The sequence below is a fragment of the Motacilla alba genome, chromosome 1 (genome assembly GCF_015832195.1).
Source record: "Motacilla alba alba isolate MOTALB_02 chromosome 1, Motacilla_alba_V1.0_pri, whole genome shotgun sequence".
NCBI classification, from domain to species: domain Eukaryota; kingdom Metazoa; phylum Chordata; class Aves; order Passeriformes; family Motacillidae; genus Motacilla; species Motacilla alba.
In genome coordinates this window covers 2,453,084-2,597,262 of record NC_052016.1, presented here as the reverse complement: position 1 = coordinate 2,597,262, position 144,179 = coordinate 2,453,084, and the positions used below count along the sequence as shown (strand labels likewise).

General features: G+C 41.8%; 1 protein-coding gene across 1 annotated transcript; it reads right to left on the bottom strand.

The window, feature by feature from the left end:
* Positions 1-39,051: 39,051 nt before the first annotated feature.
* On the bottom strand, positions 39,052-135,222 carry LOC119697777 (serine/arginine repetitive matrix protein 1-like). The gene is made up of 6 exons (XM_038129002.1): positions 134,922-135,222; positions 133,404-133,474; positions 123,427-124,126; positions 62,021-62,338; positions 57,780-57,926; positions 39,052-47,541 (listed from the first exon to the last, which is right to left on the bottom strand). The coding sequence occupies exons 1-6, from the start codon at positions 135,220-135,222 to the stop codon at positions 47,516-47,518; spliced, it is 1,563 nt and encodes a 520-aa protein (XP_037984930.1). The 3' UTR covers positions 39,052-47,515.
* Positions 135,223-144,179: the final 8,957 nt, after the last annotated feature.

The following is a 144,179-nucleotide window of genomic DNA, read 5'->3' as shown; positions in this document are numbered from 1 at the left end:
TTACAGTCAGAGGGGCAACTACTAAGATGCTGCAGACCCTGCACTTTCCTCCTATATTTTATTTCTTTTTTGAAGTTTTTGAGTGAGGAATATTTCCACCTCCCTGATCCCCAGTTCAGGTTATTCTGAATGAGGTACTGAAAATTGCAATTTATGTGCTACGACCTGCAAGGCTGGTAACTTTTCAATAAAGTTGATGACACTTTTTGTAAAATTTTATGTCCTTGCTTGCAGTACAAGATGTGAAGTAGACTTTTGTTGCCTTCATTTTAGTCTTGCCTTGCCACAAAGAAGATTGTGCTTTTTAATATTTTGTCATTTATAGCATGGCCCTGCAGTGGCTAAATATTGCCTCAATTTTTATTTCCTGACCTGTCCCTGAGGCATTTGAATATTCAGGAATTTTCACACCCTCATTTTCTTCTACAGATGGCAGCTGACATTAAAATATTAACAACTGAATGAAATAACCAAAACCTTTACCATTTGACTCTCCAACTCCACCCTTCCCAGAAGCATAGCTAATTTATATGATAATTAAAAGGAAATTGCAAAATTTCCAGTTTCCCTGAAAGAGTCTCTAAGGTGAAAATATCAGCTATTACAATTTTTTGCAAGGATGGGAACAATAACTGTCTATTTCAACGCATTTTGGTAAGGTTGCAATAGAGATTTCTGTGGTTTCAGTAACTGAAAATACTTGAATGTGTTAAAATATTCAATGTATAGCATAGTAAAGAAATTCTGAATATACAGATTAAACTGTGTATTTTCAACTGTGAGAAAAGTCTGTGATAAACACTGATAAATAAAAATATAAGTGCAGTATGAAATAAATAGCTGATAATGAAGGACACAATGTTCTTGGACTGATTTTTCTCCTCTAATGCTGTTTTTTTTTTTTTGGGAGTGGACTTTTTAAAATTATTATCAAAGTTATAAACCAATTGTCACACACTGAGTCACGCTTCTTCCCTTCCAGGCAAATTTCTGAGCTTCCTGGACACATCTGCTGTTGGCAAACACTGGGGAAGGTAAAGCAAACACGACTGAAAGGTGCTCTCTGCTGCTCCTGCTGCAAAGAGTGTTTGCTCTTCCCCCAGTGACCAGCTGCCACCCCAGGCCATGCAGATGGCATCCCAGCTGCTGTGTGACCACAGGAAAAAGGTCAGTCACACCCAGCCCAACAGGTAAGAGCACCACAGAAAATGCACCTGCTCCTCCTCATCTAAAATAAGGGTCCTTGGACAGGCTCAGTATGAACTGCACTATGAACTCTTCCTCTAAAAGCCCCTGTGGCAAGCCCATGTGAATTTGCCAGGCCACCAAGTTCTCTGCGTTACCCTGAATTTTCATCCTACCCTGATTTTTTTATCTTTTAAAAAAATTACTTAAGTATTTAAACTGCATGTTAAAAGTGCATCTTCCTACGTGGCTTGTCTGCACCCACCACGTGTTTAGCATTAATTATTATTATTTATTATTACTTATTATTAGAAATAGGGTCTTCAAGGCCGCGTTGGATGGAGCTCTGAGCAATCTCATCCAGTGGAAGGTTCCCTGCCCATGGCAGAGGATTTGGGTGTGGGTGACTTTTACAGTCCCTTCCAGCCACTTTCTATGGTTTTATGATTCTTGGCAGTGGCAGCTGGGTGGCAAAACTATTGTATGTGGTTCTTAAAGGTGCAACAGGGTGATCAATGTGGGATCAAAATCAGTCTGAGGGAACAGAGGAGATCAGAGAAGGGCCAGAACACTCTGACTTTCCTTCTGTCTTTGCAGGCATGCTCCAAAGCCCATTTCAGTCTTCTGAATGCATGGACAACAGAGGCAGCACTGACACAAGCCCTCCTCAATGCAGTTTTGCCTCCACAAAATTCCATCTTAATTTTAATTTCTCCCATTAAACTAAGCAAAATTTAGGTGCCATTAGTTGAGAACTGGTGCTTCAAAATACCATTTTGTCTTAACATGAAATTTGCTCTTTACTATGATAATTTTCTGTTTCACCTTGCAACAATAAGGCCTGAAGGTGTTTGTAGATAGAAATCACAGTTTATTGGAATAAATAAGGAATATGAGAATGCAGTTTTAAAAAATAAGAGATGCCCAGAGACTTAGAGAATAATAAACAAAAAAATTGCAAGGCAGAGATTTTGTAAATAGTTTGCTAAAAGACAGCATTTCCTTCTCCATTTATGTACTAGTTAAAACAATTGATAAAGGTAAATATTTATCTACTGTATATATTTTGTACTACTTTGCATCACTTGGAAATAAAATGAGTGCTCCATGTTCCCTAAATCTGATTTGAACAAAGAAAAATTAATAGAGGCTTCATCTACAACAAATGAATCATCTCTTCAAAGGAAATTTTAGAGTTTAGAAAGGTGACAGGAGCCATTCTATAAAAATTACATTCTCAAAATCAAAACTATTTAATCTTGCCTTCACACAGGCCCTTAAAAAGTAAATACCACCCAAATTTGAACCTCATAACAAGGTGTTTTGACCTTCCAGGTTGTTCCTTTGTGCATGAGTTACACCAACACCTGCTCATCCTCTTTTCCAATATGACCCCCAAGCACACGGATTAGAAAAGGTCAATATGAAATCTGCATGAAGTCTGCACTATTTCTGAAAGAGTTTTGTGCAAGCAGACCCTGTCTCCAGTGCACACAGGTGTAAAGTGCTCGATAAACAGAGGCACAGCTGCCACCAGCCTGGAGTGCACAAACAGAGGCAGGTTTTTGAGTATTTAACAGTCACCTAAGCAACCAGTGCAACACACCTCTGAAGCTGACAGTGCTCAAAGCTGCCCTTGGAATTAAACACCATGTGAGGCTCTTTCAGAGCACTTTCCCCTCAGACTTGCAGCTGCCAGAGAAAGGCAGGTGGGATGTGGTGAGGTGGGTACAACATCCTGAAGTGTCACCTTCTGCCATCAGCTGGGGCCCTTCAGTTTTGCCTTGCTGCAGGTTCATGGCACTGAGCTGGGGGGGAATTTGGCCACTGAGAATCGTGGTCTATAATTTCCTGGTTGCCATGTCACCATCAGCCAGTATTTCATCTGTATCTCCAAAACTCAGGTTTAGAGGTGAGAGTTTCAGAGTTGTTTCCAACAGGAGAAATTTGGGGCAGAGTGATTTATTGTCCCACTATGTGCGGGAAGAGGAGGAGTATTGATCTCTGCTCTTCCAGTGAGGATGGCAATGGGGAGGAGGAAGGAGGAGGAAGGTGGCAACGTCTTCTGCCAAGACAGAATAACAACTGCACAAAGTACACAAATCAGGCAAGGTGATTCTCAGGTGATTTTTTTTCAGGTGATTCTCACCCCCACCTGGGCTCAAATGACAGAACCAAGAATGTTTTACTGTCCACACAATGGTACCTCTGGCATGCAGAAGTTCTGCTGCTTTCTCAGCAAGGCTGCAGTGACCTATATATGGCCTCTTAATTTGAACACAATCAAATAAATTTGATGGTGGATGAAAGAGTAAAAAAAAAAGTCTACTTTTAAGAATCTGGGGTGCTGTGCCCAGCTCTGGCTCCTCAGCACAGCAGGGCCAGGAGCTCCTGGAGCTGAGCAAGGGCCTGGAGCAGCTCTGTGCCCAGGAAAGGCTGAGGGAGCTGGGGCTGCTCAGCCTGGAGAGGAGCCCCAGCTGAGAGGGGCCTCAGCCCTGCCTGGCCCTGCCTGGCCCTGGCTGTCCCTGCCTGTCCGTGTGTCTGTCCCTGCCTGTCCCTGTGTCTGTCCCTGGCTGTCCCTGGCTGTCCCTGGCTGTCCCTGTGTCTGTCCCTGCCTGTCCCTGTGTCTGTCCCTGTGTGCAGGAGGTCAGAGCAGGCCCAGGCTCTGCTCCAGGCCCAGCAATGGCCCCAGAGCCACGGGCAGGGCCTGAGCCCAGCAATTCCCCTGCCCAGGAGGCACAACTCCTGCCCTGGGCAGTGCCCAGCCCTGAGCAGAGACCACAGAGGCTCTGGGGGCTCCTCCCTGGGGACATTCCAGAGCCACCTGGACACAGCCCTGTGCCCTGTGCTCTGGGATGGCCCTGCTGGAGCAGGGAGGTGGCACCAGTGACCCTCTGTGGTCCCTTCCAGCCTGACCCATCCTGTGATGGTGTGAAAGGAAGTAAAATTAAACCTGTTCTCTTTCCTCTCCCCAGCTTGCTTTTCAAACCATGACCAGGTAGGAATTACTGATTTTGTCATGCCGCTTCTGATCAGGATGCAAAAAAAAAAAAAATAATCCCAACAGGCAGATTTCCAGAGGAATTAGCTCTGCATATACAATCCATTCAGTTCTGCAACAAAAGATTGATTTAAAACAGTAGGCGTGGAAGGCTGTCCAAAGATTCTCGTTACACAACTGCTTTCAAACCTCTGACAGAAAAATGCACCATAATGGCCAGGCATTATTTGTTTAACTCTTTTGCTCTGGGTCCCTGCTGGGCCTACATTCATTTTTTGCCTTGGTTCCTGTGCCCCACCTAGCATCCACAGCAGCCATTTATCTGCAGCAATCCAGCTCAGAGTTTTTCTGGATTTTATGACAGCATTGCTTCAGATTAACTGCTCCCTATTCTTCTATGAGACAGTTAATCACTGTACAGCTTATTCTGTTACTGGGTAATCAAAAAATTAACAGCAATCATCCTATAATGGCAATTCTGTGGCATTACATTAGTCAACTTCCTCTGTCCTGAGCTGCTCTTACACAAATTACTCCTTTTTTAATAATTTAATCTATTTTTTTTATATTCTGAAGTATCTCTCACATTTTGATCCTGACCTATAATGGTTAGTTCAGGTAAATTATTTTCATAGCTATTCATATTACAGAAAAAAAATCTTCTCATATTTGAAGTGGTTCCTTCTACCTAAACGGTTTAATTCCCATTAAAACTTTGTGTTGGGCACCCAGGTGCTTCTTTTGGTAATTGATTTTTTGGTAATTAAGCATATATGAGTTTCTCAAAATTGTCTCAAGCACTCATCAAGCAGTAATCTGGAGGTTACCCTTGTAAAGCTTCTCCTGCCCACAGTTAATTCAGCAGTGACAAATTTCCCATATCAAACAAGAGACTTGACATCAGTATTTCTAAACAGTTGCAGCTAATTACATGACAGGCCCTAATTAGAGCAACAGCATGACCTTCTGTGTGTAGATGCTCACAGAACTACATCTGAATTCAAACAGAATTTCAAGAAGGCTGGTGACACAAAAACTTTCTTCCCATCATACAGGCACACTCCACATCCCTTGGGATGTCTCAAACAAATTTATGCTGCAGTAAAGTCATATATTATGCTAATAAGAGGGTTACAGATACTTTTTTTCCTAGACACCAATTAAATTGAGGAATTGGTGGCTCCAGACTCTTTCACAGCCCACATGAACAAAAAAGTCGTGGCTGACTTTCTCACCATCAGGCAAGCAAACAAAATCCAGTACTCCAAGAGGTGATTGGAGGATGCTAAATTATAGAAGCATGGAACACCCGGGGTTGGAAGGGATCTTAAAGATCATCCAATGTCACCCCTGCCATGGGCAGGGATACCTTTCACTGTGCCAGGCTGCTCCGAGCCCCAGTGTCCAGCCTGGCCTTGGGCACTGCCTGGGATCCAGGGGCAGCCACAGCTGCTCTGGGCACCCTGTGCCAGGGCCTGCCCACCTTCCCAGGGAAGGATTTCTTCGTAATACCCAACCTAAATGTCCCCTCTTTTGATTTGAAGCCATTCCCTGTGTCCTGTCACTCCAGCTCCTGATGCAGAACCATCTCTGAGTTCCTTGTAGCCCCTTCAGACACTGGAAGTTGCTCTGAGGTGTCCACACAACCTTCTCTTCTCCAGGCTGGGCCACCAAGCAGATGCACAGGGTTCAGGAAATAGGGAATTACAAGTCCTCTACCAAACCCTAGAAAACAACCTAATACCCTAAAGTAAGCACATATATCTGACCACCTTGTTCTTGATGCTCTTCCCATTTTAAAAGGAAGGAAGGAGGATGGCAGGCAACTCAAATGCATCTATGATGTTAAGATGGACCCCAAAAGAACAGGGAGAGTTTCAGCTGAGTGCAGTATACACTAAAATACTCATCAAGGGTGCAACTAAAAAGTTAAAATCTTTTTTGGTCAGCCCCTTAAAAATGCAAATCAATGACAACCCCACATAAGTTTTTGAAGGTAGCAATGGTTATTGGTTATCCTCCTCTATTGTTTCATCTCATTTAGAAGGTGTAGTGTGCTATTTGTTTAAAAAAAATTCATTGCATCAGGGTATATATATATTTTCTCTTTTTTAAAATATATTTTTTGTGAATTAAGTAATTTAAGCATCCAGTCAACATGAATTTTAATTGCTTTTATCTCAGTTAAATATTTTCATGTCCCTATTAGCAGAAATAAAAAACAGTTGCTTGACATGTCATAGTTATGTGACTGAGTTTTCAAGACAGATGTGTCTTGGAAACTTAAAGAAAAGAAGGGACTTCAAGCAAAACCTTTCTGTGCTGCTCATTTTCATCATGAGTAACCTTAAACCACGCTGAAATGAAGCAAATATGCTTTAATTCTTGTCAAAAGTGATTGCTTTACTACTCAGAGTCTCTTATTAAAGATGCAGAGTGGATGAAAGAATTTGCAAATGTTATTAAAGGTGAAGTTGAATTAAAGAATGAAGACTCCAGTGTCGGGAGGCACTTAATCATTTACTAAGGGTCTGCAGTGGTTTTCCTGCTTCCCTAAGTCTGATTCTATGTCCTGAACAGCAGCATTCTGTTTTTTTCTATTTAAATTGTATGAGAATTCCATGCAGAGAGAGAACACAGACTCTGCTGTATACCTGACAGCCATTTTCAAATTGCATTTAATGACATGACAAATGGTGTGTAATATCTGTGAGAATGATTTTAAAGGGTTTGCTCAGTAATCCCATTATCTTGATTAGGCTGCTATGATAAGCATCTTTTAAAAATCTTATTTGCCCCTGGATTTTCCTTTGTAGTTTCATTGCACTTCGAATTGAATTGCGTGCATCATCTTTCTGCCACAGCCTCCTATTTTATTCCAGCAATTTTGGATGTTATTGCCCCCTTGGCATCCCCAGATGTGCACTTGCAGATTTCACTGCCTTGTTGGATGTGCTTTCCCCTAGGTCATTGCTGCACTAGGACAGATTCACTGCAGGAAAGAAATGGACACATTTGAGCTCTTCAAGCCTTAGAAAAAATGTGTTCTGCCTATGGTTGTGCAAAAATAAAACAAAATTAAGAGGTATACTGGTGATATTAGTCTCTAGGGATAGAGATTCTTAAATTCCCTGGGAAAGGAGTAGCTCCTGTTTGTGCTGTAACCAGGTAATGCACAGCCACGTATCATTGTGCACCACACCCCTGAGGAATCAGGGAATCACACAGGACCTGGAGACCTTACAAGCTTTCCTCTGCAGGATCCTGACAGGAGCAGGTATGAGCAGACTGCAGAATTCATAGTGACAGAAAAAAGAACAGAGTTTCAGCACAGACATTATTCCAGCAGCGTGGTCAGCAGTGCCTCCATAAGATGACCTGGAAAAGGATACGATTCCTTCTGAGACACCAGGGATGGGATCACCTTCTTAAAAGTGGACAGGCACACATCTGTGAGCACAGCTGCTCCAGAAGGGAGGACCCACAGGAAATATTGGCACTAATGAATTGCTGGGTGTCCAGGGCGGGGAGCAGGAAGAGAACAAAAAAATATCAACATCAGCTGGTGGAAGTGCGCCGTGAGACTTCTCATAATATCCTAGAATATCCTGATTTGCAAGGGGCCCATAAGGATAATCACAGGCCACCTCCTGGCCCTGCACAGGACACCTCAAGAATCCCACCCTGTGCCTAAAAACATTGTCCAGACATTTTTGAAAGCCAGTAGCTCCCTCTAAAAAACCATCATGAATGAGGACCCTGAGCAGGCATTCAGAGGTCTGTTCAGGACACATATACAGGACTGTGAGGTATGATTGGTACAGAAGAAACTACAGGGAAAATGCTGGGGGAGGCAGAGAAGAGAAATCACCACAGGGAACACTCCTAGAAACTCTCAGGCTGCCTTGCCTGTGGTTATTTAGGAAGCCACACACGAGGTAAATCTGCATCACACGCAGAAAGCAAAGCTTTGGCATCTTCTTAACTGCCTAGAAGGCCAGTTGTGTGATCTTATCTCAGATTTGGAGACATTAAAAGGTGGAGGAAATACACGGAGATGCCAACATCTCCATGGGAATAATCAAGCCCAGCAGAGATTCAGTCAGGGAAAAGGTTTTCAGCTGTTCTGCTGAGAGCAGGGAGCACCAACGCTTTGCAAACTTGGGATCCAGGTAGCTGCTCTTCAGTGCCAAGCTCTTCTGGGAAGTCTGATTCTGTGTTTTCAGGGGAGGGCCACAACATCCTTCACAATATTAGTGTCTAATTAAAAAATGAGTTTACCAAAAGTGGAAACATTCAATAAAAAAAGCAAAATTAGAAATCACCTATGCATGTACTGCTGCCAGAGTACAGCAGTACTGTACTCTGGCAGGAGTGCTTTACAGTCTGCCCTGAAAACCTCTCTTGTTCTGATGCATACCTATCACCACACAGCCTCAGAGAGCTCAGAAAGATGATATTTCTAAGTTACACACAACTTCCCATGAGTGGTTTGCATTAAAACCAAGTCAGCAGCTGAGATGGGGATGACCTTTCGAGTATAACCACTGCTCCCCTCACAAGTAATTTCTCTAGAGCTACATTTCCCTGCTTTATCTTAGCAGATGATACTATTGCTGCTGCCAATGCTACTCTAAAATTCCTTTTATCTATTTTTGAGCTGTTATGTGCCTAATAATTATAATGTAAATGTGCTTTCATAGCTACTGGGCAATTCTTGTTTTTTCTCTCTTCATAATAAATTACTCATATTAAATTACAAACAGCAGCCTGAGGCTGTAGAGTTGATACCCAGAGGCTATTAAAAACTTTCAACCTCATGTCTGACAACTGGGGAGTTAAACAAACATCCTCACATATGCTACAGCTACAATAAAAGAGATAATTATCTTTGTATTATAAAGGATGTTAACTACCCCACAAATTTATTTTTCTTAAAATTTTATGAGGACACAAAGCTACATTTTACAGCTTTTACTTTTTGTTTTCATTACTGTATGGTTTGTAACACCATCTCACAAGCCTAAAAAGAAAATTATAGCTTTGGATTTTTTTTTTTTACATTGGCAAAGGAATATTCATTGCCTCTAAATTCCTCACTCTTCCTCTGTTTCCAATAGTGCTAAAGGACTGCAATAGTTATTTTCAAGGCTTTCTTCTTAGTGGATGATATCATGGACTTTTACTATCATTTTTATTTTTTCTACTTCATCTGTTTCAGTTAACCAGTGTGAGGAACCTGAGGTTGCATACAAATTTAAATCAGATTTATTTTTTTCCTCATTCCCAAGCGATCAAGAGTCTCTTCAGGCTGGAACAAAAATAAACACATTTCAAATGTCTGAAACATTGGGCAAGCTAATGGGCGTAAAAATGCTTGTTATTAAAATAAATGCAACTTTCTGGGGCAAACAAAACTGTAGCCTATAAATAGATTAACCCTGACAAATTAAGCAGGTGCAGGAAAGCTGTAGAGCCTGTGATGTAGCTGCTGAAAGCAAGAAAGGACTCATCTGATGGGGATAAGACAATTGTTTCATGCTTCCAAGTACTCTTAAAGAGCTGTTTGATTTGAAACCTACTGAGATGATTAAAAAGCACCTACCAGCCCTTTTTATCCTTATTTTCATGGGAATAGGCAAATATAATGTCACAACATAATGTTCAATAGAAATGCAGATTAAAGTGCTGGTGTTTCTGTGCAAAACATTTTGTCTATATTTATCCACGGTGCCCCATCTTGTCAATTCACCAAAGTGTTTGAACACCTTTTTATTAAAAAATAACATCTGTGAGGTACATCTATTTTGATTTGGTATTGGATATTTACACTGCTCTGCTGGACATTTAGACTGTAAATATTGGATGTTTACATTGCAAGCACAAAAATAGACCCTGAAAATATTAGAAAATGCAGACTTTTTTGTTCTTCTCTGGAAGAACAGCTGTTCTCTGAGCCAAAACTACACAGGGATCTGAAAATCTGAGAGAAAAAATATCTCTCCTCTGTGACTTAATTTTCATCTCAATTGCTGGTTGGAAGGGGAAGTGGATGGAGGGGAAGGCAAAACAACATGGGAGAGAATGATGGTTTAGGTAGACAATAAAAATAAATACTTTTATACAAATAGTCCTTATTTTAAGAGAGTAAATTAGCTAAATATGGTGGAGATTACATATCTACATAGTGTTCACATTCTTCCTGACATTCTGCAGAGATGTGAGCAGTCTCTTCTAGGTAAAACATCACAAACAAAGAACAAAAGGTCGTAAATACCAAGTGGAAAAGAAATTATATTTGGGAAAAAAAATATCTGCAGTAAAAATGAGTTGCTGTGAGCTCATTTGGCAGGAAAACTTTATCCCTGTTATTCTGTAGGAAGCAAATGAACCCACCCCCTTGTATTTTAAATATACAAGCTATTCTTATGAAATAAAGGATTCTTAAAATGAAAATAAAGCCATTTCAATCTGTTAGACCGAGAGAAAATAAAAATACATGTGGTCAGTAGGAAAAGGGGGTATTTTTTCCCTTAATATTTCCCTAATAGATTATTCCAAACATGTTAAGCTTCTTTCAAGAAATCTAGGTGACTCTAGAAAGATTATGCAAATAATTATTCCATTTCTGTTCTTTTTTTGGTGAAGTATCTCCACCATTTTTAATGTAGCAAAGTCCCAGCAGCCCATATCTCTACCACACAGCTGGCAAGCATATCTAAAGGATTATGCATAATATGCATGTGAGCCCATGAAGCAAATGCATTTATTCAGGACTGAAAAGAAGCAGGAAAGCTTTACTTCCCAAGCCACGGAGAAAAATGGCTTAAATAAATTTCTATTTCTCGTCCATCCTTTTCCCCAAATCCCAACCTCTTGCTACCTGCACCTCCATTTTCATGGCAAGGTTAAAAGCACCACCAAACCCATCCTGCTCCCTGCCAAGCCAGTGCAGATTTGAAAAGGTTTGTTTTTGGGGTTTTTTGTGGATTCTGGATGGGTTTTTATCTTAAAACTAGATGGATGTATGGAATCTTTTCTTCCCTCCTCCTCCTTAGGTAAGCATTTGTCACTGACATTTGTGAGAGTTGCAGGCTCCCATCAAGACAAGGCTGCTGTGGATACTGGCAGGTGTGAATGCAAGGGAATAATTCATTCTCCTCAGACTTATTCCTGGGCAAGAAAATGTGCAAATGCTCTTCTAAAACCAGGACTACACATAAGGAAAAAAAAAAAAAAAGAAACCAAACCCAAAGGAGAGCTGCTTTTTTCTTTTTTGATGATAATTTATCCCAAACAATATTTTGCAGCACTCATCACTATTTAATAAAAACCTATTCTCACATCCAGGAAAATCCCTTAAATATGGTGCCCAGACTTCTAATTTTATGGCATTTAATTTTGTTTAAGTGTTTCTCTCCACTGCCAGAAGTCCTCAAGGAATGTGACTGTGGGTGGGCACATCCCCCCTTGAATCCCACTTTGCTAACAGCTGGGTTTAAAAATTTGAGCATTCAAAGTTGTCCAAAGAATCCTGTGATAAGGAATAGCAGCTGGTTGGATTTTTTGTTATAATTTATACTCTTTGGGTTCCCCACAGAGTTTAACTCACATCTTGTGCACCAGCAGTGACACCAGCTAGAGAAAAATGAGTTTTTGTTTTGGGGCAAATTGAAGCAGAAGGTTTTGAACTGAGTAGTTCATGTGCTGATAACAATCAAGATAACACAAAGCCTACACACCTCCTCAGCTTCCAGGGGGGTTTTGCCATCTGCAGTGAAATCCAAGCTTCCACAACTGGAACAATGGGTGTCCCAGAGGACAAGGGACATCCTAACTGCTCTGACTTAATGTTGAGCTGCTAAGGCAGGAGATTTCCCCACCTAAAAGCTCACACAGAGAAGTGAATTTCACTCTTGCACTTCTACATCAGATTTTTCTGGTGTCTTATTGCATGATTTTCACCTGTGGCTTCACCCTTCTTCCCAATACCCTAAAAAGATAGCAAGCGATTAAAAGGCTGCCTACAAGAGCCTAAAACACCCAATTTGTGCCCATTTGTGAGCCCCTAAATGTCACCCAGTAGAAGTGTGGATCCCCTGCTGTGAATATCACTCTCCTGCCAGTAAATCTGCCTTGCTGTCCTTCTCAGATCCCTCTGAGGTGTAATCCCACAAAGTACTTAGCTGACAGCTCTGTTGTTCAGCTTTTTGAACCTCCCTCAGAGTTCTTGCTCTTTTCATCTATTTTAAGAAAAATTCATGACAATAACAGCATCACCAGGCTTTTGAAAATGACCAAAGTGAGTCTGTTCTCAGTTGTTCACCTCTCACATTGAACTGCCCACAAAGGAAATCAACCCACCTGGGATCATCTGGTGGATGAGAGGCTGGATATGCCTTGTCCATGGGTGCTGGGACACAGAAACCCCCTTGTGCTGGGCTGATCCCACGGCCTGGGCAGCAGGAAAGGGAGAGGATTCTGTCCCTGTGCCCTGCTCAGGTGAGACCTCACCTGCAGAGCTGCCCCAGCCCTGGGGTGTCCCAGCCCTGGGAGGAGCTGGAGCTGCTGCAGAGAGCCCAGAGGAGGCTCCAGGATGAGCAGAGGGCTGGAGCAGCTCTGCTGGCAGCAAAGGCTGGCACAGCTGGCATTGTTCAGCTGCACAGGAGAAGCTTTGGGCTGAGCTCAGGGTGGCCTTGCAGGGCCTGCAGGAGCCCCAGGAAACCTGGAGAGAGACAATTTCCAGGGCATGCAGGGACAGCACACAGGGAATGGCTTCAGACTGAGTAGGGTTTGATTAGATATTAAGAAATTGTTCCTTGGGAGGGTGGGGATGGACTGGGATGGAATTGCCAGAGCAGCTGTGGCTGCCCCCTGGATCCCTGGCAGTGCCCAAGGCCAGGTTGGACACTGGGGCTTGGAGCAGCCTGGGACACTGGAAGCTGTCCCTGCCATGGCAGGGGGTTTGTAATCAGATAATCCTTCAAGTCCCTTCCAACACAAACCATCCTATGATCCTCTGATGACCCCAAAGGATGTGAAGGGATGGGTTCTGACACCCAACAGAGATTTTGCATGGGATGTGCAACCACCTCTCTGTCACCTCAGGCACAGTCTGGCTCTCAGAGAGCCTGAGGAGGACAGGGAAAGGTGGCTCAGCCCTCTCTGTGCTAAAGGCAGGCTGTAGCACAGACAGACCCTCATCTGCCCCACTTGGAGATAATCAGATAAAAAAGGAGCACAAAGTGAAGCAAGTCTGACTAACTCGTGGCTGTCATAACCTTTCCTTCCTCACAGGAATTACTTCCCTTGACCTACCCTCCACTTCAGACTCTTCGTTAACCTTCTTTAAATTAGAAATTATCATGTGGGCTTGGAAAAAATAAGGGGGGTGGAAAAAAGAGATGGTAATCCCAGTGAGACATGAATCTCCAGCTGATAGAAGTAGACACTGATTCTGTCAGCCAAGGGTCTGACCTGAGATGCCAAAACTGAAAAGATGCTCTTACCAGAGGGGTTAATTCAGACAACTCTTTTAAAATGCAAATTTTCTGCTTTTTGCTTTTCTTGATTTCAAGCACAGCAGAGCAGGGGCTGTAATTAGAGAATGGGTAGTCGGCACTGTTCACCAGTTGTGCGTAAGCTTTAAACTAATAACTCAGCAATTAGAAGAAAAATGAGCAGTAATTACACACATTTTACTCACTGCTAGACAGATGGAACATTTTCTGCTCGTTATTGGCAAACTGTCACTGCGTTTATTTCATTTTTAGTGTTTACTGTTTGTTGTAGTTTGATTAGGAATAATTACAGGCTAGGAAAAATACGAAAGAAATGAACAGCCTTTTCATTTTTACGTCCTTAAAGTGATACAGCCACTTCTTCGCCCATTTTCTCCAAGATGAACATGCTCTCTGTTTAAAACTTCATTAAAATCGGGCTGCACCTTCTGGAGCTTGGTGAGAGAAAGGATTAGGGCAGCGCAGGAAAGACCATCCTCTCCAGGATGGCTGATAAAACACTGCTGGGGTCACAGGCAGCTTCCCTGGTGGGCACTGCTCCATATTGCCAAGCTATTGCATAAATTGGTTTATATTTATTGCAGCTACAAGGCTTTGGTCAAAAGAGGCATCTGAGGCAGATCCCAGCCTGCAGGGCAGGGAAATATCAGTGCCCTTACCCCAGGTAAGCAGGAAAACACAAGAGGCTGGAGGCAGGACTTTAATTTTCCCACCTTGCTGGAGTTTGCTTCCATATTCCCCTCTCACTTGCTTCTGGATTTCCGAGCCTTTATGTTGCACAAACTGCACCTTACTCCCGATCTTTGGGGATGATTTGAGGGAAGGGAAGGTCTGTCTCATGTGCAGAGCAAAGTACCCAAAGTTTCCAAAGAAACCAGGCACTTGGAGAGATTTCTAAATACTGAAGCTTTGAACCAGGGATAAAGACTTCCTGGTGTAATTCTATTCATGACAAGGTTTTTCTAAGCCCCTCCCTGAAAGACTTAGAGAAAAACACACAAAGTGTGCAGGTCAGAGCTCATTCCTTCCTCAGTTCCAGCATCACTGGGGTCCTTGCACAGCCCCTGCCTGCCCTGCACCACATTCCTGCATATCCCTGACATTTTTTATGGATAGGATAAGGAAAAAAGCAAGTGAATGTTCCTATCAATACATCCTTCTGACATTACAGACTAAACAGATTTTGTGACAAGGTGTGGGGGGTGGCTCAAGCCTGCTTTGCCTCAGGAATCCATTCAGTGTTTGTGTAAGGTCTGAAGGCCAAGGGCCAAACAATCACTTTGTGAAGATTTCCTCTGCTTTGCTTCAAATATTTCCAGCACAATTTTATTCATCGACCTTCCAACTGTCTCTGCCTTCTTTAACAACTAGGGTTTTTTTAAAATAAAGGGTCAAAGCAACGAACCTGAGGAAAAAAAGGGATGATTAATTTCCCTGCATCCCATATAATGAGATTTGAATGTTGGGGACGGGGTGCATCACTGATAAATTGATTTAAATTCACTGACGCACATAACCTAATACCACTTGAAGGAATAACAATGCTAATGAAGTCCTAGGAAAATCCAAACCAGTCCTGTTATGAAATCTGGCTGCAAACTTCACACGAGGCAGCAGTGGATAATCTCCCATTTATGTAATGCCTTGGAAAAGTTTCCCGGCTTTATGGTAGCACCTTTAGGGCAACGAAATTTTGGCATGACTCACAAATCCTGCATTAGTCAGGTTGGAATGGACAACCTTATCATTGGGAAAGTTTTCCCACTGCCAGCCCTTTTGTCTGGCACAAAGCTGCCAGGCACCGTATCCACCTCTCCTTTCGCAATTCATAGCCAATGGTTTTCTCAGCAACACTAAATAAATGTTCTCTCTGATGCCACAATGGAACATAAATGAGCTCTACAGCACAAGGCATCACATGAAGCAGCTTTTTCAAGGACTGAAACATGCAGTAGCTCTGAAATAGGTTTTCTTGCCGAAAAACCAAATTGTCATTGAATGCATATTATTTTTAGGACTTTTCTAAGTGCCCTTTACTTATAGTTTCAAGTTTTTCTCCAGAATAATGAGCAGTGGATACTTCTTCTACGCTGCCAGCTGAAGGAGCAAACAGAGGCTCTACAGACCCCAGAGGTGGAGAGGATGGGGGGGAAAAAACACCATCACTACAGGAGCAGGACAGAGGCTTTGATTGTTGCAGCAGTAGAAAGCAATGAAATGGTAATGGCAAAGAAATGGAAAACAGGAAAAATGGCTGAAAGAGCAAAGACTGTGCAGTAACAGAGGACTTCAAATGATGCAGCAAAATATTCACTACAAGGCATTGGTGCTTTTGAGGCAATATCTACTTGTGAGGCTGCTGTTGAAATTTCTAAAAGAAAAAAGGTGTGACATCAATCATAGAATCATAGAAAGAAAAGAAAAATTGAATGGCCTGGATTGGAAGGGGGCTTAAAGATTACCTGATTCCAAAACCCTTGCCATGGACAGAGACAGCTTCCACTGTCCCAGTTGCTCAAAGTTTCACTCAGCCTGGTCTTGGACACTGCCAGGGATCTGGGGGCAGCCCCAGCTTCTCTGGGCAACTCATGCCAGGACTTCACTACCTCCTAGGGAGGAATTTTTTTATAATATCCCATCCATCCCTGCCCTCTGGCAATTTGAAGCCATTCCCTGTGTGCTGTCCCTGCATGCCCTGGAAATTGTCTCTCTCCAGCTTTCCTGGGGCTCCTGCAGGCCCTGCAAGGCCACCCTGAGCTCAGCCCAAAGCTTCTCCTGTGCAGCTGAACAATGCCAGCTGTGCCAGCCTTTGCTGCCAGCAGAGCTGCTCCAGCCCTCTGCTCATCCTGGAGCCTCCTCTGGGCTCTCTGCAGCAGCTCCAGCTCCTCCCTGGGCTGGGGCAGCTCTGCAGCTGGGGAATCACCTGAGCAGGGCACAGGGACAGAATTCCCCCTTTCCTGTGGCCCCCACTGGGGGATGAGCCCAGGACACAATTGGCTTTCTGGGCTGCAAGCACACATGGCCGGCTCATGTCCAGCCTTTGTCTAGGCTATATTTATCCAGCCTTATGTTGGAAGGCAATTTCAAGTAGGTGGGGAACTGGAAACCAGCTGGTTTTTATTATTTCTGAAGTTGGAACAAACGTGATCCAACAGAGCAGAGACACTACAACAAGGCAAGCTTCTGTCCAGCAAAAAGCAGCTGGAAATTGTCCTTGCAATATTATTGACTCCCTGAACACTTGGGAGAACAGTCCTGGCAACCAAGGGGTACAGCACTCTCTTTTTATGTCTTTAATTCATAATAATTCACTCTCTTTTTGTATCTTAAATTCCTAATAACTCACAATTCATAATAAATTATAATTTCCCTTTAACTGTGCCCTGAAAGGAATAAAATAAAACCACTGGCAGTTTCACATGTCGCATTTTCAATAAAATTTGGAAAACAGCACTTTCCTCATGGTGACAGAAGAAAGAGAATTTCTGTCTCGTTGTAAAGCTGAGCTGTTAATGATATTTAATTACCCACGCTTAATTACACCTGGCACTCTCCATCTTTGGCTCCTAAGTATTTTCCTAGTTAGATGATTAATGTGCATATAAGTGTGGAAAATTTCGAAGCTGGGGCTTAACCTTGGCACTAAGCATGGCAAACTCAAGCATCTGCACACTCATAGCTGGGCTCCATGTCTTTGTTGCACTTTATCAGTGATAACACAGATAACATTCCACAGAGGGGAAAAAAAGAAGTCCTGTGACATTTGCTTGAATCTTTTCTTTCCCCCCCCCCCCCAAATTAAGATTTTGCACCAGGACACCAAGCAAAAGCACAGATTTTGGACACTCTTAATTTGATCTACACAGGAGGAGTTAAAGAAAAATAACAATTTTTATCAATGTGCTGTAAAAATTGAGTGTTGTACGTAGCATTCACTAAACCTGAAATATTTATGACAAACTTCTTCTTACCTGGCAGAACCCAAAGGCACCTCTCATCTAATTTTTTTTTGTAGATCACAAGTCTCTAATATCTATTCTGCTCCAATGTGTAGCAGTTTTGTAAATTATTCTCTGAGCATCAAAACTCTGCTTCATCAGGGTCTCCACAGGAGCCTGCATTATTACATGTTATATAACATTTGAATAGCATTCCTGAATGGCTTTCAGAGCAACTTTTAGAATATTCTACTTATGTCCTGGAGGATAAATGTGAATATTAGAAGTCCATAAGGAGTGACCTGTTCTCACCAGAGGCGTGTTTTTTTATTTATTCTAAAGATGGTACAAGTAGGATGGAGTTATACATATATATGTGTACATATATATATATATATATATTTATATATTTTTATATATATATATATATATGGCAACTCTAAGTCTTAGTAAAAGATTTTGCAACAATAGCACTGAGTCGTGTAACAAAGTTAAAATTTTATTCTGGAGTAGAGGTTTTGTTTTGAGTTGCACGAGATTTGGGCTGCTCAGTTCTTGCAGCTGGGTTGCATAAGAATAAATTAAATTTATGTTCTGGTATTGCAGAATAAACCAAGTGACACAGAATAGTTTTATGGAGATCATTTTATGTTTGTTTTGAAAGAAAAAAGGTGCCTAAAATGAATTTGTATTAATTCCACTCAATCTACAAGTCTACTCAAAGAATCCCACTGGATAGAAATAAATAAATAAATAGACAAACAAATACACAAGCAGATTGATACATAAACTCTTGAGAAATAAGCAGACTCTCTCTCTTTCCCTTGCAAGAATTTAAAAAATGTCCAATGTATTTCAGCTTTAAAAAAGTGAAAAACCCCTCATTTTCAGTTATTATAGAAGTTCCTGTCACAGTTTGCAGCTGCACCATCACAAACAGAGTGAAAAGTTAAAGAACTTTTGAGGACCCAAAATTGTTCCCTGGCAAACAGAATCAAAGAATCATTAATATTGGCAAAGCCCTTCCAGCCCATTGAGTCCAAGCTGTGACTGATTCCCAACTTTTCCCCAGCCCAGAGCTCTGAGTGCCACATCCAGGCTTTCCTTGGGCACCTCCAGGGATGGGGACTCCAAACCTCCCCGGGCAGCTCTTCCAATGCTTAACAACCCTTTCCACTCAGAAATCCTTCCTAACACAAACTTTCAAAACGTGATTGCTCATCTTAAACCCAAACCTGTGGAAAAGTGCTTTAAATAGCATGAAAACCTGAATGAAGAGTCGTTTGTTAGGCAGAAAAGCAGGACCAGCAAAAACAAGAGGTCATGGATGAATTAGCATTTACAAAGCAGGTTTACTTCAGCAGAAGCACGACAAAATTAAATTTCCCTTTGCTCTTCCAAGCAAAAGCCACATGGGCTCGGAGCAGGTATTTATGAACTGGTTCTTGCTGACTGTGCTAGAACACCAACTTCTTTGCTGAGCAAACTAAACAAATTGTTGCTCCAATATTAAAGCATATATTCCCTTTCCCACTTCTGACTCAGCTTTCAGTGAAATAATTTCTCCACGTATTAAAGAGGCAGACAACCAATGCAATTTCACAGCCAACTTCTTTCAAACATCGATCCAAGGCAACTCCATTAATGGGTTGTTTTATTAATGTGCTTTGTCAACTTTATTAACCACTATTCATGAGGACTCTGTCCTAAGGGTTTTCCTCTCAAAATTAAAAGGAAGTGAGCAAGAAGAAAAGCATCCCACAGTTACTTGTGCATTTTATAAACAAAGGTGATTATTAAAAATCTCTTGGTAGATAGAGAAGCTCAACTTTTCCTCAGCATTTCTCTGGGTGCTAAGATACATCTGGTTGGTGAGCTTTGCCTAGTTTCACCCTCTTTACATGACTGGGGGATGAAAAATCAGACATGAGTCAGCAATGTGCTCTTCCAGCCCAGAAAGCCATTTTCATCCTGGGCTACATGAAAAGCAGTGTGGCTTGCAGGTCAAGAGAGATGACTTTCCCCTTCCACTTCAGTCTGTACCCAGGTCTGGGGTCCCAGAACAAGAATAGCATGAACCTGTTGGGTCAGGTCCAGAGGGGGACCACAAAAATGGTCAGAATGTTGGAGCACCTTTCCTGTGAAGAAAGGCAGAGATAGTTGGAGTGGCTCAGCCTGGAGAAGAGAAGGTTTTGGGGAAACAGTATTGCTTCTAAGTCTGCAAGGTGCAGGAGGATTATAGAAAACATGGAGACTTGCTGCCAGGACCTGTAGAGACCAAGGAGAAACAATTTAAAACTGAAAGAGGGTAGATCTAGAGTGGACATAAATAAGATTTTTTTTTTTTTTTACCTGTAAGAGTAGTGAGACACTGAAAGAGATTATCCAGAGAAGCTGTGGCTGTCCCATACCTGGAAGTGTTCAAAATCCAGGTTGGATGGGGTTTGGAGAAAATGATGCCTCAAGTTTTAGCTTTTATATTTTTCAGATTTTAGTGTGTGGGTCTGAGCTCCATATTAAGAGATGGTGAGCTCTCTGCACAGAGCAGGGAGACAAAACAATTCCTGCTCCAGCTGGGCACCAAGGACAAATGATCCAAAGCTCAGCCCAGGAGCACAAACAGCGTGGGCTGAAGAGAGAAAAACAAGCAGGGTGGGAGTGCCTGGGCTAAAGCTGGAACGGGACAATGAACTGCAAGGTGCAAACGGAGCAGAACTGATCCAAGGGAGAGACCCCGTGCCCGCTGGTGCATTTTGGGACCATTTTGGGTCATCTTGGGTGCAGCCCTGGCTGGGCTCTTGTGCTGCCTAAGGTGGATCCATGGAGGCCTTTGAATAAATCCCTGCTTTATTCTTTAGCTCTGCCCAGTCTCTGCTCTAGGTCAGCCCTCACAAGGCATCAAAACTTGGTCTAGTGAAAAATGCTCCTGCCCCTGGCAGAGAGGTTGCATTTTATCAGCCTCCTGCAACACAAACCAACACTTAATAATCATCAATATAAAAGAGTAGCAAGCCTTTTTCAAGAAATTCATAAACTCCTTGGACATTTGGATAAGACTTTGGAATGCCTTGCTGGCTGAGGGAAATGTCATTCTGTTATATTTGTTTCTCCCACACTATGCAGAGGGATTAAAGAAGGCTCCTTACTTCAGAACCAGAACACAACTGAAAGAGCTACAACACGCCCTTCAGTTTTGTTTTACAGACAAAAGAGGCACATTACTGATAATCTCAATTTTTAAAAATTCTGTTGATCATCCCAAATGACTTCCTTAACCCTGAATATTTCAACACTCATCTTAGAAGCTGGTTTGTGAAGGGCTTTAGCAGCTTTAGACTCAGACTGTGCTGCACGGGTCTGGAGCAGTTCTTGCACTAACACATCTAAACACTTCTGCTGTGTTTTTAAGAAGTAGGTAATATCACGAACACTGCTGGAAACTGAAATGGAAAGACAGCTGAGCTGAATCCTATTTGTCACTCCAGATGGATAAATCATAGAATCATGGAGTGGTTTGGGCTGTAAGGGACCTTAGAGCTCATCCAGTGCCACCCCTGCCAAGGCAGGGACACCTTCCACTGTCCCAGGCTGCTCCAAGCCCCAATGTCCAACCTGGCCTTGGACACTTCCAGTGATCCAGGGGCAGCCAGCTGCTCTGGATAAATATATCTTTTATCTTTTGGGTTTTTCCCCTCAAGGAAGCCAACTCCTTTCAGCTGAAGTGTGTATAAGTGTGAAGGACAACTATTAGCACAGAGTTCAATTAGCCTGGGGTTCAAGTGCAAGTGACCTCATTGTGAATTAATAGCAGTGTTAAACTAATAAAAATAGAATGAAATTATGGCCCCACTGAAGTCAGAGGACATTTACAACTCGCTTCCATCTCCAGACTTAGGAAGAAAATTTACATACTTGCCCTACTGAGCTGATGTAACTTCCTTTCCCTCATGCCTTCACAATTTGTCTCCCTTACACCACACACAGAAATCCTGGGTTTTGCCTGTTCCCATCATCCTTGACCTTGAGCACTGACCACTGCAGAACATCCCTGGAGCTCAAGAGACATCATGAGAGGACATTTCTACTTCCTCACAGCCACTTGCTGCCTGACCAGTCCTACTCACCCCAGGCTGGTTACTCAGCACAGCTCCATCAGTGGGCTCCCATTTTTATTAACAAGAGGAACAAAATTAAAATCTTTGCCAGCTCTTTCTACAGCTCCTGTAGAAAATTCACATTTAGAAATGTGCAGTGTGAAGTGAAGCCAAGAAGAAAAACAAACCCCCCAAAATAAGAGTTTTACAGGGATCGTGTCTCTGCTGAGGAAGAGGGGAAGTTTAGCAAAGGAAAGTTGCCTTTTAACTCCAGTTTTTTCAATATGAGAAAAGTCTCTGGTAGAGCTGACAAATGGAAAACAAATTTTCACCAAAACAAAGTATAACCATTTAATAGGCTTTTCTTCATAAAGTATTAATCTACTTGCTTCCCTTGACCTTTTTTTAATATTTTTTCCCCATTTTGTCTTCCGCCTAGAGCCTTGGTAATGGTGAGGAACAAAGAGGTGCTAAACAGTGATGAAGACAGCAGTGGATGTGTCTGTTTTATAGGCTGCAAAAATTCTCTGTGGGTACATTTTGAAAAAGGCACAGGTTGTATTAATAGATGTCACACAAAAAGAATCAGGAGCAGGAAAAATTACTAAAGAAAAGATATAATTTTACCAGTAAGGTGGCTGGATGAAGGTGAATGTTAAACAGAACAGATGCTGCCTTGCCAAGTGAGTCTTGTAACAGCTGCTCTAAACCAGACACCACCAGAACAGTGAATATAAAGTTATTGATGTTACTAATTGTACAGTGTCTCATTTTGCACCATTGTTCTGTCAGGTTCCTGCAGAAATTTCTGACAAATACACTACTTACACTTTTCAGCCAGCTAGTAGCATTTTAACATGCCATTCTCTGGGGGAGGAAAAAAAAAATAAAGTGAAAATCTGAGCTGTTTTGAAAAACTTGCTTCATTATGAACTGGTCCACTGTCACATACAAGAGCATTTAATGCTGTGAGAAAAGTAAAATAAATTATTAGACACAGGAGAAAATGTAGAACAGAGGCATTTTTCATCCCACTTATTAGTAGCTAGAACTTTCCTGACAGGAGCAGGCAGTGACCCCAAGGAGAAATCAGCCACAGGGTGGTGGCCAACACTTCCAGAAACATCCTACCTTGCACCTGAGAGATGCTGGCACTCAGCAAGGTTTTCAAAACAGCTGGAGGTCACAAATGCACTTTCGTCTCCTTTTATTTAACTCCTTTCTTAAAGGTCAGAGAGAGGACCAGTGGAAAAGTCAGGAGCTGAACTCAGTTTTGAGCTGATCTGAACCTGGGGATGACTCTTGGTACATTCTCCCTGCCATCAGCATTACACTGCAAAGAAATAGAGCTGAGCATTCAAGGGCATTGTTTTGGTGGGATTATGAGCAGAAGTGTTCTTAGATAAAGAAAAATAACTCCTCACTTCTGCCCTGGAGTCCAAAAAGCAACCTGAGGAATGAACTTTCCAGCCTGATTAAATAAGCCAAGGCCCTTTGTCACAGAAGCAGCGTCTATTCCAGGAAGAGCCAAGAAAGGTTTTTGCTGATTCATTTGCTGCCTATCAAGACTGAATTATGAGCCCTGCCTCAGAAAAGAAAACTAAATTATCATCAGAAGCTTTTTTCATGGAGATTTTTGTGAAGATATCTATATGGATATATAGATACATATTTAGCTCATTTGCTCTTCAAGGTTAAAACAGGATAATTGTGGCTGAACAAATACTTCCCCTGGCAAGCACAAACAGAATTTCAGTCACAATTTCTGTGCAAAAGAGTTGGAAGGCAAGGTCAGAGTTGTGCTCAAACTGAGATTTAAGAACTCTGATTTCATAGAGTCTTTATACAGGGATCTTTTAGAAATGTTCTTAACCACAGCTTTTGTTGGTGGCTTCACAGCTTTATCGCCAAAACTCCTCAGCTGTCACAGATGAGCTAATTTGGAGGGCAAGGGGTGAAAGAGCAAAGATGATTCTACATGGGTTAAGTTGCTCACAAGTGACTTTATAAGGTTGCAATTTAAAAAAAAAATTAAAATACTGTAAATTTGAAAGCACAGACCAGATTAAAAGCAGATCAAGCCAGTGAGGTATCACACCTTTTTCAGGCCTTAACAGAAAAACCAAAGCAAGGGGTTATTCTTGATTCAGCAAAGCCACACAGAAGCTAATTATCTGATAGTCCTAAATTACTCACAATATTCTCTTTCCATCATTTGGAAATGATGGCTTCTTCATGCTTACCTGGTAAATATGACATGTCTGGGTAAATACAAATATGTGGCTAAAGAAACACTGAGACAGCCAAGCTAAACAAAGTCCATTTGAAAGGGCAAAGTGTATTCCATATTTTACACAGGGCTGTGGATAAGCAGAAAGGTTGACATCAGATAAAGATGCAAAGCTGGGAAAGGATTGTGAGCTTCAAAGGCAATGAGTGCTTGGGAAATTGAACACAGAGACTAGATTATGTATTTGAGGATTCAGCTGAGCAGCCTGCAGAATTGGAAAATTGTCTTTCTTTTGATTATTGGTGTATGTGGCTGATTTAATAAAAAGAATCTGGATGATGCATAGAATAGGAGCCTCCTTGTATTCGCTATACAGTACAGAATAAATCAGCTTTCAAATATATTTCATATGGAAAGAGTTGAGCAAGACAGACAAGGTTAAGTGAAGGGAAAAAAAAAGGGCTGACTATCAGGTAAATAACACACACTGACTGAACTGATGGCAGAAAATAGGAGTGTTGTGGATTTATGAGTGAATTTATGTAAGTATTTGTCAGCAAGAGTGAATCTGGTTGACTTCCCAGAAATACCAAAGTACAAATAGGAGATCTGTTAAACTGCTCACAAAAAAACCTGCTCACATTAAAATCCCATCAGGCACAATTATTTGTGATCCCATTATCCCAGACACAGAAAAGGTGAAATAGAAAGGACCTAGTACTACATATGTAAATACAGTGACACCTAAGCCCTGTTCCCTACAGGAACTTCCAACATTTTACCTGAGTCTGCTCTGTCTGCACCATCTTGATGTTTCTTCCCAAGCATTTCAAACCCAATTCTTCACCTCATTCCCTTTATCCCCTTCCCATTGCACACTCCAAAGCAGTCACAGGATCCATCCTCTGACCTGGCTGTTTCACCTCCCTGTTCTTCCTTAACATCCTCTTCCCTCCTTTTCCATCTTAAAATCTCCTCTGTGCCAGTCCCCCAACCGTGGCAGATGAGAGCCACAGGCCACTACCCCAAGTTTCAGTGGCCCATGAGCTGTTGCCACCACCCTCAGCACCATCAGACCTTACCAAGTTTATATCTTACCAAGAACGTCATGAGACATCAGATGCAGTTATGATTCCAGAGGTGCTCTCTGAAGAACAGGAGATTTGTCATCTAAACCTGTAAAATCAATGCTACTGAAACCCCATCAGCTCACATGAACTTCCATCTTAGACTTTATCCTTGCATTTAAACTCAACGTGGGAATATCTGCAGGCAGTTCAAGGACAGCAGTTAAAATTCAGGTCTACAAGCAAACGCAAAGCTCATGTCATAGTGACCTCATGTTTTTAATTAGTAATGCAACGACAAAAAAGGTTTGGCACAGTGAATATAAACTGAATGAGGATCCATTTTGTTTAGAGACTGTGCAGCCCTTTCAGGATTTTGAGAGTTAATTATGCATTCCTAGCACTGAGCAGTACACAATGTTCTTTAGTGCACTGCAGAGATTTGTTGGGGTTGTAACCAGATCACTGGAGCTGTTCAGCTCCAAACTCCGTGGCAATGTGTTGGGGATGTGTCACACTGGAGGTGTGCTTGGGAAGGAACTGAAAGGAAAACTCGTTTTTTTCTGCCTGATCAGAGGTGCTGCAACATGTCTGTAAAAGCTTTCTAGTCCCATCTAAACAGATTTCAAATCCATTGGAAAATTCCACAATAATAAGATCTGCTTTTGGTTTGTGATCTTTCCCCCCCCCCCCCAGCCCCAGCCTAAATTTTATTTTTAGAAGAGCTAAGCTGTCTCCATGCTATATCAAGCCTGCTTATCCAACTCTCCTGTTTTGATGGATGGATTTAGGTCTATGTGACTAAACTTTGCCCCTTTCTGTCCAAGAAAGAAGGAAAATAACATAATTTACGTACATGAGGTGATGCAAAGTGTTACTTTCACGTACCAAGTCTTGCAATAAATCTCACTTTTGCATGCTGAATTTAATAAATATCTGGAAATGTGTAAAGTTCTGGACCTGAATTACGTCACTGGACTAAATGGTCAGCTGGAAAAACAAAATCCCTCAAAATAATTCTATCAAAATTACAGAGCTGCAATTTGCAACAATCATGTTCCATTTCCTTGTTCTTTCAGCATTCTTTAAATCATCACCCAAAAAAAAATACCCCAAAAAACCCAACCAAACAGCAGCAGCAAACAAAACAAAACAAAAATCACAAAAATAAACCAGTAACCATCTGTGACACATGGAAAATATCTCCATTAAGCTATAGGTTCAAAAGTTCAGCAGCTATGAAGTCAATCTATTTATTAATCTTGCTACTATTCCAAACTACATCCACAAATACTGACTGTCCAAGCCAGTTAGATCAACCTCAGGTCAGTGCATGGTGTTCTCATGCTGTTGATCTACAAAACTCCAATGTTTTTAGGTTATTTTTAATCACTTTCACTTTCATTTTTTCATAGGCTTTTTTCTCCTTTATGCCCACCAGTCCCTTCAGCTCCACAATCCACTGATATCTCTGCATTTCTGTTTTCCAAAAAGTTTCTGGGCACTCCCAATGTGCATTGAGCAAAAAGTGATTGTCACTTGTTCCATCGGTCCCTGGGCCATCAAACAATTCATGATTTCTTTGATATCTCCTCAAGCTGACAAGATTGAACTAAATTGCATTATTATGTACTTCAGTGCAAAAAGGTGGCCTAAGCAATTCCTGCAGTTTCCTCCACACACTTTTCAGAGAGCAGGGCAGTTTAGTTTTGCAATATTGCCACCAACAATTGCCTTTTCTTTCTTTTCTTTTCTTTTCTTTTCTTTTCTTTTCTTTTCTTTTCTTTTCTTTTCTTTTCTTTCCTTTCCTTTCCTTTCTTTCTTTCTTTTCTTTCCTTTCCTTTCCTTTCCTTTCCTTTCCTTTCCTTTCCTTTCCTTTCCTTTCCTTTCCTTTCCTTTCCTTTTTTCCTTTCCTTTCCTTTCCTTTCCTTTCCTTTCCTTTCCTTTCCTTTCCTTTCCTTTCCTTTCCTTTCCTTTCCTTTCCTTTCCCTCTTTTCTTTTTTCTTTTCTTTTCTTTTCTTTCCTTTCCTTTTCTTTCCTTTTCTTTCCTTTCCTTTCCTTTCCTTTCCTTTCCTTTCCTTTCCTTTCCTTTCCTTTCCTTTCCTTTTCTTTCCTTTCCTTTTCTTTTCCTTTTCCTTTTTCCTTTTTCCTTTTTCCTTTTTCCTTTTTCCTTTTTTTTTTTTTTTTTTGGCAGCATGATTGCTTTAGGAGAGTAAATTGGGATATTATATATGGTCTTTCTGCCTGCCTGTCCTCAGGGTAAAGAAAAGTCAGGAATGCAGCATGGAATTACAATCAAGCCTGACACATGTATGGAGCATGACCTTCCCTGGTCTCTCAGATGTTGTGACTTCCCAAGCCAAAGAGAAATAACAAAGTGAAAAAGCAAATATGAGCAATGTGGAACATGTTTGGTCATAACTCAATAACAGAACATTTTTTTACAAATACATCTGAAAAGAAAAAAAATTATTACTTTCTAAAGACAGGGCAAATTAGCTGCAGGAGGGGACAACACATGAATGCTGTAACACTCTGCAGAGTTAATCCTGAATTCCAGCTTGCATGCAGGAATCTCTGTCTGAAAAGGATATTTCAAAAGCAGGCAGAGCTTCTGAAATGCAGTTTAGAATTTACCATCAGAGAAGCAGAATGAGGGAAGAGTCTCAGCCCCACCCTTCCAGAACACTGGTGCACATCACAAAAACCCCTATTTTTATTATGAAATGACACATTGGATGATCTCATCTCTACAAAGCTTTTTTATTTTTGCTGCTGGCATGGATAATATATCAAAAGTATCCAGCCCATGAGAAGCTGGCTGCTCTAGGGCAGAGTTATTATTTTGAAATTAGGTTTTTTGCACAATTTAAGTGAATTTTTTTCATGCCAGGCCAATGAATAGACAAATGGTTACACAGAACTAAATACTTCAGCCCATGGAGAAAGGTGGAAAGGGGATTGGGAAGGGAGGGGATATCCCACAGTGAACAAAACATTCCCAGAAGCAAATATGTTCATCTGTGGGAGGGGGACACAGCTATCATTAATTCCATTTTCAATGTAGTTTTCCTATTTTAAGCTGACACATTTAAAATTCTTGAACAGCATTTCCTTATTTTAGTGACAGAAGAAGCCTCTCATGTCAGTACCCTGGACAGCGCACACACAACTCCGAGATTCTTGTAAACTTGCTTTTAAAGAGAGATGCAGCTCTAGAGAAGAGAAATAATCATATGTGTCATTGATGCCTCAGGTTTGAGCTTTTATATGTTTCAGATTCTGTGCTGCTTTAGTGTGTGGGTCTGGGTTCATATTATGGGATGCTGAGCTCTCTGCACAGAGCAGGGACACAAAACAATTCCTGCTCCAGCTGGGCACCAAGGACAAATGATCCAAATCTCAGCCCAGGAGCACAAACAGCGTGGGCTGGAGAGAGAAAAACAAGCAGGATGGGAGTGCCTGGGCTAAAGCTGGAACTGGACAATGAACTGCAAGGTGCAAATGGAGCAGAGCTGAGCCAAGGGAGAGACCCCGTGCCCGCTGGTGCATTTTGGGACCATTTTGGTTCATCTTGGGTGCAGCCCTGGCTGGGCTCTTGTGCTGCCCAAGGTGGATCCATGGAGGCCTTTGAATAAATCCCTGCTTTATTCTTCAGCTCTGTCCAGCCTCTGCTCTAGGCCAGCCTGCACAAGGCTTCATCATCACCGCTCATAACCTTCTCCAGTGATCGAAGCTGGTAATTTCTGGCTGTGCTGCAGCACATCTTTCTGCAAATCACTGCACCTTGAGGTAAACACTATTTGTTAAAGGATTGTTTTTGTTGTGAAAACCTTGCATTTATTCCTCCTGTCATGCTAACGAGCTCCAGTTGTATCACCACAGTCCTTCCAGCCACGTCAGCTGGGAATAAATAATTTCTGCCTAGATGTTCAGTAAGAAGCTGGAGAGTAAACTCCAAGAGTCTTCACTTTGGGATAGTTTTTCCATGACCCAGACCATTTTCTAGACTTGCTCCCACAATTCAGAATTCAGCTGCATGTCTTACCAAAGCTAAAAGCAAAATTTTGTCATCTCCTCAACTCCAGTTAATTTTCACTTATTCCCATTGCAGTTCAATAGTCACAGCACACCAGTGCAGGGCAGGATGCACCCCCACGATCCCAGAGCACATTCCAAGGGAGACCCCATTCCATCCATGATTCCTAGCAGGCTTGTTGGTGAGAACACTCTGTGGGAAAGAACAGGATGTGGCTGGAGAAGGGGCCATTCAGAGCTAGGGCAGCACTTTTCTGTGACAAACATCCTTGTTTTGGCTCCTGGAGATCAGCACAACACAGCACAGTGCAAGAGCAGGTTGAGAAGTGGGCATGGACTTTGGGAGGGAGGTCAAGACCACCAAAGACCCCTAAGGGGCTCTGACCGATTTCTAGAAAGGTCTGGAAGAACAGACTGTGCATGAGAACTAATTTGCATGGAAAGCAAGAACTTTATCTCCAAGGCAGGGGAAACTTATCTGTCAAATGCCCCAAAACCTGGAAGCACGTGCATCCCAAGACCCTGGACACTGGATTAACACTGGTGAGCCTTTTCTTTCTCTCCATCACCTCTATAATTCATATTTTCCTCTCGCTTTTCCCTTTACCCAAACCTGGACGCTGGATTAACACTGATGGCCTCTTTTTCTCCCTTTCTTTCTCTGTGCCCTTCTCTATACTTCATATTTTTCTCTCTCTTTTCCCTTTACTTAAACCCATGTGCTTTATACCAAGAGATCAGGGACCAACACACCAATTTCCATGCCAAGTGTGTAATTCAGTCATGAAACTCTGTTTCTTTTGCAGACCCTCTGACTTTTGTTGTTCCTTGCAACCAAGAGCATTTACAAGCCCTGGGTGCTCCCTTCTCCTTCAAGGTGGGACATCCAAATGGCAAATCCTTGGTCCCTTCTGCTCACTGGGCTACCCTAGGACATGCAGCAGGAAATGGACACCTGAGTTCTGGCCTCTCTGCTTGACCCTTAAGGTTGTTCCCAAAGGGGAGAGGATATTGTGATACAAACCTAGTTTGGAATTAATATTTCTGTTTAGCAGCTAACAATATCTCCTTTTCTTAGGGTCTTTCTTGTGCCCAGCTTGTCCCGTGTGATCAAGTGCCACCCTCTCAGGGCAAGATTTCTTCACTGCCTGACATCCAGCCCCTGGAGCAATTTGACAAGGATCGTTTCATGTTTTCTTCTGGATGGCAGAAAAAAAATATCGACTAAGCCAAGAACAGACCCACAGAACACATCATTTTTGAGGGATCCCGTGTGACCTGGGGGTTGTTTTTGCAATCTGTTTAATAAAGTTCCATGTAGTTTTTGTATGCTGATAAATGTTTTTAATTACTTTTGTGGCAGTAAGTCAATTACTTAATGTTACAGTCCATTATCACAGTACTCCTTCTCTAATATATTTTCTGAGTCTTCAAAAATAATGGAAAAAAATCAAGATCAAATTATCAGACAAGACCTATTTTCCATAAAAGTGAAAATTATGTTGGCATCTTTTGAGGTTTTAGGGGTTTTTTTTGAGAGGATGGGTTTCTTTTCTTGTGAGGGTCTTTTTTATTCCCAGATCAGCCTTTCTGTGGTTCAGAATGGGATTGCCATTTGGTTAATACATTTTGAAGTAGCATGAAATTAATGTTCTGTACTATATTTTGAGGGAATGAGTAAATCTGATTAGCACGAGACCTCCCTATCGTACTCTGCGATTGCACTTTGCTGAAAGCTAGAATTATATCCTGAATACAAACGAGATGAAACTTATGAAAGTGATCAGCAAGTTATGCAGAACTATATATAATTATCTATTAACTAATTATAGCAAGGTTTGAGTCAGAAATATCATTGAAGGGGAAAAAATAAAAAAGATTGCCTATTTTTAATCTAGTTATCTTTAGATAGTTTGCTGAAGGTAAAATTTTGAAGTCACTAGGTCTGTCTGGAAAAGCAGAGTGTCCCAGAACCTGAATGAAGGAATTCTATTCAGTAAAACAACTAAAACCAGACTTTGGTCACAGAGGTAATTTGTTTTATAAAATGTTAAATATCAAATCTTAATACATGGTCCAGGTTTCAGCCACCTATAGACTGAGGTTAATTTTCCGAAGAACCAAAGCTTTAACTTTCAACTCAGAGCTTCTCATAATCACTAATACATAATAAGAGGAGTAAATTGCAAACCAAAAAATTATAGAGGCAAAGTGACAGAGCAAAATATAAAATTTTCATTATGATTTATCACCAACAAGGGTCCAGCAAGACTTCTGTTGGGACTCAGATGTCTTCCTCCCACCTTAAGCACTTGGTTCAGTCTGCTTAGATTTATTTCTACTCATTCTTTTGCTGCAATCAGTAAACTAAAAACCACTCCACCATCTAGAAAAAAACTGAAATACTTTCAAAGGCATACTTTTGAACTTCTGTTGTTACCAGGATATGGCACGTAAAAGCAAGCTGAGATTGGTGTCCTTTGTACTGCACACTGTGAATTCATGAAATGAAAGGTGGTACAGAAAATCTTGTATTCCTTAAAAAAATATATATTTAAAAAAATTATATTTAAAAAAAGAAAAGAAAAGAAAAATCAAAAACCAAAGAGGGCAAAAATAGAAAAAGAGAACAAGGTGGGAACAAGTCCAAAGGCAGGGACCTGTAGGACCTTTCCCCAAAACAAACACACAGAAAACCAAGGATAGTCTTAAAAATACGATCAAGTCTCCAAACTTTTTATTCATGGCTTTGCTCAGTAAACTACACTGTCAACTAAAAGAGGTTTTATTAAATGTCAATATTATGATAAATTTTCAAATAAAATTATTTTAAGCTTTTCATTGACCTTATTTCCCCCTCTCTCTCCCCCAGCAAAATTTTGTCTCAGCTCTCCAGAGAAGAATTATTAAAGTCCCTCTAGTTAGGCTTAAAAATAAACCCAAAATTTGGCAAGTACATCTTCTGTATTTCCTAAGAACAGTGTAATACTTCTGTTTAGCAGAAGTGACATGATGAGGGGTTACAGAGAGATGAAATGAAATCATACTGCTAAACCTAACTTCCTTGGACACCTTGGGAATACTACATGAATCTTCATATTCATGAGGCTTAATTATAGCAAAATAACCAATCTGTAAAATACAGCTACATTCAAGTACTGATTTCAAGACTAAAACATGAACAAAGAGAAGATGTTTCCCAGGAGATGCCTCTACAAGATGTGCAGAGGCACAAATGTAAGCAAAAATCAAAAAAGACAGATCAACAGATCTTACAACATGGAAGAACTAGAGCAGCAGCCAAGGAAAGAATTAACATTCCTTTGGGAATGTAGGGAGTTTAAAATATTGGATAAAAGGTCTACAGCAGCTGCACTTCTTGTTACACATGCCTATCACAAAAAAAATATACCAAATAAATCACAGAACAGAGAGGTTGCAAAACATTAGGGGACAAAGAGCACAAATTTCTTTGCCAGGAAGAGTAGCAAATAGGGACAGGCTTTTTCTAAGCCAAAAATTTTGAAACAGTGGTTGATCAGGGTATATTATGTAATTCCTGGTGTTTCATCAGTTTTTGCCATTGCTTGAGATGCTGCCATTTCCCTTTTTTCAGGTGGGGCAGAAAAATATTGTCACTATACAAGTGATTTCAAGGAAAACCTCTTGGCAAGGGGCTATAGTCCAAAAGGTTTAATCTCAATTTCTCCACAGTAACCAGTATAAATGTTACATCCCATCCTAACTCCACAATCCATCCATCTCTAGGCAGACAATGATTTTAAGTAGTAACTATCTATATAATCTCTTTGAGGCACTCCTGGTCCTAGAAAAAGACAGGTACTGGGAGATTTAAACCTGCATTTCATTAGCCCGTGGTTAATAAGCTGAATTTCTTGTTCCCCTAAGGGAGTATTTCCACCTTGCTTGTTTTGAAAGATGCTCTTCTTTCCCTTCTCAAGAAAATCCTCCAGGCAGATTAACATAAAAAGTGATTGTCTGAGCAAAAACTGAGAAGCATTTAGAGCTACTTTTCCTATGAATTTGGCTCAAACCCCCTCATTTAGAATGTAACTAACAAATTATTCCCTACATTATTACAGATAAGGCAATTTCAGACATGAATTGCACACCAGACCACACCTTTAAATGGAGAAAAAATCCCAACTAATGCCTGCATGTCAGAGAGATGGCTTGCAAGAGCCAGCCATAAATCCTATTATTTCAGAAGGGACTGGCAGTACCTCCAGCAAGATTTTCTTCATGTTTTCTACTTTTTTTTTGCCTTTTGCCAGCTGAAGGGGTTTTATCTTCACACATATAAATGCTTTACATCTTTTTAAAAGTCCTCCAAAACACCTACCAACAACTCCACACACTCCTAGATGCTATTTAATTCAGTGTCAAGTTTTAACACTTTATTAACATCCTGAGAATTGCCAAAGCTGTGCTTCCAGCAGCTTAAACCTGAACGGGGGAAAAAATGGGAACATGTATTTTAAACCACATCATTTTATGAAAATCAATCTTCTTCCACAAGATGTAAATCACAAAACCTATTACTTCATTACCTACACAGAGTATTAATGCTTTTGGATGCTTTCAATATTTGTTTTCTATTAGATTCTAGTTCTGTAACTTTAGACACTGGTGAAAAATAAAAATAAAATAAAAAAAAAGAAAACTCCAGCTTCTCCAAGCACCACCTATTATTGAAATGCTAATTTCCATTTAAATATAGAAGAAATAATAACATTTGCATTTAAACTGCACTGATTAAGCTTTGAAAGGCCAGAAATTAAGTTACTTATCTTTTGGGGGGATTTTATAAATCCCTGTCTCAGTAGCAAGTAGTGAACAGACACAAAACAGACCAGCTCTGGTCCTAGCTTATTTTAATTTTTACATCTGCAAAATAGGAGACCGTAATATTTACAATTATAAAACTGGTCCCACAGGACAAGGTGCCCACTGCAATACAAGTGGAAAAGTATGAATAATCCCATGAGTTCTGTAAAAAATGGTAAAAAAAAAAAATAAGACAGACAGACTAAGGAGCCAGAGAAACCTGATTAGATGTAGGGTTCAAAAGAGCATTAGGTTTCCAAATGGGTCTGAGGCAAAAGAAGCACAGCTCTGAAGAGCATAATATCCAGGAAGACATTCAGTGTTAGATACCAAAAATCAATCAGTTGTGTTCAAATCTAATCCTTGGTAGTTTATTGCTTTAGCTGAATATATGCTGATAGTGCAAACAAAGGTTTTCCTTCGGTGTGATAAATGTGCTGGGAGACTCACAGGAACAGTTCTTGATTTTCTATAGCCCAGCCAGGGGGAAATTGGACAAAGAGATTTTGATTCATATTGTTAAAAAAAAAAGGAAGAAATACGTGTTTATTTGGCTTTGTAACCAAACTGAACAGAAATTTAATTATTCATGCAGCAGCTATAAAAGTCCAGTCAGAGAATTGTTTTACCTATTACTAAACAACCAAATCAGTCATTGCCAGAACCAGTTCTATTAAATTCAATTAAATGCTAAGTAAAAACTTATATTTGCCCTTTACCACCAAGACACAGACAGAAAACAAATTTTGTCTGTAAAAAAATGAGTTATCTTTAAACAACAAGATTTTCAAAACTGCATCTGTCTTGAGCCAGACATGTTTTGGTGCTGAAGGTTTTAACTTCAGAGGAAAGTTTTCACTTAGATTCAGAAATGCTTTTACAGCTAAAATTCAATACTAATAATTTTATAATAAAATCCCTCTTAAAACAAATGACATCCATCTCTGACCAAACATTCCACAGAAATGAACACAGCAGCTTTTCAATCATGGAATGGTTTGGGTGGGAAGGGACCTTGAAGATCATCCAGTTCCTCCCCCTGCCATGGCAGGAACACCTTCCACTGTCCCGGGTTGCTCCAAGCCCCAGTGTCCAACCTGGCCTAAGTTTCCTCAAAGTTTGCTTTCAAACAAGGTACACAAAGCAGGCTGCAACTCCATAAAATAAATCAAGAGCATTCATGGAGATTTGGAGCATTCAAATGTATTTAGATGTGAAAACAACAAGCCCATTCTAAAGGAATTCTTCTTTTGAAGAGAAAAAAGAAATCCAAGCAAGAAACAATTTTCTTGGTGTCAAAGAGCACTTTAAAAGGGATGTAAATGGCAACATCTGAAAGAAATGTCACAATGTAGCACTTTCCTGATTATTCTGTGAAGGAAAAGCAAAATTAAGAAAAATGAAAGAAAGAAAAGACTGTTCAGTACTCTTTTTCTGTTTTAAAAGAATTAGAAATCTGTATGAACTGATTGCATGGAAAATATCAGAAAGCTAAAAAATAACGTATTTTAGAAATGCACAATACTGTTTAAGAACTATGTACCATTTTTTTAAATTCCCAATGATTCTTATTTCCATTAGGATTAGCAACACAACATGAGTATTTCTAATTCACAGTAAACAAAATTTTTTTGGTTGTGAAATCAACTAAATAGTAGCAACTTAAAATCTTAAGCAAGCTGGACTGACATTCTGACCCATTTTCAAATCTAGGAGAGCACTGTCAGTATCTTTGAGTGTAAATACAGGGATTTTACCTTTTAGGATTTTTTTTTTTAATATTACTCAGCAGGAACTTCTTGCTTTTAGAATCCTCTGTAACTTAAAGCCAGAATTATTTTTTTAAATAGTATCCAAACATTCTTAATGCTAAAATTATTTTAATATTTTTGGTAATTAATATGTTCATCCTGTGGGTAGTATTAGGTGATCAGCTTTTTGGGGAGCACCCAGAAAGAGTGAAGACAGTAAATATAATTTAAAGTGATTTTAAGGGGGGGAAAATAACAAACAAACAAAAAGCCAAAGCCTAACAAACCAAAACAAAGGAAACCAACAACTTCAGCTGCAGCATTTTAATAAAACAGTCTGTTATCTCTCTGCTCCTCCCTCCCCCTCCCAAAACAGACATGTCAAACTTGGATATCTCTTGCTCTAGGCAATAGACTGATGGATGGTATAACCAGATGTCCTCTGCTTATCATTAGACAAGGCACACATTTCTCTGACCTCCACGCTGAAATATGCTCCAAATTTTGCTTGCTTTGTTTAAAAGCAAAACCCAAAGATAACCACGGTACACAAAGCCACCATCCACCTCTGTATGTGTTCTGTCTGCACAAAACCAGCCAACGGCCTCCCTTTTGAAATCCAGATGAGAGATTTTCCATTTTTAGACAATTTCTAGGAAGGCGCAACCTTCTGCTTGTGAGCAGAGCATGCCAGTGACAGTAAACCACAGCCAGAAGGCAATAATCCATTTACAAAGGGCGACACAAAGATTCTACATCCCCCATTCACATTCTGGTGCAGTCACCTGCTGCTGGAGCATCTCTCCAAGCAGATTTTTTGCAGCAAGGAGGAGCAGGAGCAATTAATAGGAACACTCTGCCATGCATCTTCCTCTCCTCTGCCTTGTCCTTAGCTCTGTCTGTTCCCACCCACACAGAGGTCCCAGAGGTCACAGTCCCAGGGTACTCCATCTTCAGTGGGGTAATTATTCTGCTCAGCAGAGAGGGATTTGACAGCTCCCTCCCCAAAGGCAGGCAGTTGTTGAGCTGAGAGATGCAGCAGCATCCTGTGTTTGCTCCTCGGGGGTAGGACAAAGATATTCAGGAGAAATCCCAAAGGAACAGCGGGGACCTTGGTGGTGCCAGGAGGAATTTCTTGTAAGGTCCTGCTCCAGACCAACCCAGCAGCACCTGAGGTGGTTGCTGCTGCCTCCCACAGCACAAAGCAGCAGCTGGCACTGCAGATCCAAAGTTCCAGGTGTGGTGGTGGGATGCAGACTGTGGCTGAATCCCCCCAAGGCTCCCCTGTGCTGTGGGAAACACAGAACATGGCCAAGGACATTCAGGCCCCTCTGACAGGCTCTGCCTTAGGCAATTGCCTCATTTGCTGCAGCCTGGAGACTGGCTTGTCTCATCAGAATACCGAGGTGAATAATAAAACACATCCCCACACTTGCCACAGGAAGAAAACACCACTGGAATTATTTTTCATAAAACTATGGAGAAGCTTTGCGAGACGAGGACACCCTCTTCATTTTCACCCTGATTAATAACCATGGTTTTGACACAAATGTTAAGCACCCAAGGAGGTTTTGTGATTCCTCTTTTTTTTTTTAGATGAAATTGAGCAAAACAAAAATAAGTATCTTGACTTATACACAAGGAGAAATGTCTGGCATTTCCAGTAAGAAGGGAGCTACACAGGGATTATCATTGAGGTTTTAAAGTAGATACTAACAAAGTCTGGTCATGCACAAACAACTAAAATTCAGCACACTGTAAGGAAAGGGAGGAATCCACATGTGTGGAAGAGGAAGTGATAGTAGCAGATCCAAATCTGGATGATTCTGTTTTTTCCAGCATAAAATAATTACAGAGGTCAGGTGTTTTCTTCTAAAACAGAAATTATCCATCTTTGAGGCAAAATAAAAGGGCTATGCCTTTGCATAAAATAGGAACTCTGCAATAACTGCCTTGGTGCACAATGAGAAAATCAGATGGCATATTGGGTAACAGCTACATTTTCTCAAACTTTCATAATTTCAATTTTTTTAAACTATCGTTCTATAGAACAAGTACTTTTCTATAAAGATATAGTAATTGAATACATAATAGAGCAGTCAGTGGTGACAGTCCATTGAAAAGGGAATTCCATTAGAGAACAACTTGCTTTTAAAATCATCCATAGATAACAGAATATTGAGCTGCTTTACATCAGCAGCTTTAAATACACTTTTTCAGTGACCTCTGGCACATAATAGGGTACTTGCTTTCCTCTATTTTTCAGTCTTAATCAGTTCTGTCAACAGGTATTATATTCTACTGCTTTCATATTCCTGTCTAGTCACAATATTTTCAGCAATTAGGTGTGAAATCAAGACAAGTGAATCTGTTAGATTAAGAACACTATAGATAAAAAATGTCATGTTCCTTAATTGACATCAGCAGAGTTTCTCTACAAGCTTTGCCAAGTGATGACAACACAAAACCTACAGATGAACCAACTGCATCCTGGGCTGATGCCCCAGTGTGGGTGATGCCTTAAGTTTTCATATTTTCCAGATCCTGTACTGCATTAGTATAGAAGTCTGAATTTCATATAAAGTGTTAGCAAGTTCTCCTCACAGTTTAGTCAGACAAAACAATCCTTTTCCAGCCCCAGAACCAAGGACACTGGTGCAGCTTCAGGCCCAAAAAGTGCAAACAGCAGGGAATTGAGGGGAGCAAACTGGGAGGATGGGACTGCATAACCTGAAGCTGTAATTGGACAATTAACCCCAACATGGAAATGAACCAAAACTGACAAAAGTGTGAAAACTCGTGGCCCATCATCCATCTTGGGTAGAGCCTCAGCCAGGCTCTTGTATGCCCAAGGTGTATCCTTTGAAGGCCTTTTTAATAAATCCCTACTTTATTCCTTTAACTCTGTCCAGCCTCTGCTCCAGGCAGCCTCTCTAGGAATCGTGGGGAACAGGAAAGGGGATGAGAGCCCACCTGCAGAGCTGCCCCAGCCCTGGGAGGAGCTGGAGCTGCTGCAGAGAGCCCAGAGGAGGCTCCAGGATGAGCAGAGGGCTGGAGCAGCTCTGCTGGCAGCAAAGGCTGGCACAGCTGGCATTGTTCAGCTGCACAGGAGAAGCTTTGGGCTGAGCTCAGGGTGGCCTTGCAGGGCCTGCAGGAGCCCCAGGAAACCTGGAGAGAGACAATTTCCAGGGCATGCAGGAACAGCACACAGGGAATGGCTCCCACTGCCAGAGAGCAGGGCTGGGTGGGATCTTGGGAATTAAGAATTGTTCCCTGGCAGGATCGGCAGGGGCTGGGATGGAATTGCCAGAGCAGCTGTGGCTGCCCCTGGATCCCTGGCAGTGCCCAAGGCCAGGCTGGACACTGGGGCTTGGAGCAGCCTGGCACAGTGGAAGGTGTCCCTGCCATGGCAGGGGTGGCACTGGGTGATCTTTAAGGTCCCTTCCAAACCCAAGTCATTCTATAATTACATGAACAAACACAGTCCCAGTTGTGACTTCCCATGAGCTGGAACTGGCAGTGCTGCCTGGGGAGTAAAATACCTGCCACTAAATTGAGGCCCACTGCAGAATCTGTCTTTCTCTCTTTTCTGTTCTAGATCTTTATTCCTTGAAAGGAAACAATATTCTTCCCTCAGAGAAGAGAGCCCTTGTTTTGAGGAACATCAGACAATCAGCTTGGAACAAGGTATGCAAAGACTAGAATAAAACTCAACCAGGAAAATTTGTTCACCATCATTTTCTGATCTGTTTTCCACTTGAGAGAAACGAGACAGGCTTCAGAATTTCACTTCACAGAAATGAGCTTCATCTCTTGTCACGGGAATTCCTGAGGAAGAGACTTGCACTTGTCTACAGGGACAGACACATTTTTACCTCCGTTACCAAGTATCCCCCAAAGGCTCCTGATCCTACACGTAAGGGACATGCTGCTTTTCCTCAGACAGGCAGGTAAACATAAAAAGTGCCCCAAACTGAGCAGCTCTGTCACCCACTTCAAATTTGAGGGCCAATGCCAAACAGCTGTAGCAATAAAAAATTTCATTTACTGATCTATGCACTGCTAGATCTTCAACCTGTAGCCAGGGTAGCTTTATATAGGATGTTTAACAGGTGGAAGGCTGATTGAAAAATCTGATTTATTGTCTTTATTTATAGGCTAAGCTCTTCCAAATGCATATACATCTATAGCTTAATAATTCAACTAAACTGCATGTCGCTATTTATGTCACCCACAATGCCAAGAAATATTTAACACCATTGATAAAAACAAAGAAAAAGCCATCAGTATTGAATGTTTTCCAAAATGCAAAAATTTTAAGTCATATCTTTCTGTTTCTGCTGCAGATCTTTCAATTAGTATTGTAAATTGTTTGGTTTTAGAAATGCAAGTCATTTCAGTCTCTTCAGTTGTGGGTGTCTGGTCTAACACAGGTCCTCCTGTAAATCACAGATAATCAATTCAAAAGGTCAGTGCTGATTAAAAGAAATAAATCACATTTGTTAGATCGCAAATTATTCTTTTATGTCTTCTGAAGTAATATCTCTCCTGCTTATTTCAGGTACTATGAGTAATTAAAAAAACATAAAATAATGAATGTGTGTAAGGAGCAACTTCCTGCCAAAAGTCAAGTTTTAAATCCCTTACATTGCTTCAAGCTTGGCTCTGCCAGACTAATGTTCCCTAAAACAGGTTTTAGGCTGCAGCCAGAGCTATCAGAAACAAGGCATTATTCATCTTCAGAACAACAAAAATATTCATCTTCAGTGCTAATAAAACCTAGGAGCTCCCCTTGGTCTCAAAGAGCCTAGGATTTTTCTACATAAAAATCCGTAAAAAAAGTCTATGTAGACTTAGATTTGACATTTTTCAAGTCAAATAAGAAGACAGCAAAAATTAATATAACTCTGTGTTTCCTTAATTTGCCCACTTCCTCCTCTCCCCTCAGTTAAGTCTCACAATCTATAATTCCTTATTTTGCTTGTATTGCATGTTGCAATGCTGAGGTAGATGGATAAATATTATGGAGTTCATAGGTGGATCTAAGTGATTATGAAGATAAAATAAGTGATTTTTTTTTACTTTTTCATGTTTTAAAGTATTCTAAAAAAAATCCCAAAACAACCAAAATTAGGAAAGCTCTACAGATCAAGCATAAAACACAACCTTAGTAAGGGAAACATTTGGAAAGCGTGGTCTAAAGTTTGCACAGTGGGAACCTCCCCAATACCCACATAACTTTAAATCTAGTACAGCTTTGAAGCAGATTTGATATTTTCCCTGTGCTCATGCAGTGTCTCAGCTTCTCTATGTGCAAAATGGAGATATCACCCCATAAATTGCTCCTGCAGGAAAGATTTATAGAGGAAAAGGGTAAAGCCTTATGTGAGAGATAAATATCATTAATTGTTCACTGCAGTACAGCAGTGTTCTGACTCTCCTAATTCCTAGAGAAAATTATCTGTTTCCTCCACAGTTTGCAAAGTGTGTCCTCAAAGACAGGAATAAAGAATGAGAATGCTGAGTTGCTTGGCTGTGACATTTTAATATCCTTTGAGCCACTGAAAGACGCTTGTGATTTATCAAAACAACATTTTCCCACATCTAAAAATTCAACATTTTATATGTCCAAGGACTACCTGCACTGGTGTCTGAGGGTGATGGGGAAACAAAAAAAAATTTAATTTCATCCATTGCTATGATGTGGAGGCACCTGAAAGAGCTGAGTGTGTGTTGTAATATGATACAAATGAATGACACTCACATGTTGAGATGTTGAAGGCAAAAAAAGGTGCATTTATTTCTGGATTTTGATATTTATAGAATTTTAAAAGTGACCATGGATTGGAGGATGAAATTGCTACTTCTCCAACCACACTGGTCAAACTAACAGTCTATCAATTCTCTTCACTTTTAGAAATGAATGCAAAGCAATCATTATTTACATGAAAAATGCATGAGAAACTCCATTACATGAATGTAAACATCAAAAAACTTAAAAAAACTTTAAAAGAACAAAGCAAGAAGTGTGAAACACCGGAATCTGTGGCCTGGGAGTGATTCTGGATCTTAAAATGAAGGAATAGAATTAAACAGTCAATAAAGTTGACAAAGCCCTCCCAGCCCATGGAATGCCAGCTGTGCCCCATGGCCACCTTGTCCCCAGCCCAGAGCACTCAGTGCCACCTGCAGGGGACACCTGCAGGGATGGGCACTGCAAAGCTGCCTGGGCAGCCCCTGCCAAGGCCTGAGCACCCTTTCCATGGGCAAATTCCTGCTGCTGGCCAAGCTGAGCCTGCCCTGGCCCAGCCTGAGGCTGTTCCCTCTTACCTTGTTGCTCGTTTCTTGGGAGAATCAGATTAAATACATTGGTTAAACAGAGTGGTAGGCAACAAAGTTTTGGATCAGCACAGGGCTACCAAAGGGAAATAATTTATAAATTAATAATTATTTAGTTCTTTAATTATTTATTAATTAATAATTATTAATTATGAAAGAATGAATTCATTCTCCTCAGCCTCTGTCCAGCACTGCTTCCCACTTGCTCTCCCAGGTAAAACGCACACACAGGGGGGAAAAAAATTGGATAATATGGTGGTTTTATCCCACCTTTCCCTTCCAGCTTTAAGTTACTAAAGGCAGCAGAACACCTCAACCATTTGCTCACACCTCAACCATTTGCTCTTCCCATCCCATTCCCTCCACAACTTCTCATTTCTCATTTGCAGACATTATGCAATTTCTAAAATTTCCTTAATTAGAGGGTGTGGGGGTGATGTTACCACAAATTTTATTTTGTTACCACAAATTTTAAATTCAGACCTTTATCCTGAATGACACTGGGAGATGAAGAATAAAGGAAGTAGGGATAAGGAAGTAGGGATTTATAATTTCTTTTTTAAAGCATGAAAAGTTAAATATTCAAGTTCCCAGTGAAAAGGTTTGAACTGGGAAACAACTCTATTTGAATCCCCTGCTCCTCTGAGCCTGCAGCACTCATGGCTTGACCTCTCCCCTGGCGATTCAGAAGTGGAGAGAAACATTCCCTCTTCTTTTGGGAACATATGGCCACGTTTGGACTGTGTCAGAGGCAGCTGGTTGTGCTGAGACCTGCCCTAATTGCTTCTCCTCAGTGTCTCCCCAGTGCTTCCAGGGTGACAGGACAGAAAACTAATGGGATTTGGAGAACAGTGCGAGGAGCACAAAGTCACTTCATTGCTGTCCACACATTTTGCCTCTGTTCCACTCTGAGCTCGATTACTCTTTTCCTTCTTGCAAAGAGCCACTTCCCAAATCATAATAAATCTGAACTACTCTTTCTTTCCCTGCTCTTTTAGTTTCCTGCTCCATTTTATTCAGATGGAATTCAGCAGCTCGGACTGCTTTGAAATTCTTGTCCATATTGGCTTGAAAGGTCTTCAGTGGCCTAATAGATTGTTTGCTGTTCAAATAAAAATAATTTGGAGCCAATTTTCAACCCAGATTATTATTTTATGGACATCTGTGAACTCCAGAAGAGAAGAACCCTGAGCAGAAGCATTAAATGATGCTCCATAATAACTGTGAAAGAGATATTGGGTGAATTATTAGAGGGGGAAGTGTTTGAACCTTCCCAATCCAGGAACCAAGTCATCCAGACACAGAATTTCCCTGTTCCTCATTAATACCACCAGATTAAATCCAGTGCTGACTTGCCCCTGCAACGTGTCTGAGGTTAAAAATGCCTGTGTACTCAGCTTAATAGGCTCCCATTAGGGAAATGCAAAATTAGCATTGATTTTATTTAAGAAGGGCATCCCGGATAAATGGTGTGGTTAAATGGCTACGCACAACATTTTTTCAGAGCTCTGGCAATTTCTTTCCCCAGAAAATATCCTATTTGGATGTGACAGAGTTTGCTAATTTCCATATGTTAATTAGCTCAAAATATGCCTTATCCCAGATGAGAAATTCAGGGAGGAAAGTAAGAAAATAAGGAGCACAAAAAAACAAACAAAACAAAAAATAAACAAAAAAACCCCAAAACAACCAAAAACCAAACCAACAAAAAACCTGCTAGGATTGGTAATGGAACAAGCAATCAACAAAAACCCACGCAACTTCTTTATCCTAATAAACAATTTTTTCCTAGAGAATTACATGGGTAATTTTCAAACAGCTTTCACTTTGAAATGAAAAGAGGAAAATATGCAATTTTTAAAATACTGAAAGGAAAAGTTCTGGCCTTTTTTGCATCCCTTGCAGTTTTTTATTTATTTGTTTTGGCTGAAACATAACTTTTTCTATAGGAAGACAGCATTTTTAACCAAAATACACACACATTTTTCCTAATAAAGTCCTCGGTAGCAAAGTATATCAATCCTGAGAGAGAGAAGAGAATTCTGCACTTCAAAACAGTAAGGAGGAAGAGAGTTTTGATTCCAAATGCAATTAATTTTCATTAATTAAAACAACATGAAGGTCTGGGGGTGGTGGAGATAGAAAATTTAGGGCATTCATAATTATGGCCCTCTGTTCCTGTTGATTCCTTCCAACAATTTATCATCAGGTATCAGATGTGGTGAGAAAATAAATCTAAATGAAAGCAACAAAAAAAAAGACAACACATTTTATCTTCTTTTAGCTAACTGTTTTTAGCCATTTTTTAGTGACAAGCAGGGTTTAACTATCCCAGCTCTCCCACTGAACTTCCTCTTCCCCCTCCTCCCGTGAGGAACTGCAGTCCAAGGCAACAAGAGCTGCACAAACAGAAGTCTGAAGCACTGGTTTGTGGGTTTATTACTGATTATATAAAACATTCCTACCAATTTCACACTTAATCTCCTTTATTTCACATTTTAGCACTTGGGAAGAAACAGGAACCATGGATCCAAGGAAAGAATAAGGTTTTAGGAGAGCCTGCCTGAGGATTTGCAATGAGAAAACTGAGGAAGTCTCGTTCTTTGCTTTTCAGTTTTTCTCAATACAAAGAGGGAGAAGAGATAAAAATATAAAGAGATATCACAAGAGTGATAATTCCAATTAGCAAAAAAGAGGGTTTGGGTTTTTCATAAAGGAAGAACGATGCCAAAGCAGGCAGAAATAAAGGTTCCCTTGATTTTTGACAGAGTTTGTGATACAGAATTTCTTTAGCACTCGAAAAACAAGTCAGCTCTAAAATGTGCTATGAATAACCATTGATAAGGGGCAAAGAAATCCTAATAATAAACAGAGCTCATGCAAGAAAGGAGAAGATGCATGAAAGAAAAGGGAGGTCAAAATCCAGTGAATAACTTCTTTTTCTGAAATCCCTTTTGAAAGCACACAGTGCATCTCACAAGATCTTGTTGGGCCGCTGACATTTAGAGGGGTTTTCTTTTCCTCACCCCTTCTATAAAAGTGCTGAATGGCTGCTGTGACACAGCACACATTATCCCATCACTTCTTATTTATGGATGCACTTTGCCTTCCCAGCCCTGAATTTGCCTTTCAGCAGGTCATAAATGTGCATTTTGAAAAGCAGATCAACTTTGCTTCTGTTGCTCTAATGGAATTTTTCCAAGAAAATTAATGTCTTATTTGTTTTCAGCACAAGGAGTTCACGATATCCAGCACACTTAGGAATTTAAAGAACATTTAAGCAGAACAAAAATATTATGTAGATGATCAATCCCCTTATCCCTCTGGATTCTTCCCTAAGACTTCTCCATTTAAATACAAGTCAAGGTTAGCATTTTTTTTATTTCCCTGTTCTCTTTTATCCCCACTGGTCTTTTCCTAACCTCTGCACTACATCCACAGCTGCTTCCACATTTTATTATTTTGCAGTGCATTCCTAATTCTATTTCAAACATAAATATATAAATGTATGGGTTATGTATCTATATTATAAGTATATTAATTCATATAATATATAAATTTTTCTATATAAATAGACTATAAATCAACATATTTTCAATATTTTAATTTTTTTTATTTTCAACTGATATTTTTCTATACATGTAAAAAATATCAGTACTTATGGAGACTTTTGTAAAATTTTCTATTGAAAATTTCTTTTACAGAAATGTTTTGATTTTAGAAGAATATAATGAGCATCTCTTTCATTAAAAATATCTATATAGTTTTAGTATTTTTTCAAGTCTGCAAAATATTTTGCACATTTAAGGGATGAGTTTTAACACTGTCTAGTTGTGTATACCCACATGGCAATTTTTAGCATTTCAGTTGCTGTAATTTTTCCCTTTTTTCATATCAGAAATACTTTTCAGTTTTTAAACAAATACATTTTAGTCAGTGTTCTGTGAAAAACAGTTTTAAATGGGATGGGGAAATGGAGTGCATGGAAGGATTCTCAGTGCTCAGTGCAGAAACTGCACTCTTGGAGGCACAAAACAAATGTGAGTCTGAAAGAACAGAAGGAAATATTTCTGCCATCATTATCACTCAGGTATTGCCTGGAGGATCAGTTGCAAGACAAATATCAGGAGAAAAAAAGATGTTACTTTCCTATGGTTTATGTCTCTCTAAAGAATAAAATGTGGGTTTACTAAACAATGGTATTTAACCAGCAGGATGTTTTACAAAAGGAGAACAACAACAACAAAAAAATTTCTGCCTCCTCTAGAAAACTATAATCCAGAAAACTATAATCTATTTGTCTCTTTGTTAGTGCAGAAATTAAAAAATCACCTCCACAGCTGGACTGCAATGTATTTTCTGAGTGTGTCAGGAATCTGATTCTCCGTTTTAATGGAGAAGGAGGGAAAAACCTTTAGGAAAAAAAAAAATCCCTAGGCATGCAATTGAAAAACAAGAGTGCTGTATGTCAGCTGGAATATGTAATCCCCAAACAGAGCCTGCCCTGACCTTCCACAAGTAGCAGGGCAATTGTTCTTGGGGATTTTATGAATATCAGTGTCTATTTGCAAAGAAAGCCCTGGATGAAAGAGGAAAATGAATTTGAATTTGCAGTGAGAGTGAGCATCCAGTACTGGGCTGCTCCCCAGCTGGAGGAGAGCCAGCATTGATCCCTGGGCAGGGAGCCAAGGTGGCATCCTTGGCATGGTGCAGGACCGAGTTCTGCAGCTGGAGAGCCAAGCTGGGCACAGAGGAGGGACCTCTGCATCATCTGCAGCAGAATGAAAGATTTAAAGATGCCAAGGTATTCTGTTCCCCGTCCTCTCTTGCTGCCAGCCCAGAAGCTGCAGCAGTAAAACACTCGAGGTTTGCATGGGGAAGCTGTAGAGAACAATCCCTCCAGGGCCCTGCAATGAGAGACAAATCCTTTGGAGGAGGAGGAGAGGATGAAACCGAAGCACAGAGCTGAAACCAGATACCCACAGCATGCACCTCTGAACTCTGTTCCACACATCCCTCCCAAGCATGTCCCAGGGTCCAATTGCTCCCTCGAGCTGCCCTTTTAGTTCCTCATGGCTGCATCCCAGCTTCAGGGAGCGGGGTGTGGAACATCCCCCCTGGGCAGAGGTGTTCAGTGGCCACATCTGCCTGGGAGGAAGAGCTGGGCATCACCCAGGGAGGAAGAGCTGGCCCAGGGCTCCTTTCCCAGCCCTGCTGCTGCAGAAGGGCTCGCAAGGGTGTCCCCTCACCTGCAGCACTGGGATGAATTTTTAACTCTGTTCACCCAGGCAGCAGTGGCTTTCAGTCCAATTCACTGCACAAGATGTGCAATCCTGGAGGTGAAATCCGGGATTAATTCACACTGAGCGCACACAACGGCGAGAGAAGTGACAGTGCAGATAGAGAGGAAGAAAAGGGGAATTTCTGTAACCAAAACCAAATTGGTTACTTTAAAATGAATGGTGAGTAATCCGTGAAGGTCCCCAAATAAACACAGAGCCATTCAGATTGCAGCAGGGAAAGGAAAACCTGCAGGCACAAAAAAGGACACAGTGAGGTAGGAGAGAATAAGTTGCCATAGACATATACCTACAGCCTTCATTTCATGCACCCATAATTCTCCCTGGCAGCTGCATGATTAATTCAAAGATTTATTGATTTTTTTTGCCTTGCTCAATCCTGTTGACCTGCTTTTGTTGACAGGTCTCTGTGGATCACACTCCTCTGGCAGCTGAAAGCGTTGGCATCACGTTGGTCTCCAATGGCCCACAGGAAACATTTCAACTCATTCTACCCCACCAGTGCTTGAATGCATGGCAAGAATGGGCAGGACTTATTTTAAACAAAAAAAAAGGAAAAAAAAGTAAAAAATAATCTGGTAGGCTACTCTTGCTGTGAAAAAATATCTGTAATCACAATTAAAATGCAATTTTGGTGGTGGTAGAGAATATCTTAACTGTTTAATCTTTTTTTCTCTATTCTCACTCTTACATAAAATTCACTGGCTTTAAGTTTTCTAGATATTTTTGGCAACTGCTCACAACATAAAATGTTTAGATTTTGCATCTACTGTCTTTCTGCATCAGGAGAGAACATCTGCCCCTGCACAGCTTGAGCTCACACACCAGATCACAGGCTTTAAATTTCACTTGATTCTGACTAAAAGGTCACCTGGCCTCCATCATAACCTTCCTCCAAAGGGAAAACACACATGCAATTAAAATGTGGCTTTACAGATCAGCAGCCCAGGTACAACACTGATGTCACAGCAAATGAAACAAAGCCCTGCCAGACAGACACCTCCAATTCCTTCTAATGAGTCATTCTTCTAATGAGGCTCTCAATTAAAATTGGACTCTTGACAGGGAGGGCAAACCAAATGAGCATTCTGTGAGCATCTACAGCCCTAAAAAAAAAAAAAAAAAAAGTGGATTTTTCAACTTAGCAGCACTGTGCTCCACAATGATGTTTTAATTGAAATAATTTACCCGGTACAACACACAACAGTAGAATATTCTGGTTTTGGTTGTTGTGGGTTTTTTGTTTGTTTGTTTTTGTTTTTTTCCAGATGTCACCTGTAGATATCTCTTTGGATGTATTAAAAACAACCTGAAAACCATGGCTGGTGGCAGTTTTGCCATTCTGCTCCCCTCAGAGTGCAGCTAAACCACGTCCACAGGCAGGAAGGATCCCCAGTGGCGAGGCACACACTCATTAAAATGAATCTCATGCATCAATTTTGTCCCCTCACATCAAAGCTGTCACAGCTCGTTGGTGTTTGCTCAGGTTAGGCTGGGTTTTGATGGGAAACCTCAAGCACACAGTGCTTGCTGTGGTCACCTACTTATCCACTGCTGCTCAGGAAGGTGACAAGATCACAAGCTCCTGGCAGGGGAGATTTATAAGGAAGAAAACAACACTACAATTGCTGTTTCAAAAAGTAAAAAAAATGAAAATAAATCATAAAACTGGACCTAAAAGCAGCACACTGATTCAGCAAAGAATGTCCCTATTTGTAGAATTTTGATACCAAATCTGACAGCACTGAGATTTGCTGTCTATAAAATCAGACACCCCCACCCTAAATCATGCAATTAAACCAAAGAGATAAAAATATTGCCTTAAGTATTCAAGAAAATATCCATGAACCAAAAAACTGCCTGAAAAATGGTGAAATAAGAGCAAAGACAAAATGGAAGAATGTTGAGTGGGCACCTGGGAAGGTTAGCTGTCAGTCTGCTCCTATTTCACCTTTAATAAAGAGCTGGTAAACATCAAGTTCATTTAAATGCAGGCCATATTTATTTCAAGGCTCTTCAAGCCCCAGAGAGAATTAATATTACAAAAACCATGAGGGCTGGAAAAAGCTGGCCAGGTGATAAAATGGGTTTCACCCAGGAAAATGAAAGAAATTTCAAGCACATCTGGAGAGAAAATAATGTGACACAGATATTTCCAGTGAAAGACTAACTGTGTCACTGAATTCAGCCATGCTGAAAGAAACCTCTTCATGACTGGCAACATCAATAACAAGGTGGTAAAACAGAACAGTTTGGGCATCAGATTGGATAATGTTATGCATGGTCCAACAGAGCCTCAGGCCCATGGAGAGATGTGATAAGTGCCCATATATGTGTGTGTGTATATATATATATATGTATATATATATATATATGTATACACACACTGATGGATACAGAGATGCAAAGAGAGAAAAGGGCATAAATCATAAAAAAATAAATATTTGAAGCTTTTACCCAGAAGCAGACCTTCAATCCTCTCTCTCTCTCTTTCTCTCTCTCTGTTTAATTCTCAAAAAGGCAAAAGCAATTCTAAGGAGGACCTGAATCCAATCAAGTTTTTCACATGCTTTAATTTAAGTAGAAAGGAAATAAATTAAAGAGTTGAGGCAAAAAAAAATTGAGAAAGAGGATTCAGATGTTGTTGGGTTTGGATTTTTTATTTTGGTTTGTTTTAAAGTGGCAAGAGAGAAAGAGTCCCTCCCATTGATGGAAATGAAAGGCCCAAAAGTCAGAGCAACAGAGGGGAAAGAAAAATTATGATACACTTTTCTCCTAGACACGCTTTGTTACTGAAATGTCAAAGCCACTGCTGCTATTTGTGAATCCCACTAGAATTAAAATTGCTGGGTATGGTGAGACAGAGCAAATTCTGACTCTCTGGATTTTAACCACCACAACACCCCACTCTGAGATATTTTTCTCCTCCATGTCTCACAAACAGCCACCATTGTCCCCTCCCCTCAGACCAGCCAAAATGTTCAGTCACACAGAGGAAAATCCACAAGTTGCCTCTACAGGGAAATGCCACTCCCTGTGATGTTAACACCTGCATTCCACTTCCCTGGGCTGAGGAAATGATCAGAAACCACTCCTGTGCTACAACCACATTGCTCACTTTCCTCTGTGCTACCAAAAAGTGATTTTTTTTTTGACATGTGGATCAGATCCTTTCCACCTTGATCCCTCTGAGTGGCTCCCAACTCCTGACTCCCACCAGGCTCTTGAAATCCTTGCATCCAATGCTACCCATACCAGAGAAATAGCTTTAAAATTATTCACCTGATCAAATACTCCAATTTAATGGAATAGGAAACAAAAATGGAGCTCAGAGAAGAGAGAGGAATGGTTTAGGTTGGAAAAGACCACTCAGATCACTGAGTCCAACCTTTAATCCATCTCCCTAAGTACTACAGTTTTTAGCACTTCCAGGGATGGCAATTCCACCACTTCCCTGAGCAATCTGTTCTGACCACCCTTCCAGTGAAAAAAATTTTCCCAATATCCAACCTAAACCTCCCCTGGCACATCTTCAGGCCATTTCCTCTTGTCCTATTGCTTGTTACTTCTAATTTCCTTCAGCAAACTGTTTGAAGTAGGTGGCCTCACTCAGTTAGAATTTTAGTTCATCAGACAGAGGAAAGTGTGAAAATTATTTGCACAAGCAGGAAGTGCTAATTTTTTACCATCTCCACTTTCTGGTGCTATAAGATGCCATCCTCCTAAAAGAGCAGAGCTCTCAGGAAAAACGTGGAAAACGTAGACATTTCTTAAATAATGCAGTGAATAATTTTTTCCTAGGTCCCTCAGGAAAATACCCTTGCTGAAAGAGAAAGTGAGGAAGCAACATATTGTCTTCAGAGATGGGCAAGTGCACTTTAGGAAGCTCAGAAAACACATTACTAACAGCAAACCTGCAGCCTGACCTGAGCGTGGCTGAATGCTGCTCCCATCAGCTTTCCAGGGAGTGAAGGAAGTTCAGCACAGGGAGAAATTTGCCTGCTGTACTTTCTGAGTGCTGCTACAACTCTGAAGAATTAAACCTCACTGACGTGTTTTTGGGAGAAGGTAGCTTGCATGCGGATTTATTAAAATTTTATATCTGTTGCTAATATTTAATCATAAAAAATTCATCTTCATCTCACTCCACCTGGAACCAGAAGAAATCTTGCATGTAGAGCATTCAGGGACATAGGTTAAATATATGTTGAATGCTTGGGTTTTGGCAGCTGTGGTTAAGCACTGACATCAAAGCAAAGCAAGAAGCATCATTGCTCATCTCTGCTAGACCCAGCCTCAGTCAAATGGCTGCACTTAATCCCTGTGGTCACCAGCAACAATCTAATTCTGATCACAGGACTTCTCACAGGACCAGTCTCCATAAAGAGTTTGTTTTTTTCTTGCACTACGTACAAACCTCGTGGCTGAAAAAGCAGCCCTGTGCAAACTGAGCCCTTGCTGGAATCTCCAAAGCCCAGCAGAGCCCAAAGGTGCCGTGCTGTGTTTCAGATGCCAGCACGTGATAACTCCTGGCAAACTCGGGCTGCTTCCTGCCAAGCAGAGCAGCTCAGAAAAGCCCTTTGTGCAGAAAGGGATCCGAGAGCCCCCGAGTCTTTTAAAGACAAGACTTGAGGAACTGTGTGTAAATAAATAATGCAATTCATTAGGCCAAATGTAGGTCAGTGTACATCAGTGACACTTCTCAAGCTGTGGTCCAGTGTGACTAATTCCTGGCTGATGGGAAGGAGGCTGGCTGGAAGGCTCATCACTTGTCAGCAGCATGTCAATCACAGGGTTCCTTCAGGGAACCATGTTCCATCCATGCTCACCCACCTTTCCTCAGAGCTGCTGTTCTGCCAGGGCACACTCAAATATGCCATTGTGCACAGCTGCTGTTATCTGTCTCTCCCCTTTTCTACTTCTTTTTTTTTTTTTTTTTTTTTAAGCAGTCACAGTCCATGTATAAATCAGAGAGATTCTTGCATGGTGTGTCATTAGACAGGAAAATGGGAATTCTGAAAGGTCAGGGCATGAACCTACTCATGATCCTGCTCTTGGCACTGTTCAGAAACACAGAAAAACTCAAAATCCCTGGCAGTTACCAGGATCAAGACAGGAGGCATTCCTAACAGAAACACAGAGTGCAGTGACAGACCCAAGTTAATTCTTCAGGCTTTGTTTCCATCCCTTCTTCATTCTGCTCCTCTCTCTTTGCTGATCCCTTACGCTCACCTTCACTTCCAGTAATCCCTTCTCCTCTAACCACACCCATCCTTTGCTCTCCCTGGGACTAATTAAGACATGAGTGGGTTCTGCTCTGTGCTTTCCCCTGGGCACAGCCCAATCAGCAGGTATTTCCCTTTCCTTTCTAGTCCAGCTTCACAGTTCAGTGTGTGAAGAAGAAATGAGCCAAGCACTTGACTCCCCTCTGCCTTGCAGTAGCTCAACAGGAGCAGAAGCACAATCTGTGCTGTGGCACTTTACTTTCCTATTGTCCCTTGGGTTTATTTTATTTTTATTATTTTTTTATTATTATTATTTTTTGGGATGTTATTGTAAAAAACTCAGCTTTGCTGAGCTCTTTGGTCCTGTAGGGCTAAGTCTGCTTTCAGTGGTCACAAGGTCAGCACAAAGCTGATTCCAAAAGTCTCTTTTCTTTAGAAATGGTTTGTGAAGGAAAGCAGGAAGAGGGAAAGGAAGTTTGACCTTTGAGCAAGCCATGTGCAGCTATCCATCAGATATTCTAGGGTGATCCTAGGATGAACACAATGCTCCAGGCTGGTTTAAGATTTTATGTTTAGTGCCATTAATGAAATCATGTAGGATTTGGTTACAGGTACAAGAGCAAACTGCACTCCCTTGCCCTCCCTATTATAATTCAAATTAATTTCAGACTCGGTTTCAAGTCAACAAACAATGCAAAATCCTTCAGAAAAGAAGGGTTTTAGGAAAAGAGACCCTGTAGCTGCAGCTGCAAAGCTTGGTACAGCAGTTACCTGCACTTTGTGAGCCCCTTGAGACTTGTCAGAGTTGCCATCAATCCTTAATTTTGCTGACACTTCAGAGCTTGTCAGACACTGCTGCACAGCCTGATTGTTAAACAGCTGTATCCAGAGGAGAGAGCTGAATATGCCACCTCACCATTATTACTCAAAATGGAGTTTTCCAGTATGAAAAGATTTCTCTGTGTTTGCTGTTGGAGCTCAGTGTTTTCTGCTTTTTCTCAAAATAGATTCACCCAAATAATTGTTTTTTTCATTGATTTAAAAAAAATTTTCTAGCTACCTTTGCTACCCTGTAAAAGCTTTCTGGCCTCAGGTTTGCTGTCATGTCAGAAGAATAAGTGTAGGAGCAAAACCCCAAATCTGGAACTGTTTCCCAACAGACACAAAAACCCCTCCACACCTTTCCAGGCTGCACATGGAAATGTCACAGAAATTGGTATTTCTGGCTCCAAACATGGGCACCTTCCCTTTTATTGAACACGGAGGGTGATTTATTGGGATACTCTTTGGAAAAAGCTCTGGTAATAGGTCTTAATATGTTTCAACTCCCAATTACTTTACAATAACCTGGAGGCACGACATAAAATTGCAGCCAGGAAACAGAAGATGCTCTTGCCCAGCTATATTTATTACACACTTGGATTAATGTGGACATTACTGTGCTCCCTGAAAACCAAATATACAGATATGCCCAGGGTAGCACACTGTGGCAAGACCAAAAAACATTGTACAGTTTCAATAAAGGAACACCCTTCTAAAGCTCTCTTTCTAAAAAGGCAGGATATTTTTACCCAAGAAAAGTAAAAAGATTGTGCTTTTTTGTGGTTTTTTTTTTGTTGTTTTGTTTTGTTTCTGGTTGGTTTTTTTTTTAATATTACAAAAGGAAGGAAGGAAGGAAGGAAGGAAGGAAGGAAGGAAGGAAGGAAGGAAGGAAGGAAGAAAGGAAGAAAGGAAGAAAGGAAGAAAGGAAGAAAGAAAGAAAGAAAGAAAGAAAGAAAGAAAGAAAGAAAGAAAGAAAGAAAGAAAGAAAGAAAGAAAGAGAGAAAGAAAGAAAAGAAAGAAAGAAAGAGTAATTGCTGAAATAAAGGATTCTGGTGCATCTTACATCTCCAGATCTCTCTATCCTGGTAGTCAGAATGGGACTACAGATACACAGGTATATGAAATATCTACTCCAGGGTGTTGTTGGAAGAATTGCATTGGGGTTTAAGTCTTCCACAAAAGAAAAAAAAAAATCTTCTCTGGCTTCTGTTTGAAATGGTTGTATCATCTCAGAGGAAATGAAAGAATCACAGGATGGTTTGTAGTGGAGGGGACCTCAAAGCCCATCCAGTGCCACCCCTGCCATGGCAGGGACACCTTCCACTGTGCCAGGCTGCTCCAGCCCCAGTGTCCAGCCTGGCCTTGGGCACTGCCAGGGATCCAGGGGCAGCCACACCTGCTCTGGGAAATCTGTTCCAAGCCTTCACCATCCTCAGAGTAAAGAATTTCTCCCTAATATCCAGTCTAAACCTGTTTTCTGACAATTTGAAGCCATTCCCCTTTGTCCTGTCACTCCATCCCTTGTAAAAAGTCTCTCCCCATCTTTCTTGTCAGCTCCCTTCAGAAAATGTTCTCATCTTTATCCTCACCACTCACACACTTTCTTTCTCTCTTTGCTTTTCTTACTTTTCAAGTAAATACTCCTTTTTTTTTTTCCCACAAAAACCTTGTCCTCTTCAAACCATGATAAGCATCACTCTCAAATATATTTATAACTATATAAATCTAATATATAATACAATATATTATCTTATGTATATATTATATATATATATATTATTATAACTATAATTATATTCTTTCCTTTTACAGTAGAGGTTTTCCCTCAAGCTGGCTCTCCTTTTTGAAGATGTTAATGAATAACCAACAAATCATTTATATAGAAGAAAAAAAAAAGAAGAAAATAAATGAGAATTTGATATTTTCCAATACTTAATAGCTTCCAATACTTTCCTGTGTGCAAGAATCTGGTCTTCAACACTAAAAAAATACAATAAATGGGGTTATTTATAGCATCTGTTCTAGTGAACTATGTTTTATTTTCATTTAAATTCCCAACTGCAGAATTGAGGGATTGTGAGATAATAAGAAACTTGCTAAAGTTTGTAATAGATTTTTAATGATTGTAGCCTTGTCAACCATTGCCAGAGGGTCCATTAAGGAAAAAAAAAAACAAAACAAAACCTAGATTTAGATGTACACAGTTAAATGATATTACACATTTTTATCCCCCAAAATTTGGGATTAAAACCAATATAGGATAATAAAAAATAAATTATCTGTAAGTGGCAGTCTCTTTGAAGAGCTGGCACATTATTCCCTAAAGGAGAGATTACAGAGACCTGGGCGTCCCCTACTCCTGATTCCAGGGTGAAGGTAGGATTGAGCCACTCTCGGATATTACAGAAGCAACTCAGATAGATGCATATTTTCTTATAACAGAGAATGTATAAACTTAGAAAAAAAATTAAAGTAGCTAATCATGAAGGAATTAATGTTTCTTTCCTCCAGCCAAGACTCACAGATACAGATGGACATGCACCACGTAGCAGATTATTTTAAGATGAAGCAAAATAAATACATCCATCCACTTTTATGGTAAACAGTTGCAATCATAGTTTAGAGAACCTTAAGCATAATTCTGCATCAATATATACAGGATAAAGTAAGCTTGTGTTCTTTGCATTTAAACCCAACTCTGACCTGTGCTGGCTGAAGTGCTGGTGAGTGCAGCAATTCAGATATTCCAGACCTCCTTGTGCAAACACACTCAGCTGCAGTTGCTCAATGACAAAAAATTATGATATTATCAAAATCCAAGAGCATAATAAGGAAGTGAAATTACCAAGCTTAGACAATGCAAGGTAGAACAACTGATCATCAATTACATGGCTTTTAAATATCTACCAAATGCTTAGAAATTTCTTTGAATTGTAATTTTTGAGAAAAAGTGATGTCAGGAGTCAATATAACATAGAGAGAAATTAAATCTATAATATGAGCCATACAGAGACACAGGTATTGCCAGCAATGACACAATTTTTCAGAAAATAAAAATTATTATTATACTGAGGAGGTGTGCAGAAACATTTCCACACACTTGAGCATCATAAACACAAACATATTCCTGAGAAGACTGAACAACATTTAACACAAACTATTCTTTTTCCATTCTGCACAGCCCTGGAACAATACATTTCCAATTTCTGCACACATAAATCATTTGTATGTATAACAACAGCTGCATTCTGCATTATATATAATTCAGATACGTACTATGAAAATATTTCTCCTACCTACTTGTTCTCCCATGAATTTCTTATAATATTTATGCTTTAAAATGTTAGATTTTCTTTGCCGAAATTCCTGAAAATGTGAGGACATTTTCTCCCTCTGTCAGCAAATAGATTAATGCACTTAACTGCTTTAGTACAGATTTTTTCACTTCAATATGTTCAGCTTATGGCAGTGCTTAAGCCTCCACTGTTATCTGTGAAGATATTTGGGATTAAAATGCTCTGAAACTATAAATATTGATTACATACCTCATTTAAACATAACCAAACTCATTTAGACTCGGGATTTCTTCTAGTCCATGAGTAACATCACTTCTAAAAACAATTACAACCCAGCACATGTTTATGACACTCAAATTTCTTTGGCATGCAGGAGCTCTTTAGCAAAGTCAAAATGCAAACCCACTGCCACAGCACCCGAAAGCTGGTTTTATGTCTGGTATAAAACAAAAACCATGTTATTTTCCCCTCAAGCAGGCTAGAAAAGCAGGGCTGTCTGAAGCCTTCATGTCACACACACAGAGTCACAGGGATGCAGCAACGCTGAAGTGAAATACATTACTGGGAGGATGACATCCCACTCAGTTTATAATTGAACCAAAGCAAACATCAGGCATTTGGGGAGGAAAAAAAGAAACAGGAGACATCTCCGTCACGTTCATATTTTCTGAAAAATCCCTTTGCCCAGGATTTTTCTCCTGGGAAGCTGAGAAGCCTCAGAGAAAAAGGAAAACAATTCTTATCTCTTTTGCTTCTCCTGTGTTTTGCTCCTTTGGAATGTGTTTGGAAATTGTTTGCCCACAGGTGATTGTTTCACTGGGTTTCTGCTGTGAATTGTTTTCACTCTTTGGCCAATCAGGGCCAAGCTGTGTCAGGACTCGAGAGCATCACGAGTTTTCATTATTATCTTTTTAACCTTCTGTAAGTATCCTTTCTGTATTCTTTAGTCTAGTATAGTATTCTTTAATATAATATAGTATCATAAAATAATAAATTAGCCATCTGAGAACATGGAGTCAGACTCATCGTTCCTTCCACTGTTGGGCACCCCACAAACACAACACATCTCTGCCATTGCCAGCTGGGAAAAAAAAATAAAATAAATAAAAGCCATAAGAGCCTACCTGAGACAAGCGAGACTGTGTCTTTCTCCCATGAGACAACAGTGATGTATGCCTCCACAGAGGAGGGGATAATGCACTTGAACACTGCTACATTGCCTCTCATGGCTTTCTGGTCCTCCACACGGACTGTATAGGGTTCCCGTAAAACTGCAGGGACAGGAGGAGGCTCGGTTAACAGAAATTGTTACAGAATTTGCAGCCCCACATCTTACCCACTGCCTCGCCAAGTGCCCCCAGAATCAGGCTGGGAGCTCTCATCTCAGGGAATGGCACACAGTCACAAGGTGACACAAAAGCATTCCTGTTGTTATGGGATACAAAATGAAATGATGTGGATACTGGAATTTTTAAGGTAAAAAGAAGGGTGTTTAGTTTCTGACTTTAACATTTATAGATTTTCAAAAGTGACAGTTGGATTGGAGGGTGGCAGTGCTACCTCTCCAATGACACTGGACAAAAAGTAACAGCTTATTAAATTTTTCTTTTTTTCAGAAAAGAACGCAAAACAATAAATATTTACAGAAAAACACGTGAGAAAGTTCGTTACAAGAATGTAAATATCAGAAGGCTTAGAAGAACTTAAAAAACAAGACAACACATTCCCAGATATTTTTTTTTTCCCTCAACATCTGCATCTCTTACTCTGTGTTCTTTCCTCACCTAATTCTGGGAAGCTCTGTGTAGGAACTGCATATTTATGTGGGTAAATGGTGTTATGTTTTATGTTACTTGTGCAGTTTCCCCAGCCACATTTCCCTTCACAAAGGGTTTTGTGCTCTATCAAAGAGCACAGAGGTACGAGCAGGTGCTGTGTGTGAATTGGACATCCAGAGGGGAGAACGGAAGGTCAGTGTCATTTAGGATTTTGAAGAAGTGAGAACCAAAGGAGAAAATCAATGGAGGTGACAGAGAGAAAAAAAGAAATGTGTGTCAGGAACACAGAGAAATTAGAGTAAGAGGAGAGCTACATTTGATTGACCAGCCCTGAAAGAGATCAGTAATGGGAAAAAAAGCAGAAGCAAAGCCACAATTGTATTTTTAAAAAATAACCACATTATAATAAAATCCAACATGATTCAAAAATGTTTAGAATCAGCATAGTATTTCTCTTGAGTCTGAAAGAATTAATTTAATGGAAAAAGAGAAAAAAAGAACAACTGGATGGACAAGGAGGATAAAAGCACAACTGGAAAAATCATTCCCACCACACCAAACTGATGATGTTGGGATGAGATGAAGTTGCACTGGGAAGGAGAATGGAAAGAAGGCAAATCCTGAAATAATTCCAGGAAGAGTGAGGGATGAGCATTTCTGTGAGCAAGAGTTCATGAAGAAGGTGGCAGAGCAGAGGAGAGAGAGATGTTTTCTACAGCAAGTGAACGGGTGAGACAGGACAGACAAGCACAACACGGATTCTCAATGGAAACACAAGGTCAAGGTGCAAAAAAAGGAATCACCACAGCCAAAACAAACCATTTCAATGAGAACAAGAATGAGTGCACTGGAAATTTCGGTGTGCCTGAGACCTGCATCTGCCTGAGGGTAAAAGTTATTGGGAAGAACAGCAATGCTGAGCTGCCACATTACAGGGACATTTCCTGTCCACAAACAAACCAAGCTCTTATACAAGTACATCTAGCCCCACTGATTCCAGCTGAAAAGTCAGTAAATTCTTTTCAGAGTTTACAAAAGTAAACTGGAATTCCAGCAGCACTGGAATTCCCAAATATCTGCCCCACTTGGGGCGTATTTCCAGAAAAAAATGGCAGAGTAATGAAATGTAACAACAGTCTTCAAAATGCAAACAGCATCAAATTTTCAGGTCCATTGTTGCCACTGCAAAAAGTAAGATTGAAGTTCTCCATCCCAAACATTGCTATAACAATATAACTTATAGAAGACCTAACCAAAAATAAGTAAGCTTAATTAAAAATGAAATATCTTTTTTAAAGAAAAAAAAACAAAACATCCATTTTCCATTACAAGATAGACACTGCTTGTTTTTAAAAATGCAATAATTGATTTCTAATCAAAGGTTGGGATTCTTGACCCTGTTATGACTGTTAAACTGATATGAAAAGCACCTTTAATGCAGTGACTTTTCAGCATTGGCTGCCCTGTGGTGAAGCAGTTCCCTCACCTTGTCCTACACCCAGGGAACGGCACATGGATCATCTTAATGAGGCTGATTTGTGTCTGTGCTCTTGCTCCAGCCATCATTCCCAGGAAAGGCCTGTTCAGCAGCAATATCCCAACCCATTGCTGAGGGTATTTGCACTTTTCAGAACACTTGCCCACTTTGGAAATCTGCCCAACTGATCTTGTCAATAAAATCTGACACAGAAACCATGTGAGGCACAAAAACTGGAAAGAAGTTTATTCATTTCCTTGCTTAAAAGAAAAAAAAAATTACATCATTGTGATTCACGAGGCTTCTCAGTTATTTCCAGATCATAGTTTTGACACTTTCCATGAATAAATTGCTGATTTTTACTTTTTTCTATTATTTTTTTTTTAAATCCCAAGTCCCCAGGTCATTAATTTGAATGAGATGTCAGCCTTTGCTTAAGGAAAAAAAAAAGACTCTTCACTGCCATGACTGCACAGGAGAGCTTGAAGATAAAATGGAGACCTTTACTCCCATGTGGGACTGGCATGGAAGAGGATTAGGCTTGGGTGTCCAGGTTGGGGGGTTATGGTTTTTTGAGAGGAGTTTGGGAATATTTGTTGCACTATATCCCAAATTACATGCAAAACCACATTTCTCAAGCAGAGAGAGAAGTCTTGTTTTGGAGTTCCAAGGAAGAATGTTTTACACCTAAAGGAACACCAGCTCACAGCCTTAGCCAGCAGCACTGCAAGTTTTAGCCTTCTTTGTATCACCACATTAGTTTATCTAAGAAATGTAAAAATTGGGAGCAATCCTGGAAAAAAATACTGCCCAAAATATGTTAAAAATGGAGACACAGTAACAAATTGAGAAAAGACCCAAAAAAATTTATGTTGCCTCTAAATATAATTCTAGCAGACAACTTGCCCTTAAATCCATGACAGTAAAAACAAAAGCTCAACAACCAGAATGGAGTTTCAAACATAAAGTTGGTTACAATGTGTTCATATGAATCTTTGATTTTCAGGTTTGGTTTTTTTTTTATGGACAACTAAATAATTTCATGAGAAGCATAGACCATCATAGAACTCCCCATATATGGAACATGATAACTTGCTTCTACTGGATCTTCTTGTGCAAGAAAACCCACTTTCCTAGACTAAAATTTTAATGAGACACAAATTTCATGGAAACCTGGTTTTTGTTCTTGCTTCCCAGCTGCCTACAAACTACAGATCTCTGAATGTTAATTTATTGTCAAGAAGAAGAGAGTGCATTTTATTATTTAAAAAGAAAGTCTCAGGCAAATCTACTTGTTAACTCTTCACGGGTTTTTTTTCCCCTGTGAAACTCCTGTGAAGACAAATCTCCAGGGGAAGGGTTGTTCTCTTCTGAGAAAAGCCAAACACAGCTCCACAAAAAACAAAGAGCTTCCATGGATTTGCACTTGCCAAGGGTCGGCTCCCAGACTATTTTTTGTTTGTTTGTTTGAATATTTTAATTAACTGAAGCAGATAGACCAAAATCTTCAAAAGCTGTGCAATCGTGTGTTTGCGTGTTGTAACAAAAGGCCTGATTTTCATCCCTCTGTAATTCCCCACTGGCTGGCCCAGTCAGTACAGAAAACAGATGCAAAACTATCCTGCTCATTTGCATATTTTAGCTTAAAGAGAAACTACTGCCTGTGGACCAACATCAGCTTCTGAATCATTGCAGGGGACACAAATTTCTCTCTCAAAACAAAGCACAAATGACCACAAACAAATGAGGAGAGCTGTGACTTTAGGCCAATCATTCCTCTTCTCTTCCAGCCCATGTACAAAATCCATCTTGTTCTCACACAGCTCTTTAACGTGCAAGCATGGTTTGATTGTTGATTTGATTGTCAGTTCGTTTCTCCTTCTATTTGTGCTCAACTGATCTTTGGAAAACTAACTTTTCAGCACCAAAATAATTCAAACTGGGAAGGAGAGGAGAGGAAAGAATTCGCGATATTACTTAATATTGTTAAGAGTTTAGAGGTTACACATCTGGCCAACCTCCCTTGACTGATATCTGCTGCTACTCTTTGAAACACCCAAACTCCCTCCCTCCTCAATCTTGTTTGAACCCGATAAAAGATTCTACTTACCAGCCTTAATGTGAACATCCTGACTCCTGATTTTCCCTGAAGGATTTTCAGCTGTGCAATAGTAAGTGTTATCATGGATTAAGTTATTAAAGCTTGAAGGAGGGAAGGGGAAAATTTGGAGAGTGCCATTGGGGTGGACGTGGCGGATCCCTGGGACATCGTAGATCTCCTCGCCCGTCGCTAGGTACCATCTGAGCGTCACCGGGGGGATCCCCGCTGCTGGACAGGGGACCAGAGTCCCTGTGGTGCTAGCAAACACTACCTCTTGCAGAGATGCATTGACAAAATAGAGACTGGCGTGTAGCTCTTCACTGAAAACTGCAAGACAAGAAGAAAACAGAGCAGACCTTAAAAACCTGAGGAATTTCAGCAGCGCGCGACGCGATTCGACACCGACGCCAAGCGCCCAGGGAAGGCAATCAAAGCTAATCTGGATGCTGATGGCAGCTCTAATAAAATAAATCAATAAAATAATGAAATGTTTCTTGTTTTCAAAGAAAATACCGCCAGATTAAACTCTGTAAGTTGTTTGCACCCAAAAGTAAAAGAAGAAACCCCTTTTGGTGTTTTGGATACAGATCCACTCACTTCTGCACTTGCTGAGGCAGCATTCCTCATACAGCCTGCAAAAATCTATCAATAATCCACCTTTTTGAGATTCCCAGAGACTAAATTTCTGCTTGGAACACAGGCAGTTTCTGTTAGCATCCCTACATTTATTTTTACAGTCTTTCCACGGCAAAAATTATTTCCAAAGTAATAAAAGAGCTGAGCAAACAGTGAAAAAAACCCTCCCATAACTCCTTAATAGTAACTCATGTCTATACTTAGTACAGATACAGCTTGATATCATTTGGTCAGGTCTTTCTAGCAAAGACCTCTAAACTTGGGTGCCTATGATAATCTTGGTTCTGCCATCCAGGTGACTCCATGGAGTCCCACTCCCAACCTTAAACTAAAGAATCTGTATCACTGGAAAGAGCCAATATTAGTCAGAGCACCAGATTAACCACTTCTGCCGTGGGCTATTCAGCTCTCACTGGAGGGATTGGTCTCTAGGTGGTTTAAAGGTCCCCCAGCATTTCCTCTAGAGTACCTTCCTAACCTCTGTTGGAGAGCTGATAAGCCTAACACGTGATTTTTTTTGTTTTCCAATAAATGGTAGGATGTATTCCAGTACCACCAATATGATTTGTATCTGCATATAGTGCACACTTGTAAAAAAAAAAAAAAAAAAAGGTCAGTTTTCTTGACACAAACAGAGACTAGGATGTTTCACTCTGTCATGACAGCAGCAGATTCTGGCAGGATTTTCTAAAGCAAGGCTGGGAAGGAGTCAGTTTTTGAAAAGGTGACCCCACTGGAGGAGATCCCAGCGAGCAGTGATGAAACAGATTTCAGGACAGCCTTCATTTGCACAAGATGGATTCTTTTATCCTGCAGAAAGAACCTGCAATCCCAATGCTAAGCCATGAATTCTCTCGTCTAACACTGCCACTGCATTTTATGATAGTTTGGAGCACAAAACAGACTATTTTTTTCCTTCTCTCCTTTGGTATTTTGCAAAGATACAAGTTGGGAAGGTGTTCGTTCTAAATATCAATCAAGAGAGACTCAAGAGAGAGCAAAACTGGCTCTGGGAATCCCTGGAAATTAAAAAAAAAGAGAGACACCCTCTCCAATAGGGAAAGATGCCTGGCATGAGGCAGATAAATGAGTGGCACAGAGAAGGTTGAAAGGCACTTGGAGCTTCAGAAAGGAGAAATTTCAACTCTGGAGTTGAGCTCCTGCATTTGGATGAGGCAGGTGTCAGCACAGAATAAATCCCCTGCAAGATAAATTCCACCTAGTGGGTGCAATCCCAAGGGGAACTCAGGCATCTGGAAAGCAAAAATAGGCACAATAGGGCTAAACACAGGAAGAAGCTGAATCCTCATTCAGAAGGAGTGAATAAGATGGTGCCACTTTTACATAATCACATCTCTAATTATAGTTGTACTTTGAAGCAGAGAACAGTATTGTTGGTAACATAACAGAGAAGTGGAAAAAAAAAAACAATTTAGCATTGTTCATCTGCTGTACAAGCTTTTCTCTACAAATAGAAATGAAACAATCATCAGGGCATTTAAATTTCCATTGGCCAACAAGAGATTCACGTGGAAGCAATAAACACAGTTCACATTTGCCAGCTTTTGTCATACTGTGCTGCTTCTTAGCAGATATTCAAGCAAATCCAGTAGATTTCCTGGCCAAGAACAAAGAGGTAAACACCAAATTATGAACGCCATAAAAAATAGAGAATATCAGAACTCTGTTTGACACTTCCATAGAGTCTAACTTCCCAACCAAACACAGCACAGCTGAACGAGAGACTCATGCTAGCAGCACATAACAATGAATTTTTCCAGCTGCTTTGTATCCCCTGTAGAAGCTTTCCCTACTTTTGACAAACTTTGCATCCATCAGGCAGCACAATAGTGCTTCATTTGAAACCAGCATCTGCTACACATTCATCCTAATGGCAGCCACAAACACACCAAGATCCCTGGAAAATAATCACAGTGCTGTAATACACACACTTACACACAGTGCTGACAGCCCAGATGCTTTTCGTGGTGGAATTCACTGTGTAAGCTACGTTGGAGACATCCAATGACAAAAATGGGATTTCAGAAGCTTTTATTAAAAAGATATTTCTCTTCAACCTTCTGTAGGAAGAAAGGGATTAGCTGAATGACGGAACAAGTGATTTACTGAAACCTAATTGAAACTGAGACAAGTCAAAGAAGATGTGTGATTAATTATATGTTACTTAATGATAGAATATGAGGCAACTAAAAACTGTTTTTCAGAAAGGAGAAGCAACTCAGACTAAAAGTTGCAAGGGAGAGTGGTCAGGGAAACTGATGAAAGCTATGGAAATAAAACAGCAAAGAAAAATACCTGGAGAATGAAAAAAAAATTTAAAAAAAGCAATCATAGAAGAGAAAATAATATCCAAAGCAGAAGTGAAAACTCTTGCAGCTGAGTGACTGCACTTGGCCTGGACAGAGATCACATCATTTCACAGTGGAAGGGAACAAAAGGAAGGAAAAATTCTTCCCGAATGAGGGTTAGTTATTACCAAACCAATAATTCTTGAGGGAAACAAGAGGAAGGCTGCACCTCAGCACTGCTCAGGTGCCCCAGCTGGAATGAAAAGGTGACAAACAATCTGCACCCCTAAGCCCTTTGGGGCAGGAAGGCAGAGATTTGTGTCCTTGGCTGAGTGGCTGAAGGGGAACATCAACAGTTTATCAGCTCAAAGGACAAGAAGCACTTCTGGAGTCTAAGGCTCAATAGATGCCAGGATCTCACTCTTGCAAGAATGGGAGAGATGTACGGGGGAGGGAAAAATAGAGGGGAGAGAGGGAGGGAGATGGGAGGTGGATAAATTTTTTGCAAGTTCAATCAGTATTCCTTACTGTCAAGTACTTGAAGTGATAAGGGGAACTGACAAAGCATTACAGCCAAGGAAATTTATCCTGATTTTCAGGGGAGACAAGGCTGCTGTGCTTAGCAAAGTGCTGAATACATCAGCCAGATGCAAAATTTCTGTTGGCACCCGAGAGATCTCTTTTGAACTGGAGTGATTCTTTACAAGCTGCTCAGTGGGGCTGCGAGCTGATCTCCCCCAGCCAGGGACACTGAGCGCTGCGAGCCAGGCTGGGCAGGTGGAACCAGGATGGACACACAGCTGGGAACATTCAGGCTGGGTTTGGCATTTCCAACACCTGTAGCTATTGGCACAGCTCAGAATAGAGTCGTTTTTTGTTTTTACAGAGGTGGCCTTTTGTCCCCTCAGGCAGGTCACTCCTCCAGGTCTCCAGCTCCTGCGTGTGTGCATGCTGAGCACTTGAAGGTCTTCTACAAGGACCTAGCCAATACCTCCTGAGATATTCCTGCCTATGAGGGATTTTTCAAGGTTTCACAAAGCAAACCAGGCTGAAACTGCTGTTTCTCAATCCTCCTTTTGACTGGGCAGAAGGGGGTGTGTCTAGGGCATGAGAGGGAAGATCCCTACATTTAAATGACAGCACTGCATCCAGCCTGGGCTTGCCCTGTGTGGGATCTGGTGACAAGGAGGGATCAGCACCAGCAAAGAGATGAGAGAAGAAATGCAAAAGCCATGCAACCATCTGTCCTCTTGCCTTCCTCCACAATGTCTCCCCTTCAGGTTGCTTCAGCTGCAAGAACCTTTACCCTAAAGATGCCAAAAGTGAAAATTTTCCTGGAGCTTGCATGGAACAAAAGAAAATTTTGTGTCTGTTCAACTCAGTGCCAGAATGCAATGATGAACCTCAGTGTTGTACATAATTCCTTTTCATCATGTGCTCTTTCATCTTTTAGTAAGTTTAAATAACACTTCTGCGATTTTGAAGTTGTCTTTTTGGGCCTCATGTTCTTCCAAAGCCCTCCTCCCCTGTTCTGCAACTGGCCATTTGAAGCCTCAGTTTTCTCTTCATCTCTTGAAAGAACTGAAATACTTTTGGCTGAGAGACCATTCAGCACACTCCAGAATATGAATAAAATGTCTCTGAACAATTAATTGATACTTATATTTAATTCACCTTCCGTACCCTTTTCAAGGACTAAATGCTGTTCCTGTAATGTCTTTGCAAGTGGAAAGTTAGGTCTTAAATGAATAACAATTTCAAACTAAGGGAAAAATTAGTTCTCATCCATTTGATTAATCAAATCCAGCATGAAATATTTATATAGATAAATTAAAAGATATGAATCAAAGTGAAAGTCTGGAGCCAAGAGACCACTGAGATTATTTAGATAAAATAAAAATCAAAACAGAAAAGATAAATTATGTAATTAAGCAGTTGACTGCACTCCTGCACTACAGCAGGTTTGTAGAAACAGCCTGAACTGTGTTACAGTAGAACTTCAGGTTTGCCACAGCTTTGGCCATCAGTGCTCCCTCTTTCTCTGCTCAGTGAGGTTGTGATTGAGGAACTGGGCAACAATCAAGTTTTCCTTCAGATTTATTGGATTGTATAAAGTGCCACCCTCAATAGTATTTTTTTAATACAGCTGCCTAAACACAAGAAACATAGAAGCAAATATAGTAAAAAGAAGGAATACAATGAAAATAGAAAAATAAAGAAAGGACAGTATGCAATAAAGTCTAAGCTCCTAGTGCTGAATTGGGATGGCAGACACCTGGGACTCCTTTCTACAATGATGGAACAGCACATTCCAGAAAAGGCTGGCATTTGGAAAAATTTTTGCAAACAGATGCCAAGCAGGATGAGACACGTTCCTTTAAGAGGTTTAAGGACTAAGAACCTGTGTAATCTTATCAGCTCATCAAGCTCTAATCAAAGTTTAAGCAAAACAATAAAATATCAATATCCTGCATGCCTTCTGGAAGAAGCCTTTCACTGAAAGATCCCAGGCATCATGCCTTGGGTAGGAGAGCAGTTTTTTGAGCCTTCTTCACAGCCTGGGCTCAGCTGAGACCCTGCCTTGATGGGGCAAATCACTCACTTCCCTTGGTCCACCATCTCCAGCAGATAGAGAGGGATTAGGACAACTTCCCGACTTCTTGAACATCTCAGTCAACTGGAGAAGTTCAGCACAGGTGCCTCAACATTTTCAGCTCCTGGGTGGATGTTTGCAGTCTACCTTTATGGACGCTTGTGCTGTGAGTTCAGCCTGTCTGGCTCATGCATGAGCCTGAAAGCATCACAGCCTTTGCCTGTCCTTACACCAGCAATTCCTAAAGGCATCTTCAGACTTCAGAAAATTAAAAAATATCAGGGGTTATTTTTTCTTGTTTTGTTTTGTTTTGTTTTGTTTTTTCTTTTTTTTTTCTTTTTTTTTTTTTTTTTTTTTTTTGTTGTTGTTGTTGTTGTGGTTTGGGTTTTTTTGGGGTTTTTTTTGTATTTTATTTTATTTTGATTTGGTGCGGGAGGTGGCGCCTAAAAACATTTAGTAGGATCAGAGCAAAAAAAAGACAAAGATCACAGAATATCCTGAGCTGGAAAGGAGACACAAGGATCATCAAGTCCAACTCCTGGCCCTGCACAGAATCACCCCCAAGAGCCACACCAGATGTTCCCTTTCATCCCCAAAAGAGGACAGGGAAGAGATTAAATAACAGAGATTATTTGGCAAAATGGAAGACGAAGGTTACAAGAGAGGTGGGAGTCAGAAGGATGTTCAGGCTCAAGGAACTCCCCAGTATCTCATATCTCTTGGAAGATCTGCTATCAGCCAGACAAATCCTTTTTCACTGGCCTGAAGTCAGAGTAAAAACAGGCAAGAAAACATCATTGTGACCACAGTCATTAAAAACATATAGCTGTGAGGCAGAGACCTAGAGAGAACAAAAGACCCAATTATAGCCAAACAATTGGAAAAAAATTTAAAGGGAGAATTTAGGCCTCATTTTTCATATGGTCAGCGAAAAATATTGAAGTCCTCCCTAACAGAGGAAAATAAAATATTGATTTTTCACTGTAAATACAAATATCTTGTAAGACAATTTAGTGGAATTAATCTAAAAAACAGTCAAAAAAAAAAAAAAAAAACCAAACAAGCCAAACCAACTTTTGTAGGAAGATGGCTGAAGCCATCTAAACAACAAATTATATTCAAGGAATCTGAATTACCAGGATCATAGTGCAGGTTAATTACCCTGTTGACATCCAAACAATACAGTATACTAAGATAATCTTTTTTGCATAAACACACACACACACATACACAGAGCTGATAAATGAAACATTCCTGAATGCACTGCTGTGCCTTTCAAACCAGTAGAAACATTACAAATGCAATCACAAATATGCTGATTACTCATTGCAGAACTCAGGGAGGGAGAGAGAGCCTGGGTGGGTGGGAGGGTGCAATGCTGATGAGCTGTGTCACTATTTAGGATGATTTGTAATTTTTTTTTCAAGATTCTATACTGGATCACCATGAATGAGATTTTAAAAAGGGAGATTAAAAAAAAAAAAAGAGGCTAAATTGGCCTTTTTTCCTGCAATACGTCTCCCCTTGATGAACTGGAAAAAAAAAAGCCCTTATTTGAAAAGAATCAAAACCTGATTAGACACTTACAAACAAGAATGTTATTATCACTACTCAATTATCCAGTAACAGGCTATGCAAAGTGACCTAGAGAAATTACTGCAGCTATTGTGGAAAGATCAGAGTGATGAGGCATTACAATAATCCATCTGTGATCGTGTCTCCCTCTAGGGGTTTTATCTAATGACTAGCACACAAGGTTGATAAATATTATAAATTTTATTAGAGCAAGGGTAAAGCAAATGTACTTTTACAACTTTGGCTTTGATTCTGGCTCTAGACAGGGATTTCTTTTGCTCTTCTGAATTGATGGGGATTGGACATTCCTCATTGTTTGAGGGGAAGGAGGGTAAAACACAGCTCACATGGGGAGTAAGTTTCAGGTGGAAGCAGAATAAGTAACTTCAAGAACAGGAGAACAGCACTGGATATAGAGGTTCTGACCAGACTCCAAAGTAAGTCTTATTAAAAAGGAATTAATAAAAAGAAGAAGAGTGAGCGCAGCCCTAAAGAAGAATCATGAGAGAATGCTAAAATCAAAATAGCTTTAGTGTGGAAAACAAAATTAAATCAATTGCCCAAAATTATCTTACACTAAAAATATAATTAGCAAAGAGATGAAGATATTAAATGAATACAATTACAAAAACACCAATTAAGCACCACCACCCAGAACAGCTTTAAGTCAAGCCAACAAAGTAGAGCACAATTCTTCTTACAGTATAAAATCTCAAAATACAGAACTATTCCCCATGTTTTGTATTGTGTAAAGGTTGCCAGTATTTTAGGGCTCAACAATATAAATTTGCTATGTGTCCACCAAAAAAACCCAACAAAAAATGATGCTTTTTTTAAAATGCTACTCCGATTCAATGTGCCAGTGATCAACCTTTTATTCCAAAGGGTTACTCATTTGAATCAGTTTCAAAATCAGAACCACTAATGAGGATAATTAAGTGTGCAGTTGGTTTTGCCCACAAATAATAATCACTATGGAAAAAAAAAGCACTCAGCATTACATTATCATTCTCAGAGGACAGAAACTTCCATTAAATCAAAGCAGGTTTCCACAATTAAAAGAAAAGGTTCTCAGGTGGAACCATAAAAAGAAGCAGAACTCACAGGGCAGGGAGAGAAGTTTGGGTTTCGGTGGAGTGCACAATGCTCCCAAAGTGATGGGAGCTTTTAATCAGCTAAACAGGAATAATTCGTGGTTGAAAAAAAATACCAACCAAAAAAACCCAAACCAAAAACCCCAGATAATTGTCAATACATGGGCAAAAAAATATGCATCTGTGCTTCTTGAACCCAACAACCCAATTCCTCTCAGTCCTTTGATAAGGAACATAGAGCAAGAACACCAAAAGCAATAGGACAGAAATTAAAGAAGAGCCTCAGATATATTTTTTCTGTCAAAAATATTTTATGAGAAAGAGAAATAAAGATAATTAGATGTGGCTCAGGTTTTTGAAAAATAGAATTAATCCATATTTGCATGCTTTTAACTGGTTTATAAAATTATCAGTATTTCCATAAGCAGGGCCATTTTTTTCAATGAAATTGGCTGAGATTTACCAGGTTTCAATCTGGGGCTTGTCTTCAAAATGCTGCAGTTGACCTAATGCTTGTGAGAGAGTCCTGATGGCCACCAACTTCACATCCTAATGGGACCAACATGCTTTTACAAATAAACACCAAAGCTGAGCATGCTTTTTATTAGACCCGTCCAGGAAGGAGACAAATTAGGAAAAAAAAAATCTCTTCCACACAAAAACTAAAGCAAATTAAATCTAAATTTTCAGTGAAAATAATTAAGTGGCAGCATGACACATGGACGAAATTCCATGAGGGTTGTTTTAAAGAAGAGCGGTCAGCTACATTTGGAGCCTGGTGACTTCTCTGTCACCTTTCCCACATCCCAGAGGAAGATTCTGCCAATCATGCAAGCCATGAAAGTTCTTTCATTTGGATGCAGGGAACAGCCAGAACACCCTTCTGGGACAGGACCTTATCCTTTGGTGTTTCGTGTGGGTGAGCTCTGCTTGTGGTGAGTGAGTGAACCCCACTGCCAGGGGAGCCTCTCAGCAGAGCAATCCTGCCAGAGACTAGGAAAATGAAGAAGGAGAAAAACCCCAAAATGTCAAGGGATTTTTAAACCTCAACCTCTCAGCGCTGTTATTCCTCACCACTGTTATTCCTGAGTACCTACAAAAGTGGCCCACAAAAGATAAATCAGCTACATGGCTTTAAACTGAAAGAAAGTAGATTTAGATATTCGGAGGGAATTCTTTGCTGTGAGGATGGTGAGGCCCTGGCACAGGGTGCTCAGAGAAGCTGTGGCTGCCCCTGGATCCCTGGAAGAGTTCAAAGCCAGGTTGGGCAGGGCTTGGAGCAGCCTTGGACAGTGGAAGGTGAGATGCTCTTTAAGGTCCCCTCCAACCCAAACCATTCCATGATTCCATAATGCTCCTTTTGCCCTCAAGGAGTTCTCAGGAGTAATGATGTTCAATGGGCTCCTGCATCTACAGGATGTTCAATGGGCTCCTGCATCTACAACCTGGTGCAAATGCTGTTGTCACAGCTGGAAATCGACTGCCTTAAAAGCTTCTGTAAATCCAAAATGGGGTGAACATACATCACAGAAAGCTCTGCTCCAAAACTGTGAGAGGAGAGAAGGGGAAAGGAAAGCAGAGGGGGAGATCTGGATGATGCCTGGTTGTGTCCCCCTCCTCCCCCACACTAAGCCACTTTGGGGGAAAAGTGTTTTTCTTGGATGCATTGAGAGAAAATAATATTGCCCCAAGGGAAAGGTAAGAGTGGAGGTTTGGGGTTTGGCTGAGCCTGCACAGCTTCTACCCAGACACCATCAGGGAGCTCCTCTGGCAAGGACAAGCAGGAGAATTTGAAATGTGCTGGCAGCCATGGGCATACAAAACACCAGGTTTTACTGCAGGAAATCACACAAACATTGCTAAATACACTGGGTGTTGAAAGAAAATGCGGGGAGAATCAGGTGAAAGCTTCGGTGGCACAGTATTTCCAACACTGACACCATTTAGGTACCACAATATGTAGTCCCTGCTAAAGGAAAATGCAAAACCTGCCCATCATGGGAATAATAAGCAGGGCAACCTTTGTAACACTTCCTGAACAACAGAGTTCTTCCAGAAATTGCTAAAGAGATGAGTAGCACTGAACTCTACTGGTACCTAGTTAGGATCTACTAGGTAGATCTAGTTCTCTACTGGATCTCCTAGTTAGGGAATGTTGAACAGAGACTGTAGTCTTAACAGTCCAAATTCACCACCAGCACATTAATTTAATATTAGTGTGATGCATTTTTTGCATTGAACTTCATATAATATTGGGGTATAAGAGCACTTCCATTCTGGAATTGTTAAGTTTACTGTCGCCCATGTCCCCACCATGATTCTTCTTCTTTCATTCCAAGTTAACTGCAGGTGATTTATGCAAGAACAAGTCCTTACTCCCCAAATCTGCAGAAGAGGTCAGGGTACATGAAAATGCAGGAATGGAAGAAATTCCCAAGTCACAGGCAAGAAAACACACAGCCCTGAACATTAATCTGAAGGGAGAGGACACGTGGGATCTAGAAATGACTCTGTGGATTAGAAATCCCTCCAGGACCACAGATCCACCTGGCATTTGGATTTCCTTGTCTGGTGGGGCTTCTCAAGCCTCTGCAGAACACGCAGCACGTCTCAAACATTTTGCTGCACTAAAATCCCTGCTGGATTTTTCCAGCCGTGGGGACAAGCTCTGAGTGTGACTGAATTCCTTCTGACAGCCTGCCTGTCATTTCAGCCCGGGCTGGCTGGGGCTGAGTCACAGCAGCAGAACAAGGGCAGCCCTTCCCCGTGCTCCAAACCCAGCACCAGCCCAGGAGTGAAGAGGGCACAGCTGCCTGTCTCACTCAGGGGATGGCTCTCAATGAACATACAAAAAAAAAAAAAAAAAAGGAGAGATGAAGGAAAATAAAGAGAAACTCACAAAAGCCATGCAGCAATTGCTTCCGTTCAGCACAAATAGCCAGCACCAAGAGATCTGAGCAGTCTCACTGCTGCAGAGCAAACAGAAGTTGTATAGAGGTACTATTTTAATAATGAAATTGCTGATAGGCTCTGGAAGTGATTTGGGTCTATTAATCATGAAAATAAACCCAGGACTGACAGAGGCAGAGAGTAACTCACATACTACAGCAAAACAAGGTAGAATAGAATATTCCAACATAAATTAGGTGTACACAGAATATAAGGACATGCAGTGACAGAACAAGAGGAAATGGCCTTTAGCTGAAAGAGGGCAGGGTTAGGTTAAATACTGGGAAGAAATTCTTCTCTGGCAGGGTGGGCAGGCCCTGGCACAGGGTGCCCAGAGCAGCTGGGGCTGCCCCTGGATCCCTGGCAGTGCCCCAGGCCAGGTTGGACACTGGGGCTGGGAGCAGCCTGGGACAGTGGAAGGTGTCCCTGCCATGGCAGGGGTGGAATGAGATGAGCTTCTAGTTCCCTTCCAACCCAAACCATTCCCTGGTTCCATTTTACAGTGAAGAAGAGAAGCAGTATTATAATTTGGTTACTGATCACATTTTTTTTCCTAAACTTCTTTCAAGATTACCACAATGTACTGATTTTTGTTTACATCTCACTAAATTAAAGGAAAAGAAAATGCCCTAGCATTCATGGCTATTTTTACAGAAGACTTGAGCTATGACAAGCTACTGCAATCTTAATTAAAAAGAATACCAAAAAAGCAAGATTTTTCACTCTACGTATCACTTGAAGGGGAGAGGAAAAGAGTATATTTTAAAAGGGTAGGTGCAAAACAAGTCTTCAGGATTTAATTTAGTTTCTTAACAAAACCAAACAGACAACTTATAGAATGATCACTGCCTTAACAACTGCAATCTGGTATTCTCTTTGTCTTGGGTTTACTGTATAATTCATACAACATAGCATACAAAGAAAAAAAGTATATTAATAGTATTATGAAATAGACACAGCCCATGAGGAATTTCTTTTCCTCAATGGGAGACAAGATCTCAGGAATTTGGGGCTTGCTGGATGAGGAAAGGTTTTAAGTAGAAATTAAACATATCTCCAATAAATTAAAACAACATCACTCAATGTTAATATCAGATCTAAAATGGAGGGGAGACACTACCAAGGTAAGGATAAGTTATCCAAGGGTATTTTAACATTCTGAATGTTCCCAAGATAACATTCAGTTTGGAAATTGCATGTTTAGCATGTTAATCAGTTGAGGAACAGAAATAATATGAAAATATTATGAAGATGGTAGAGAACGAGTATATAACACAGATTTACTTATTATATACTCTTGTCAAAATACAACACTAACTTGCCTTGAAGGCCTCTTTGTTTACCTGAAAAATAAGCACACAACTTGCTGAGCTGTTACTTGGAAAATCCTGGTTTCCATTTTGCTCTCCCCATCAGGATTTCTATGTCACATCAAGGCAATCACAAGCCTCAAAGAGCAACAGCAAAAACCAGCATTAATTGAACTTAAATGAAATTTGAACACTTAAATGCCGGTGATAACCTGAGCTTGGGCCTTTCCCGTGTTTTCCAATAGTTTTGAAACAAAACAACATATCACTTTTTTCACTGAAGTGCAATAAAAAATGAAATCCTTGCACCTTCTTGCAGCCCAAGAAGGTATTTCTGACCACATGGGTGTCAGTTCAGCCCAAACAAACCTTTTCCCTTCCAAGTTTCCTTGAGAACATTTTACAGAGACCAAGCCTCGAGAGTAACTGCACAAACTCGTTTATTTTGTCATCACTTTTGGGAGAAGGATGACAACATTCAACATAAATCTTGGTGAAAGGAAAAGGAATTCTTCAGTGTTCAGTTTCTTTTTCTAAAGAATAAATCACCTTTTCTTTTGTATAACGGTAGAATAGGGTGTTATTCCAAATGTCCAAGTACCCATCACCTGTGCTCCAGCAGTGGCTGATAAAGGATGTTTAGGGAAGGTCTGTCACAATCCTTTCCTAGTGGTGACAGCTAATTTAAAGCCCAGTATCACACAAATAACTAGAATTACCTTTGCTGTTTGCAGTGCTCTGCACTCATTTTCTTTCCCAATTGCCATTTTCTTCCCCATTAATGCATGATCTTTCTAACTCTTTGCAGCTCTACGTCTGTGCTTTTTGGGGGTCTCTTGACTAGTGTTCCATCAGAAGATTTTAATATTTATAACCTTCCTCACTTCATTTATGTCACCAAGCCGTGAACCAGCACAGATCACTGACAGTGTTTTTTTCTCCAGCAGGAAAATCAATTATATGTTTCCTATTTCTTTCCTAGCCTATCATTAATCTACACCAGGACCTCTCTTACCCCATGGCATCTTTCTTCCATACTGCTTGATATGACATTTTGATGAACTTGTTTTAAAGGCCTAGTTATGTTATTCTGACTCCATTGTCCTTGCCCACCTGCTTCGATTCCCTCAAAGAAAAAAAAATCTGTAATAATTTGCCAAGCACAACTTTCCTTTTCTAAGTCTGTCATATTTCTTTCCCCAGTGTATTGCATTTATTTATATGTTCTAAAAAACTTTGTTCTTTAAGGCCTGATAACTTATAATTCTCTGCCTTAGTCCTTTAAGACAATAAAAACCTGTGACATTAAGAGCCCAAAATAAAATAGCAAGAACACATCAGATGTCTGGCATTTTCAGAAGTTTAAAAAGTTATTTTAAATTCATTTCTTAGCATCAGTTCCTTAGGGGGATTGAGATGCTTTGTCCCAGATGCCCATTTTCAAACACTTTGGTTATTTGGGAATTTTCTAGGTTCACCATCTTTCACCTTCACTTTTTTTGTCCAAGCCTGCAGGATTTAACACAGTTTTACTTCAAGATTTCAGCTTTGGAAGACAAATTCTTACCAATTAGATGAGAATTTCTTACCAATTACCCCCACACTTGTCAAATCCCCCTATCTTCAAGTTTGAAACCATCCATTTTGTGTCACATCCTACCTTGCCTTTAAATATTTCCTTTTCCTCCTGTAAGTCTTACTCCTTCTTCTCAATGCTATTTTTAACTCAGTTTTTGGGGCTGGGCAGATGATAAAGGATCCCACAAGAAAAGGCTGAGCAGAGAGGTCCTAAAAGTCAACCTTTTTATTGAAAAAATCTGTTTCAAGCAAGTGTTTCTCTAATATTTCCTGTCTTGCTGGTACCTCTTGGAATGTTCCAGCTGCACCTCCTGTGCTAGACCAAGACAAAATCACCTTCCCTGGGGGCTCCAAACCACATCATCCACCCTTCACCTCTCATCTTCATGAGCCAACTCTACCAAGCTGGAAATGCACCTTTTTTATTCATCAGTCACATTAAACCATAATATTTAAGGCTTAATACAATCACTGTATTTGGCAAAATAGTTTCTCCCACACACACACACTTCTGCTCCTAATCAGAGATAATTAAGTATGTGCATCATACAAATTGACAGCCATGTAGATTGTGAAGCAGAGTTTAAAGTGTAAATAATGATGAGATAAAAGGGATCTTTCGAGCAAAATCAAAGTATCAAGTAGTCATTATGTGTAATCACTATTACAATTTAATGACATTTGTGCTAGAATAGGAATATGAACAGGAATTAAAGTGTCTCATATATATTGCTACTTTTTTTTTCTTTTTAACTCTGTGTTGGTTCCAAATAGTTACCAAAACATCAGCCTTTGCTTGAGTCTTTAGCAGGTGATTCTGCTGCAAACACAGAACCCAAGCCAACTTCAGTGGCCTGGATGTGAGATGTGAGGAGCTCATGCTGTGTGTGGCAAAACTCCTAATATTTATCCTTTTAATCTTGCTTTATGTGTTAAATATCAACATGAAGACTGGAAAGCCATGACTGGAGGCTGCTACCCCATCACACGCACAAATCTATACCTAAGATACAGAGGTAACCTCAAGTAGATGTGACAGTGACACACAAACCTGACTAAGTGGGGTAAAGGGGAGGCAGAGGAAGGAGGAATAAGATTCCTTTGCTCCCATGAACCTGATAAGCAGCAAATCATGAGAGAGGAGAAGCAAGAGAGAAAAAAACTCTTGCTGCTTTTAAATTTCCTGTGTATTTGTAAATACTTTTATTTTATGACCAGTTCAAAGGATAATACAGGAGTCAGTTCTGTCCATCAGCAGGACAGCAGGTTTGCAAACATCGTCTTGCAGAGGTTTTTGATAGAGGTGTTTCTATATCTAACATTTCTCAGGGGATCAAGTCCCAAATGTGGCCTTACTAATATTTCAACGCATCATTGAAAATGTAACATGAGAAGAACAAAATAAACAAAGCAGAAGGCCAGGAGCACTCAGTGACAAAAAAAAATACTGACTTCCAAATGTTATTTCACCCACAAGTTGATGTGAAGGGGACAGGACACAAAGGACACACTAATCAAATAAAAGACTTTACGTAATCTGTAGAAATATCAGATTGTGCAGCAGCACCAGTTGAGTTGAGGGCATAGACTGATACCAAGGTACCCCTAGGGCCTGTTTGCATTTCCTAACACAGAACTTGATGTAGCAGAGAAATTGGGGGTTTATCCAGCATTATTTTTTCATCTGTCCATTTCTTCCTTTCTTCACTCAGATTTTAAAGAAAGGTATCTGGCTTTATTGATTATCATCACCTTGAGCCATTTCCATTCTTGAACTGTAAAAAAAAAATAACCCAAATACAATGAGCTGGTTGGTAAAATCCCTCTTGGGTTGTTCTAAGGTTTCTGGCTTTAAAATAAAATAATTTTTAAAAATATGCCGTCCAACCAAACCATCCCATTCCCTATACAATTCACATCTAGATTTGTCCCGTTAAAAACACTCCAAACATTTAGGGTTGTTTTATTATTCTGTAGTGAAACCAAATACTTGGCTTAAGCCTGTGCCTATTTTTAATGGCCTGTTTTAACTCTCTCATTGATCTGTTGTCATGTTTAATCAAGACAACAACAAAAAAAGAGTAGCAAGTAGGGTAAGCTTCAAGTACTGCACATTTAATTACATCAAGGATTTGTTGGGGAGGATGGGCATAAATTGACCTTTGTATCAGGTTTCATGAGCTTAGGTGTTCTTTTTAGACTCCCAGAATATCAGCCCTGAAAATGGGAAAATCAAGTGGTTCTGTGTTTGAATTAAACAAAAGGCCACTGTAAGGAACAGTCTGCAGAAGAACCACAGTAGCAAGAAAGTATTTTTAGGTTTTTCTAGTCCATCACTCACCAGCACAGCACCTCCTCATGCTGAAGAAGGTGCAGACAAATATCAGAGCTGCTTCTCACATCATTTAAAAGAACAATGCCCCAGCAGTGAGATGGATGCCACTGTGCAGACACAGGGCTGAGAACGGGACCATGGCAACCTCTCTGGGCTCACAAAGCCAAGGGAAAACATGGGGAGAGACTTTTTACAAGGGATAGAGGGACAGGACAAGGGGAAATGGCTTCAGATTCAGAGTAGGTTTAGATGGGATATTGGGAATTAGGAATTGTTCCCTGGCAGGGTGGGCAGGCCCTGGCACAGGGTGCCCAGAGCAGCTGGGGCTGCCCCTGGATCCCTGGCAGTGCCCAAGGCCAGGTTGGACACTGGGGCTTGGAGCAGCCTGGCACAGTGGAAGGTGTCCCTGCCATGGCAGGGGGATGGAATGGGATGATCTTTGAGGTCCTTTCCAACCCAAATCATCCTATGATTCCATTATATAGAGACCTGATGCTTTCGTTGTTCAGCTGATATAACATGTTCAACAGGGAATTTAAAATAGTCTTCCATTCTAAGTCCCTTCTCCTTAAGAAGACTGGAAATAACTTCTTTCTTCCATATTCCTTGGGATCCTTATTCTGTGCATACCACTCACTAATAAACGAATGCAATTGATCTGGTGGGAGAAGAGACAAGAAAATTATGCCACCCAGATCACAAGCACTACACCAAGATGAGTCTTTTAACTGTTAAAAGCACAATTAGTTTCTCCCTTTTAAAAATACACAAAATATCAGATGAGTCCTGGAAGTGCTCTGGGAATGGTGAGTCCCATTTTGTATTTCCCAGCATCTCAGATGATGTCAAGTGTCTCAATCTGAAATGTTAAATTTGGAGAAGAGATCTTACATGCAAGTAACTAAAAATGATCAGAAAGAAAATAGCCCAGATTTCCCAGGGAGGCCTGGGCAAGCAGAAACAGCTCTCTACTCTATCTCTATTTGGTTGATATTCAAGTACAGTTTTACAGTTAAAAATAATATTGGTATTATTTCTAGATTAAATTTGGATTTAGCAAAACACAGGTAACACTCATGACAAAAAATAAGAGCTTATGGGGATTCCAGAATGTTAATAAACCAGCAGATTCAGTAACAACAGTCTGACTTTCTGAAAACCTTATTTGTGATAACTTTCATTAGAATGGTGAGATGATTCATTAACATGTCAAGTACAAGAGCAATAAAAGATAAATAAATATATGGAACAGCCTTAATCTCAGTTGGTCTGCTGTAGACCTCATTATTAAAGAAAACATATGTTTACAGAATATTTTTCAGAAAGAGCAGTATTTATTACAATTGCAAATGCATGTTTTAGTCCCATAAGAGGATGAAACCCTACTCAGACATCGTAACAGTCTGCAGTAGAGACAAGAAAGTTCCCTCACAAGGAGCAGTCTGAGAGAAACCATCTAAGAGGAAAAAATACTCAGAAGCATCACCATTGTCAGGCTGTCAGGTCTACATGAAGTATCTGGGGCTGGTGGAAAGGAAGGGAATGGAAGCAGATGGGTAAAAACTGTAAGAATTATATGATTATTTACTGGAAGGACTAAGGCAGCTGCAAACTCCACTGGGGGCACGGCCCCTTCTGCCAGGGGCATGCACCTCTGGCCATGCAAAAGATGTGCAACCACTGAGCCATCCTGCTACCACAAAACCAGTTTTAAAGCCTGCTTTGCAATGCTGGCACTGAATTACTGCCTAATTTCAGGGCAGCTTTGCTGCAGGAAGATCAATCCTTGCTTGGCCACCACTCTCCACCCCACCTGTGCTGGCAGGAGCCAAGTGACAAAGAGCACTAGGCTGGGCACCCTCAGGAATTCAAAGGTGTCTGAGAGATGATGTGACACAAAACTCCATTTTCCTGCCTGAAGCAGGACTGAGCACACAGGGTTTTTTTGCCCACACTGCCGAGGAACCTCGAGGTTCCTTTGTGGACCCTGTGAGCAGTGGTGACATCAACACTGGTAGCTGAAAACCAGGCACTCCATGAGTGAGGCTCCTCAGGATGTGCACAAAGAGCAGGAAAAGAGGGAGAAGTCAAGAGCCTTGAAGCACAGTTTCAGTTCCTGCCTTTTGAAGGCCCTGCAAACATCATCCTAATGCAAATGCAGCATTGCCCATTTGATGCATTCCAAACTCGAGCGCAGATTCCTTTGTGCTTTTACAATGTAGATTCAACCTAAACTAACAATTTTCACGCAAAAGCATTGTTACTTTGAAGAAATACCTAATGCTGTTAAGAAAGACAAGATTGTTTAAAAAAAAACCACCCTATTTTTTACAAATAGCTCATTCTTAAAGGATGTGCATTGTCTACATGGAACATCCACTTTAATTTATACACAGCTGACACTAAAATGCCTTGTTATTGTTGAATTCCCTTCCTGAGTACACATAAACACCCACTTCTTCCTGGTCTTAACATTTCACTGAAAAGAGCTTCCTCACTCCTGTTTGGCATAATGAAGAGAAAAGACTTTGAAATCAAATGAGGGGAAGAAAATAATAAGGCTACACACATTAAGCTTTTACTAACTTTAACAGCAGTTAGGCACAGAAATGATCTGCTCAGAGATGGAAGTGAGGGACTGTCATTAGACCTGTGCAGAATATGATCAGTGCAAAACTCAAGGGACCACCACAAGACGGAAGGTGGAGGGACAGAAGAAATAAAAAAAATAAAAGGTAATTTCTCTTTTTTTTAAAGGGTAAAATAAAAATCCAGCACACATTTCTTGGCTTAATTAAAGAACTGATCAAATGACACAGGAGGTGGAGAGCAGAATCTAGGCCCAGCACCTAAAATATAAGCCAGCAGTTTTATCAGGCCACAGGAAAGAAACAAAATAAAAAGCCAAACCTGGTGCTTTTTAAAACACTGAAGCTCACCTGGCGTTAAAGACAGAAAGCAGCAGTTATTTTTGTGTTTCTAAATGCCCTTAATGCATTTTCTAGTGGTTCATATTCTAGCAGCATGCTTCTCGTGCACTGTACTTCAAGTGACTCCACTCAAATAATAAGGTCTTTGAAGTGACCTTGTGAAAGTCTTCCCTTGGAAATGCACAGATAGAAATGAACTTTAAAGGTCAGCCTGAGAGGGGAGAGAAAAACGATCTGGTTTCCAGGCTGCAGCTTATGTGTGCAGGTGAGGGGTGGCTGCGTTGCTTGCAAATGAGAACTGCGAGATGGAAGCAGAGATTTGCATTTTAGTTCAGGAAATCAAAACTAAAAATTCTAATAGACTGCTTGTCCCTTTGCCACAGACAGACTTCCCTGGATAGAACCTACTGGCAGTGCACTTTGTAGCCAAATCAGCCATTTAGGAGCCTTTGGAGGTTTAGTGAGGGGACACAAAAGCTCCTCCTCACTCTAGACCTGCATCCTGCCCTACGCAGCATCACTGGAGGAGACACCCGAGACACCAAACCCTGCCCAGCTGTTCCCCAGCCAAAAGGGATCATTCCCACAGACCAGGAAAGGTTTGCAGAGCAAACACACAGTTTTTCCCCTGCTGGCCACAGGCTGTGAGCCAGGCAGAGGTGCTTTTCCTTGCCATTCCCAGCTGCAAGTGGGGTCACCACCAGCACAGCGAGCAGGGAAAGCAAAGAATCTGTGGCCTCTCCACAACTTCCCCATCCAGCACCACATCCGTCCTCCTCTCAAATGTCATTGGCCCAATTGAGGAGAAAAATAATTAGTTTCACTCTACTTCCTGCTAATTACAGAGTGTATAATCTGCCAAACGATGTACACGCTCGTGTTGGCTGTGGCCTGCTGCCTCCCCTGCTAGCACAGGCAGCGAATGGCTTACCAGTGACAGCTGGCAAAGCAGCCTCTGGGAATAAAACATTTTAGCACTTCATAAATTTCTAACAAGGTTTCAAATTGCTTCGGTTTCCCTCCTCTCAGCTCTGTCAGCCTAGCAAAGGAGTTGAGGGGGGGGACAGAAAACCGGGGCGGGGGGAGGTGAGCGCTAATTAAATCGGCAGCAGAAAAGTACAACTTGTAAGATAGTTCATTATTTTTAATAAGCAGCAATTAGACCCCAACTCTGAGGGAAGTTGGATGCTTCCTGCGATGCACTGGCAGCAGGGAAAGCTGAAATACATCCTCTGCCTCAAATTCTCAATGTAGGAACAAGTAAAGCACTTCAAAGTGCAGCTGCATGACACGATAAAACTTAATGGAAGGTGACACAATGCACTGAAAACTCATAGGGAACATGCAGCATAGTTGGCATTAATGTTAGGGTTTCATATCACCATTCAGATAACAAATGGTTTCCAAATCCCCCCATGAAGCTGCCATCAGGATAAAAAAGCTGTCTTATCATTATTACTATTGATTAGACAACATACCACATTACACTGAATCTGACATCCTGACCACAGGAATGTGCCTAGAATAAAAATAATAGGATGCAAACAACTATTGATCATATTTATAGCAGGCTCTCTCACAGGTGTAAGGCAGCAACTCTACGCTCAGTATGAACAGACAAAACAGGGGGACTGATTTAGAGGCCAAACGTCCCAGAAAAATCAAAGATTTGTGCATTTGACATTACAGAAACATTGTAAAACGTGGAGATTTCACACAGGATTGTAGGAAATACTTAAATAGAAATAGGTACCTGGTGAAAACAGAATAAATGTGTTTAATATGAAATAAACAGCACAGTAGAATAATAATGTCATGTTGTTAGAGCTACACTTCTTTTGCCAAAATTGACCTTTATTTTGCTTTCATTTTACTAGTAGTTGAAACCAAAAGGCAGTAACTGAACAGATTTATTCTTTTTCATTATATTTAGCTCTGAAAGGTCAGAATGGTGCTAGATTGAACTTGGGAAACAAGAAAAAAAAGAGGCAGAAAGGTACCAAATCTGGGCTGTGTCACTATCTGAGAGTCCTTCAGTACAGTGCAAAATCCTTCAGGAGGGAATTAAGACAAAAAAATACCCAAACCCAAAACAAATGCACAGCAGAGCAGGTGTTTTACAGGAAGAATTTGCCATCAGGACCATGGTTTGCTGTGTCCTCTTCCAGGAGAATCTCTACCCACAGATATCTTCCAGACAAAGATATTCACCAGGAAACATGTTTATTTTAAGTGAAAGCTGAATGTCTACAGAAAAAGGCTGTCAAACACTTGGGCACCTTCATTTGACTGAGGGCCTTGTTCACCCCAGTATTTAATTTCAAGATCAGCCTTAGGAATCCCAAAACCTTTCCCCAGAGATCAAGGAGAAAGGCTGGAGCAAGGAGGACCTTGGTGGAAAAAGATGAGATGAGGGAATATACAAAGGAACAAGATTTACATAAATCCATGGGCCCTGGTGAAGTGTTTAATGTTTCTTCTGTAAATGAAATTCGCCTCCTGTTTCTTAACTCAGAAGTTCACCCACAAAAAGTAATCAAATTTTGCTTCCTCATGTCCAACATTTCATTGACTGTGTTATAAAGAACTCAAAATTCACCCGTTTTCACTCTCTGGCTGCTTCATCAGGAGGCAGGAGGGATCTTAAGCTCAGAGGAGACAGGGGAAAAGGTGGAAGAAGAGGAAAAAAGAGAAGGAAAGAAGAGGAAAAATGGGCTGGAGGAAGATGAAAATGAAAGCAGGGCAAGAGAAGAGATGATGAAGATGCATACAGCATTTCTATCAGAACTTAATTCTAAAAGAGACCAGAATTCCAGACTCAGGCCAACAGAACTAAATCCAAAATCTTTACTTCACTGTCATTTCTCAAGCAGAAACCTAAACGTCCTCAAAAAACAAAACCAAGAGCACCACCAAGCACAGTCCCAGTGCCTTGCTGGGAAAACGAGTGGCAAACGTATTTTAAACCAATTTTTGTTCATCTTACCCAAGTGACTGCTCAAGCAATAATTCTGGAGACATTCAGTGCTGCTGGGATGGAGACCTGGCTGCTGCTCCTTATGTTTGCAGCAGTGGAATTTCGAGCAAAGGAGGTGCCACTCCTTTCAGCCACAGCACCAAAAGTGCCAGTCAGCAACATACAAGCAAGAAATAAAATACATCTAAAGCAAATAAATGAATCTTATGGGGAAAAGAAGTATAAAAGTGTGTTCAGAAGGCCTGAAGCTGCTCAGGAAATAAATCTTCTGTGTTATTTAACAATGAAAGAGGCAATAACAACTTTTAAAATGACCTCTTCTTCTCCCCAAATTAGGGTGTAAAGGGAAAATGTTATTTTTCTCTCAAGAGAAAAGAAGAAATCATACAGAACAATTTTGTTCTGGCTAGGAAAAAGAATTAAGTTTTGTATTAAAGATGGCACAATGGATCCTGATAGCTTTTTTTTGAAAGCACATTTAAGAGTTCACCTGCACTAATTTTCATTGCACTTTTAAAATTGGTGATATAAAATATTTGTCACTTTATTGAATATGTTGTTGAATCAGAATTTCATCCAAATAGTTTTTCCTCATTAACAACAAAATTTTGACATGTTACACCTGGAGCAAGTCTCAGCAGAAAATACAATTAAGAGAAGAAAGTGGCAGTCTGCTGGCTAGAGAAGGAAAAAAAAAATGAAGATTTTAGGTTTGCTTTTATTAGTAGGGGAAACCCAGAAACTTCTCCCCATGTGGGATGCCCTTGGCCAGGGATGTGGGTCTGGTTGTGCAGATCCCATGGGGAGGCTGAAGGATCTCTGTGGGCAGAGTTAGATGCAGCTCCCCACACTGAAACCTCCCCAGCCACTGCTGTTGGTGTGTTACAGAGTCAGGAACCCTCACCCCCATCCCTGTGCACCCCACCTGCCCCATTCTGGGGGATTCTCACTTCATCTATAATGTGTGCTGCCTCCTCTCCTTACTAAAATGAGCAGGTATGCAAATTTGTAATATCTTTCTTTCAGCCTATAGATTTTCCCCTTGTAGAAACAAGACATTTTTGTCTAGAGAGTTTCCCTCTCTCTGTTCAAAGCAACATCACTCTTTGCAAGTAAGAAGTCACCAGCCAAAGTTCACCTTTACCTAAATTCTCCTACAGCAGGGTAAGGTCACAAAAAAACGATTTCTGGGTCAGTCCAAAGCTTTTTTTTTTTTATCCTGGAGCACATGCTGGTCCTAATCCCTGCTCTCATTATGGCCAGCAAACATCCATAGGCTTAAGTAACCTGCATTACATAATTGGAGGGACACTGTCCTGATAACTTCCTGCAGCAGCACATGGCCACTAAAAATGAGCAACACACATCACCTCACCACCAGAGCAAATTAAATAGCAGGACAAATGCGTAATGGGCAATATTTTGTCTAGCAGGGCCAGAATAAAAATATAATTGCATCACCCTCTTGCCTAATCCTCCCAGGACAAGGCACAATCTCCTCCAGAGCCTGAATGCACGGGGGTGACCTGTGCCTGGCAGTGCTCCCACGTCAAGTTTGACTTTCATCTTTGACAGGCTGAGCAGATTAACGGGGCTGGCTAGGAGCTGCCCGGCTGCTGGTGCTGCCTACGTGTGAATTCTGGCCCCCAGGTGTGCCTCCCCACCCTGCACCCCCTCTTCACCCCTTTATCTTCCTCTCCCAAATGCGGAATGGCTCAGCTGGCACTGGCACAATGCTCTGAGCTGGCCAAAGGACAGGGGGCACCTGAGCTCCCGGGGGAGTGAGCTCAGGGTGCTGTCCCTGTTCAGGTTCTATGTCTCTAAATTGAATTTCTCACCAGATGTGGAAACAGCAGTGCAGGGAAGCAGGGTGGCTGACGCCAGCACCTGCTACAGGTGTCAGTCTGAGAGCAGTTATTGCACCCACACAAAGGAAACAAAGATTTAAGGTGTCTCATGCTGGATTTATGTGGAAACCCCAGTTGTTTTGCTGGTCCTGCCTTTGCTCCACTCGCCCTATGCCCAGCCCTGCCAGAAGTTCCTCTTCACTGCATAATGTTGTATTCCATCTGGTTTTTATTGCCCATAATAATCTTTTAATTCCTTGACCTTTCCTTAACCCAAATTTTCCAGATCCCAAATCTAATTTCTTACAAATCATTAGCTTAGAAAAACCAGAGTGCATCCCCATCAAAAATACTGACAGATCTCACTGCCAGCTGTTAAAAAAACCCAGCAATCCCTTCTTCAGCATGCAGATTCAGGCAACAAGGTAACATTTGTAAAGAATCTTCAAAAGTTTTGCCAAACTATTGAAGAAAAAAACAAACTCTCACAAAAAAATTATTTTTGTTGTATTGCTCACTAAGCAAAATCTTTCATTTCATATCAGTATTGCCTCAAAGTTATCAAAATAAATATGGAATGAAGCATATTTTAATTAGATTAAGTCCACATATGGAAAGCCCCTGCTGAGTGATACCTTGAAAATTCAAGGTGATACCTATAAAATTCAAGGTGATATCTCATCACCTTGAATTTTAGACCTTCCAGGCTTTGGTTAAAGGATAAGGAGCAAGAATATTTAAGCCCAGGTGAGCCATTTGTGGCCTCCATAAATCTGCATACTTAGGGCTTTCACCACACCATCAAATATTAATAAGTGCTCTTAGGTTATTCCAAGTGCAGAGACAACAATTTAAAAGTGTAAAGCCCCTAAAAGATCTTCATTTAAAAACCTTTCATTCCATGTCTTTTATTCCACATGAATTCCTGTGGCTGGGAGGCATTTGGGATTGAAATGCTGCACACTTAAAGCAGACAACTGGACAACCTTAAAAATGTGTGTTTTATCCATGCCTTCAAACTCCATGGGCAATCCAAATGAAGTCCAGGCCCATGGATGAACATGGCAGATGTGGAGTGACAGAAATGTGATTTCCTCTGAAAAGGACAAGTATATAGGTCAACCAGGACGTCAGGTACCACCATAAATACTCATAAAATAAATAAAATAAAAACCCATCTGCTCCCAATTCCATTTACATACAGATGTTAGAAGAGATGTTAGATACCTGGCTGGGATTTACAGAATATTATTCCACCATTATGCTGCTGCATTATCCAAGTGAGATAAGTGTTACATGATGATATAATGAGCATATGTCATGCCTGATATCTTAATAGAGAGTTCCATTGACCTTTGAATGTCCAAATTAACAGCCAAATTAATGAAAAATTCTGCTTCAGTTCAATGCAGGGTGTGGGCAAAAATTGCTGGAGCTACAAAGCACCAGAAAAGAATATCCAACAGTGACGTGACTTAAAAGAATATTACAAATTTTAATACTCATTTAAGTAGGATTTAGACTTTTTTCCCTCTCAACGTTAATGCTCAGTGCTAACAATATTTTAGGGTACTGCATTTCACCCTGATGAACACATACATTAAGGAGTGATTTTAAAGGAGATATTAACATAACATTTACTGCTATTTTAAAAGTGAAGTTGTGACACAGGAGAGCAGAAGAAGGATGAGGGCACGTTTCCTAGATGTAAAATGATCTCAGCAGGACAGCTTCGGAGCGATAATTTTATGACATAATTTTAAGACATCATTTTTCATCTTCAGGAGTGTTTCCACAGACTCCTGCAGCATCTGTGCCCTTTAGAGGATGCAAGGAGAAGGCAGGGAGGCTGCTGCTGGTTCTCTCAGTGAACAAAAATGGTCATATCAGGGAGAATGCAACTACAGAACAGCAGAGGGCTGATAAGGGAGCTAAGGAAGATGCAAAACTGGGAATATTTTAAGGTAAAAAATCAGCCACTACCTTAACACGCACTGATGAACTGCTTATGTGATTAGAGTGTCAGACAATACAGTGATACAGGCAGATTTTCCACCCTATTTCCTGAGGTTATATATTCATTCCTGCACCAAAAAGGTGAGCCCCAGTGCCAGGGGGAGCCCTGGCATCCTTACAAGCTCACTGACACTTCCCTCTCCAAGCCACAGCCGTGTAGCTACATCCAACTGCTACATGAAATTAGTGTTTCCCCTTGCGTTTTGAAACAGCTGATTTAAAAGGTGTTATTAAACACACAGAAGAGTTGATTCCTCCAAAAGGTGTGATTGAAAGAAAGCAGAGGAGAGCGGTGTTTTATCAAAGAATTTTCATATATATTTCAATATCAAATTTAACAAAATTAAATTAGGTGTCAAAAGGTGCCAGGCAAATCCCACACAGAACTCAAATAAAATGCTCAATGATTCATTTTTCACTCTATGAGACTCTTTGGAAGAAAATGCATCTAATTTTGTTCAATTATGTTTGTATCTGATTTCTAATGCACAGAAGTTAATGGAAAGATATAAATACTGTCCTCCTCCAAGCATAATTATATCAGAGAGGTGCACACTGAGGGAGTAGGAGAAATGTTTAAGTTGAAGCATAATCCTGGTAGAAGAACAAAGCTGGCTGTGAAAATATTTAGGGCGAGAAATTAGAGGGCTGGTTTCAGAGCAAAATAAATCAAGTTCTCTCCATACCACTAAGGGGTCATCTTACCCCTCCACACACAGGGCAAGGTTTTGAGAAATAAAACAACCCTCAAAAACAAAATGGGGATGGAAGTTGTAGCAGTGATTGGGAGCTTGGGTATAGACTTTAACAAAATCTCCAATGCCACAAGGCAATCAAGAATTCCTTTAAATGATGCTTGAACTACACTGAACAGATAAGGTGAGAAAATAAAAAGGTGAGATGTAACTGTTAGCAATTTTTCCAAACTGCTGGAATTTTCACATCTCTTTATTCCTATTCCTATCCCCAGCTCCCCAAATCTTTCTCCATTCTTATTTTAGGCATTACATTTAATGTTTTTTATAGAAAAGATCTTGTCCCAGACCCTTTGGCCTCTATACTCTCCTAAGAATCTTTTTTTTTCCTGGTTTTTTTTTTCCATCTAAACTTTGAATTTGCTGGTTTAAATTCAGCAGGGAATAAAAAAAAAAAAGACAAGACAATTTTCTGATTTCTGTCCTAATCTGTCAGTCTAAAGCAGTATAACCAGCACTGCTGTTTCTCTTTAAGGCTGCTGGAAGATTCCCCTGTGAAATTTAGCAAGATCACAGTGCTTGTTAATAGCAAGATTTCAACACACAGATACAAATCAGGGTTTTCCACCACATTTTGAACAAATTCCACTTGGAGCCTTGCCATATTAGGACTACTTGACTAGATTTGCAAGAATGATGAGCTTTAGTTTGTGTAAATCACCAGCTGAAGCTCATTTTCAAATAGAGCTAATCAGAAATTATTACTGAACCCAAAAGTGAAGAGGCCAGCTCTGTAACTGCGATGCTCACGAGGGTTGCAAACGAATTCATCAAACTTCAACTACCTGACTTTATATGTTCTTCAATGAAGAAGACTTTTTCCTTATTTTACTTCATTAAAAGAAAATCAAAGGAATTTTTAGAGGGAAAAAATATTCCCCAGCCACATAATAAAAGCCTAATCACAGTGCAGCCTGTTGGCACAGGGACCCTTGAACAGAAGGCCTGGGGTGGTGCTACCTCTGGAGAGGTGCTCTGCAGCTTTTCATGCACGAGCCAGTAACAGGGGCTAGGACAACTGTCAGGGAACAGAAAAGCAGCTGTTGAACTACATAAATCACATCAATTTAGGCTGGAAAAGCCCTCCCAGCCCATCCTGGCCAAGCTGCGCCTTATCCCCACCTTGTCCCCAGCCCAGAGCACTCAGTGCCACCTCCAGGTGACACCTGCAGGGATGGGCACTCCAACCCTCCCTGGGCAGCCCCTGCCAAGGCCTGAGCACCCTTTCCATGGGCAAATTCCTGCTGCTGGCCAAGCTGAGCCTGCCCTGGCCCAGCCTGAGGCCGTTCCCTCTGCTCCTGTCCCTGTTCCCTGGCAGCACAGCCCGACCCCCCCGGCTGTCCCCTCCTGGCAGGGACTTGTGCAGAGCCACAGGGTCCCCCCTGAGCCTCCTTTGCTCCAGGCTCAGCCCCTTCCCAGCTCCCTCAGCCCCTCCTGGGGCTCCAGCCCCTTCCCAGCTCCCTTCCCTGCCCTGGACACGCTCCAGCCCCTCCAGGTCTCTCCTGCAGGAGCAGAACTGGCCCCAGCCCTCGAGGGGCCTCTCAGAGCCAGCCCAGAGGGACAATCCCTGCCCTGCTCAGACCATTGTGCTGGGTAATTACCACAAGTGACAGGTGCCTTATTAGCCTCAAAACAAAATATCTGTGTCATTAGCACATCATCCATGAGTCTGTGATGCAGCCTTGGTGATGCCTCAGGTTTGAGCTTTTCTATTTTTCACATTCTGTGCTGCTTTAGTGTGTAATTCTCAGCTTCATATTATGGGATGCTGAGCTCTTTGCACGGAGCAGGGAGACAAAACAATTCCTGCTCCAGCTGGGCACCAAGGACAAATGATCCAAAGCTCAGCCCAGGAGCACAAACAGCGTGGGCTGCAGAGAGACAAACAAGCAGGGTGGGAGTGCCTGGGCTAAAGCTGGAACTGGACAATGAACTGCAAGGTGCAAATGGAGCAGAACTGATCCAAGGGAGAGACCCCGTGCCCGCTGGTGCATTTTGGGACCATTTTGGGTCATCTTGGGTGCAGCCCTGGCTGGGCTCTTGTGCTGCCCAAGGTGGATCCATGGAGGAGATGCTTTGAATAAATCCCTGCTTTATTCTTTAGCTCTGTCCAGCCTCTGCTCTAGGGCAGCCTTCCCAGGGCATCGTTGGGAAAATGCTGAAATCTCCATCATCCAAATATACCCTTGGAATTAAAAGCCTCAGATGATCAGGTATGAATGTAAGGAAGCCTAAGAGCAAAGAGCTTTTTCTTTAGCACTTCTCCTCTACTACACTTTTAGCTTCAATTTAATTCCAAAACCTTGTTTCCCCCACTGTCCTCTCTCAGATTCTTTTATTAGGCTAAAAATTGGGCTTTCCAGATCTGCACATTAAATGTACTTTGAATGAGGAAAGGGGGAAAAAAAAATCCCAATGCTTTTCCATCAAATGCTTCATCAGAAATGCATACTCACAAGCTCTTCTCGGGAAATTCAGAACAGAAAAAGGTGGAAGAAGCTTATCAAATCATTAAATATAGATGTGTACAGTTGACCTGTTGGGCATCAGGACTTCCATGTATCATGAAGAGAAAATACGAAAATGGAATTCAAATGGAAACTAGAGTATTAAAATTTTTTGCACAAAGCCTTTGGTTTCTAAGAGTTACAGCAAAATAGCCATAAAAATTATTTTTATAGTAATGAAACTCCTCAATACTCAAAAAGGTCTCTGTTTTAGGCTCATAGAGGACAGAACCAGTGGCTGAGGAATTTACCCTTGCTGTTAAAAAACCCAGCAATAGAAAAACTAACACCAATTGCTCTGGTGTTAAAATGTCTGTATGCTAATCACTCACTGCCCTGAAGACAGCTGAAGACCTCATTTCATCTTGCTTTCCTTGGTATCAAAGTTATCATAAAATCACCAAATGGGCTTGAAAGGGACCTCAAAGATCATAAAGTTAAAATGCCAAAGGCAGGCACACCTTCCACTATGCCAGGCTGCTCAAAGCTCCGTGCACCCCGAACCAGGACACCTCCAGGGATGGGGCAGCCACTGCTTCCTTGGGCAACCTGTGCCAGAGCCTCATCAGCCTCACAGTCAAGAAATTTTTCCTAATATCCCATCTAACCCTGCTCTCAGTCAGAATGAAGCCATTTCCACTTGTCCTTGGAAATTGTCTCTCTCTTCATCTTTCTTATTGAAAGATCTTCCATCAGGCACTGGAAGGCCACAATTAGGTCACCCCAAAGCTTCTCCTCTCCAGGCTGAACAATAAATCCCTGATACCAGGGATCTCCCCAAGCCTGGTGCAGCACCAGCTCTTGGCCGACTCCAATCTCATCATTTCCTTCCACCTCCCTGTTCAACGACAGTCACCAGATGCTGCTCTGATTCCATCTCTGCTGATTTTGGTCTCCTCCTGACTTTATCCTAATCAAGTTTAATAAAAAATCCCTGTTTCATGCCACATCCAGTATATTTCCCTTGCAGCCATCCACAGATGGAAGCATATATGTACTCTGCATATACAATTTTGAACAGGAAAATTGCATAGCGGAAACTGAAACAAAACAGGAGACTATTAACTGAAAGCAAAAGCAGTAATTTGAAGCAATTAGGACATATTTTGTGCTTCAGATGAGAGCCATCAGCATACAGCTACTATATATACACATCTTTAAACTTGAGGAAAACACAGAGACATAAAGACACAGAACTATGGAGAAATAAATGTCGCTCTAAATGTAGAAATTATTAGAACCAAGACTAGGGAGTAGAGGGGGTGAAAAATCAGCATCAGGAATATCAGAATCATGATTTTTTTTATATACTTATAGAACACAAACATAATTTTAAAGGTTGAAAATCTTTCAGCAGAGCAGAGTGAGCTTGAGAATGTTTGGGGCAATATTTGAGGTGGTGTCCCTGAGTAGAGGGGAGAAGAACCTGCTAATTCCATGTGTTCCCTGTTCCCACTCCATTCATCACAGCTGAGTCCAACACAAATAGTTTCACAAGGTCAAAAATAAATGGGGAAACCCATTATCAGTAATACCAAGGAGCCAGTTAGGGCCAGAGGAGAGAAATGAATAATCTTTCGTTACTCTTGAGGAAATGGGATATTATAATTAATGGGGAGAAATTGCATCTATTTCATGCATTTAACATGAATTCCAAGGGAAGCAAGACATTTTTGACAAATTGGACATTGCACACAACATACTTATTAATTCATAAATTAAAAATAAATTCTGTTACCCTATCAAAGGAAATTTTGCTTGTTTCTGTCTCTGTCAGCAATCCTTTTCCTTTTTCTTTTTTATCACCCAAGTGGCCAAAAGAAAAGAGAAAACTCACATTTTTGAAAGAAAATCATAAGGATCATAAAGGAGTTCACATCCATCTTGAACCATCATGCTTCTCTGCATTTCAGATTGAGTTGAAATTTCTAATTGAAATGATTTTTTCATGAGTTAAACTATAAAGGAGAAATAAGTGATACATTTAAATTATTTATCCATCTTATTCATAATTAATTGGGTTTTTCTCTGTGCACAGCCAGGCTATACCAGAGCGTTTGATTTTTAAAAACTCCTCTATCATCAGGCAACAATGGATGACTGCTTTTCTCATGTCACTTTTGTTTTAGTTTGCTCCAGAGACTCAAACAACTCCCGTTCACTCCTGGGTCGGCTTTAATGCATTAACCCTCTCAAGACACAAAGGACAGCAAGGACCTTTCCAGGAGAGGTGCTGGGCAAAGCTGTGCCCAGACCACACCTCTAGGAGCTGCTGGAGGTGTCGAGGTGAGGAGGGAAAGGTTGGGATCCATCCCAGTTAAACCCAGGTCTTTCATCCTCATGTGCACTGAAGGACAAGAGGAAAAGGTTGTCGCTGAGTGAACAGCCCCAAGGGCACTTCTGGTTTTGGGGCAAGGCAAGCAATTTCTTTCCTTCACCTAAAAAAAGAGGGGAAACTGCTTACAAGAAGCAGGGCAGGCGATAAATTCCGAAGGAAAATAGGAATAAGGCGTTCCATGTTGTTATTCCACCAGGACACTGCTCCAGGGGTGGCTCCATCCCACTCTGCACACGACGGGAGAAGCAGCAGAACTTCCCCACGTGGCACAGATGGACCAGAGCAGGCAGCACTGGGAGCTGCTCCTCACACCTGCCTGCACCAAACCACAGCCTAAGGGACCACAATTTTTATCCTACCATGTTTATCCCAGCTGGAAATAAATAAGGAGAAGGCCTGGGGTTGTTTTGCACACTGGTGTTGAGTGAATAAGTGGCAGGAGGGGGAGTGTAAACCCTCTCAGAGCGGTGTCTTGAAAAATAAAAAAATGTAAAAAAAATCAAGATTTCAAAGTTTCCTTTTGTCTCTGGTTAAAATGATAAGTTTTTAAATTATTAGCTTTAAAATCCTAAGTAGAAAATAAAAGATTTTAAATTTCTTCCCTGGTCTCAAGAGTCAAAAATATTCCTCTTTTTAGACAAAGGCTGACAGGCATCTGCCATCACAGGGCTCCACACACAGGTGGGCCTTTTCAAGGAAAAGAAAAAGTGTTTTGCTATGCAATGAAATCCAAGGCAATTTTAAAAGATTTGGTGGGGTTTTTTTTCTAAGAGACAAAAAGTGCTGCACTTATAAAACAAGGAAAATGTAAAAAAAAAAACCCTTAGGACTGGATAATTTGCACAAATGTATTATTTTTAATGAAGGGTTAAGAAATTGCTCAAGCTCACTTTCTCCCAGGGAACCTGGTGACAGCGCAACAAAAGCTGCATTTCTCCTGTACAAATCACAAAACTCAGAATGTGAGGCCTCAAGAAAGCACAAAACTCTGCAAAGGCAGTCAGATCTCACATGCAGAAACACCCTAGCTCTAACAGGTATTTTATATTTTCTAACAAATACCCTGCCTCAACTTTACAATTGAGACTTTAAATGAAGAATAATGGAAAGGTGTGCTGAAAGCTGCACCACTGAGCTGCCACAAGGAAAGGGAGAGGAGGACTGAGCTGCTTCATCCCAAATCTGAGCTGAGGGGTATCACTGAAGGGGTTTCAGGGTCAGCTGAAGGTGATACAGAGACTCTATTATCAGAAGGTATGAAAAGATACTTTCTTATTGGAAATCTACAGTTTTTATAGAAACAATGGTGGGCCTCAGACTTGATTGGCCTTTAGGAATCTTCTCTCACACTATTGGTGAACTTTGAATAGTGCACTCTGGAGAACCATATCTATAAACAATGGTTACAGGAAGGGAGATAATAATTGTTTGAATTCTTTCCTCTAAGTTTCCTACAGCTTCTACACAGCTTCCCAGGATTTTCCTGGGAGAACCATGTCTCTCTCTGTTCAGAGGATATGTAATTACTACAGAGGGAGAAATGGCAGCGTCCCTGTGCATGCCCAGCTTGATGGAGGCTGGGGTGGCTGGAAGGATCCTTCAGAGCTCCAGAGAGCCCAGCAGGCTCTGGAACACAGAGCTTTATGTGGGAAACAGGAAAAACAGGGTTCAGTTTGTGGGGCCCAGCTGGCAGCAAGCCCAGCGTGATCCTGGCAGTGCCAACCCAGTGAACAGCCACGATGACCTGAGCACTGTGCCACCCCTCTGATGCCCTCCAGCCACTCTGCCCCATGAAAAAGCTGCTCCTTTGCACACACTGCTTGTGCACGGGCTCTGTGAGACCACAGAGCCCCAGTCCTCACCCCTGCCACATCTGACATGGAATTATTCAGGGTGGAAAAACCCTCTAAGCTCACTGGCTCCGAGCACAAACCTGACACTGCTGAGTACAGCACCAAACTGTGCCTGAAAGTGCCACTCCTACATGGGTTCTAAAATCACGGAATCACAGAATGGTTTGGGCTGGAAGGGACCTTAAAGATGATCCAGTGCCACCCCTGTCGTGGCAGGGACACCTTCCCCTGTCCCAGGCTGCTCCCAGCCCCAGTGTCCAACCTGGCCTTGGGCACTGCCAGGGATCCAGGGGCAGCCCTGGATGGGGCTCTGGGCTCCCTGCTCTGGGCACCCTGTGCCAGGGCCTGCCCACCCTCACAGGGAAAAATTTTTGGGGCAATATTTGAGGTGTTGTCCCTGAGGAGAGAAGAACCTGCTAATTCCATGTGTTCCCTGTTCCCACTCCATTCATCTCGGCCGAGTCCAACATAAATATTTTCCCAAGGTCAAAACTAAATGGGAAAACCCTTAATCAGTAATGGAAGGATTTACTAAAAATACCTCCAGGGCTCTTTGTGCAAGGCCTCCATGGTCCCAGGAGCTGAACTAAGAGGAATTCCCAGCAAAGCTCCTGCAGGTCCCTCCCTGCTCCTCACCACGGCTCAGCAGGGCTCCCACGGGTGCTCTCCATGGGAGCTCCCAGCTCTCCAGCACCAGGGATTGCTGGATCCTCGGGAGGTTTGGACTGCTGCTGCTCACAAAGGTTCACTGCATCCTTATCTCACACAGAAACCCACCAAATTAAAAAAAAAAAAATTAAAATCTCACCCCTCCCCAAAGCACAGAGAGGGAGAAGCTCAGTACACACCTACCACCATCACCTGAACACATCGTGTGGGCAGAGTGAATCCGTCAGGAGGCTAAAGGTCAGCAGCCAAAGCAAATATAGATTGAAAGACAATTAAAACAGATCTCTTCGGTTTGGGGGGGGGGTCCATCTTTCCTCTACAGTGTATATTTATTTTACTGGCACATCCAGCTCAGAAAACGTGAGGAACTCTGTGAGGCACACCTAAATGTGAGCCCAAGGTAAGCAATACAGCATCCTGGCACAGGATTCTTGCATTCTTGAAAAGCAAGAGCAATTCAATTCTCCCCCAAAATAAATACGGTTTTCAGCCCTTCTATGCAAAGCTGCTAGATTAAACTGTTTATTTCTAAAATGAAAGTTATATAGGACTGCACGTGGCTCTTCCTCTATTTCACCTTTTGATTTAATCTTGTTTGATGTTCCCCTCACCATTTTAGAAATGTTTTCAAAGCAGACAATCTCCCACTGAATCTCCCTCTTAAAATAAAGGCTTATTATGGTTGATGATTTATGTAACTCAAGAACAGCTTTACAAATCCTCATGCAAATAAGACTTGAAGTAAAAAATCCCCACAGGGATTCCCTTGCCCTCAGGTACTACGATGTTTTAATTCACTCGGTTACACAAACCCTACCTTTCCAAAAACCATTTTTGTTCTTCTTTGTCAGAAGCACAAACTTTCTTGTTGCCTGGCCTAAGGGCTTCTTCTGTTTGTTTGTTTAGTTAAAAAGCTGTGGGTTTGGCAGCCTGCCTGGTGATGCTGCACAGCACTGCAGGGATTTCAAGTGCTCTCCCATCACTTGCAGGTATTTTTGTTGTCACAGATTTAGGGTTTGACTGTCAACCCCATGTTCTACCAACAGCTGCAGGAGCCACCCTCAGACATTGAGCAGGACCTCAAGTTGGGGGAGAAGGCTTTAACTTCCCTCTCCCCAAAGCAAATCCTTGGCAAGTAGCCCTATATAGAGGATTAATGCTTTATGTAGATTTGTAGGTGATACAGGTGATCCTGTGGTTATAAAAGGACACCTCAAGGTGAGTGGTCACTCATGATAGAAATAAAATATTTTAAGAATTAAAAGAAAAAAAGAAAAAAAAGAAAAATATTTAAAAAAAAAATGAATAGAGGGCAAGAAGGAAGAAAGGAAAATATTAAGTTGTCTTGTTATCTTGGCACCTGACTCAACCTGTATCACATTACACCCCTCAGCTTTTAAAAGACACTTCCAAACACGAATAGGCTAAAATAAGACTGTGCACCCGAGCAGTCACTTTGAGTCCCCCTGTAAAGCACCTTTCAAGGTCCACCTTTGAAACTCAACAAGCACCTGATCCAGAGGTGCATTACCTGCTGCAGCAAGACCATGTGGTGCCCAAAGGCAATGCCAGCCCAGGGAATTGCTGTTGCAGTCCTGATGAATGATGAATCAGACAATAGCAATGACTAACAGAACAGTGTAAATAACACAAGAAAGAAGAATTTAATTTTTCACTCTGTTACGCAGGATTTGTTTCACCTACAAAGCTGACTTTTTTAAAAGACTGGGAGATGATGTTGTGGAATTGAATCACTGTGGCCTCAGACCGTCACGGAGCAAATCTCCCAGTCAAAAAAAATGAGAATTTAAGGGGGAGCAGGGTAAGGTTTGAAGGCAACATCATTTCTGTCAGATGAGAAAGACTTAATGGCACCATTAACTTCATTTTATGGAAAAAGATTTGCAGAACATGGCCCAGGTCTACTAAGAAACCACCTGCAGGAAGGAAGGGGCAGCTCATTCTTGCCTGTCTGGACAATTCCAGCAGAGGAGTTCAGAGGAAAACACCCCTTGTTGTTTATTTGTTTGTTGGGGGGGTTGCTCTGCTTGTTCTAATTCAATCATACAGTTGAGCTGCAGTCCAAACAGATACAGATGGGACCACAACTGGCAGGTTTTAATTCTTCTTACTGATTCTGAAGTGCTGAAAGAAAAAAGATGATGCTTCATACCAACTCAAAAGCTGTGCATGTAAGGAGGAGGAGAGGAAAGTGTCAGGGGAAGATGGGAAAGAACTCCACTCCTCCAGAAAAGCCAGGATCTCTCCAGATTCTTGCCCCCAAGTATATCTAAAATACCACATCACTCCAACCAGTCTTTTTCCTTACTTTTACTGAAGAGAATCCATTGTTTTATAGTGCAGCAGCACAGAATCACAGAATGGGTTGGGTTGGAAGGGACCTTAAAGCTCATCCAGGGCCACCCCCTGCCATGGGCAGGGACACCTTTGACTCTCCCAGGTTGCTCAGAGCTTCATCCAACCTGGTCTTAAACACATTTTTAACACCAGAGGCACCTTCCCAGCTGTCCTCCTTTTTTAGGATGCACCCACAGAGTCAGGCAAGCTGCAGCCTGGTGAAGACAACAAAGAAAGATGCAGAGCAGTGACTTTCTATCACACAGCAACAACTTCAGGTTGCTGAGAGTCACTCTCAGAAGGAATTAATTGGTAGCATTTTACAGGCTCAAAAAAAAAAAAAAAAAAAATCCCACATCCCTCATCCACCTTGTCATTTGATGATGCTGCCTCTGCAAATCAGGCAATCTGCATTAAAAACATTAAACTATTTAGATGTATAAAATGAAGCCTATTTTTCCACTGATAAATACATTTAGCTCATCAACGTTAATGGGAGCTCGAGGCAACATAATTACAGAACACATATAATTTGAATTAGCTACTGTGAATCAAAAGTACAGTTCAGTTTTACCCTGTCTTCCTCTCCTCTCTGCAGCCACCCATATAGACTTTACTGCCACATCTTAAGACTGCAAAGCTGCAAAAGTTTTTTACTGGTATAAAGTTAAACGTACTTTCTTTTGTTTTTGCAGTATAAAAACATCAGCTAATTAGACAGCATGTTTTAAAGGCTATAAATACTTCAAACCCTCTTTAACTCTCTCAACACCAAGTCGTGTCCTCAAGTCTTATCCAAGCTCATGATGGAGCCTTTCTGATTCTGAAAACTACTTTTCTCCATTTCCACTGATAAAAAACAAAATTTTCATCTTGCCTGCTTTTCATCTCACTCAGTATCCTCAAATTCCACATGAGTGTCCTCTAACTTCATCTTCAGTGCCTTTTTTCTCCAGGGAAGAGGAAAGAGATCAAAAGAAAGGAAGTGCAAGGAAAGCAGGGAAGAAAAATTCTTTTTGATAAAAAATAGAACTCAGGATAAGTCTGTATTTGAAAGAATAACGTCAAGTTTTGTTGGAAATGTGCGTGTCCCCAAATTAAAACTTTAAGTATAATGACTGCCAAGTCAATTATAATTGTTTACAACATCTGACAAGCAAGAAAAATTCAGAAGTAATAAATAAGATACAGATTGCCCCACCCTTGGATCTAGAGCAGATAACCTCAAGACTTTCACAAAAGTAAATATAAAATGAGGATTAGCCTCTTTTTTTTGTGTGTGGAAAAAACCCATGCCATCGAGAAAGAGATTAGGAAATCTCTTAGAAAATATCAGCTTCTCCTCCACTTTGTCTCAGTATTTGTCTGCTTAAGTAGGGCACCCAGCTATTCTACACTCTGAAAAACAGCTTTTCCCCCCACCTTTATCTCCCCCTGTTAAAAAAGTTTTGTTTAATTTGACAAACTGGACATGATCAGGTGTGTTTGGCCAAGGCAAGCATCCTGCACTCACCTTTTAATTCAAATAAACCACAGAGCTGGGCTTTTTCAGTGGCTACTCTGCTCACAAGGTGTTGCTACTGAATTAATGCTATGAAACACCCCAGCCCATTGACTGCACAGATGATTGGTGAGAAAAGGGGGTGAATTTCTGTGCCAGACAGGGTTTCTGTGCAAAGGGATACCCAGCTCCTGTAAAGAGTTTATAAACCTCAGTATAAGCCCCTGGCTTCAGCCTTGACAGACCACCAAGAGCAAGTCAACCATGAATTCTCTCATTGTCAAATTTAATAGAATCTCAGCAAAGGGGAAATCCTCATTCTGTGCAGCAAACATTCAAAGCCACAGCCTGCTGCTCGTTCCTTAATTATGTACAAACCTATTTAGCACTTCCACTCAGAATGGCATTTTTGTCTGACTAAAACTTTTAGGAAGTATTTTTAAAATGGAGGGAGAGAGTTCTGAGTCATGCAAACCTCCAATAGCAATTGGAGGTTTTATTTTACACGAGACAAAGTTTCTAACTGATTAAAAAGGGGCATAAATTTTCCAAATTATTTCCTCTCTATTTTTTTTTCCTTAAAGGCAAGTTTTGTGAATATTTTTGGTTTATTGTAAAGAACCAGATTGAGTCTTTCTTCCCACCTCATTTCTAGTCACACATTCCTGTTCTGCGCTCAGTAGAGGCAGAATCTGAACAAAGAAATTAATCATAATGCAATCAAGAATTCATTAGAACTTAATTTTTTACTACCTGTTTAAAAAAAAAAAAGAAGAAAAAAAGAAAAAACATACACAAAGAGAAAAAAGGAATTAGGAATCTACAGAACAACCACCAGAACTCCTACTCCATTTTTGCAATGGAAAAGGCTAATTGACCACATTGAGAAAGTTTTAAGGGTTAAAAAAAGGGATGTGAGTCAAGGTTTGTCATTCAATCTCTGACCACTACCTGCAGCTCTCTCTGTCACCAGCCTGAATATCAAATACAAATAACAGCTTAACATTCCTTGTTAAAATTCAGCCTGAATACTGTATTTTCTAGTAAACATTTCTACTAAATCTAACAACAATGCAGGTTACCCAGCACTAGAAACCTGCTGTGCCTCATTATGCATTTTACCTTGCTCCTCTTCTTTTCTCTTTTGATGCACAGAGGAAAAAAAAATATAAAAACCTTGTGCAGGCTTATCCTTATTTAGGTTTACTCCACAAACCCGCTGCATTTTTACAGAGCCATGATGCCATCAAATATTTATAAGGACAAACAAAACCAGCAGAGATCTTTGCGGAACCGTTTAATACCATCAGCTTCCTCCAATTCCTGCAGAAAGTGACTGCAAGAACCTTGTAGGTTCAGTAGGAGGGAGGCCAAACTAACAAGGCACAAGTGCTGAACATGCTCGGGTTGGAGCCAGCAGCTCAACAACACAGCCTGGTTGTGCTTTCTTCTCGAGAGATGCCTGAAAGGTTTGCCTAAACAGCAGGGGCACAGTGAAGAGGGAATGATCCAGCAAGAGTTTCTCCACGATGTCAAAATTCCCTTTGATTCAGCTGGCAGCACCTGAGGGCAGTAAGGATTTAAGGGTTGTGGGGGATACATTCAGAAGGCTCAGGGGTGTCAGAATGGAGCAACCCTGGGTGGAAATTGCTGAGAGGTGACCAACACCATTCCTGGTGGAAGGGAGCGTGCAAGAGAATCCATCCTGGAGACATCAGGGATTTCAGACTGAGGCTGCAGGAGAGCTGCAGAGGGACTTCCACAAGGGATGGAGTGACAGGATGGGGGAATGGCCTTGAGCTGAAGGAAGGCAAGGTTAGCTGGGAAAATAGGAAAAATATTCATCCCTGTGAGGGTGGGCAGGGGCTGGGATGGAATTGCCAGAGCAGCTGGGGCTGCCCCTGGATCCCTGGCAGTGCCCAAGGCCAGGCTGGACACTGGGGCTGGAGCAGCCTGGCACAGGGGAAGGTGTCCCTGCCATGGCAGGGGTGGCACTGGATGGGCTTTGAGGTCCCTTCCAACCCAAACCATTCTGTGATTCTGAGCAGAGGGTTCTTCTCCCTGCCCTGGCAGTAGAGAAGGGAACACATAAGTAATTTTTTTCTACATCTTTGCAGAAGGTTGGCCAGGCAAGGAGGCAAATGGGAGGATTTCATATCCCAGATCTACAGCAGAGGAGCAACACCAAGGTGTAACACCAGAGGTTTTGTTACAGTTTCATTGAAATTTGGGCCATAGAGGGTGGGAGAAAATACATAATTATCATTCTGTAACCAAAATAGTAAATAGTAAATACAGAAGAAAAAAAAAAAAAGAAAATAACAAATCAATTCATTTTACAACCTCCTGGCAAAACCCCCAAACCACAACCACAGATTTCAACTTCAGGCAGAAACTGGAGTCAGCCTGGAGGTGCACAGCCTGTACAGAGGTAGAAGAGATTGTTGTGGGGTTTTGGGTTTTTTTCCTTTAGAAAAGCAGGGTGTAACTACCAGGCAATTGGATATACGGAGTGGGAGGACACACAGATTTCAGACTTTCCTGATCAGCCTCTCAGGAAACAAATGTAGTTGCCAATGTCTGTGGGTTACCACCAGTATCATCTTTAATGTCCACAATGACACTGACATTTCATTTCCCCAACTCTAAAATATGAAATATTGGATTCTCCTTGCCTCCAGGGGAAGCACAGTGTTTTTATTTTTGCCCCCTGTCTCAAATCCATTGCCTGCTGTGACTCCTTAAAAATCTATTCAGATTCTCTCTCCCTCCCTTAATTTTTACAGGAAGCAGCCTATGCAAGCTCTAGGACTATTCACAAAATAGGTTTTATTAAAGAAATGAAGGCACAATTCCCCCCCTTCATTCCTCTTGTACCTGTGCAGAACCCAAATATCAATCTGATTTCAAGGGAAAAGGAAATATTTACTTGGTGAAGAGAGGCAAGTTGAAAAAGCAGCTCTGGCACTGAATCCATTGTATCCCATCAGCTTTTCAATCAGCCTCACCACCAATTTATTTTTCACTCATGTGCATGTCTGGGTGGGAAAAACAAGGTAAAGAAAGCAAGTTGTGAGCATCAGCAGTAATTTGCAGGTGGCTCCAAAGGAGGCAGGGTCAAACACTCCCATGTTTAAGACAGCAACGCCCACATCCCACCAGTTCCAGTCTTTAAAACATGAGGTTTTCATCCAGTTCCACAGGAAACCTTTGAAAAAAAGGTGACTTTCCCTTGATGACTCCCTGTCAGCTCATTATTGGTGTGCTGCTAAGTGCCTCTGAGTTTGCCCATCCTCTCCTTTCCAAGTACTCCAATTCCTTGGGAACAGAATATGACATCACAGGAAGGTTTTGCAGAAGCTCTCCCTGGATGTCCATTTGTATTAGTTTCATCATCCATAACAAGTGTTTAAAAAGCAGAAAAACAACCATGATGCATAATGCATTGTGTCATGATGCATAATAATAATAATTAAAACCCCTCCCCCAGCTCCTGAGGTTTAAAAATCTTTCCAAGTAAGCATTTCAGCAGAAAGGCTTTGACAAAAATGCCATTCAGGGACTTTCAAATTTACAGCCCTGCAATTTGTCATCATTTATATTAGCAAGAAGGTTTAAAATAAAAACAACAACAATGAAAGGAAGATAATATAATGCAATTTTGTACTTGATGAATCTCCTGTTGACTAAAAACCCCTATGCCTGGCAGTCAGAAAAGTTATTAACCTGCCAAATTACAGAAGGAATTGGTGTATTTTTTTGCCCCAGAATTCTTTAAGCAGAAGAATATAAAGTATCCCATATTCAAGTATTAGCAAAGGTTACTTGCCTCTGGAATATTGATTAGCACAACCCTTGTGGGAATTATTTCACTTTTCCAAAGCAAATTAAAGATCTGAAAAGCAATTCTCAACTTAACTTCAAATGCAGTTATTTAAAAATGGATGATTAACACAATTACTGCCTGGCACAGAGAGCACAGCTTTCCAGAGGCAGCCAGCAGAATTCACAGCCAACGCTGAAATCAGATTACCTTGAAAGAGCTCCCTTGATCCAGGGAAGAAAAAATAAAATTGATACCTGGGAGCTTATTTCTCACCTGAAAAACACATTTTTCCTTCTCAGCCACGGACTGCATTGCAGTTGGCTGTGTGTGCACTCCAGCTCAGCTTTTCTGTGTTTTCCACACTAAAATACACAGGAGGGATTGATTTATTTGCATCCCACGACTCGTTCTCCAATCACCCCCAAGGTTTCTGAAGTGCCTGCTGAACAGTGCAAACACTGCTTAAAACGAGCATTTCTGCAGGCTGTTTTCTTTAGCAATGATTCACTCAACAGCAAATTAATTTGGTTTTCCTTTTTGGACTGCCATGTAGGAACTAGCAGCATGGAGTGCACCTATCGTGTTCCCGAGCACGGGATATTCTCATTTTTGGAGGAACCCATGAAAACCAGGCAGATTTTTCTGCTACTGCGCCTGAAAATGGGTAACAAAGCAGGGATGCAAGCTCAGGTCTTCTATGCTAATGCTAAACCACGTAACTCTGTTCTTCTGCCTCATTCTGGAGCCATTAAGATCAAACAGAGTTTCAAAATCCTGGCAGAAATATTTCCACTGAAACTTTATGTCAATTGCTGCTGAGTTTTAAAACACCGATACATCCTCCTGCTAAAATAAGGATTTGATAATGTCAGTAATACACATTTCAGAGGTAATTATTTTAGTATTTTTCTTTCTTTTTTTTTTTTTTTTTTTATTCCTATTTCAGGTTCTAAAAACGTGGCAGTTTTAAATCTTTACCAGAGAGCATAAGTGATAATGAGCTGTAAATCCACAGAATGAAAATGTTGCTGGGAGCACTACTTATGCCTTGTCAATCAGCATGTCTAAAAGTATATCAGGAGTCTGGAAAGTGATGGGATTTTTCTTCCATCACATACATTAAACCAAAGTCTACGAACACAAAATTGAAGATTTTTATATGCTTTTTTTTTTTAATAGTTCTAGGAAAGGGTCATGTAACAACATTTTTATTTATTGACCAATGGGATGGCTCAGTGATGACTTTTTCTTTCTTTTTGAATGAAGAGAAGAGCAAGCTAGCAAATGTGAGTTGCTATTTAATCCTGTGTTATGTAGTGTTTCATGTTCCAATCAATTTATTAATGAATTGGGAAGCTGTGTAGAGGCTAATGTAATTGTCAGCCAGATCCAAAAGCAAGGAGCTACAGTCAGGAACAAGCAAATCTTTGTTACACGTACTAGAATATTTAGGAATTTCTGTAAGTGCATAACACAAGGATAACACAAGGCATCTTTATTAATGTATGTTATTTAGGAAGGTCTCAAGAGGCTGGAATGCTGCCTCAATTTTATTCCCTGGGATCTGGAGCACCACAACTCTGTCTGTGATGTGGAACAAACTGTGAAGTGCCCATTTCAGACAGAAGGAATTTTGAGCTATGACAGGTCAGCAGTGAAAATTCAAATATAAGGAGGACCTGAATAACATTTCCAACTGCAGTTGGGGAAAAAAAGAATTATAGAGGCCTTTTTCCAAAAGCACTTGTGTGTCCATCAGGTGTTAATATTTGCCACAGCCACCATCCAGAAAGGAGTCTCAATTTCTGTGCTTAGAGTTCATTAGTTGTGGTTCTAACACTCTTATCCTGGAACAATCCCAAAAGATCATTTATACACAAAAAATCCTAGACTAGATCACCACCAACTGCTCAGCCCCAAGACAAACAGAGCAGCTCTGTTATTCCTGAAAGGCAAGGACAGAGAAAACAGGAATAACAGAATCTTTTAGGGGGCAGTTCCTCCTGTGGTTTAGGTCAAATTGTGCAGGGTTTGAGGGTTAATGTAGCCACTTTTCATCAGGTAAAATAAACTGGACAGGATCTCATAAATGAGAGGATAAAAATGCTCTGGGTACTCTGACAAGGAAAAATAATTCAAGATACACCTTTTCCACTCTTTTGCTTATTCCTCACTGTTGATGTTTCTTGTCCCTTGAGAAGCTCAGTCCTGAAAGGACAGGTTTTCTCCAACATTTGCACATTTAGGCCAGAGCACAACTAATTAAACACCATTTTGCCAGGACCTTCCCATTAGTTAGAGCCTGTCAGGATCAAAAGCCAGGCATGTTAATGGTTTTACAGAAGGGCACGTGCTCATTTTGAAATTGCATGCCAGGCTCTGGTTTTCGAGGTTTTATAAAATTATTTGTCTATGATGTTTCCTCAAAAAAGTTGATTTGCTAGAGACACAGTAAAACATAACTGGTCCCAAATGTAAGATTGCTGGCTGATAAAATTAAATCACTTCAGTTCTCTTTTCTGTGGAAATCTCATTGAACTGATCTGTGATCTCTTCCTTTGCCAGAAAGCATTTTTGTGAATATTCTTTCTAAACATTCTCCCACATACACACCCCAAGCTGATGAAAGCACAGGCAGAACTTGAAAGGAATATTGATTTTGTAGAAGCACATTTATTATCATTAAGTCATTTTTTTCCAAGAGGGAATAAGATCCTCTCCAGGTGTATGATTCCAAACTTCTTCCTGGCAGAGCTAAAGAAAAATTTCTCATGCAATTTTAGTCATCTCTGAGGATGAGTATTTACATTTCTGGTGTGACTGAGGAAGGACAGAAAAGGGAACAGTGGGAGAAAAATAAGTTAAAACACAGGTAAATTACTAAATTACTCTCCACACTTTCAAACCAATTTTTTGGGACTGGCAAATGCTGTGAGGTGGCACCAGAGACAGCCCTGGGCAGGAGAGGGGAGGACAGCAGGAAGAAGCAGCTTTCCCTCCTGAGGTGAGAGCTAGTGCTGCACTAGCTGTTAATGCAAGAGGAAAAGGCAAAAGACACAAAAATTTAAATTTTCCTGCCCTCCAGCCAAGAAAACCTTCCACACATGGGTAGCCCAGAGTTGAAGTGCATACAGCAGCCAGTTTGGATGCACTAATTCCACTTTGAAAATAAAGCATATGGGTTATCCAGTGATTTTTGTTGGGTTTTTTTTTATCCCCTCTCCCCAGACAATCTTATTTCTGCTCTGTTTAGTTGTTGTTTCTAGGCATTACTAATTGTCATTCATGGCAAACGTAGTCAGCTGCTCATGGACCCAATTCCAAGAGGAAGCTGCAGGGTTTTTTTTTGTTTGGGGTTTTGGTTTTTTTGTTTTGGTTTGGTTTTTTTTTTTTTTTGGTTTTGGTTTGGTTTCATTTTTGTTGGTTTTTTTGGGAGGGGGTTGTTTGTTTGGTTTTTGGTTTTGTTGGGGTGGGTGTTTTTTTGTTTTCTTTTCCTGTTTGGTTTTTTGGGGGATTTTGGGTTTTGTTTTTTTTTTTTCTGTTTGTTTTTGTTGTTGTTTTTTGGGGTTTTTTTTTTAAGAGAAAAATATTCAGGTTAGTGCCAGAGGATCATTTCCTCATTCTAATAACCTCCTGTACTTCCTTTTCTCTTGATATATACAGAAAATAGACATTGCAAACAGCAGAGGACTGAGACACCTGCAAGACACAGGGATTTTTCAGAGACTGGACAGGACCAACTGCATGTCCTTGTTCCAAACTATTTACAGGGTTTGGGGGCAGTCTGCAGCTGCACCTGATACAAGCCATATTTTCCAGGAAAAAATAAAATAAAATAAAATAAAAGACAAGGAGACAGTTGACAATATTTCTCACTGTCCAACATATAAATGCTGATTTCTGGGGAAAAAAAAAAAAGAAAAATTAGGAGTCAACTAGATACAGGCAGATTGGAGAGTATGAAAACCTTGGGGTGAGGCTGTCCCCCAGATCAGAGATTTAAGAAGGGAAGGGGCTGCCCCAGCTTGTGAAGCTGTTCTTTCTCTTTTCCCCACTCTCAGATGCAATTGCGTGCAGCCCTGACCACAAAGAGCAACCTGAGCTGATCCTCCCTTTAAAACAGTGCGCTCAAATCGAGATCAAACCGAGCAGCCGACCCCAAATACACTGAGAAAGGTCAGGGAGGGAGCAGAGAAAGGTTCCCACCCATTAAAACCAGCCAGGGAAGCGTGACTGCTCCCAGAAAGGGCAACAGGAGTGCCAGGCAGAACAGCAGCACTCTGACAAACCTGCTGGTGCCCGGGGGGAAAAGAACATGAAAATATTCAATGCCACCCTTAAAAAGGAAGAAGAAGTCCATCAAATTTCTGTGCAAGCCTCAGGAGACTTTAACTGAGGTCAGGGCTGCGTGTCAACCACGTGTCCCTCCTCTCTCCCCCAAAGAAAGATCCTCTTCAAAATCCATCTGTATTTGTCTGTAGCTGCCTGAAGGTGGGAAGCCAGGCTAGTTACAGATTTAGGAAGAGTTTTATGCTTGAAACAGCAATGGTTCATGCTGTGCACCTGGATGGTGATATCCTATCAGCAGGCACCAGATTTTACATGAGGAACCCACGGGAAAACACGACTGAGGCACGTGGCAGCAGTGGCAATGGAGAGTGTGGTGGGGTTTTTTTGGACACAGGGGATGTGGATAGGTTACACCCCTTCCTTCTGAGCTCAGATTTGCCTCTCCAATGCAAATCAGCACTGACCTCTGCTGCTGGACTATCGGAATGTGTTCTTCCCAGGGAAAGAGCAAGGACAATGCAGTGACACAGAAATGGCATTTTCCAAAGGGTTTTCGTGCTGCTCACCATGAGCCCCTCTACTTCCAGAGGCTCAAAGCTCTAAGGATATTTATATCCATCCAAAAGAGCGCTTGTCAGGTGGGCAGGGGATGTGTTCCCTCCACACAGACAGGGAGGTGAGTTAGATAGCTTGCAGTGCCTCATTCAGCACAGCCATTTTCCCCACTTGGACATCTCTTCCCCCACTCCAAGATCACCTTTGCAAAGCTGATTTCTGCCTGGAAGACCGCACAGAGAATGCTAAATAAGCAAAACAAAACAACAACAAAACCAAAGCAGGTGTACAATTGTCTCCCATGGAATTCTTAATGCACTTCCCACATGTGCTTTAGTGTATTTTGCAGTAACATCCTCAGGTCACAAGCCTAAGTAGCTTACCCAAGGCCAGGCAGAGTCTGAGGACCTGTCCACATGGGGATACTCAGGAAATGAATCTGAAATTAAACTTTTAAAAAGAATGAGCTAAGCAGCATCCTAAGCTAGCACTTTCATTTAGAATTAGAGCCTTAATTCAGCTTAGCCTAATTCTTTCAGTTCTAAAATGAGGATGGTGACACAAGCCTGCTTCCAGATCGATTTATCTGGATCACTTGAAGGTATTACTGCCTGCAGCTACTCATCAGTGCCTTCCAGATGGAGGATTGCACCCCACAAACCCCGACAGCAGAGGGGTTCACAGGAATGGCCCAGCTGCAATATAAAGCAGGGGGTTTGCATCCATCCTGTGTGGGATCAGGGGCAATTCCCCCTCCCAAACACATAGCAGGAGACAGCCATAGGTTTTAACTTCTTGAATCTGCACAGATGTTGGCAAACATCTGCCCACAATCTGCTTGGAGGGAGCAGAACTGAGCCAAGAGTGCGAACTTGGTGAGCCAAGGATGAGGGAAGACACCCAGGATGGGGTCTCTGGCAAAGGATGAGGCTGAATGCATTGGCAGGGCATGGATTCTCTTAAATCATGAGATCTCAGTAGTCCATCACTGGCACACAACTGCTCTCTGACAGAATGAAGGTGCTTTTGGCCTCTATGCCTTTAATGACAGACGACTCATTTGCCCCACATTGGTTTATAGCTGGCAAGAGATTGTCATGCCAGTCACCTCACAGGTAAAATTTTTTTTCCTAGACAGTCTGAAAGGAGTGAAATAAGATGTTAGAAGACCTCTATGAATCTCTGACAGCTTTTCAGGTAAACAAAGGGAAGGAGAGGGAAGAGAAAACATCCTTTACATCCCTATTCCCTCGCTCTACCTTCCCACACCTGGGGTACAAAAAAGCAAAATCCCCCTAGACAGGTCTTGGCAACCCTGTGCTCAATCTGTTTCACACTTCCCCTGAGATAAATTCAGGAGAGGGGAAGAGGGAGGGAGGCTGTTCCATGATAGTGTTTTCTGCACTGTAGGATGGAAACAAACCAAGGGATTTAAATTTAACATCCTCCCTCTAAAACTCCAGCCACTCATTACTATCAGACCCTGACAGAGGAAGACACTGGGGCCCACCCCCATAAAAACAGAGAAGTCAGTTAACATATTCAGGTATGTAACACCTGTAAATATTAAATATCGAAAGCCAAAGCACCTATTTTTTTTTTAATTAATGTTATTATTGAGGGGTTTTTTTTGTTTTTCTCCAGTATGTAGAACTGAGTCATATGAAATGAGATGACCTAAAAATGCAGGACCCCAAAGACAAAGGAAGCAAGGCTGCAGCTGAGCATTAATCTCTCAGCAGCACCAAGGTTATAATTTCAGTGTGTTCTTCATTCCACACCCTTGCTGGAGATTACCTCCTAGAGATGGCATGCAAAAATAAACCTGGGGGGGAAAAGGAGGGCAAAGCAGGTAGTAGGAGTAGAAACAACCTTCTCTCCCTCTACCCCACTCTCACACAGACAGAAAATTTATTCGGCAAAGAAGAGAGTCTCTGGATCAAAATACATTTTGGCTTTGAAGAGGAGGGAATTATTTGGGGAAAATACCACTCAGAATGCAAACAGATTGGGGATTTAGCTGTACCATAGTTTTTTGCCTTGCTAAGTTATGAGTTATGAACGGGACATGGGGTGAGTTTATTAATAGAAAACAAAAAGCTTGGAACCTTTTCCCCCTCTGTTATTTTTTGCAATCCCTAGCAACACTCAGATCCTCTAGGAGGAACCTCTCTATTTCTGGTTCTGTGCAGCAGTGGAGGAAAAGAAAAAGCCCTTTCCCCTGCATCCCAGCACTCAAAGGAGCAGTAGTGGGTTTAATACAGAAAATCCATTAGGCACAGGAAAGGCAGGAGCCTCCTATCAAGCTGCAAGCAGGAATGCTTAAGCACAAGGCATTCAGGCAGTGGAAATGCATTCAGAGCATTTAGCACGTAGGATTAATCGAATTATAATTTAATCATCTGATCAAACACTAATTAGCATAATCACTTGAGGGGAAAAGCTGCCAGAGGAACAGAGGAAGAAACACCTTGGGCACCCAGCACATTTTAATGACGAGAGATCGTGCACAGATAATTTCTTTTTTTTTTTTCCCCTTAATAAAACACAACAGAGGTTGAGGATTGTGGTGCTGAAGAAGCAGTTTGAAGCACTCCTGGATCACACACAGTTCTCCAGCGTGAAAGATGTTCGAGCAGGGTCTGCAGGGTTTAGTTCATTCAGATTTAAGAGCTGTAAAAGCACAGGAGCACTCCACTCCCCTGGTTTGCCTTGTGAAGACTCGAGCACGAGCACACACTTCAGCCCACTGTATTTCCATTAAAATCATCCCTTACTGTTTCCCCCAGAGTCTCCCACATGAATGTTTAACTATGGATGGCTTCGATGACCTTCAGGGATACAGCAAAGCATTAGCATCCTTTTACAAACTGCATTTGAAATAATTAGTCGAAATCAGCTGGGTTTCTCTGGCTTGGGGCAGGCAAGAATGGGAAAGCAAGAGATATTAAGGGAGCTTTGCTGTGTAATACTGTCTGGCTTTGCTGGCAAAATCATACCACTTTTGTCAGGCAGAAATCTGGAGAGACCAGGGAGATCACCCCTGCTGTTTGCCCACACAATCAAATGACACTTGTTAGGGGGAGGAATACAGGGGCAGGGGGAAAGCCTGGAAGAATTTATGGAAAGGAGGAAGGAGAGAATCAGGACTTGGACAGGGAAAAGAATCTTCAGAGGTGTCTCTTGTTTGATTTTTTTTTACGCAAAATAACACAGCTGAATTACTCTGAATAAGTGTTTAGGTTTTCAAATGGATAATTCTTCTGGACATTAAAAACATCCCAATGTTATGAACTGCAGCATTTACAGAGAAGATCATAAAATCACTGAGATTAGAAGAGACCTCAGAGATGGTTGAATCCAATCACTAGTTCACAATTAACCCATGTGCCACATGACTGGGCTTGGGAAAAGTTTCCTACAATGTTATGTAAGGCAGCAAAATGATGAGCAGCTTACCTACATTTTAAAGGCACCAGATCACACAGGCTCAAGCGTGAGCTAATTTAAATTGATTGTATCCCTCTTACAGAGCTATTACTTATAATCCTTTCAGATCCTCAGAATGAGTGTACACTAATAAAACAAGGTAAGCAGATGCAGCACAGGGCAAATTCACCTCAGGGTTTGCCCATATTGAGCACCCTCCTACGTGCAATCAATATTCAGAGTCTGGAAACTCTCAAGAAAGCAGGAAGCAGCTCTCCTTTGCAGGTGATGATGCCAGAAAACCTCCCAGCAACAGAGCTACACGTCCCTTTAAAGCATTGTCACACTCTCAATAAGTGACTGATAGATGAACTAATTAAAAAAACCACATGGAATGGTTTGGTTGGAAGGGACCTTAAAGGTCATCCATTTCCAATCCCCCTGCCATGGGCACCTTCCACTAGACCAGGTTGCTCATGTTGCCCAATTACAAGGCAATAAATCAGTTTCTCACTGACATGAAGGCAAAGTCACCATGCTGCACACCCTCCTGACTCAACCAGGGAGGCCCTAGACCACCACACATGGAGGCCACTTAATTAATAAGTGAAAGTAGTTCCATTCAGATTTAAAAGTTATGGGGTCTAAAATATGTTACTTGTTTAAAACATCTGGCTTTAAATTCCTGTTCGTTGCTTTCCAAGCAACAGCTTAAAAGAAGCTCAGGAGATTTTGCATCTTTTCCCAAAAGCTGCAACATGGCAAAGTGGGAGGGGAGGGTCACAGAGCTGGTAACATTACCTGAGACTGCCCCATGATCAGAGACATGGAACACAGCAACCACCTCCCCAAAATCACCCCTAAATCTCGCCTCTCTTCCTGCCCTCTGGAAGGTCCTGAGCCCAGTGAGAGCATCCCCTGCTGCAATCTCAGCTCCCCACATCTCCCACTTCCCAACCTGCAAAAGCACCAGCGCTGGGCCATGCCATGATGCCTTCATTTTCCACTTGGAAGCTGTTCCATACATGCTACTTATTCTGTGTAAAATTTCCTGAGCAGCAGGCCAGCTGCACACGCCTTAGGAAATGGCAGAGCTGAGATGCTCAGCCAACCTTAACCCCCACCCCAATTATCCCAATGAGTGTCCATGCCAGGGACTGAGAGCAGCAGAAACAGAGTGTGGGGAATGAGAGCAACTGCATTACATGGTGAGCAAACAAGGCTGTTATCCTGGAACACAGACATGACAGAAACTCAATTTACTGACACCAAAAGTTCTCAAAACCCCTTGAAATTAAGTGGCAGTCAGACTACTATTATTTAGGAATTTTTTTTAAAATCTCATTAAGTCCTTTTGAAATTACTATGGCCCAGCGTTCTTCTCTTCTGTGGAAACACATTTTGAGATGTGGTAGAAATGCTCTAATTGCTTTTACCCACTAGGGACTAACATTTGGACTTAATAAATATGCACTGAACTGCTGCAGCTGGAGTGTCTTCAGATAGGCATTTCTTTTGCCCTGCTTTCCCTTCACGTGTGTGCCAGTGGTTGGATATTCCAAAAGGCCTCCAGCTCCATCACCAGGGGAACAGCACAGTGAGAACATGCAGTCCCACCCCTCTGAAGCCACACTGCTCCTGGAGCATGAACACAATGGATAAGGGCAAAATCTGGTGAAGAATAGAAGAATTTTTGGACAAGATTTTTACTCTAGACTAGGATAGAAAAGCTAAAACCTAGTTCTTTCTTCCCCTAAAAAAAATTTCACACCACAGGTGTGTTCCCACCAGGCCTGTTGGGTGTTCCTCAGAACCTGCCAAGCCAGCAGCTCTCCAGTTTGTTACAGAGACACAGAGCTGCTCTCCAGTGGGGAACTGGGGACCTGCTCCCAGGATTCCCACCCCAAGAGGCTCCCAGGAGTGAGGCTGGGGGGGTCAGGCATGTCCCATTGCACCAAATCTGACAGCCCCCAACAGCTGAACAGCAAATTACCCCTGCCAGGGCTGCTCTGAAAGCCTGACAGCTCAGCCTCTTTTCCCAAGGATTAATTATCCCTCCTGCCCAATAAAGGAGCTCAGCTCCTTCCTCCTTCGCTAATATGAGGGACTTGCCCTTCCTACCCTACAGCCACGCTGACATTTGTGAGATTGCTGCCCATCCTTGATCTCCTCCACTCCCCCAAATCCATTTGCCTCAGGGGAAGAGGTGAAATAAATATAAATAACTAGGGAAAATGTGGCGAGAAGATGGGTAGTAGGCCTCAAACTAAGCCTACAGCAGAGATTAAATAACAGGAGTAGATAAGAATGAAAGAAAAATCTGAGTGCAGGCAGTGAAGGACGAGGGCAGCTGGGACTTTGAGCTCCCAGGCACACAGCAGGATCCATGGGGAGCACCAGCTTCCTCTGGCACAGACCACTGGGTAGTCCCAAAGCCACATTCTGTCATGTTCTCCACCCACAGCTCACAGGGGAACAGGCTCAGCTTTGCCATCCCCTCTGCAAACTGAAGGCAAGACCTCAGGGTCCTTCACCATAACCTGTCCAGCTCAAACATGGCCTTCAGAGCCTCCTGCTGTCCCACAGGAATTCATGCCCTGTGGATGCCCTCCCTCTTCTCACCCTCCATCACTGGCTGGATGCCTGTGCAGTTCCAACTCACCCTTTTCACTTCCTTTGCCCTCCCCACTAAAAGTTATGTTTGTGCCACCCCCCCCATCCCTCCCTGTCCCCTAAGCATCCATTCTGCATTTTATCGATAAATATTTACCAAAAAGTTGAGAACAAAAAGCCTCAGCCACAGCTGACACAACAAAAACCATGGTGGTCATCACCTAGCACTCAAGTTCCATAGTGGGATGAACCTCACTGCCTGTGAAATGATGGAAATCCGGTTTCCAGAGCCCCTGCACAACAGGGCTGTGGAAAAGGTTGTCATTGTGGAAGAGAAACCTTGAGGTCACGCAACAAAATGAGAAGGAAAGATACAAAGGAAAGCTCCCTAAATAAATACAGCTAAAAAGCATGAAGTATAATGCAAATATTACTGTAGACGTTTGAAAATCACTTAACTATGCAAAAAGCTCTCTGCATTGGATGTCTGCAAACATAACTGGAGAACTTCTGTTTCGCTGACAGCTTCCCAAATTAGTTCCTTCGTATCATGACACAGCAAACACTTTGCTTTGTACTTCACAAGTGCAGTTGCAACACAAATTATGGTTTACTTGCCCAGAAATAATATGTGACCTGGCTTTTAAACTGCCCCACAGAAAAGCCACTTAATGAGAGTAAAAAAATTCAGGTGGACAATGTGTGGTGCGGATGGTGAACCACTTTGTAGTTTAAGCTGAGATCCACCTAAAGCCTATTTTGCTTCAGTGACATTTTTTCCAGCAAGATCCCATTCCAGGGACATCTGAATCTGCTTTTCATAACAAAAAGGACTTTGTCAAGGACTTGTTCTGTCCTTAGCTCAAGCCAGGAGCGTTCTAACAGCTTGTCACATGCTCACCTCATAATTATCAAGCCACTGACTCTATGCACTCACAGTATTTTCCTGAGTCAGGGCCAAAATTCCTAATAAAACTCACACCAAAAACCCCAAAGACTTCAGAAGATAATACCACAAAACAAAAACAAACAAACAAAAAAACCCCAATACACAATGGTTTCTGATAGAAAAACAACAGCACAAGAGAATTCAACAGAGGCCAGAGCTTGCACTTTATGCATCACCTTTCCATGGCCTGGGGGAAAAAGCAACCAAGTAGATTTGGGTGCACTCAAATCCTACCATGAGATTAGTGGGTGGAACATGGGTTCCTCCAAGCCTGCACGTTCCAGCATCCCAAAAAACTCTTGCCAGCTAAAACAGGAGCCAGCTTAAACAAAAACCACACTTCAAAGACTGACATTTGTCATTTGAACTCCACACTAACTACTAAACCTCTAGAGAACTTTTACTGAACAAGTCGTTACCAAGAGGATGAAGAGCAGAGCAGGGAACAAGCTCTTCCACAAATTCCTGAATTCCATTTTGGCACCCAAAAACTGCAGCCACTGGGGGCTGCCACTCTGCAGTGCTGAGAGACGAACGCCCCGAGCGTGCAGGCTCGGCATGAGCCACTCCACTTGCAAAACCACAGGAGAGGATTTCACACCAACAGATATTTATACAGACACAGCAACCCCAACAATCTTATCCACAGAATCACTGAGAGTAGATTATGGAGATAGGCAACTATTTGCAGCTACAGAGCAGTGTAATTATATTCTGGCTGCGTTGAAATAGTCCTGGTCATTTCAAGAATATTATTCTGATATTCTTAAAACACTGGAGGGCTCCCCAAAGTTACTCCAACAATTTAGATGGCAGAAAGTTACTGAGAATAATTTTTAGCCTAGTGCAAAACATAGAGCTTAAGCCACAAATTTTTTCTGCATGGGATTACAGTGTAATTAATTGGAAGAAAATAGCATCAAGTGCACTTGGACAGCAAAGCAAGAGCCAGATTTTCCATATGCAGTAGTTTTTTAAGCAATTATAAGCTATGCAGATTTACATATGTAAATGTGCAGAAATATATATGTTTATTTTAAAATCTCAGAAGGAACTGTATCCCTGACGAATTACACTGAGGGCCACACGAGCAGGATCTCCAAGAGAACACATGGAGAGGCACCAGGCAAAGAATTCCTCAGGTGATGTCTGTGTGTGCCCTTGTCTCTGTCACGTGGATGTGGAGCAGAGAGCTATTTTCAGCCATGTTCTTGGGCTGCCCCATGGCCCAAACCCCTGCATTTCTGCGGGAAATGTCCTTCTGGAAGCTTCAGCAGGAGCACATCAGTGATGCAGCTCGGGCTGCTCCCTGCCTCGGTGCTGAGGGAGCTCCAGGGAGCCTGGTGTTCAGGATGGAGGTGACTCTCCTTCCCAGAGCCTTTGCATTTAAAAATGGCTTTCTATAAATAGGATTGCTGGCTCACTCTTAAGTCTTACTCCCTGCCTTCTGAGTAAAAATAGCTAAAATAGGGATGCTGGGAAGACTTGCTAATCTCTGTCAGCCTGTCTGTCCATCCACCTGCCTTTATTCCTTCCTCAAAACTGATCATAGCATTTGTTGCCCACTCCACTGTGGAAGGTATGTATTGACACACCCTATTTTTCCTTTTTCTCGTGAGTAACTCAATGCTCTGGTGGAGGAAATAAAAAGTACTTATGACTAATTTTTTTTTTTTTTTTTTTTTTTTTTTGTGAATGGCAGTATTCAAAGATAAGCAATGACAAGAAAATCTCCCAGTGCCAACGAGTGCCAGAGGAATCAGTGGCCTGTTCTTGGAGATGTTCTCTTCAGTGCTCTAAAATATTGAGCTGTGAAAGGCTTTTGTTATTGAATACCTCCCATTTTGTGTTATTTTATTTTCAAAACCACCAATTGTTTGGTGAAATGTTTTTAAGGGTCAGGGGGGTGAAGACTGAGAAGATAAAGCTTCTTTTGAAGAACTGCAATTTCAGATCCTAATTTCATTGATTTAATAACAGTTTAAATGAAAAGAAAGCGATGATTAAGTGAGATTATGAAATAAAATATATTGTGAAATATGTAATTTAACTGCAGACACCTACACATTCACCTTGAAATAATTAAGTATTCTGATGTATGTTGCAGACCTATGTGAGTTAAATAGATTTTTGTAGTATATTTAGAGCTTCAATGACTCAAAAGAAATAACACATTAAAAATGTCATAAAATGTACCTTAGAATAAAAGATAAATAAATTGTTTTACTGCCATATTCAATTTTTAAAGAAGATGGAATTAGTCCTTCCTACTGCAAATCTCAAAGATTCCAAGACCAAGAGATTGATAAATGGCACGTGCCAAATAAAATCAAAGGCTAATGGAGTGATATGTTCAAACAGGCCTTGATCCTACACACATCTTAACTTTTTAATTAAACTTTGTGAAGAAAACAAAAAAAGTCCATATATTTTGCTCCTCAATCCATTGCCCTAATCTCCCAGCCCTAGAAAGATGGCTCATTTTGTTGCTTTCTGCTTTTTTTTTGGTCACTCCAGTTGTTTATTAAATAGGTAAAGGAGGTTATTTCCACACCCCAAACAACACCCTCACTTGGGAGGGCAGCATAGTTAAGTCTCTTAGTCAGGCAAAGAGACAAAAAGTGAGGCTCAACCTGAGCCCAGCTTGTTCAAGTCATGAGCTGGAGGAACTTTCTGGACGAGCTAAATCACCAAAACCCATGAGATTTTCCCAAATAATTCAAATTAGCGGCATGTTACGGGACAAAAGTTTACTCAAGAACAAACAAAATTAAAATCAACTCCTAAACTTTTCCAGATGCCCCAGCACTGAGGGAAATTCCACTGCAATACATCCCAAATCCTGTTTTCATTTCAGGGCTCCTCACTTCAAGGGAGACCTGGAGGGGCTGGAGCGTGTCCAAGGCAGGGAAGGGAGCTGGGAAGGGGCTGGAGCCCCAGGAGGGGCTGAGGGAGCTGGGAAGGGGAAGGCTCAGGGGGGACCTTTTCATGCTCCAAAACTCCATGAGAGAAGAGTGGAGCCAGGTGGGGGTCGGGATCTTTTCACCATGGAACAAGGGGTAGGATGAGAGGAAATGGCCTCAAGTTGCAGCAGGTGGGCTTAGATTGGATATGAGGGAAAATTTCTTCATGGGGAGGGTTTTCCAGCCTTGGAGCAGCCATCCATTCCTGAAGGGATTCGGAAGAGCTGCAGATGTGGCACTTGGGGACAGGGGTTAGTGCTGGACTTGGCAGGGCTGGGGGAACAGTTGTGCTCAAAGGTCTTTTCCAACCTGAGCAATCCTGTGGCTGTATGAAATCACAGTGAAGGGCTGTGAGCTGCAATAAAGACCTGTTTAAGATGGTTTTGAGGGGTTTTTTTACAACTTGCAGAAAACAACAACTCTTTGAACCACTCCCAAAAACACCTTCACTGTCACACACACCTGCTGCCCAGTGCTACAGGAAGAAGATGCAGCATCCACCAGTTTTTAGTGACCCTTGGAAGCAAAACACGGGCAAAACGCCTCTTTGAGCTGTCTCTGTGTGCTCCCACAGCTTAGGAAGACACAGATTCTGTGGTTTGCTGCCCACTAGTGTCCTGTGGCTCCAGCTCCAGCACAGCCACTGCCCACACCACGGGAGGAAATCCCCCCGGAGAGCCCCAGCACCTGGGGGAGCAGCACACCCCGAGCACAGGAGAAACATATTCAGAAATCCCCACGGCCTCTGACTGCCCAGCAATAACAGTTTTTCTCCCCTTGGCATTTGGTGATTAATTAATAGCTATTCATAGCTCGGGTAACACTGGATTAAAAACACCCTGAGCCGTGCTGTGCCATCCACACACAAGCACCAAGCTGAATGCTTCCTGCACATCCATTCAGCTTCCCGAGGTGAGGGTCTGGTTACACAATTCCGCACGGGCTGTGCAGGTATCTCACTATGTTTCTACAAAAAAGAGCAGCTTTCTCTTTCGCTGGGACGTTGCATTCCCAGCTCTGGGAATCACCATTTTCCTGGGGAGGCTCTGGCTCCTCATCCTCCAGCCTAACCCCTGCTCTCAGCTCAGTGTGTGATCCTTCTCCATCTTCCAAAACGCTGCTAGAACCCATATTGATGGATGTACGGCAGGGAGAGGATTCAAACAGGAAATCATTTTAATGGAAATGTATTTTTAGTGTCATCTGTGCTGTATTGGTGCCTCCCGATGCTCGATTGATTTCAGCAGAGCATCTGTGGGCAACGGGCACGTAAGAAATGCAGCCTGAGAGAAGCCTGGCAATGGGTTCAGCATATCCACAGCAGGCACTGAGTGACACTGAGAGATCCTCATTTCTGAAAGCAGCACCTGAGCTAGCTTGATCACAGCCATTACCAAAAAGAGGCAGGATTTTGAAGGAGGCCATTCTCCCCTCGAGCCTCCCCTGCCTTCTCTCCCTGTAATTAGTGAAATGCCCCATTATTAATTATGGCCAGGCTACAGCAGACTTCTGCTGCTCGTTCTGGAATAGTCAGGCAGAGTGGTGCAGGTAGAGTAACCCTGAGAGGCAACTCCAAAGCCTTGCTCAGGATTAGAACTGCATGACTCAGGCTTTCAAGGCAGAGAATTCAGCTGCAGAGCTCCCACTGATGTCTGTATCATCCCACGCACTTTCCAGGGCTGCAGAGCATTCATGGTTAATAGTTACCTGTATTCCTAAGGAACTCACAGCAACGAGAGTTTAAAACCCTCACAAAATACATGAACTTTAACCAGGTGCGTGGGGAGGTTTTTTGTTTTAGGCTTCAGAAATACTAATTGGATGGAAGAGCGTGTCAATACTTTATTGTCCCCAGAAGGAAGCTATTTCACAAACATCAAGCCTTCCCAGTGACACTGCTCATATCTAATTTGACAAAATGCATTTGTGCTGAGTGACTGTAGGGAAATATGGGGGCCAACCTTGTTATTGTTATTCAGATGGTTTTCATTATATTCAACAGAAATTAAGCCCAAGACTACAAGTGCAGAGTTAAACCTATGGGTTTATTTTTAAACCTATTTCTCCCCTCAGAAATAAAAAGGAAAAAAAAAAAATCAAAGCCAACACGAACATGAACAATCTTACACATTTTTAAGTTAAAATCAGAATGAGATGTAACGCATTGGAAAACCACTTATACCTGTGCTGGTATTTTAAGCAAACACGGTGTGGTTCCATTAGGGGTTAGAAAAGGCAATGGCAGAAGCCGAGCAGAAACCTGTCCTCCCCACCAGATACGCTCATAATGGAGCCCTGCCTGTCACACAATGGAGTTCAGATGGAGTTATAGATAGAATAATGAAAATAAATGTGTACGTGACATATCTATTTATATATGCAGTCATTTCCTTCAAAGAGACACATATCTGATATGACACTGCATTAAAATCTGAAGTCCTTTAAAAATATTATTCTCCGACTCTTGACTCTGATAAAATGGCCCTAATAAGTCCTAATAAGTGTTACCAATGAATAAAACCATCTTATCCAGTCTTAACGTGAAGGTAGGTGCCATTTTCTTCTAAGATTTCTCTTAAGAAGACCCTAAAAATCTGCATTTTGGCATCAAGTATGATGCCAAAAAACGAATAGACTTTTTAAGTTGCAAAGAATCGTTGAGCCACTCAATACATGTTTTCACAATGCTTACGTCTTGGAATATTACTGTACACAAAACCATTTAATTTTAGTCCCCCTGGAGCCCCAAATGTACAGATGTTGCTGTGTGGCAGCACAGAATCCATGCAGATGCATCTATCATGTACACATTACACTCTTCACTCTTTGGGAGACAAATTCAGGTTTGACTGTGATCCAAAAAACACATGGAAACTGAAAGTGAAATTACTGCTGACTTCATAGATCAAGGAATAAATGGAAGTGATTTTCATGGTACTTTGACTTCATGAAGCAAAAATTATTGTGTTCTTCAAAAAACCCTTGCAAGGAGGACTAAATAGGATAGAACATAGAATTTATAGCATCAGTAGAGTAGGAAAAAAAAATCTGCCTTTTTTTTTTCTTTTAAAATATGATTTCTGGAGAGAACCAGGGTTCATTTCTATGCAAATCTAGTTTTAAGTGAATAGCACTGGTCAGAGCGCACTTCCAGGCTGATTCTTTCTGTCCTATTAACAGCAAATCTCTCCCTCCAAGGTATCTGGCTGGAGAGGACACAGAGAAAGGCACAGTGCTGCTGCTGCTGCTGCCTGTCAAAAATAAATAAATAAATAGATAATTTCTTAATGTTAAAACTTGTTGCAGTTTCCTCACTGCCAAAAGAAATGCAAAAAAAAAAAAAATCGAAGTTTACACTTTGAGGGATTTCAATCCTTTCGTATTCTGAGGCACGCAGAAGACAAAAAAAATGCTTTTAAGGTCGCTCTAAATCCACACATTTAAGATTCACCTCCTGATTTCTGCCCTCCCCAGCGCTTCACACTGGACCAGCCATGCCTGTCAATGCATTTTCTCATCCAGTGTCTACTTAAGAAGATGTGAAGGCACCCTCATCCAGCATTCATCCCTCACCCTCTGCCAGAGGTTCAATTATTTCCATCCTTCAGGAATCCTCACACTTTGCCCTGTGCTCCTCTCTCGTTCATTCCTCACAAGGAATCTTTTCCCTGCTCTACCTGCTTTGCCTATGTCGAGAATTGTGTGTTTAATCTGATTTATCCGGCAGGGTGAAAAGCATTACAGGCAACGTTACGTTCTCGGATCGGAGGAGGCAGTGCAATAGAATAGCTGTCACCCCAGAATAATTTGTTTTCTGTCCTTAAAACTGCAATGCTGAACGTGCATTTTTAATAAAACTTAAGCAATTTAAGCATATTTTTACACATGCCATGGTTTTCAATCAAATATATCTGAATGTTCCAAAATACCCCAACCCACTATTAAAAACGCAGAGGAACTGCAATAAATGTTTGTCAGTCAAAGAGTTGGCAGAAGGAAAACAAAAATTAAAGAATAACAGGTTTACCCTTATTCTATCCCCACTCTAATTTCCCTTCCTAACTTTATAATTGACTAAAAGTCTTCAACCTTTCCAGATGATGTAATGCTTATCCGTGCATATTTTTACATAAATGAGTGAGGAGAAAAAAAAAAATTCGGAACAGGTACCTTCACGGAGAAATGATGAAAGTTAAATAAATTTAAAATACTACTTCTTAAATATATGTAAAAACGTAAGGCGAAAGCAGAGGGCGAATAAAAAAAAAAATGCGAAAGGAAGCAATATCTGAACGCGACCGCTTAGGATGAAAGCCCTTCAAATTATCCCCGTGTGCTCTGACGGATTTCTACGGCACTTGGCGAAAATTCTGTACTTTTCCAGACGAGAAAGAAAGAAAAAGCGCCTCTCTGCCTCCTCGCCTCCGCGAGCACCGTCTCATTCCGAAGGAGGCAGGCACGGAGGTTCCGGGCTGTCACTTTGCGAGGTGAGCGACTTTAAGCGATCGCGGCGCTCTCGCTCCTCGCCCTTCTCCCCGCGGCTCCCGCAGCCGGCGCGACGCTCCCGGCACAAAAGCCACCGCCGCGACCCGCTCCCCTTCCCGGCCGCCAGAAGGGGAAGGATGGGGACAAGGGAAGGGATGCCCGCGGCGGGGCTCACCATGCGAGATGCTGTGGAGCAAGGCGACGGCCAACATCCACATGCCCCCGCCGCTCCCCCGCTCCCCGCTCCGGGCTCGCCCTCGCCCGCCGCGCCCACGGCCGGGCCGGAGCTGGCAGGCAGCGCGCAGCGGGTCCGGCCGCCGCCTGGCTCGGCTGGTGGCTGCTCGGAGCCTGCGGGGCCGCTCGTCCGCCCAGCGAGCGCTCAGCCCCGCCTGCAGCCCCGCGGCTCCGCCGACACTCGCCCGGCGCTCGGGCGGGGGAAGAGGCGGCCGGCGGCGGGGGCGGGGGGCGGGAGCGCGGCGGGGCCCAGGTGTGTCCTTGGCTCGGGGAGGCGCCCGCAGGGCGGCGGGGGCAGGGCCACAGGTGACAAAATCCTCCGGCGCGGCCACACCAGCATCCCCGGCGGCAGCAGCCCGAGCCGCGGCGAGCCGGCTCCTCGCACGCCTCCTCTTCCTCCTCCTCTTCTTCCTCCTGCTGCTGCTGCTCCTCACACGGCTCCCCTCGGCCCGGCGGCAGGCGGGCGGGCAGGCGGGCACATCTTCCTTCCTTCCTTCCTTCCTTCCTTGCCTGCTTCTTTGGTGGCTCTGCTCCCCTCCCGGCTCGCTCTCCGGCAGCTCGCCTCCCCTGCCTCCCGGCGCGGCGGAGGGACCAGCGCTAACCCCAGCCCTCCGCAGTCTTAAAGCACCACCAGGTCCGCACTGTGGAAAAACCCAAGACCAATAGAAGAAGGCAGCAGAATTTGCAGCCTCTCAATAGTTGGCTGAACTGCGGCCGTTTGGCATCAGCTGAGTTGTATATGACTAATGTGTTGACAAGTCGTGTGGGGGGACTGGAGGAGGGGGCCCTTCTAGAAGGTCACAGCCCAGACAGGCGAGTGCATCAAATAATTGACTGGGATTCTGTGCACCACTGAAGGAAAATACATACACACACACACACACGCATCTTGCAGTGCTTACACAGGTCCAGATATTATTTGGCCTTTCATCTGCGTCTCTTTCTGTGGTGAGGCATTTTTTTCCTCCTCTAGTGAAAGAGTAAATTACAGTCTCTCTAACTAAAAGCAATTTCTGCGCCTATTCTTTCTTCACATCTGTGATGTGAAGGTTGGTCTGAAAAGGAAAAGGAAAAAAAGGGAAAAAAAAAGAGGGAAAAACATTAAATGAAGACACAGCTAAAAAAAAAAATCAATATTGTGAAATACATAACAGCATTAGGGCAACTCTGGATTTAAGCTGTGAGATGAAAAGCAAACGCAACAAAGCAATAAGGAATCTCAACCTGCAGAATCCCCAGTGTGTTACCAACAGGACAACTTCACATTTGGGGGGCAATATATTTTTAAGAAAATGCTTTATAGCAGCAGACACTGCCCTGCTGCCAACACCCTGCCTTGTGCACTGCAATGAAATCCAGGAAAGGACGTCCCCCAGAAAGACATTGGGATGGACACCTGCAGGGTGCTCAGCAGCAGCAGAACTGGGCAGGGAAGGAGATCTGCCTGGAGATGTTTCTGAGGCCACAGAGGACAGATCAGAACGCAACCCTGAGGTGTTGTGTAAGGCCCTTCTTTCTAATTCTGGAGAAAACCTAACGGAGGGACAGTGAAAGCCATCAGGAGAGAGCTCAGTTCCCTGCATCCCATTTGTGCTGGGCTATCAGCCAGGAGAGACTGAAGCCTTGAAGGCAAAGCAGGAGAGATGAGACCAACATTGGGCAGAGAGTCATGGCAGCATTTAAGAAAAAAAGATGTGGGCAACCCAGGAAGGTCTTCAGGGGGAAATAGAAACTGATGCTGTTAAACAAAAATTAAAGAGAGAAGTGCAGATGTCTTGGCAGAGAATAAAAAAAAGGAAAAAAAAAAGAAAGAAAAAGAGAGAAATTTGGTTTTATTGGGAGTGAAGTTCTGTTAAAAATAACAAAACTTTAATCTGTTTAGAAGAGAGCTGGTGACTAGCAGGAATGTTTAAGTATAGATTTGAGAGCATTTGGGAGAAGTTCATGACAGATTTGTTCAGGCAGCTCTTTCAGAATTGCTTTGTTTCCTCTTCTGAAGCCCGAAACATGTTTAGGGCTTAAGAGATACAATGTTCTAGACATTCTACAATGACAGAATAAATAAACCTCCTTCCTATACATTTCTACCTCCTTTACTCATCTACATAACTCTGTTTCAGAGTTCAAATTTTAGCTTCCTGTAGAACTGTCTCAAACAAGTTTCTGTACATTTCAGTTCATTTAAAAAAACCACAGCCGCTGCAAAGTAAAATAATTAATCTTAAATTTATTCTTCAGTGGCAACAAAAGGCAAAGGGACCAACTTCCAGAGAGTACTTAAGATTTTTTAAGAGTCCAAACAAATAGGCAGCATAATCCTTTTCCTGAGCTGGGTTTAAGGAGGGGAGGAGGGAGGCAGGATGCAATTTTGCATGAGAGAAGGGTTCACTGGTCCTGCTGCTCAGGGAATGACTTGGCTGAAACCTAAATTCAACAGTCTGTCAAGGTGGGGAAAGAAGAGCATGTGGTAACTTCCATGCAAAGTACATGACATCAGTCAGGATGCCACTTTTCAAGTCTGGAAAGTCAAGCATGATCAGGCTTCAGCTGCAATCAAGACTACTCAAGGTCATGAAGGAGAATCCCCATTTAAGGTTTTTTTGTTATTGTTTGTTTGATTAAAATATAATGTCTTAGATTAAGTGGCTGAAAATTACTTAGTTCTTCCTAAAATGATTATCCAGCAAAGTATCTCAATTAAACTCTGCATATAACTATATCTTCTAAAAAAAAAAAAAAAAAGCTTTTGAAGTTATTGATTTAGTTGTAAGGACCAAAAAATCTTAAAATAATCTCAAATCCTTAATCTGGATTTAGACCATCTACTGGTTGACTGTATAGGGTTGACCATCCTTGCTTTCTTCAGCTACCACACAACTCGATGAGGAAGATCTCCTGAGGTTAACAGAGATATAGCAACAACTCAAGTCAGCTGATGAGCACCCTGAATGCATCTCAGGCAACGTTTCAAGTCACACTGTACTGCAGGAGGCACAAGGAGAAGATTTTCTATTAGGACCTCACTGAAACCCTAAAGAGTTTGAGCCATCTGGTTCCAATGGGATACCCAGAACACCAAACATGCACATTCCAGTTCTACCCCAAGCCACCAGCATGAAGAACACGCAGAAACATCACCAGAATGATCAGTCTGACCCCATCCCACCCAGCCATCAGCTTGCAGTTGGAACATCTTGACTGAAAACCACAGGAAGGGTTAAATGGTGAGGTCTGCACACCAATTTTGCAGCGCACCTGCATCATGTCCTCACTTTAAGTGAGCAAACACACAAGGAATGACCACAGCAGACCAACACAAGTAAGATCTGCCTCGTGGAAAGCCTTTGTGAAAATGAAGCAAGTTGAAAATTAAGGATCCAAGTTGGTTGAATGTTTTCACATTGGAAGATGATGTATCTGTTGGATGACAGGCATAACCTACAATCAGTCTTGCAGGGAAATTGTTTCTTCAAAGAAAAAGATAAAATAGTCTGTCTACAATAAGTCTGCATTGATTGGGACTTAAAATAAAAAAAAAATATTAAAAAAAACAAAAGAATCTTCCAAGGAGCAGCAGCTCCTTGTAATTGGTAATTGGTTCTATTCAGATCTTGGATGGTTTCATAGGCTTTGGGCTTTAGGGAACTCAGTCAAATATCTGCCATTGAAGCATTCAGCTATTCAAACAGAGCTCCTCATTGTCATTCAGAATGCAAAAAGCTCATTTGCAATTTCAGCTTTGAAAGTGGTTTTAAAAGCACCTGAAGGAAGAAAGAATGGGAGGGAAGTAGAGAGGAAGTGAAGGGAAAGCGTGGTGAGAGAGGAAGTTCTCAGCAGTCAGAAGACCTGGGGAAAAGAAACAATAAAAAAAAGAACATGCCTGAAATCAGAATCTAAGTGAATGATCAGCCCAGTTTCTGGGAGAGATGACACCTTGGCTCAGTCATCCTCCAGTTTCTAAATCATTCTGTCTCTCCTCGTTACTGTCCTCTTTCCCTGACTGGAGTTTTCTTGGCTATTTTCTTGCAGCATAGCAATTTGAAAGGAAAATATGAGTTATGATCTTGTAGACTAGGTAAAGATACTCTCAGAGGGCTATAACTAAGAAAACTCGCTTAGTTCTACATTTAGTCATGATTTTCATTTGAATAAGATTTAGAAATTTTTCAGTTCTGCTAAGAAAGAAATTGTAGTCCCAATCAGTTTAAGAACAAAACCAAAGAAAGCAGCATACCCCTCTGAGATAATGACAATAAAGAAACAAAACTTGGAATCACTCAATAAGCACTTTTTTATCATTTTAAATTAAAAATATGCAAAGAATTTGTGAATATTTGGCTGAAATATAGTCCAAAGCATTCAAATCTCGATCTTCTGAAAAAAACTGGGAAATATTCTCCATCTTCTCTCTGATTCATATCTGTTTTAAAGATGACAAGTTCGAACCACTCTTCTCCAAATTTTCAGGTAAACAAAAGTTTTGTCACTGCACCCATAATAAAGGGAGATAAACTCAAAGAGGGATAAAAGGACCAGGGGTTAAGAAGGGAAGAGGAGCAGAAGTGGGAAAGCTTTTTAGTAGCTTCCATCACTCTGGCAACTGGAGAATCAAAAGCCTTGTGAGAACAGGTTTTTCCTCAGAAGACTTCATGCCCGATTTGATACTGGAAAGATTCAGATAAATGTTGAATGCTTGTCAAAACCAATCGCTAAACCTTCTGATATTCACTGGCTATCAAGCTTAATGCTCATATCTATAAGCTCACAGTCAGCCATTTTTTATCAGGACAAGCTGCAAAAAATTAAATATTTTTCCATGAGACACTTAAGAACGGAAAAGGAATTTCTGGTTCTGTAAGTACCATTAAGGAGATACCAGTTGAAAAGCTCTGTTTGTTACCGTGCATCTGGGAATGCTCAAGATGGAGAAACGAAATCTTAATCATCATGCATGCAACTACTTGTGAAAGCATCTGTGCTGCTGATACCTATCTATTCCACCCCAAAAATGCAAGGGAATAACTACAACTTGCTTCATTTGAAGCCATTGACTGCTCCAAGCTGATAATGTGCAGGAATATTGTTATCTGGCAAAAAAATGTGCTCTCTCGCATGACCTGTTCTTACAGTACACACACAATTAGCCATTCAGTCTTGATATGCTCATGAATTAAAGCAGCAGCTTTCAAAACACTCTGGATGGCTTAATACCCACTGAGCTTTAAAGCATAAAATGGGGATCTTTTTGATTTATTTTATTTTTCCCCCTTGCCTGAAGTTAGTCTTCTCTCGTGCAGCTCATTCCTGGGGTTCCAGTAGCATCTGGAAGATGTGAACAAGCCAGCTCTCCCCATTAGGTGGTTCTGTGAGCACGGGATCAGTGGGAAGAGGAATTTCCTCAGGACTGAAGACTTAAGTCAGATGTCTGTGAATTTTTCCAGTTTTTTCAACAACTTGGAGTGGGATTAGTCTCTCTCTCTCCCAGGTGAGTGTTTATACTCTTATACACATAATAAAGCAATGAATTGATAATATTCTACTTAAACTCGGCAAGCAAAGGGATTGAGACTGGACAGCAGGTTCAGAAGTTATTAGAGACAAGGAGGAGAGCAGCTGACAAAGATGTTTCTTAGAAATCCATGCTAGAGTAAAGCATGGAAAAATCCAGTCTGTGGGAAGGATGTTAAAGCCCGTGTATGATTCATGTTTTCTTCAGAGAATAACAGATTTTTCTATTTCGAGCAACATCATCAAAACATAGGGTAGTGATTATTTTTTTTGATGCTGTAGACTTCTCTTTGCATTGCACCTTGCAAACAAACAGAGCAGGTAAGAGTCTCACTGCTTGAGAGACTGTCAGCTAGAAGAAAAATATTTCCTTTCAGAGGGGAGAAGCCAGGAGAAATATATATATATATTTTAATTTTTACATCTTCATGCAGACAAGTTTGTTCCTAACAAATTAAATAGGGTAGGGGAAGGGGGTGGCATGTAAAACAGGTAAATAAGAAAGGTGGGGACACAGCACACCACCTTCAGCCAGCTGTCCAGGGCAAAAACATGGGCTTGAAAAAGGGCAGAGAGGCTTCTCTCAGCTCTAATTGGTTCTCACAAGAGGAAGTAGCGTAACATGACACCCCAAGCATTATGGCACTGGAGATATCCACTGGAAACCTCCAAATAAAGGTGAACTGAACCCCTTTGTGTGTCTGATGCGAGTGCAAAGACAAGACATTAAACAATTGGCATCAAACAATTGTAATGCCAAGACAGGATGGAATGAATTAGAGACACTGAAATCACAGGGACAGCTGTGCCACACTGTACAGATCATAACCTTGCAGCACGAAAGGGATGAGCCAAGAGGACTATTTCATTTCTAAATCTGATTTTGCATTATTTGGGTTAGAAGCCAGAGCACTTTAGCAATAGATCTAGAACTCCTGTGGGTTTGGATGCAGGCATGTCTAAATACACACAACTGCTTCTCATTGAGAAGAAGTGGCAGGAAAAGAGAAAATTTGAAGGAATATCACAATTTCGACAAGACCTTAAAAAAAAATTTATTAATGATGGCTTCAAAGCTCTGCAGACCTCTCTTTAATAATTGTTACAGGGCAATCCATTAAGGACTGTAATTATGTGGGAAGAAGGTTATCCCTGGTCCTGAGCCAAGCACTGATTTCTATTACCTGCTCTGGATGCCAGTGGCTCACAAGGAGTAGCAACCACATAAACAGAACAGGAATTGAGCAGCTGGGAGCCAATACCCCCCTGGCCAGAGTCAACACAAGGAAGGCACCAGGAAGAGCAGAGCTCTCCACGCCTCGGGCAATGCAGTGTCCTCCACATTCTCATCTTCCTGACTCCCACCTACCTCCAGGCACTGAAGAAGAGATGATATCTCTGCCTGCAGGCTGCTGGGAGCACGTGTGAGCATGGCTCTCCCCAAGCCTGGTGCAAAGGAGGGGCTGCAGGGGAGCAGCAGCACCGCAGAGCAGCGGTGGAGCAAGGATGCAGGGTTGCCAAGCAACAGCCTACCACGGGAGTGGGGAGGTAAAATGGGATATAAACTGTCTTTGGTCGTGTGGGGCCACAGCAGCCCTCCCATCTGCCTTTCCCCCTGCTTCCATTGGGTTGTGGGTCTGGATTTCATGAGAGGGTTTGGCCACAAAAAGCGTGTCCTGCACCACGAGCTCCAGCCGGCTCCTCCAGGAGGTTGCAGCGGGGAGAACCTCAGGAAATGTTTCCTTTGCCAACTTGTTGTCATGGATAATGCAGCAGGAGCAGGCTGCTGTAGGTTCTCCACGCAGCCTGTCCCAAGACTCAGGAGCAGGGAGCGAAACCAGACCTGCCCCATTCACACATCTGCAGCAGGGATGCTCCATCCTTTGTCTCAGAAACACAGTCTGGGGGAGATGTTTTCCTTCATACCATTCTGTGCAACAAGTGGAGCCTCTGTGTTACTCCCATCTAAAGTTCTTGTCCCTGTTCTGTGAGGAAATAAACATTTGAGGGCATGGCATCCGAGGAGACCTTCACGAAGTTTTTAGGCAAAAGCCTAAAAGCTTTCAGCCTTCACCTGTTCTGGTGAAGAGTTTGTGAGGGGATGGAATAAACAAGAATAAAAACTCCTGACAACTCATGGGGCTGGGCCACAGGTGCTGAAAGACTTTTCTGAAGGCCGAGCCCAAGCCTCCCTCTGCGAGGACAATCTCCCCCCCAGCCCAGCTCCTCATGGCCATGCCCCACACCACAGCTTTCCCCAAAGCCAGCTGCTGGCTCCAGCTGTTCCCTGTGCTGCTCTGCCTCCTCCCTGGTGTAACTCAAGGTTTTCAGTTTAACGACAAAAATAATTTGTGACCCTCCCTCTCCTGTTAACCCTTTCTTGCTCGTGCACTCTTTGTAGCCATTAGCAGCAGCAAACCATTGCACAGAAAATTTTGGCTTCACATTGCATTTCCTGTAACTTATCATTATTTACAGACAAAAGAAACAAATTATTGTGAGGGAAACTGCATTTGCATTTACTTTTAAGTACAGAACATGGGTTTTACCAATGGAAATAGTTCACAGATAAGCTGGAGACATTCTCTGTGCATTTCAAGTCATTAAGTCATGCAGGGAAACACAAAAGATTATGAAACAGACACTTGTCTCTCTTCCATCCATCTATTTTGGTCTCCTTTAATAGACAAAAGAGAGGAGAAAACACATTTAAGAGATGATTCCTCCCACCTTGAAGTGATTAGCCAAGGTAGAACAGAAATCCCACCTTGGAAGTTCCCATTCCTCTGTCTCCAAGTATTATGTGGAGAGGCTACAGTGAATTGCACCATAAACACTTCAAATTAAGCGAGATGAGCAATGTCCAAAGCAGCCAACTGTTGCGGAGGTTTTAAATAGCAGCAAGCCCACAGGCAAGATTTGAAGGCAGCTAATGGAGATCCTGTTTTTTGGGGAGGAAATTCTTCTACAAGAGCAGAAAAGCGCTTGGCTGTAAGTCTGGCAAACAAGTGGGATTTCGTATGCTGGCTGGAGATGGAAAATAACTCCAAGAACTTTGTGGGAGAAGTGTTATGGAGAACTTCGGCAGCAGAGAATTGTGTGGTGGAGAAGCAATGGGATATCCTGCCCTGTGAAGGGTTTCAGATTAAAATGAAAGCCTGGGTAAACATGAGTGACAGCAATACATTGAGCTGGTATTAAAGGAGAAAAATCAAAATTGTCATGTCATCAACTGGTGACAACACATCTGCAGTACTGTGCACCACTTCTGGTCTGCTCAGACCAGGAAAAACTCAGACACATTGGAGTGAGTCTAGTGAGGGACCACAAAAATGGTTTAAAAGTTGGAGTATCTCATCCATGAGGAGAGGCTGAAAGAGCTGTGGTTATTTGGACTGGAGGAGGCTCAAGAGGATCTTAGAAATGAGTAAAAATACTGGATGGGATGGTATAAAGAAGCTGCAGCCTGAATCCTCTTGATGGTTTTCAGTGAGCAGGAAAAAGGCAAAACACACAACCAGAAACCACGCAGCTCCATTTAAAGATATCATTTTATGTATACGTAAATAATGCATTTACTTTTTCAGTGAGGGTAAAAACCACGGGCAGAGGTATCCTACAGAGTGTCCATCCTTGGAGTTATTCAATATTTGACAGGACACTGTCCTGAGCCAGCTGCTGTGGTAGTTGACCCTGCTTTGGGCAGCAGGGCTGGTCTAGACCTGCCAAGGTCAGCCTCATGGATCTGTAGTAAAACCATCAATTTCATTCTCCACAGACTGGTGCTATGCTACTTCTCGTTCATTTCCTTGGGGACTGTTTTTTGGGCTTGGTTGGGGTTTTATTTTGGGGTTTTTTTGATTTTTTTTTTTTTTTAAATATAGCCACCTGTCCAAAGTGGTGCCTTCACCACCAACATGTATTTTTAGGTAATGGTGGCTCATTTAAAAAAGCCTCCATTTGCTAAGAGTTGCCACAGTTGGGTTTTCTCTGAGTTGAAGAGCTCATAAAGTTTATTGAGTGAACAGCATCAATATCATCTGTGCTAGAGAAAAAAAACGGGCAAATAAAAAAGAGTTTCCCTGCCTTCCCTGTAAAGGGCTGCAGTTTAGTGGAGAGGGAAGCAGGTTAAAAATGCATTTCCTCCGCTATTTTGGATAACTCTCCCAAAACCACAGACCAGGCAAAACCCCCCGTGGCTCCCCAGCCCTCAGCCCACAGAGCTGGGTGGGGTGCAGGCCACAGTCCCCTGCAGGGAAGGACTTTGGCACGTGGCACCTGGCACAGGGTGGCAATGTTTGCCTCCAGAGCCATCAGGGGTGCACTTTCCATACATCCTGCTCCATCCTCACGGATCACATCCCTGCTGATTCATCTCTTCCCCATGCAGGCTGTTTCCTCTCTCCCCACCTGGCATTCCTCTCCCTCCCTGCTCCCATCACTCTTCTGAATACCCGGGTCCTGTCTGTTTCTGCTATCTCCTTTGAAATGATATGACCACAACACAAGAAGCTTTAAGCTTTTTTTTTTTTTAGCTGAAGGTTAAGCCAGAAATCTTAAAAAGATACGCCTATCTTGCATAACATCTCCTGTCTTTCCTGCACTGTGGAAAAAATAACTCCTTACTAGTTCTCCCTGCCATAGTGCAAAACATGAGTGGGAAAAATAAAGCTATGCTTAATTAGTTACAAGTCAATAAAAAGATCAAGAAGATATTCTATCAAAATAGGTTTATTTAAAGAAAAAAACTCACAGAATATGCTAGATGCTGAGGCACCGAATTATTGAATTGAACTAAGTTTTCATATTTAGGTAGAAGTTTAAGGTTGAACAAAAAGTTAATTGACATAACACCTCCTTTTGGGAAAAAGCTGAATTCAGTATATTTGGAACATTCTGCTGTATGAGTTCAAAATTTCAATACAGTTTCTTAACTAGCATGTTCAAATGACAATAACAATTTTTTTTTCAAAATAAGAAAAACAGTAGTTTCATTTTTTCCATATGAATTTTGGGATTCCTGTCAGTTTAGAACAGAAATTATAGCAAGTTAGCTTTTGTCATCGGACATTAAATTAAACTTCTGTTTTTCAGTTAGTTTTAATACACAGATGAAGGACTTCACTGTATTAAACCACTGTAGTGGTTTTCTAATTGTTTTTCTGCATTCAGAGGTTCTTCCAGACAGGTAGAAAAAGGAGTTTGGTGATCTCACTTTAAGCCCTAACAGATAATTATCATAGAGCATGGCACAGAGAAATCTCTGCCCCCGGAATTTGCAAAAGGGATCAGCAGCTGTTTCAGGGCAGGACTGATGGGAGCTGGCAAAGCTTTGTGGGAAAATGCAAAATGCCCACGTGTACACGTCCAGCTCGAGTGTCACAGGCTTTTCACATCAGGAACAAACAGACCCCCCTAAACAACATGTACAAGGTGAGGGAGGGGTGATGGGGGCAGGGAGAGGTGAGATCTCATTTGTTTCCAATAGTTGATGTGAAGAAATGAGTTCTCAACAAGTCAGCGCTCGCTGATCGTGACACAGAATTTTCCTCTGTGCGCTGGCCCATTTCTTGTAGCCAATGCCCTTCCACGAGTGCAACAGGTATTATTTAAACCCGTTTAAATAATAAAGGAAAAGATGGGAAAGATGGAAGAGGTGTTTCTCTAAAGATTAACGGGAAACTGTAAGAACCCAGCAGAAACCCAGCTACCACATGCAGCCTTCTCGGAACACAAAACACAAACTAACATCTTCCAAATACCACATTTATTAATTTTCTTCCCGGTGCAGGTGGCAAATGACGCAGGGGTGCCTGTTTCTCCCGTTTAGAACACGTCCTTTTGCCAAAGGGAGGGAAGGGGTAGAAGACACCCTTCCTGCCTCCCCCCGCGAAGGATGCTCTGATGCTCGCAGACAACGCCGCTCACTTGCGGGCTGTCCCTTGGCGGGCTGAGCGACTTTAAGCGATCGCAGGGCTCGTCCCCCTTCTGCCGGCGGCTCCCGCAGCCGCTGCCACGCGTCCGACCCCGCCGGGCACCGCCGCGACCCGGGGGGGACCGGGGGAGGGATGCCCGCGGCGGGGCTCACCGTGCGGGATGCTGCGGAGCGAAGCCAGCATCCGCATGGCCCCGCCGCTCCCCTTCTCCCCCTCGGGGCTCGCCTGGCTCGGCTGCTGGCTGCTCGGAGCCTGCGGGGTGACAAAATCCTCCGGCGCGGCCACGCCAGCATCCCCGAGCCGGCTCCTCGCACGCCTCCTCTTCCTCCTCTTCTTCCTCCTGCTGCTGCTCCTCACACGGCGGCAGGCGGGCGGGCAGGCGGGCACATCTTCTTTCCTTCCTTCCTTGCCTGCTTCTTTGGTGGCTCTCCGGCAGCTCGGAGCGCGCTGAGCTCGCCGCTCGCCTCCCCTGCCTCGCTAACCCCAGCCCTCCGCGGTGTTAAAGCACCGGCGGGGGAAGCGAGAGCTAAGGATCCAGGCAGGGAGAGGGGTGCTGTGATGTGACAATGTCGTGTGTGCACGCAGAGTGCACGAGTGTGCCCGGCAGCACATCCTAGCCGGCACTCCGGAGGCGCCCGCGGCAAGAACTCTCAGGCTGGACGATGTTTAAAGCAATTTACTTCGTTTCATAGGACTTTTGATCATTTATATGAAATTGTATGTACTGTAGGTAATTGATTCTGGCTCTCGACCTTTATCGCTTGAGATAATCCTTGCCGAGTCACAAATGTACAGAATTCCCAGAATGACTGGGTTGGAAGAGACCTTCAAGGCCATCGAGTCCAAGCCAGCCCCAACAGCTCAACTGCACCCTGGCACCCAGTGCCACATCCAGGCTGTGTTAAACACACCCAGGGATGGGGACTCCACCACCTCCCCGGGCAGCCATTCCATAACTTTATCACCTTTCTGGGAAAAACATTTTCCTGATATCCAACCTGTATTTCCCTGGGTGCAGCTTAATGATTTGAAGTGGCGTGATCCAGACTCCTCCTCAGGACTCACCTCAGAGCTGCCTCTACTTCCTCCTCAGAATCCTTGACAACCTTTTGTGCACTGATCTTCCACAGCATCCCCATAAGTTTGGAGTGTTTTGTTATTCCTGTATCAAAGAACTAAAGGGAAGCCAAGGGCAAATCCACCAGGAGATCCGGGCACTGAAATTGTCCATATTGCAAAAGCCAAGTCTCAGGTGGTCTCATAATTTTGGAACTCACAATTTCATGTAGTACCCAGTGTCCTGGTGGTTGATATAGGAGTGTTAGGAACTGTAAAATGGGATTGAAGGGAAATAAGTGGGGAGCCACTTTGGGAAACGCCTGTAAGGAAAGTGCCCTGACACTCACCCTGCAGTGGGCCAGAGGAACCAGTGGGCTGGGTTCTCTCAGGAGAGGCAGAGGAGGAGAAAATTGTCCCCTGCACTCATTCTCTGCCCAGCAGAGAGAGAGCTGGGTTCAAATTATCACTGACAAACGTTAAACATTGATTGATTCCAGTTATCTTGTCTTCTTGTGGCAGTTCACTTCCCTAGGAGACTTAATTCCCTGCTCCTGCTTTTTTTCCAAAATAGCCTTTCTTCACAGAGACCATTTGTGGCTCAGAAGATGCCACATGATGCCACATCAACCTCACCTTCTCTGAGGCAAAAAGAGGGGGAGTCTCTCTCCAAAGCAAGCAGGAATGCCCTGGGTTATGGATCCCACACTTCCAAAGCCTGTGCTCTTGGGGTTTGAGCATGGGGTGACAAATAGGGCCAACAAGAGGGATGCTTCTACTCCATCTCCACGCTCCTGCTGGCACAAGTGCAGCAGACCAGCACGTCCTGGGGAGCCAGATGAGGTTTTTGTGCCTCCAGCACCCTCCAAAATCAGCATCTTCATGCCAGGAGGCAGCTCTAGAGATAGTCCTGCAGTGGTACCCTGCTGCTGAAAGGTTTCCTGCACAAAAACCTAGAGAGATGTGCATAATAACCTGAGAATTTATAGAGACTCTTCCATACCCTCTGATTTTTTAAACATAATTTTCAATTTCTAATTCATGAAAGCCTCCTTGCAGTTTGTTCTCAAGCCCTTCTGTCGTCTGCCTAGCACTTTCTTTTTTTTTCTACGAGTATCCAAAGTCATTAAAAATGCAAGTACAACTATATATATCTCTCTAATACTATATATATTGTTATGGAGATAGTTCTAAGAGATAACATTATGAAGGATCTTATGAAAGATCTTATCTTCATGCGAAAGCTTTATTAATACCTCCCCAGAGGTAACTCAGGATCAGTTTTTGCCCTCTGTAATTAGCTGAAATTACCTCGACCTTCTCTCCAGGCTGGCAGAACTGTTCTCTCAGTTATTGTTCTGAATCTGTGCATGTTAAAAAATTCAATGTGAGGAGTGGAGAGGAGGGAGAGAGAGAAAAGAGAAGGAAGGACAGTCCATACCCAGCTACCTCCTCTCAGCATTTGGTTGTGCTGTCATGTATTTCAGTTTTTTTAGCTGCAATTACTCCACAGGATCCATTCTCACAGAGATTTATGCCACAGCTCCTGGGTTAGCTCCTCTTCAGAGGGATGGGAGCATCCGAAACCTGGAGCCAGATGGAATGAAACCTATTTCAGTGGGGAGCAAGGCCCTTTCCCATCCCAAAATGACCATATTTTCAGCAACCATGCTCATGCCCATGCTCAAGCCATTTTTCCCCCTCTTCCCAGAACATCTGGGTCTGGTTCAACGTGTCTGAGCACGTGGCAGGTCGTGACAGGCTCTCTCCTCACATCCAGGCCAGCTGAGGTTCCAAACAGTCTCATGCTGAGCCCTGACATGCCACATGAGGGAGAAGAAATAGATGCACAGATAATAAACCACACAGTCTTGTCAACAACTTTCAACTGAACATGAAAAAGGAGCAGGTGTAAATTTAGAAAGACCTGAGCTACAGACTTGAGCAGCGAGTGGCAGGTGCACACTCTCAATCAGGGATGCTGATATAATTCCTGCCAAATCTTCCAGTTGTTTTCCTCAGTCTTCATCAGTCAGAGGATCAGCAAGTTGGCATTTTTCCAAGCCCCAGTTCCGAGCCCAAGTTCCAACCAAAGTGCTCATTCCAAGCAGCAGAGCGGGATTAGGTAAACATCAAAGGTGGGTGTTTTAAGTCACATTAAGGTAGCATGGCCTGGACTTTTATTTTATCTCACCCTCTCAGCTGCACATTAAACATACAGAGTGGGGAGGTCACTCCAGACCTGTGAATCCTCTCCTCAGGGCAGTGAGGAGCTGCACAGCATCACTCCCTGGATGTGATTTTTGGTAGCACTCCCTAAAAAAAAAAATTTTAAAATAATAGGTTGCATCAGCTGTACAAAACTGGGCCAAGAAATCTAAAAAAAAAAAAAAACCCAATGCCAAATAAAAATCTCTGTCACCTCTACCTGACCACTGCTTTTATTCAGAGCTCAGCTTCAGGCTTTTCCCAAGCCAAAATCAAAATGACCAGTGTCTTTCACAGTGCTGCCACTCACAAAGGATGGTTTTCTCAGGGCAAGCAGCATTAGAGTTTTTGTCACATGGAACTGCTGCTGAGGTGCTGTTGCTGCTATAAATTAAAAGGCAAAGTTGTCTTTCTGAGTATGCCTCAGCTCCACTTCCCTTTGTCATCCCAGAGAACTCCTGAGGTTTTTAGAGCCGTGTCTTGTCAGAGTTCACCCGTGGAGAAGAGAAAGAGAGACTCAAAAATAGGGCAAGACATTTTGGACAGGAGGCAGTTTCTTGAGCAGATGTTTAAATAATGTTCCCTAAAAAAAAGCAGGCCTCATTCTCCTGAAATGAAACACTATCTGTATCCACTAAAAGCAGATCTAGAGTGTTTTTAGTGATTCCCAGCAACTGCAAACAGTAGGAGGTACCAATAAGGAAACAGCATGACTGAACTAATTTCCTTTGACATGGCAATAACCCCAAATAAATCTGCTTTCTCTTCAAAGAGGCAAAGCTCAAGACAGCACTGCATTTGGGGAACCTTTCATTGGGGTCAGCTGTTTCATGTTCCAGTGTCATACTGAAAAAATCACCCTGTGAAAACTTCACGTTGCCATAGATCAGTAATAAATGCTTGGTGGATTTGTCACTGACTCATGAGTCAGCTCTGCCTTTATTAATATATTTTTTTTACAGTGAAGCTCCTAGTTTTTCAAGGGAATACAAAGGATTTTGGGCTACACAAAAGATGTTTCTCCACTGGACACACATTTCTCAACATTTCTTCATGGACAAATTGCTTTTTGCCTTTTTTTTTTTATCTTCACCTTCCCTCACCACCCTGGCAGTGCCTTGTACCTGAGAGGTCTGTGACAAGCCAGGCTCATTTTCTCTTGGCCCAGTGGCTGCAGAAGTTAAATGTTCAAAGACAGGCATCTCAAACTGATTGGCAAATAATCCAAGTGTTCAAAACCAGAAGTACACACACACACACACACAAACCACAGTGGAAAACAAAGCTGTGGGTCAACATCAGATGAATGTTCTCTGTAGGTGAGCAGCCAAAATACCTCTGGCAGGAGCCCAGTCAGAGGATAGCTGGCTTATAATGGTTGTTAAATGACCTCTCCATCGTTTTTGATTGTGCCTGGACATGTCCAGGCAGGAAAGCACCTCCTGGCCTGGCTTTGCCATCTGCCACCCTGTGATGGATGTGAGACCTGGCCTCTTACTTGGTTCCTGTGCTGTAACTGCAATTTCACCCCCCAAAGAAACGTTTGAGCACCTCAGCCCTGCCCCAATGCTATTTGCTAACAAGAAAAAGGGGTTTAACTACCAAACAGAACCACCTGGGTTTCACAGCACCAAAACCCTCAAGGGGCTGGAAATGGTAGACCTCAACCATACTTTTATATCTCTGTACCTCAGTGACTCCACTTGCAGAGCTGAAGGAGGAAAATCTTCATTCTTTCCAAAGCAGGGAAGCTCTCCTGAAAGGCCACGGGGATCCAGGACATGGCACAGCTGGCACACCCTGGAGACAGGAAGGAGGGAAGAGGGAAGGAAGCCTGCTGGGACCAGGTGATTGCTCAGGCAGGCAAGGCTGGCTAAGGAACCCATCAAGAATGTGCTTGAATTTCAGCTTTTGTATGAGCTCAGGGAAAGGCTCCTCGGGGGGAATTTGCAGCTTTCACTTCTGAGAAGCAATGAAGAGGAAACCCATGATCGATAATTCTGGAATTTCACAGAGCGACACAAAATGTAATGCACAGAACACAGAAATGTCATTAAGTTTACCCCAGAACATGGAACCTGCTCCTCAGAAAGTGCCAGCTCAGACTTTGCCACCCTTCCATACAAGCACAGGGTGGATTTCTTTGGTTTTACCTTATCTGTGGTGAAAACAAAGCAAAAGCAGAGATATGGGTGACAAGAACCTGCAACACTCATAAAAGCAGAATTATCCCCACATAACAGAGGCCAGCCTTGCCAAAACATCACTGATTCCAGCAGCAGGCACAGCCACAAGGATGCAGCCCCTGAGCCTCCTGTTGTGCACCACTGTGCAGCACTGCAGAACTGAGAGTTTGGGCCTGTGACACGAGCACAAAAAGCAGTTAATATGCAATTACATTTAAAAAGTGGGTTTTGTTATCTCAACCAATGCAGCTTCTTGGTTGCAAGAGGCCTGTGGGTTTTTCATATTATTTCTTAGAGTTGATGGAAGGTCCTTTCCCCCAACCCAATTAGGCAAAACTAGGTCTTCATCTCTGCTGCTTTTGGATGGCTCAGATTTGTGAGTATCCAGTTAAGACCCACAACTGGAACATTATTTCAAAGCATCATCCAAGACAGAAATTTACCTCAGCAGTAACATCCATGGGAAGGGGCAGTTATTGCTTTCTTCTGTTGCCTAATTGGAGCAAAAGAGATTATTAACCCTCATGGAATTACTGATTTACCAACACCGCCACTGCAGCGTGCACTCATTGCTCCAGGTAGAAAGTAATACCTTCAAAATGTATTGGTTAATAAATCAACATCAGATTTTAATATTAATTGTCCCTTTGAAACTGATTCTCCACAAATATCACAGTTAGTGTTGCTTTGCTAACATTTTAATGGGTCATTAACTAAAACCAGCCATTACCTTCTGCTGTTACAGTTTCCATAAGGATTTATTAAGGCAACTTCATGTATTATTAAAAACAAAGTTTGTGGCTCTAATGTTCTAAAACTTCATCTCCCTCAGGCTTCCGCTGATTGCTTCAAAGGTAGAAACATTTGCCAAACATAATTGTGTCATTCAGTTCAGAACAATCCTTTAAAACAGCATTTCTTTCTTTTAAAATTGCTTTTTTTCCCCCTGTTCTCCCTAATCAAGGAGAAAGTGGCTGTGTATAAAATAAATATAGAGTTTTGTTGGGTTTGTATCTGCTAAATCAAAAGGGAGTGGACCTGGAATATCAAAAAAGAAGAACAAGCTTAGAAAGTTGGGTCTGTCATTATGATTAAAAGCATTAAGGGGAAATTCTTCTTCACACAATGTGTTATTAAACCATGGAAATCATCACCCCTAGAAGTCATTAGGGGCAAAGTTTAGGCTCACCACGAAGTTCAAACTTCATACAGAACTCAGGAATTCCAAGCCTCGTTCTCCCATAATTGAAGATAAACTTTGGAGTATGAGGCTTAGAATTACCTTAATGACTTCCTGAGGTAATTAATTCTGCAGTCTAAATAACATTTGTAATTATTAGCAGTCAGAGTGACATACTTAAGTAAAAAAAAAATTGTATTTGCACCTTACACAAGCTTTCAATAGACCATGGATGAAATTAAGGTCACTCCCTTCTGAGAAGGCTCCCTTACACCTCTATTTTCTTGACTTTGTCTTTCCTTTTTCCCTTTTTTTCAGTGGAAAGATATCTGAAAACAGGAGTTTCACACTTACAGCTCATCACATTCCTAGTGTGCTACCAAGAATTTAAAATACTGACAGTTTCCATGTGGTGACATGAAAGAAAAAAACAACATTTTTCCCTCCAGCCTGTAAAATCAGACTCAGGTTCACAATCAGCTCTGTGCCTCTCTATTCCACGTCCTGGAGCAGAATTGCTTTGAATTATTCTGCATCCCTGAAAAATAAGTGCCAAGTTGCAGGAAAGACAGGGAAGGGACAAGAGACTTTGCCTCACCTCAGTGCAAGAGCTGAGCTTTTGTGGCCAAAATTCACTTTTCACAGAATTTTATTGATTGCTCAGTGTTGGGCAGTGCATGGGGGCAGGCTGTGAAGTGTTGAACATTCAGGTTCTTTCTTTTTTAGGAATAATATATTCCTAAAAATCACGTTGTCCCAAAAAAAAGGAGCAGATTTTATTCCCAATTTATGTCAATCCAAAGAAATCAAGACATCAAACCAGATTTATGTCACTTAAAAAAAAATAAAACTGATTTTCAGGCTGCTAAGGATTTGTAACCTGGTACTAAATGGTTCAATCCTATATTGTTATCTGTGGATGAGCTGATAATATTTATGAATGCTGAGTTTTCTGCAAATGGCTTGGATTTATTTCACCTCTGCGAGGCAACGCTGCAGAGATTCATCTGCAAGTACTGCAGAGATAATGTCTTCATTTATGTCTCTTGGGGGGAAACAGAAACACCAGGCTTGTGAAAGGTTTCTGATGATAAAAATTCACGATTTCACGTTTTTTAAGAAATCATCTGTGAAATGTTCTTGTATATTAAAAAAAACCTTCAGTGCTATCCCTAAAACACCTGTTTCCACCGGGTTCCCATGGCTGTAGAGAGATTCATGGAAAACCTCTTCTTGTGCCTGATCAGTTACAAGATCTATAGGAAGAACTGCACTGGTTTTTTTTGTAATTAGCAACTGCTAGTTAACAGAACAACTGCTTGCTCTCAAAATGTGCCGCACCTTTGGAAACCAAGAATTCATCTGCAAGGAAGTGAAAGTAGGATGGATGTAACAGCTAAACTTACATGCACCTGCTTTTACATAAGCCAGTGTGTTTCTAGTGATGAAAATCAGAGTCTTTCAGATCCAAATGAATCGTTTAAATTAGCAAGGCTCGTGTTTCATCGTTAGAAATACCTTCCAGCCTCACAAGAAGCAGAGATTTCTTTCTCAACAGAGGTGGCTGAAAACACGAGCTTCAGGACGCTTTTAAAAAAGATGAAATTTGCCATCCAATATATTGTGGAAATTTAAAAAAAAAAATTGCCTCTGAATGCATTTGCCTGTGTGAAATAACGTCTCACAAAAGATGCAGGAAAAGGAGCCAAGATTCACAACATAAAATAATCCTCAAGTGAACGTTTCAGTACCACGCTCCACCAAAGGCAGGCCACAGAAACCCACTGTGTTACATCACAAAAACCACAAATAAAAAACCAAAACCATACAAACAGAAAATCCTCCTTTGCATTTCCAATAAGAACTCTAAATCTGGAGGCATTTTCTCATTTCCACTCAGCAATCAGGCACCACTTTTCCTGCCCCCCAAGTCCTGTTCATCCCTGTGTGATAGCAAGTGGCTGTATCCTTACTCCCATGCTCTCCTTTCCGTGGAAGGAATAATTTCCTGCAGGATTGGAGAAAATCACCCTCAATCTGTTCTCAGGCCCTCACTCTGTCACTATATCTAGATGGTGTCATGATGATCTCAGGTATGAATTAGGAAAGGGATAGCCTGTAACTTTTGCTGATTTTTTTTTCCCTAAGCATTCCATTACCTTTCCAAAACACCCTGATCAAACTTATTTCTTGTGCTTACCAGCCCTTCTCTGCCAGAAGCACATGGTGTGCTCTCTGCAACTGAGAATATATTTATTTATTTGTAGTTTTCTCTACTGAGCTGAGTACAACATGGGTCTGCTTCTTAATTAAGACTCAAACAGTACAATAAATGATTGCAGGAGCTCACCTACGTGTATACATACATATATATATATATATATATATGGCTTTGAGTTATGCTGGTAATGGCAAAAAAAATGGGAATGAGTGATTAATAGGAAACCCAACTCTTCTACACTCACCTATGCATATATTGCTTTGAATTATGCTGGTAATGGCAAAAAAAAAAGGGAAGGAGTGATTAATAGGAAACCCAGCTCTTCTACTTTACTGTTGAGTGCCAATCTCTGAGTAACTTAAATCAGAGGGGAAGAAAGGAAGGTGGAGGATTAGGAAA

Coding starts and splice junctions, on each gene's coding strand:
- LOC119697777 (XM_038129002.1), bottom strand. CDS start 135,222: ATGCTGGCGTGGCCGCGCCGGAGGATTTTGTCACCCCGCAGGCTCCGA. Junction 124,127..133,403: donor GGGAGGGAGAGGAATGCCAG/GTGGGGAGAGAG, acceptor GTTTTTCCACAG/TGCGGACCTGGTGGTGCTTT. Junction 47,542..57,779: donor CACAGTCTCGCTTGTCTCAG/GTAGGCTCTTAT, acceptor TTGTGCCTGCAG/GTTTTCCTTTCCCTGCTGCA.